General features: G+C 38.2%; 4 protein-coding genes across 5 annotated transcripts; 1 reads left to right on the top strand and 3 right to left on the bottom strand.

Annotated features, from left to right (window-relative positions):
* Positions 1-3,124: 3,124 nt before the first annotated feature.
* acvrl1 (activin A receptor like type 1) lies at positions 3,125-15,052 on the bottom strand. The gene is made up of 10 exons (XM_060893505.1): positions 14,544-15,052; positions 9,975-10,046; positions 8,825-9,037; positions 8,290-8,471; positions 7,834-7,933; positions 7,578-7,724; positions 6,496-6,771; positions 6,165-6,362; positions 4,342-4,472; positions 3,125-4,164 (listed from the first exon to the last, which is right to left on the bottom strand). Exons 2-10 carry the CDS (start codon positions 10,042-10,044, stop codon positions 4,018-4,020), a joined length of 1,464 nt encoding a protein of 487 aa, XP_060749488.1. The 5' UTR covers positions 10,045-10,046; positions 14,544-15,052; the 3' UTR covers positions 3,125-4,017.
* A 4,987-nt stretch (positions 15,053-20,039) lies between these two features.
* Positions 20,040-24,000, bottom strand: ankrd33aa (ankyrin repeat domain 33Aa). Its single transcript, XM_060894365.1, has 4 exons — positions 23,664-24,000; positions 23,403-23,532; positions 23,170-23,310; positions 20,040-21,285 (listed from the first exon to the last, which is right to left on the bottom strand). The coding sequence occupies exons 1-4, from the start codon at positions 23,925-23,927 to the stop codon at positions 20,453-20,455; spliced, it is 1,368 nt and encodes a 455-aa protein (XP_060750348.1). The 5' UTR covers positions 23,928-24,000; the 3' UTR covers positions 20,040-20,452.
* A 5,697-nt stretch (positions 24,001-29,697) lies between these two features.
* On the top strand, positions 29,698-100,546 carry arhgef25a (Rho guanine nucleotide exchange factor (GEF) 25a). 2 transcript variants are annotated; one of them, XM_060893438.1, is made up of 17 exons: positions 29,698-30,356; positions 35,679-35,814; positions 72,463-72,773; positions 73,905-74,015; positions 79,547-79,671; positions 80,258-80,324; positions 81,287-81,390; positions 83,269-83,338; positions 90,053-90,142; positions 90,865-90,957; positions 91,812-91,862; positions 92,312-92,389; positions 92,496-92,687; positions 93,167-93,347; positions 94,073-94,290; positions 95,405-95,566; positions 98,053-100,546. In XM_060893438.1, exons 1-17 carry the CDS (start codon positions 30,261-30,263, stop codon positions 98,167-98,169), a joined length of 2,202 nt encoding a protein of 733 aa, XP_060749421.1. In that variant the 5' UTR covers positions 29,698-30,260; the 3' UTR covers positions 98,170-100,546. The 2 variants fall into 2 exon arrangements, with proteins under 2 accessions (XP_060749421.1, XP_060749422.1); XM_060893439.1 differs by lacking the exons at positions 29,698-30,356; positions 35,679-35,814 and adding an exon at positions 48,952-49,358.
* A 2,987-nt stretch (positions 100,547-103,533) lies between these two features.
* Positions 103,534-105,911, bottom strand: sp5l (Sp5 transcription factor-like). Its single transcript, XM_060894351.1, has 2 exons — positions 105,615-105,911; positions 103,534-104,945 (listed from the first exon to the last, which is right to left on the bottom strand). The coding sequence occupies exons 1-2, from the start codon at positions 105,666-105,668 to the stop codon at positions 103,890-103,892; spliced, it is 1,110 nt and encodes a 369-aa protein (XP_060750334.1). The 5' UTR covers positions 105,669-105,911; the 3' UTR covers positions 103,534-103,889.
* Between the last annotated feature and the right edge of the window lie 23,791 nt (positions 105,912-129,702).

The raw sequence follows: 129,702 nt of genomic DNA, 5'->3' as shown, positions 1-129,702 counted from the left end.
CCATCCATCCATCCATCCGGAGGAAACCTCTAAAGCACAGGGAAACAGGCAAACTGCACAAAGAGCAGTGGCAGGAATCAAACCACCAACTGCAGCAATTGTAAATTATGATAAAGGATCATCTGTGAAACATGGAATAAAGAAAATGTCTTGTTGGTAGAGATTAAAGTTTTGTTTCAGTTGTACCAATTACTGTGTCATATTTATTTTGTTATGCAAATGTTAGCACGAGCTCTTACAGATTCTATTTGAACTGGTGTAATGTGTTTATATAGCTGATTAACTTTAACCAGGACTTCTTCTGATTGTCCACAGTCACAAAATATCTTCTTGTTATTTCTTACATTGGGTGAGTCATACATATGTTGAAAGCCTTGTTTTGGACAAGTACAAGAAAGAAATATTGCTAATGACGTGGTCTGGTCAATGATGCTTTGTCCGTTTACCCGTTCTCTCTTTGTCTACTGCCAGAATTGAGACTGTAATGAGACTGTAATGAGCTTACAGATCCCCTGCTAGTACCCAAAGAGGCACCCAAAGAAACTGTCATTGTGAGGAATGAAGATTTGGAGACCTAAGGTGCTCAGTAGCCAAAGATTAATCAAAGCACATGGAAATCTCCTTATTTACTTATTATGCAGCTGAAACCTTTGCCCTGATGACTGAATGAACTGATGATTCTTAGAGACCTTTAAAATGCTTCTTTGTTACTAGGATGCTTACTATGTTAAGATGGCAAGGCAGAGAAGGACCTTGTGACTCAAATTTCATACAATAAAAGCATTTATTGCCATTCCTCATGCTGTTTAGTAACCGCATGACACTGTTAGACCCTCTACCTTAGAAATGGAAATGTAATTGAGGTTAGTGCACAGAAAATGCTTCGTTACTATGTTATGTTACATTACACTTTCAGCTTGTGAAATTTATTTACATATTTCAGACATGAATTCATATCCGAAAAGGTCAATAGGACCGTTTGAGTCTGGCTCGTATGAAATGCTTAAAAGTGTGAAGTATGCCAATACAAGACAATGGAGGAAGAGAGTATTTAATAATCTGTCCAGTATATGTGTGCAGAATCCTTTCACAACCCCCCACTCCATTTGACCAAACAGACAGACTGGCTATTCGGGGAACTTTATCTCCCCTAAAGTCTGTGTGAGCACCGTCACAGATGGCTATACAGAGAACAGACACATGTGAGAACAGATATAGATAAAAAGGCAGACAGAAATCAATGTCCATCCCCTTACTGACTTATAAAACGATACACTTTCACTGACAATGGGAACTGGACACTCTGACTAATAGTACTCGTTGGAAGACCTGACTAATTGTACCATTTTTTTTTTACTGATGACTATTTAGGAAAAACCTTCTTCAGAATTTGTGTCTAATCATCTAGAAGTGATTTCTGTAATTATAACATCCTTTCTTGAGTTCAGATTAGGCTACAGTGAAACCAGCACTGTGTAAGTGTGTCTGGGTGAAATCGAGAGTGTGATCTCGTGGCCTTGTGTGTGTGTATGTGTGTGTGTATGTAATTGCTCATGACCAAGGTTTAATACTAGAAATACACTCATTTGGAATGAACATTTCCATGAATAAGAGATATAGGATCGTTTTTTTGCTGGGTAAATATAGGCCCGGGTGAAACACTACCTGGAAGGATGCATTCAACATTGTATCTATGAATGCTTTTGGAGCACTGAGGTGCATCTCGGTTACTCCCTGGGGATATCGGGTCCTTGAGTGCCTTTTGTGTTGCTTTGAACAGTAACATGATGCACAAACACCACATGCACAAAAAAACCCCAAATAGATCAGATTAAAAAGTAATGGAATCAGGATGAAAATAATAAGCCTGCTGACACTATATTACATAAAAAAGGATGACAGTGAGTCCAGTTAGATGAAACCAGTCTACTGCTGAACAAAGTAAAAAAAAAAAAAAAAAAAAAAAAAAAAAAATGAAGACCTTCTGATTGAGTTTGGAGCTTCTGATGCCCCCTAGTGTTAAAAAGTATGTGCTACATGCTTGCCTTTTTAAACTCTTTCACATTATATTAAAGGGAAAATCCACCTTGCATATTAATCTTATATTTTATTTCATTTTATACAAGTGTGCAATTGAGGGTTAAGGGCCTTGCTCAGGGGCCCAGCAGTGGCAGCTTGGTGGACCAGAGATTCAAACTCACAACCTACCGATTGGTAGTCCAGCAACTTACCCATAAGCTTACCACATGGTATTCAAGTATTGTTTTATAGTAAAATACTTTTTTTTTTCTAGTTTTTTGTTCTCTATTTTTACATTGGTCAATGATTTCCTACATAAGTAATGTTCAGATCAGGATTCCAAACTTTTGGTGTTTATGTTAATGCCACTGTCAAGATCATTGTGTTTATCATCTCATAGTTCACTACCTAGCTATTTTGAATCTCAGGATATGTATTTCTTTATTGCATTCTGGGAGTTTGAGTCCAACATTTTCAATGATGTCAATGATTTTTTATTAATATGACTTTGAAAATGGTGAGTGAAAAACGGAGCACGTGCTCTTTTGTTTTGAGGAGGTAAGACTCTTTTTCTTCTATTAAGCACCATCGAAACTGTGTTTGCAAAGTCCCCTGTGACAACAATACAGCACACAGGAACATCAGTATGGCACCAACCAACCAAGCAAGCAATGTGAACTTCATTCATTCATCTCAGGCGTCACTGAGCATCAAGGCAGGATACACCCCGGACGGAGTGCCAACCCGATGTGCCAATCACAGGGCACACACCCTCCCATTCACTCACGCAATCACACACTCTGGACAATTTTCCAGAGATGCCAATCAACATACCATGCATGTCTTTGGACCAGGGAGGAAACCGGAGTACCTGGAGGAAACCCCCGAGGCACGGGGAGAACATGCACACTCCACACACACAAGGCGGAGGTGGGAATCGAACCCCCAACCCTGGAGGTGTGAGGCGAACATGCTAACCACTAAGCCACCGTGCCCCCGCCATGTGAACTTCCTTACATTAAAATATACACTTGCATTTTAACTCTTCATTCTTACTACTGATTTTAATATCAGTGAAATATAACATTAACAGGTATGAGACATATTGAATAACCTAATATATTTTTTTATTATTTTGTTAAATACCGTTATTTTTAGTGAAAATTTGTTTTTGTGCAAAAACATTACAAATGAAGTCTTTTACAAATAGAAAACATATCTTAAAACGTGAAACATTAAAAGATATACCATAACCATAAGTATAAAGTTTGTATAGTGGAGAAGGGGCACCACAATGCCCTGTAAGTATGCACGATATGTATATATTGCATGTTGCATAGGGTTGCACACTGGATATTTCCACACTGGATATACCATGTAAAATACCTCTAGTCTGAAACATAATTATTTAGCAATAACATATAGTATAAGTCTTACATTTGAATGATTATCGCTTGTGTGTTATTATATCAGTATGTATTCATGGATGTATTTAAGATATGGTCACTCCAAATGTTTTCATCATGACTATGGAATGGATAAAATATACATGGTGGAACAAAGTACATGGTGTCCTCATTTAAGACATTTAGAACCTAAGAGGAGGAGGGAGACAAGGTCATGAAGGAATTTCAGGAAACTCCTCCACTGGGAAGTCCAGTATGGCTCATATCCTGACAAACACATTCATAAAAAACACTGACAGAAAAACATGTGCAAATCTCTCGACCCTAAGGAGTACTTTCAGCCATGGCTCACTTTCACTTACAACTGAGTCACTGTGCTGAAAAGCACAGTAAATCCTTCAACGGTAATATTGCAGTACAGAGGAGAAGCACAGCTCTGAGTTCAGTCAGTCCATCAGCTTTATGGCCTCCTCGGCTGAAGCTCTAGGAATCAACTCAGGTCAGATGCTGCTCTTAAGGCTAAGACATGTAAGGCTAAGAGGGGTTCTGGCACCTGTTCTGTAACTTGTGTCCATTAAGCAGGAGCAGACCTCTAGACATCCAATTTGAGTTTGTCTGTGCTGTAGTCTTGGTCTTGGTCCAGCTTTGCCAGGGTCTTACGCACACGCAGGGCAGTGAGGCGAGCCGAGGGACTTTGGAACCAGCACTCCTTCATAATTTTAGCTATGGCTGACAGAATCTGGACACAAAGACATTCTGATTCAGTAAGTGGATTGTGGACGTCTGCTCTGTCCGGGTGCATTGTTCATAGCTTAAAGTAATACGGCATTAGCAGAAAGAGCTTTTAAAAAGTTTCAGCTGACTACGACAACAAGACAATGACAATTTTTAAGCTTAACAGAAAAGAAATGTATACCGGATGGGAGTGCAGTCGGTTGTGAAGACATGGCCTGTACTGGTCCACACACACCACCTTCTTCATCTCTTCAAAACTGGGGTCGGAGGGCACTACGTCAAAAAACGGCAGGCGATACTCCTCTACAATTCCTACACAACAAAGATTATTTTTTCACAAATTTTAACAATTTATTGATTGACAATTTTACGATTATTTTTTAACAAAGTCATATTTTTTCAAAGATGTTCAGTTAAAATTTGCAGTCACCGACACTGTCTTTTTCCTCACAAAAAGGTCAGAAATTTGTTGAGACTGAGAGTCAAATCATATCAGCAAAAGAGACATTTGAAATTTTAAGGAGTTTGGAACAGCTAATAGTTCTGTGGGAGGAGGGCTGGAAGACATCCAGAAAGTCTGTGTATGTTTGGTAGCTGACATCTCGGAGAAAAATACTCAAGAGTATGATTTTACATCAGAAAGGGGGAATGACAATAAAACTTTATATCCTTTACTGTTTGACAGGACATAATAAAAGACATGCTTCTGCCATAAAGGTATAAAGTATATGTGTGCATAATGTGTCTAAAAAAACAGAGAGAAAGAGATAAAAAAGCATCTGGACTGTATGAGTTGGAGTGCTGACACTTGATAAGAGTGTTTATAATTGCTGGACTGCTAATCGTGGGTGGATAGTGGAGACAGACACAGATAGAAGAAACGGACAGACTGGGCTGGCAAGACACAGACATGCGGATTCTGTGAAGTGATGTGACAAATATGGGAAATACTTCATTTACGCTATTCATTATGATGTAATACATGTTGCGTGCAACAGAACAAAGGATTATTCATAAAATTAATAATGACTTTGCCGGATATAAACACATTAAATCATGATACTTTATCAGCCTATGTTGAATAACAATACTGAACACTGGGGTATCCTGGCACTCACAAAAACATATATGCCCCCTTTCCACCAAAAAGAACCAGGTGCTGGTTCAGAGCTAGTGCTGGTGCTGGTTCAAAGTTGGTTCCACTGGAGAGCCTTGTAAGAACCGGTTTGCCTTTCCATGGGCTAGAGAGCCGTCACAGGGCCGAGTCTTACGTCTTGTATATCTTGTATACGTGTTATCTTTCCCAGCAACGTTAGCGCAGCAGCGGCAAACACAAACACAACAACAACAATGGTGGATGTTGTTTTACTGTTAATGCTCATGGCTTTGTAAACCTACATTGGCATCCAAACGCGGCGATTCCAACGTGTACGTGCAGCTCCATGTAATTTGTATAAACGGAGGTTGCAATCGAGAAAGTACATAACATTATTTTATCATTAACACAGAAAAAAGTTAGCCTTAGCATGTAGCTACCTACTATAATGTGTGCTGATAATTGATCATATTGCAGTAAAGTAAAAGTGTATTAAACATTAGTATACTTAAGGTACATTATCAAAGCGCTAACAGTAGCCCCACCCACAGCCCCTGACACAAGCGGTTCTTAAGTCTAGACCAGCAACGTTTTGGTGCTACTTAACAACCACTTTTCCTGGTACAGAGCCGGTGCTTTGGGTGTTGAAAAAGAAAGAAATGATTTTAAATTAGGTGCTGGCTCCGAACAAGCACTCAAACTGCCTTGGTGGAAAAGGGGCAATAGAGAAATATGGGTTATGGATGGACTTATTACCAACTTAAAAATGACCAATATCTTGCAGCAGATGGGTTTTTATGATTTTATTTATGCCTATGGATAAACTCTTGAGTTAAATGATTTTATATAGTGCTCCTTATAGAAAGTTATAGGGAATTCTGGACCCTGAATACGTGCACTGTACTAACCGTTTACGTTGGTTCGACGGGTGATCTCCCACAAAACCAGTCCCAAAGCCCAAATATCAGTCTGCTTGTATGATTCAAAGATGTCCACACGGATACTCTCATCTAGGACCTCAGGGGCCATGTAGCGTTTGGTTCCCACCCTTGGGTTGTTCCCTACATCCAGGTAGTCATTGGACTGAGAATGAATGACAGCCAGACCTATCAAAACACCCAAGAGCAACCCGTAAATGATTTCAGATTCTGTAAAATATTTACTAGTTGTATTGTACTATAAATATTTTACACGTTTTAGGTAAACCCTCCTGATACATCCTTTTAGCATTTCCCTTACCCAGGTCAGCAATGCAGCACTGGCCGTTCCTCTTCACTAGGATGTTGCGGCTTTTGAGGTCACGGTGGGCGATGGCTGGCTTCCCCTGAGTGGTGAGGATTTCTGTGTGAAGGTGCACCAGGCCACTGGCTATCGATAAGCACATGCACAAACATGTCTCCGGATCCAAGAGGCTGTACTGCAGGAAGTCATAGAGAGAGCCCAGCTCATGGAAATGAGTAACCAGCCAGAGCTGTGTGCTGGAGTTCTTCGATGTCATGTCTGAGGCAATGAATCCTGAAAGGAGAGATTGAGAGACAATACATAGCTATGTGCTCAGTAGCATGAGATGTTTAGCCTTCTACGGTTTGAGAGCTGTAAAAGGAAATCAATTTATGTGCCAGTACTTGTTAGGTACAGAAATTATCGTTGGCATGTTAGAAACTGCTCAACACACAATTACAGACACACACACATCATAATTACAGGGAGTTATACCAGATAAATACACTAGACTTACAGTGGGAAAACAGCCACTATTACAGAATCCACATGCAGTCACGCAAGCCAGACATTTCATTTTGCTGCCAAGAACTGCCTACTTTCTTGAGATGCTATTTGCAAAAAACGTTTACACATCACTCTCTAATAACTTTAAAGCTGTGATGCCAAACATCTTAAAATCCAGTGACTATATTGCGCCTATATAAGCAGAGATTCTGAAGCTTGTATCCGGCTAAATGTTGAACACACCTGTGACTAATACAGAAGTAATATTAGACATTAATGAACAGGGCACAGTGTTGACCACAAACCACATTAAACTGAATATTTATTATTTTGTATTAGCATCGCCACCTCATATCTCCGGGGTCCTCTGATTGATCTCAAACATCTATAAGGAGATTTGCGTATTCTTCCTATGTCTGTAGGTTTCATCTGCGTTGCCCAACCATACAAGTAGGTGAATAGGGTAAGTTAAATTGTCCTAGTGATGGACTAATGTCAGATCCAGGGTGCATTCCTGCCTCACACCAACTGATACTGAGACAGACCCTGGATCCTCTACAATCCTGACCAGGTTCCAAGTATGTGGGTCTTACCCAAGATGTTTTCATGTCTTAATTGGACAGTATTGTAGATTTCAGTCTCTCTGAACCAGGACTGTTCATCTCGAGATGAGAAGATTTTCACAGCCACGTTCTCCCCCATCCACGTGCCCCTCCACACCTCTCCATAACGCCCCTTACCTGCTCCCAAAACATACAGTCTTAAAGCTTTTACCATATGGAAAAATAAAGACACTTTAATTTACATTATACTAATATAACCAGGTTTTTTCAAATTCAACTCACTCACCAACACACTCCACTAAGGAGATCTGACGAGCCATGGTCCTCTGCACCAGGTAAGGCAGGCCAGTGCCACTGCCTGATGTGCAAAACTCATCAAAAATATCCTAGATAAAACAAAATTAACCTGTCAAACAGATAAGACTCAAACATTTTATTAGAATTCAACTTATCAGGTTGCTATAAGTACAGATTAAAATATGTGCGATTATATGAAAATAATCAAAAAGGAGGTGGCGTGAAGCATTACTTCTTACGTTTTATCAGTTTATACAAGCCATACAGTTCTCTCTGTAATGATGATGTAAGGAAATTAATAAACACCTTCTAACAGAATTAACAACTCACCATGCTGTGAAATAAAAGATCCTCAATGATTCTATTTTATATTTATACAATAATATAAGGTTAATATATGTTATACAGTATATATGTTGTGCATGAACTCATGAGCAGCAATTACCCCATAGGTTGGGTCTGCCCCACTGGGCAGTTTCAGCATGGGGGGGTGATGTTCCTGCAGATCGTGCTGTCGTTTGGAGCGCAGCCACAACACAAAGATGCACACTGTTATGGATAGCAAAAGCAGCACCAGCAGCGGCACGACCACCAGCACGATCACACTGCCAGATTCACTTGGTTCCACTAAAACACACACAGACACAAAACATCAATATTTTCAACATGCAACATTAAAGGCTAATACAATTATGCATAATTTATCCATCTGTTTTTTTTTTATTTCTGAACGTTACACATGAACTGGCTGTAGTATTCATCTATATACCACCACTAGATGGCAGCAGTGTAATCTTTTTTGTCACTCTTATGTGTGTCATAAGAGAATTAAAGTCCCTACACGGAAATTCCTTACATGTAGCTATGATCATGGAGCTTCAGAATAGACAGAGAATGACTGCCACCTCATGTCATCATGATTTGAGCATCAGATCCTCCAAACACAATTTCTTGTTAATAAGTCATTCATAATTCCTGACCTGGTTTCTCAGGTAATGTCAGGTTGGCATTGCAGTAATCAGTGTAGCAACACTTGACGAACACGTTGGGGATCCCATTGGCGATGCACTGCTCCATCTGATCCTTCTCAAAGCTGCCCTTCGTAACCTGCCCATGGTTCCAGGTGAAGAAGCAGACAAACCCTACACAGGAGTCTGTATACGTATTTTCACATGCACAGTTCACCCTGTGGCCTTTGAGAAAAAAAAGAAAGCAGAGAAAGAGAAAGCATGAGATAACAATGATGACATGTCACAGTTGACTTATGCTAACTGAAAATAATAAATAACTGTGTAAATGTCATGTAATGTATTATTCATCTGATACTACAACAGATTGCTGTATCACATTTGATTGCTTAAAGAATCACATCATACTTTTATATTCATTTATAGTTATGTTTAATGTTGTGGAATGTCAGAGAAAAAAGTTAATTCCTGAATCACTTTTTGTCTAACAGATATAAACAGTAACCCCCGTCAAATTCATAAGACCAAAAATGTCCAGCTTCTCATGTTAAGGAGAAACTGCAAAGACTTCTTTCCTGAAGACTTTTCCATGGTGGAAAGCTACTGACTTTTACACGCTGACACTAGAGACTCCTTCCAAAAATGCTAAACCGACATCACCTCACAGAAAACTTAACACATATCATCACAACACTATTAGACACATTTTTAAATCAGTTTATTTGAATCCATTATACTTGTCCCTGTGTAATTCATAACAATGAAATGGTAACTGTCTATAAAATAAACTTTAATATACCCTTGAACTAGTAACTACTGTCACTTCTTACTGTGGTGTTATAAAAAGTCAATAAATCGAGAAGCAATCGAGAGAGTTGAGGTATATTTATAAAATACCACATAGAAACATATCAGGGTATGTAAGTGTAGTATAAGTGTAGTAGTATCCTGACAAACACATGCAGTACATTTGCACAACACGTGTCCTGTCAAGCACAGTAGGCTTAGCCGGAAGATGCACGTTTCCTTTGCAGTATTGTTTCATTGCTAGAGAGAGAGAGAATCGCACCTAACTGATTTACAATCAGTAACACACAAAAATCACAGCCTATCATGTAAGATGCTAAATGACATGCTAGGTGTAGCTCACAGCTCGCATTACCTGAGTGCACCGTGTTTAGACTTGAACACATCAAAGTGAGCAGCAGCAGGAATCCTGCAGCAGCCTCCATCTCTGTGGTTGAGACAAAAATAAAAGACATCAAAGGCCTGTGAAATGCTGTAGCTTACGTTACGCTCACATCCGCTGCAGTCACCCCTGCCCCCCTCATCACTGCAACATCAAATCATCTACTGTCTTGTCTTGTCCAGCTGTGGTTTTAAGCTGATTTGAACCTGGCTGGCATGCCACGTGACCAGGATGCAACGTCCCTAGATGGTAGCCCAGTCCCTGTGGTAGAGGAAGTCATGGGCTGAAAAAGCAACAGGCAGTGGGTCCAGTCAGTCTGCCTGCACCCTAATTGCAGCAGTCAGAGTGGGTGGGAACAGGCTTTAGAAATGGACACGCTGGCTGCTCGGCACACAGAGTAAATATTGATGGCTATGCTTCCTGCCATTGAGAAGCTCGGCCGCAGTCATTCCTTAAAGTCTACGAGGGAGCTTGGCACGCAAACAAGATGGCTGCATGTGGCTGTTTGTCTCATGAGATCATCAGATGATAAACATCTGAAAGGCGTTGACCTGGCTGCTTTTAACATTTTACACTATGGAGACTGAAAAAATGACATTCTAAATCACATAAAGTTCAGCTTATGGCGGATAAGCATTGCGTTAGAGTTAAGTCATGCTCTTTCTGCAGCTTTTCGTTGAAGAAAACCACTATAGGGCTTTTTAAACGGTTCATCAAACATCAGGAAGCATTTGAGCATGGCTCTGGGACTGTAATTCCATAAGTATACAGTTTACTCCTTTCATGTAATGGAAAAAATGAGTCAACCATGCTGTTTTGAAAAAGATGGGTATTAAAAGCCAGGCAGGGGTTGGAACTGATTCTTTTCTTCCAAAGACACAGAAAAATGTCATTGTTCTGCTTTGATGCATTCTGTAAAACATATGCTTTGGGTTATATTTTTTCCACAATATTCAGAAATGTTAACTCTGCTATAGATGCTTCTGTCCTTTAGACCCAAGATTAAGGCTTATGTATATCATCTGACTTTGTATATCATGTGCATCACATAGCAGACCGATACATGAACATTTATTTATCTTGGTACTAGGTATCTTACTGTACCTTACTGTCATACAGCTTTGGTTTGCAGGCTGCTGAGAAAATGTATCATTCGTTTTAGCTGTTTGCAAAAGCAACCCAGAACAGCTTCAAAAACAGGGCCCTTTTTAAGTGTGGTTACATCAACACTAAAAAAGCAGATAGCTAACCATTAGACACATCCTATGTAGATAGTGCTGTAGCTAAAGCTAATTACACAAAGCTTTAAAGTTGTACTTTAGTCAAACAATACATGGGTCAGTCAGGCGCCTTTAGCTAAATTTCTCTCAGACTGTTATCAAAGGCTTTTCAGATTAGGCTATCAGAGTTTATCCTACTTGTTGCTTTTGATGTATTTTTATCTTTTCAAATATTACGATTTCATTTAGATCAGTCATTTACATTCCCGAGTGATGCCTGAATGCAACTTGAGGGAAAGGAGGGAAAGGTACAGTACAAGTAAAATGTCATGTAAGGCTATGAGACACACATGATGTGCAAAGTTATCAATGTACAGTTCAATCTATGATTTCAACTAGCCTTCGGGCATCTCATGTGCATTTATGTACACCGCTGTACAACAGGCAGTCTTTAGTATTTAAGACATGCCGTGTGTATTTATGTACACTGCAGTACAACAAGCAGTCTTTAGTATTGAAGACATGCCGTGTGTATTTATGTACACTGCAGTACAACAAGCAGTCTTTAGTATTTAAGACATGCCGTGTGTGTGTGTGTGTGTGTGTGTGTGTGTGAGTGACTCCACCCCTTACCCAAATAATGCTCTAAACCCCTTGGTCAACCTCCAGGTCTGCACTTTATCATGTCTTGTATGCAATTATTCGACAGTGCATTAATTTAATGTGTTTACTGTTGATTCCGTTTCCATCAATATGGGTTTCAATCCTAAACACTTACTGTATGACGGTTTCTCTAGCTTGCTATGATGGATATACACTATATGGCCATACATTTGTGGCACTTGACTATAAAAGCCACATGTGCTTACTGAGCTTACCTGCTCCAGACTAACTTAGGGGCATTATCATGCTGGAACATGTAGTGTCTTAGTTCTAGTAAAGAGAAATTTGAATGCTACAACCTTTTCTACTAGAAAACCTACTAGGCTGCATTAGCGTTTCCTGTTTGCAGAAGCCCTCTCTCTGTACAGCTTTGTAAAGTTTACCTCGTGTTTCAGTGTCAGTCACAAATAGACAGAAGGAAATTAGAGATGACCATTTTTTCCCAACCAGTTTACTATACCAGAGAAAAAAAAATCTCTATAAACTATAGTCACCTGAATAAACTATAATTATTTTAAAAATCACAATTTTTATGTAATATTTGCCAACTTATCGAAAGTATCGAAGCAGAATAGTAAGAAGTGCAATCTTAATTCCTTGAGAATGTTTAATTTGGGGGTTATGCACCAAACCTGTAATGAACCTTTCCAAAAACTGGGAGAAAACCCACATAGATTTTGTGTAAAATAAACCATAGCTGCTATTTACCTGAGTTAACACACTGGTTAATGAACTGGTCTACTAAACAGAAGGACATGATTCAATTCCCAGCATCCTCAAGCTGCAGCTGTTGTGCCTTTAGCAAGAGCCATCTCTCAACTGCATCCTGTCTCATTGTACATGTGAAAGTAAGTCATTTTACATGTGAAAGTGTCAGCTAAAGGTGTTTAAAGGTAAATCGCTTGATGTTGTCCGTGGCACATATTGGATCCGTCACCTATCCATTGATTGAGGCAGGACTACACCTGGTATACATATCTGAAATAAAACTGGTAAATTCCAAAAACTCTGATAGTAGAATGGACACACTGTTAAATAGGTTTTTTCATATCTACATATCTAGTCTTATCTTTTTCATACCTTCATATCTATTCATATCTACTAGTAATCTAATAAGTTCTTATTATAAAGATAAAATAAAACTAATAAAAATATAATGAGGTGCCTCTATGCAAATAAATGACTATTTTCAAATATTTTGTTAGTACTTTTGTTAGTATTAAATTGTTTGTCTTTGGCAAACTTTCCAGGCAAATGCATTTTTTATTTCTCTCCTAATACAGAAACAGATTTCTGTCACTGACCCTAATTACTTCTGTGTCATCTGAGTGGGATGTCTGATATCAAATCAGACTGGATCAGGCAGTAATCTCATTAATCACAAGTTATTTTAGACTCTTCATGGCAAGCAATTCCTGTTTCACTGTCCCTCTCACTATTTTCACAAGTAGCAGTCACCAGACTCATGGGAAATTGTATACTTTGTCTCCGACCTTCCTCTTTTTTTTTCTCTTTCAGAGATTCTTCTGGTTATATAAAGTCAAACATTCAGTGAATGCTTCCCATAATCTCACTTCATAAAAGCTAATGTAGATGAATACTGTTTTCCTTACATGGTTTTATACTGAGACCCAGTGACCAAAACCAAATGTGCAATAATTAACACCCGTAACTTAACAAAACAGTGCCTGGAAGGTTTTAAGGACGTTATCGGAAGCTCCATCTTGTCGCTCTTTGCAATGATTTGACATCAGTTGGGAAGGAATGGAATGACATGATGGCCTTCGTGTGTACCAGATTTCCCTTGAAACATCAGATCCTTGCATTTATCCACGCGTTTGTTGGGTGTGGATTCCTTTTACACTCTCTCTTGCAGAAACAAAGTGATGATAAGGTTATGTTATGTTCTACAAAATCATCTCCACTTTATGATACAATCTCAACAATTACCATTCAATTACATGGTTTTGCAAGGCAAGGTACATATTCCTTGAAGATGGTCTTGGGTACTGTCTGAAAAGCTTCTATTGAACATTATACTTATATTATTTAAAGCAGATCTACTGTAGTCTTGTACAAAAAATGACAAGACGATGAAACAAGGTGACTGCACTCACCTGTAGTAAACATTACTGGGTGAAAACGAATATAGGCTGAATCCCAAATAGCTTCCTATTAGACACTCGGTGAACTACACTGGCTTTGGAATCCATTGTATTCCGCCCTATATAGTGAGCGTGTATAGGGAGTAGAGCGCTATTTAGGATTCAGCCTAAATTTGGGCTCGTTTTACTTTAAAATTCTGTTTAACCCACTATTTCTACACCTACATTAACATTATTAACAATTCGAACCAACACGTTTCACGTATAAAATGTTTAATATAAATATTTGGCTTAAATTTGACTTCAAAATCCTGTCTTTTTGTTTGTCATTTACCTCAGGATTTAATCATTTACCTCAGAATGTGGTCGGTTACCTCAGGACTTGGTCATTTACCTCAGAATTTGGTCGGTTACCTCAGGGTTTAGTCATTTACCTCAGAATTTGGTCGGTTACCTCAGGATTTGGTCATTTACCTCAGAATTTGGTCGGTTACCTCAGGATTTGGTCATTTTCCTCAGAATTTGGTCGGTTACCTCAGGATTTAGTCATTTACCTCAGGGTTTGCTGCTCGTATCTCCTCTTCCTCTGATAGATCAATAATCCATTTGCTCACGAAGCAACACTTTAAGGCCACATACTACCAAATATTATTGTATTGAGCTTTCTTTTAAGCACGTAGAGCTTCTCCTGGATCCAGTGTTTAGAGTCCGTACCGTTCACCACTACATCAATCCTCCTGATCAGCGTCGGTAACAAAAAAAAAACTTGAACTTAAACTAATTTGCAAAACTTAAACTAATCTCATCTCCTTACTCGTAGCTGTTAGTTTTAGTTCAGCTGGAAACAAGAACGCAGTGTAAGACGCGAAGCTCTGGAGAGAAGGACAAGGCGCGGTATCTTCAACCCAAATCTTTCTACTGATAAAATGGAAGCTGTAAAGTGGAGCTCGTGCAGAGGGACTTTTAGGCTCTCTCAGTCTTCTGTAAACAATCCTCTTCCTTGGATTCACTCTCGATAAGCAAGAACCGAGTTGATGTTCTTACTGATTTGTTGAATATCCAGTGCAGTTCCCGCCCCGTATTGTGTAGCCCGATGGGCTGGAATGCGTTCTCTCAGTGCTGCTTTCCTGTCGCTCACAAACCTTTCATTTTCGTCACGTCTGTCATTTTCTATGAATAGAGTGTGTTGTTGCAACAAGCAGCTCATTACTTTACTACACTTCTACAAAGTTTGTGGACAAATCTCAAGTTAAAACGTCTTACATTGGAGTACAAGACTTAATCTGCCCTGTACAAGGCACACAGTTATGAAAAACATTATGTCAATTCTCAGTCATTGGATCACATTCAATAGAATTTAGTGAAAATAATATAATATATAAGGTCGAAAACCTTCTATAAGACTATTACTCCCTATAAATAAAACAAAATCAAAATATACTACATATTCAATACCAGTTTCTAATTTATATGTGCTTGGTTGTTAGAACATTTGCCTCACACCCCAATGGGGTTTGATGGGGGTTTGGGGGTTTGATTTGATTCTCAGTTATATGTCCAGATATAAGCTAACTGTCATCACTAAATAGACTTTGTGTGTGTGTGTGTGTGTGTGTGTGCGTGTGTGTGTGTGTGTGTGTGTGTGTGCGTGTGTGTCTCTGTCTGTGCAGTTTTACCTATCCAGGATGTCCCCCTGTCTTGTATCCCAAGGCCATTGAGTAGTATATCTGTTACAGAAGATATATGAGGTGACGTATGATGATCAGGCTATCATGATAAAAAGTTGTGCATGTGACAGTGCAGATTTAAACACAAATCATACATAAATATAAGGAAAACGACAATACAATAAAAACGAAAACAATATTAAACCTCCATAGTGTCAACAGTGGAAAGTCAAACATTGGAATCTCTTTCGATAAAATGAAAATTTGTAGATGATTTTATGGACATTATGCACTCAGTAAGCGTCATATTAGGAACACCTTTGCACAGACGCATTTATGCAATAATCTAATCAGCCAATCTTGCTGCAGCAGTACAGTGCATAAAATCGTGCAGATACAGACCAGCTGCTTCATGTAATGTTCCCACTACCGTTAGAATGGGGAGAAAATGTAATCTTGGTTATTTTCATTGTGGCATGATTGCTGGTGCCAGTCAGGCTGGTCTGAGTATTTCTAAAACAACTGATCTCCTGGGATTTTCACACATACAACAGTTTGTAGTATGTAGTTTACTCAGAATGGTGCAATAAAGAAAAAACAAGAAGTAAACAGAGAATAGCTAGACTGGCTGGAGCTGCCGGAAAGGCTACAGTAACTCAGATGGACACTCTGTACAATTGTGGTTAATAGTTCCAATTCTGTCAGCTAAGAACAGAAAGCCGAAGCTGCAGTGGGCACAGTCTCACCAAAACTGGTCAGTTGAAGACTGGAATAAACATAGCCTAGTCTGATGAATCTTGATTTTTTTCTGAGCCACACAGATGGTGGTGTCTGAATTGGGTACCAATACAGCATGACCCCAACCTGTCTTGTGTCTACAGTGCAGGCTGGTGGAGGTGGCGTAATGATTTGGGGAATCTTTACTTGACATACATTAGAACAATACCAACAATACAAATACCAACTATACAAATACCAACTACTTTTAACATGATATTGCACTATGCACAATGCAGAAGTTGTCTCAAACTGGCTTCCTGACCATAACAATGAGTTCAGGGTTCTTCAGTGACCTTCCCAGTCACTTGATCTGAATAGCGCATCTTTGGGACATGGAAGAATGGGAGATTCCTAACGTAAAAATGTAGGCATTCTCCAGGAACTGCATTATGCAATCATTTCAACATGTCAATACCAACAGTAACCTGATCTCAGGATTTAACCTGGTACCCTGGATATGTGTCATAGCAGCAGTATGCACTGCTTCATCATGCCATTAAATCCTTCAACATTAGCTGTTAATTCATTCATTCATTCATCTTCTACCGCTTATCCGAACTACCTCGGGTCACGCGGAGCCTGTGCCTATCTCAGGCGTCATCGGGCATCAAGGCAGGATACACCCTGGACGGAGTGCCAACCCATCGCAGGGCACACACACACTCTCATTCACTCACGCAATCACACACTAGGGACAATTTTCCAGAGATGCCAATCAACCTACCATGCATGTCTTTGGACCGGGGGAGGAAACCGGAGTACCCGGAGGAAACCCCCGAGGCACGGGGAGAACATGCAAACTCCACACACACAAGGCAGAGGTGGGAATCGAACCCCGACCCTGGAGGTGTGAGGCGAACGTGCTAACCACTAAGCCACCATGCCCCCTAGCTGTTAATTCAAAGCTGCTAATTCAACACTAAAGTATATTAAACATGTTGGACTTTAAACCATATATGACATAAGGTCATGCTTTTTTTAAATACAATTTTTACGATAAAAATGATAACATAAGAAGGAGTCCATTAGTAAAGAAGGACAACTTCACTAGCATTTGATGCTTTTGGTATCTTTAACTTGAGCTCTACATATATTCATTCATCATTTTTAGTAACCGCTTTATCCTTTAGCTCAGGATTGTGGTGGATCTGGAGTTTCTCCAAAGGACACTGGCTACAAGGCAGGAAAACTCTCCAGTAAGTTTAACAGCAAAAGTAATTCAACATTGTATGCCGTCATTTCATTCTGTAGGTCTTCAGCACTCTATTAATTAAGGTCAGTCCTGGGGATTTTGATGTCAAAATATCTAATTAATTTTATTTAATTATATACATTCTCAAGTCTTCTAAAAACTCTGCTCATTACAGACAAATAGAATTCTGCATGTTTTCAGAGAAACCTGTTATGGATTTCTTAACACACATTAAAGCAAATTAAAGTAATGTCAAAGTCTAATGTAGAGAAAGACATTGAGACAGAGCTGGAATGGTGTGAGGGAGCCAGACGACATTTCACGTTTCTGGGGAAAAATACACAGACAGGAGAAAAAGGATGTGAATTAGCCCAGGATAATGCCTATCTTGTGCTTATTTGAGGTAAAGACAGTTATTGTTTGTTGAAAAAAAGAGATTCAGGAAAATTGTATTATCTTGGATTCATGTATAATAGCTCATAAATAGCTCTATATCATGCACACAATGTTTGTGCAATTGAGTGTGAGGCATTTTAAAGAAGAATTGATTTTCCGAGTAGGACTCTCCTCCTTTCCCAGAGCTTGTAATCTGTACACTTGGCTGATGTGTGGCAAGACCAGCTGGAACTACTCACATCTGTGGGATGAAGAGAGGAGGAAAGATTATTTGATTCAAATTTTTTATTTTCTTTGCAGTTCCCATGAATGCAGGCAGTCATAAGCACATACAATCTTATTTTCCTTGGGATCAGCACAAACTGACCTCTATTTTTCCCTTGAGGATGAATGTCCCCTAGATGCAAACTCCTAACAATTAATGAGGAAAACGTGATAAAGATATGAGCTTAATAGCACGTCAACTTTTTAAAAAACTTTTTATGGTTATAGCTTCTGTGGTGAATATATACCGACTGCACAATTAATTAAGAGCATTTTTAAAAATATCAGCCATCTGTTTACTCATCTTTGCTCCACAGACACTAAAGTGACTTCTTTCCTGCTCTCTTAACCTTTTAGTCAGCATTAGAGTGCCAGTGATCATAAACGTGATTGCAGTTTTAGAATTCTGAGTTACACATGAGCACAAAATGTTTCAGGACTGTATTACAAAATAGCTCATTGTATATTGGCAAAGTTAAACTTGCAGAGTTCATTCGTTCATCTTCTACCGCTTATCCGAACTACCTCGGGTCACGGGGAGCCTGTGCCTATCTCAGGCGTCATCAGGCATCAAGGCAGGATACACCCTGGACGGAGTGCCAACCCATCGCAGTGCACACACACACACACTCATTCACTCACGCAATCACACACTACGTACAATTCTCCAGAGATGCCAATCAACCTACCATGCATGTCTTTGGACTGGGGGAGGAAACCGGAGTACCCGAAGGAAACCCCCGAGGCACGGGGAGAACATGCAAACTCCACACACACAAGGCGGAGGCGAGAATCGAACCCCCAACCCTGGAGGTGTGAGGCGAACATGCTAACCACTAAGCCACCATGCCCCAACTTGCAGAGTTTTACATGTAAAACAGAGGTTCATGTCATATCATGATTATTATTCAGTTAAGAAGAAGGAAATTTCTTTATTTTTTTAAATGATTAAACACAAGATGTGTCTGCATATTGCAGTGAAGCACACTGTGACTTAGCAAGTCACAAGGAATAAGCAATGGAGTGTAGAGAAAAACTTCATTTTTCTGCTTTCTATGACCACCTTGGTGCTAAAAATGTGTACAAAAAAAAAATACACAGACACCAGACAATCTTCATAATGTAAACTATAGTAACATGGAAACTCTGGGTGTTTCGTACACACTTTTCCAGCATTAACAGTGTTCCTAGAAAATACAGACAGGGACTAAATTAAAGGAAAAAGCACCCCAAAATCTGAGTGTTTGACTAACATTAGCCTCTAGAACAGCATCTGGAACTGAACTAAAATATATTTCCTTAACTGGTGTCTCCTAAAATGTTAGAATTGTGTCGATGTCCCAATATTTATGGACCTGACTGTATGTGTCTTAAATCTTCTTCTGGAAATGGCATTTTAATGATAGACGTCTAGTATCGAAGTTTGTGAAATTGTGTTATCAGGGGTTTTAAGGGCTGTTTTATTATTTTTAAAGATTTTTATAATTTGTTTGATCATACTTTTGAATATTTAGGTTATACTGTTTAGGAAAAAAACAAAATGTAAAACATGCATGACTCAAAAAAATGTAGGAATTTATTTTGGCTTAAAACAAATTTTTGCAAATGCATAGTAGAAACTCTTGTATAGAGATGCTGATTGGGCAACATGCTCTTCAATAGTATTGCAATAAATACATATACTATCATCCCTGAGACACACAATAAGACAGCAACAGAGAAAAGAATGTGTTCTTTATGAGGGTGTCTTACGGAAGGAAGGACAGCGAATTTAAGAAACTCTGCCATCATCTGTTATATACACCCAGGAACATATATTAAAGATTCTTAAAGAGTAACATCATATAACTATAGCAAGCATTTGAAATAATAAATAGGACTCTATTTGCAAATGATTTACTCATAAACTGAAATAACATGCATGATAATCCTGTATCTCTGAGCTGTCATTATTATGTAATAAAGGTCTTCTTCTCATGGCTGTTTGGAGAATAAACTTATGCAAACATCTGGCAGCGTACCGTACTTCACAGCAATAAAAAAACAACCAAAACAACACACAATTACATTTAACAGAGCCACTATCTGTCCCATTAGTTTTTTTAGCTCGGCTTATTATGGGAAGTAAAATTCTAGATATATGTGTGTGTTGATGAGTTTCTTATCAATTTTTTGACTTTTTCTTGGCAGTTTTTTCCATCTGCATCTTATGAGCCTTCTCTCTCTCCAGCCGCTTCTTCTCTTTTTTCTTCTCCATTTTCGCCTCCTTGTACTTCCAAACAGGTGGCTCCAGGTAACCTCTTGACATCTTCCTTTTCTTTTCCTTCTTGGGGGTTGGGTCAGCTGACTTTGTCACTTTGATTTGAGGGATGCAGCTTGCAGGGAAGACGCTGTTATGGCGGGCTATGCTGCGTGGGACCAGTTTAAGCATTCTTCTGGAAGCCAAGGAGAACATGCTGCTCTTACTCTCTGGGTTTGAGTAGCATGAGGACAGAGATATAGATGATTTGGAACTGATGGTGGAGGATTCTGAGGAGATGGAACCATTGCTGTTGTGTGTCATGTGGCTGTTAAGTTTCTGGTTTGGGTTTGACTGCACCAGTCCACTCATGGCTAAATACCTCTTGCCGATCTCTGGGGGGCTCGAGGGACAGAGTGGATGGCAACCTGTGACCACCAGCGGACTGTGGATACTTGTGGTGATGCGCACCATGTGATCCAGGACACCGTTGTCCTGAGGATCTTGTGGAAAACTGAACGTGAATGTGGACTTCAAACGACAGGCGACCTTCTGCCCTGCACTTTTTGTGGTTGTGGATTTTCGTACCAGCTCTTTAAGATCTGGCCACTCTGGGACGTAGGTTTCACAGAACTGCTCTGCACGAGGCCGATTGAACAGTTGCCTCAGTCTTGTAAAAGTTTCAAAGTGTCCTGTTTTTAGCGCCCACTCTCTTACATCCTTCCTCTGTGTCGCATCTACTGAATTTATATCTGCACCTGAAACACAAAGAGAGAAAGGAGACAAAAGTTAGACAGGGTCACAAGTTCTAGGAGAACTTGTGTTTTATTATAAATTAGTCCTCACTTTTTAATTCTGGTGAATCTTTTTTGAATTTCTGTGTAAATCTTACATTCGAATTGAATTGAATTGAATTGAATTCAATTTTATTTGTATAGCACAACAGACATTGTCTCAAAGCAGCTTTTCAGAACATACAATTCCTATGTAGATTTATTTGCATTCATTCCCTGTAGAAAAAACTTCCTTAGATGGTATAAAGAAGAAAAGAAGAAGGGAACCCATCCTCATTTGGGTAACACTAGAGAGTGTGAATATAAATTATTATAAACACCAGACAGTGTGAATATAAATAATGTCCTTTCTACAGTCATATACAGTCAGTTGAAATTGTGTAAAAATGAGCGCCTGAGGAACTCAAATTAATCTAATCAGCTGAGTTTATTATAGATACAACAGCAACACAATGATACTCAATGATGGAGATACAGCATATGTAGAATGTAATTTTGTATGTTGATTAAGAGGTTGTTCTCCTCAAAGTCCTCATCGGCTCGGCAACTTCTCTTTGGATGTCTGAGATCTTCATGAAGTAGAAAAAAAACTTTACAATATATATAGCATTTAACACACTTTGGTAGTCAAAGTCTTGCTACATGTTCATGCTTAACATGAACGTAAGAGTTAACATTAACAGTACTACTGTGCAGTAGAAGTTGGTTTTCTGTTGGTTTTAGGGTTCACTGTATAGTTAGTTTACTGTGTAGCCTATTTAATAGTTTATTGTTGGAGTTTATTGCATTTATTATCTTCTTATGAGATAAAAATTCTAGCATATCTGTATTTAATGAGAGGAACTACACTAAAGTTTAGTGGAATTAACAAATCATGTTAAAGGTTTAAACAATTTTGAGCTTTAGATCTTGGTTTTGTAGTGAGTCATAATATGAGGCACAGTATACCAGCAAGACGACATTATTGCGCCCCCTTTTGGCCTTTTGTGGAAGTACATGAATTGAATTTAAATTAAAACGGACAAGATAATATTTCTACACTAATTGTAGTGAAGACAGCAGAGTGTTTATTTATTGTAAATTGTATTTTCAGAAATCCATAAAGTTATAAGCAAACATTTTGGTACGATGATTTTAATAGTGTTACACCAGTGAAGTAACTCATAAAAGTTATAGAATTTGATAAAAAAGTTATTTTTAGGATGTTCTTGTAAGTATTATCTTCATTGGCATTAATATAATATAATGTAATGTAATCAACTCTGTGACTCAACTCTCCTGCTGTGCTGCTGGCCAGAAATAGATGAGTGTAAATAAACTGCTGCCTTTATTGAACTCTAGCTCTAAATAGGTCTGGCTGGAATGAAGAGGGATTTTAAAGTCCTGAAAGGTCCACACATTCTTAATCCAGTCCTCTTTGAGATGACTCTTGGATTAGCAAAAGGGATCAGAAATTCCATTAGATCTGACTTTTAAACCTTCCTCTGTTTGTGTCATCATCTGATATTTTGCTTTTTCATTAAACGGCTGTAAACTATAATCAAAATCTCAGTTTCAAAAGAGGATCAGTTCCATTTAGTCTGGTTCCTCTTATTGTTTCTTGCTTAAGGTTTCTCAGGGAGCTTTTCCTTGATGCTCCTGAGACTGGGTTGCTCAATAGGGATCTAGATTTAGACCTGGAGTTCAGTAAAACTGTTGTGTTCCTGTCTATTGTTGCAAAATGCTTTACCAATAAAATGTAATTGAATTTTAATTCTTGGCTCGATAGAAATGGTGATAAAGGAGCAATAGCTTGAGGGTGGGACGGGAAATTACTAAATAGGGAGAAAATGGAAAAAACAATTTTACCAGCCATGAGCAGTGAGGCCACACAGTCGTTGTTGCCCTGCAAGGCTGCTTTAATGAGAGCAGTGAAACCTCTGTGGTCTCTGAGCTCAATGTCCACACCGGAATAGTAGTTCAGAATGTAGGTTAGGATAGTCACAAAACCTGCAGTGTACAACAAAATGAGGCTTTTAGATTTCCCCTGATTATTTATACATTTGCTATTTATAAGAGAAACCATTTAAAAGTGTGCTTACCAGCTTGTGCTGCAATCATGAGTGCTGTGTTTCCGTCATTATCCTGATGATTAATATCCAGAAATGGACACTGATTCAGGCCGTACACAACATCTACAAAACCTTTGGAAACTGCCAACATAAGGCCGTTCTGTCAAAAAGCAGGACAAAACCTTGTAAATCACTATCTTTAAAGTCTGTGACTGATGACTGTGATATGTGTTCTCAGAAATTTGCTGTCATTGGATTAATATTAGGTTAAAAATTCAACTGAACTCCTACCCTGCCATTGGTGTCCAGCTCCATGACTTCTTCCTGAGTTACGCCCCGCTCTAGGAATTTGCACAGGGACTTTGCCTGGTTCTTAGCACATGCCTGATACAGAGTGTTGACCGTTCTGTCCATATTGTCCTCCAGCTCATACTCAGGGAGGGCAGAGTCATCTGAAAATATGCTCCCAGAGTCTGAGTCCTCCCAAGGAATATACACAGAGTCATCCTCATCTGGACCAAAGCCCAGATCTAGATCCTCGTGAACTTTAGCCATCTGGGTCTCACCAGTGACAGATCACACACAGAGCAGGAGCTCCATCCCTGTTTGTATCCCAGCTGTAGTCAAGCCAGACACCTGCAATGAAGATATTAGTATTATTAATGGTCATAGATCACATCTTGCCAATGTACAGTAGTTTAAATTATTACAACATACAATAATGGCCCAGAAAGTAGGTATGAATCTGAGTGAAACCTTTTTTAAAAACTCTCAGCATGCCCTATCTCTCAGAGGCTATGAAGGCTCTGAGTGCTATGGACTAAGTGCCCGACTATAGCACATGAGGTGACTGGAGATTGACAAGTGCTAATCTGTTGCTGTAAACTAGATGTGACCCGAGTAAAACTAAACAAACGAGGTGAATTGTTCTTGATAAATTAATAAAATGTTTACCAGGCACGTTTACCTGCGCATCACAGTGACTCTGCAAAAAAAAAAAAAGAATTCACACAATCAGTTATCTTTCAAATATTCTGCATCTTCTTCTTCTTCTTACTAGTAATAGTAGTAGAAATAGTAATAATAGCAGTAGTAGGTGTAGTAGTATGAACGAGGATATGAATATTGTTCAGTCCTGAAAGAAGAGAATTGATGAAATGACCCTTTAATCTAATTGCATAAAGTATAATGACATTTTAAACCCTGTATCTCCTGGGACAACATCTCAGCAAGTATTGTTTGTTCACAACACACATTAAACCCTTTATCTGGACTGATTTAATGTATTTATTTACTTAGTTAAAGTTATATTCCAAGAGCATTGCATGCCAATTCAGCATTTGGTCTTACAGGTTAACAGGTTCCAATGACTGGCTATGTTTAACTCTTTCTGATGATAACATATTTTATCTGTTACAGGGTGACGTCATGTGGTGCTGCGATGGGTACGGACAGCGGGTGAAGATGGCAAAACATTGTGGTTAATTTCCATAAACAGTCTGTTCTTGTAGAACTGACACTCAGTTTATTTCCAATAGCAGATTTGTTCAGCTGGCACCACAAACACAGCACAGCTTTACCAAACATTAGGCAAGACTTTCCTCATGCTCCTAATGCAAAACACTTAAGCTGAATAATGTGTGGAAAAATACAGTATATACCATTTCAGCTATCGTGAATGATTGACAGTTGATTTAATTAATTTCTCTTAAATCATGAGGATATTATTCCTCACAGATATAGATCAAGTAGTTCAAAAGTCTTATTAAATATCACCTAAATAGTTAAATATTAAGTAGTTTATCATTAGGAGGTAAGAAATTACACTGTGTGATAGGATGTTAGGATTTTATGATGCTAAAACAATTTAATGTTTTGTAATATTGTTCCAATTTAAGCAATGTTTTTTTAAAAGCTCAGTTGCTATATGTTTTTTAAAAGCATGTGTTAGACAGGGACAGTTTCACTACAGATGTAGTTAATGTTTAATGTTATTTGAGTTATTTATGTGAAGTAATCATTTGATTTGATATTAGAGCCATACAGTTTTCTATTCCTAAATCTAGAATTACTTTTTAAGAATTAAAATGAAGAATTACTGAAATTTCTGTTTATTTTTAAATGATTGAGATTTGGATGAATTGTTTTCTAATTACTCACTCTCACTCACTCACTTTCTACCGCTTATCCGAACTACCTCGGGTCACTGGGAGCCTGTGCCTCAGGCATCATCGGGCATCAAGGCAGGATACACCCTGGACGGAGTGCCAACCCATCGCAGGGCACACACACACTTTCATTCACTCACGCAATCACACACTACGGACAATTTTCCAGAGATGCCAATCAACCTACCATGCATGTCTTTGGACCGGGGGAGGAAACCGGAGTACCCGGAGGAAACCCCCGAGGCACTGGGAGAACATGCAAACTCCACACACACAAGGCGGAGGTGGGAATCGAACCCCCAACCCTGGAGGTGTGAGGCGAACGTGCTAACCACTAAGCCACCGTGCCCCCTGTTTTCTAATTAATTTTATTTATTTATTTTTTAATTTAAATCCATAGCAACTAAATCACAAAAGTTCCCTATTAAGTGAAAGTAGAGTTAGCTCATATAGTTTCTCTCTCTCTCTCTCTCTCTCTCTCTCTCTCTCTCTCTCTCCCCTCAAAGAAACAAAAAAGCTTGTCTCTTGTTGCCTTACTATAATATGTACTCAGTGAAAGGTGCAGATATCACACTGGACTCGCACTTCTCACCTGTGTTGCCTTGTCTCTTGCCTTGCTTGTCCTGATAAAATGAGGCAGATTCCTGTTTTTTGATGGCGATTCAGACAGCAAAAGGCTTCAGTCCTTACAGTTCTGAGTCAGCTAGGTCACTTAGCTAAAGAACCTTCCCAAACCTCTACATAGATGTCTTAAGTCAGGCAACATGCTCCTGCTCATCCTGATTATAAGAGATTTGGGGATTAGTTGTCAGAAACAGCAACAGGCTTTTTTTTCTCTGTAGTTACAGTGGACTTCAGAGCTCTTTGGTTTTTCCTTCTTCCTTTTCTCCAATTTTCACTGTCTTAACTGCATGATTTGTTTCCACAGTGGCAGAGTGTAAGAAAAATTGAATGTAATGGCTTAAGAATCTGTCTGATTATCTCTCCCTTTCAATGCCAGAAAGAGGAGATGACAAAGTGAGTGTATTGACCATGGGGTCACAATCGAATTATGTTTGATACTAGTTTCTCTCTCTCTCTCTCTCTCTCTCTCTCTCTCTCTCTCTCTCTCTCTCTCTCTCTCCCTCTCTCTCACACACACACACACACACACACACACACACACACACACACACACACCACACACACACACACAGGGACAATCACAGATGCACACAGACATATGGTTTATAATTAACTATAATTAACTATAAAACATGATGAATAGACTGTTATAAGAATGTGTGTAGTTAGTATAGGAATTACATAAACTCATCCTGAAGGAATTAAACAAACTTAATTATTCTCATTTAATTTTTTTCCTTGTGAAATTCTAATTAGCCTGATGTTATTCTTCATTTTTGTGTTTCATTTTTAGTAATTAAAAAAAAAAAAATTATTATAATTCTTTTTTACATTACCTAGCAGGACTGACTAATTGTTTGATCTACTGTTAAGCCACAGCTGACACATCACATCATCACTGCCATTATAACATTACACAATTCATGTTATTATATATATATATATATATATATATATATATATATATATATATATATATATATATATATATATATATATATATATATATCCCCCAGTGTAGTTCTGTACTGTATTTCCACTCTTTATTCAGCTGGAGGAGGTACAGCTTGATCAACAGACGTGATGATGGACGATAGGAAACGTGTATAGGGAGTGTGTTCTTGCTCTGCCAGGGTCACTCAAATTTAGGAGACAACAAGAGGAGGGAGCTGAGTTGAGTTGAGCAGGAAGAGAGCAAGACGCCCCTGCCCTTTTCTCCCATGGCTGACCTGAAACAGGAAATGACAGGAAGTATGGCTGACCTGCTATTTAATAGAGAGGCTGTTTAGGAGTTCAGAGAAAAATTTCCACTTGTTTTTGCAAGTTGTTACATCCCTAAAAAAACAAAAAGAGTGCTGCTGATATATTGATATAAACAGTATGCTTTATTATATTTTATTGGTTTGACTTTTGTGTCCTTGTCTGTCATTACTACACTGTAATAATCTGACTTTAAATCCATGTGCTCCGAATGAGTGTCTTTCCACTGTTGTGTCAGAAGAGGGAGTCAACACAAAGGCAACGAAGGACTGAAAAGTTGTTCCTTTGTTGACCTAATTCCAAAAGAATGTCATTGCGTTGTGTAATAGGTTATGCTCAACATTTTTATTTATAGGATTGGGTCTTGTGTCTTTATCAAAAACAGATCCTCACGCTAGTAAAAAAAATAAAAAATAAAAATAAGATGGTCTAAGAATACCATCAAGCCAAAAATTGGTACAAAAAATATACATCAAGGCTGTTTTAATTAGTGCCCATTTAAGTGCAGGGTAAAACAGATGGGTGTGCAGTCTTCGTTAAAAGACAGACAGTGACTCAAATGTCCGGACAACCAGAGGAAGGTCATTTCGCCATCTGGGTGCCAGTTGAGAGTCTTAATGCTCTTTTTCATGTTGTGGGATTGTGGTTCAAGTCGAACCATGCTGGAGGCCTAATGAAAGCGCCTATGTGCCAACATTTTAGGCTTTACAGGCAGGCATCAGTGCATTAAATCTAATCTGGACAGTTATAGGAACCAGTGCAGGCTAATGGTGTTGTATGGGAGAATTGAGGAGGTTGGAAACACATCCTACAGCTGCATTCTTAATGAGTAGTAAGGCGTGATGTTGTGCAAGGAGAGGCTAGTTTCAGTAGTCCAATGTCAAACAGATTAAACAAGATAAAACATCTTATTTTTCCAGTTTTTGTTGTAAAAACCTATTTTGTTTTGTGATTAAACAAATGTCTGAACCTCTGAAACCCATTACAATATGGAAAAACTTGAATGGAATCTTATATTGTTGTATTTTATTTGATCTATTTGTCTGACAACCAGGTCGATATTTTCATTTGCTTGAAATTTTAATGTCACAAAAGGCCATTATATTCAGAGAATCAGCATCAAGTATCATCGTATTACCACAAAGCCTCCATCAGAGGCTAGCAGACGTTTGTACAACACGACTGAATCTCATTTAAAAGCGATGAAACGTGTCTAAAATCAGTCACAGTTCTGCTAATCTGTTTTCTCCAGTTAGGACATTATAAAGCCACATGGAAAACACAAAATGCCATTACAACCCATTACAAAGCCAGCACACTGTCAGTGAAAGTCAAAGTGTGAAACAGTGCCTTATCATGACGGGTTTGACTCTTTGCTCTCTGCCCTCTCAAAGACTGGTGTTTGCTCCGTGGCTAAGCTGGGGGATGAACAAGAAGAGCTCTAAGTTTAGACACAGTGCCAGTTCTAAACAAAACCATGTGCTAAACTATTATTAGACTCTTGGTGGTGTTTCCATGAACCATTTTAACACATCTCTGTTCCAGCTTTTAGAGGCTGGAGAAAAATATTTGAAACTCTATTTTTTATTTTATTTATTTATTTGTTATTATTATTTTTTAAATATGTTCCTCTCCACCTCACAATCATCCGGTTTAACTCATTATAGTCATTATCCTAGGAGTATTTATGTGTAGGAAAAGTTACATTTGATTCTTCTGTGTGTGGTTTTGGCAGCTGAGAATGAGCAATCACACTAACATTTGTAAATCTTCGGTGTTATTCTGACTCCAGGCCAGATGTGGAAGGAACAAGCTGCAGACAGTGGAATGTGTACGTCTGCTCTGTACGGGAAAAGGTGAAGCTGTTTAAACAAAATTCATAGTCTACTTATTTAAATCCTGATAACAGATAAGGATAATGGATAGTGGAATGCAGTAGCACACACATATACACATACACACATATATCCATACACTTATCACACTTGTTGTTTCAGCTTATAGCTAGATAGTGGCAAAAGTTCAACGATTCCTGTTTTGATGTGAGTTTAATCCATGGAAATGGAGGCTGTTTATAACTCGTGACAGATTTGTCTGTGGTTTCCTGTTCCCTAGTCTAGTGTTGTAGTATCCAGCTACCTTATTTGGTGTTTACACAATCCGTGAGTCGTTAAATGGGTTTAAGGCAGAGATAAGGGAGAAGAGCTGATCTGTGGATGGCAGAAAGAAACCAAGAAGGAGGAGAAACAAAAACTCACTCAGAATCAGTGTCTTGTGTAAGAGAGAGCACTAGGGAGCAAGCGATGTATGGGGGAAGAGAGGGAGGAGTGGACTTCTGAAGGGGTGGTAGATGCATGCAGCCAATAACAGCCTAGAGAAACTGAGACTTCAGAGACTCCAGACTTTAGAAAGTCAGTCCTCACATAGCAAGAAAGGTACTAAACAGCAAAAGAGCATGAGGAGAAAGGAATGGGACACTGTGACGGATAAAGATTTGAAAGAAATGAATTTAAACCCATGCCATGATGCTCTGTGAAGTGACCTCACGGACAGAGATTCGGGACGAGGCCTGAGTAAATTGTGCTGTACTTGCGATCTCTTCAAGACGCAGCAGCCAGAAAGGAGTGCTAGAATAAAGAAGGCACGTGTCATCCCAGACAAAAGCACCCTTAGCTCCTCCACAATCAATTATTTATGTGCAGGAGAATTGCAGAAGGCCAGGCAAATAGGAGTTGGCCTACAGCTCAAAGCTGTGCCGTATTGTTCTGGATTAAAGAAAGAACGGCTCTGGAAGACAGGAGGGAGATAGAAACAGACACGGAGAACTGCTGCAATAATGAAACCTCTTCAGAAGAACCAGGGGCGCACTGATCATATCTTAGGTGCCATGGCAGACATGCTGAGCTCACTGGCCATGCCTAGCCAACACTGGGTGAGTACACCAGACCTTCGTTCAATTCCTTTTAAATTTGATGTACTGTTTGTTTTTTCCTTAATCATAAACAACAAATGACAATCACTGTGAAACGATAAACGTCAGGTGCTCGTAAAGAGAAATATCAGAGCGTTTCTTTCGGACTACTAGATAGAGAACTTTTTTAATATGTATATCCTGATGATGACTTAGATCTGGTTGTAAATAAAACACACAGAATCTTTTTATTTATTAAAACAACACAAAATTACTTATTCATATCAGAGAGAACAAGTGGCTAGTTATTGTTTTTGCAAATAACTTTCACTGACTGATTTTTCATTTTTGATCTGGACAAATCAAATAAATTGTGAACCATCTCTCTCGTTTATTTTTCACTATCAGTCTCTAATAAAAATGATTGCTAATGGCTTTCCAATTGCCTACATGGCATGACCTTGTTGCACAGTAAGCATCTGTAATTTCAAACACATTCCAGAGACCAGATGAGATGTGGCATGTGTGGTTATGTGTGGAGGAGCCTAAGAAGATAAGGAGACCGATTCCGGAAAGAAAACAAAAATGTGCAACATGTCCTCCTGCTCCTCCTGTCCATTAGAAAAATCAGGGGATTAAATGCGTAGCATAGATTATCAAACGTCCATCAGGATAATCATGTCTTATTCATTCCAAAGTCCATTAATTCTAGGACAAACATGTATCGATTTTCACAGTCTTATTTCAAGAGACAGAAATAAGCAGAGAATTTTCTGGGATTTTCAGAGGGATAAAAACGGGAAAGTAAATAAAACACATTTGTCACACAGCTCAGAGACAGAGCAAAGTTGAAGAGGAGAAGTGGACAAGCTGATGAGAGCCTGACCTCTGGATGGGTACCATGATGAATGCTCATGAGGAATTTTGGATGTCCTACAAGCCTAGGAATCTGAGTAACACTGATTAAGACATCGCTTCATGACCATAGAGACGATGCAGGTCCAGTTCCTCACCGCAGCTGTCAGGCTCGCATCCCACTACAATCAGACTGTCTGAGTGCTGCTTGTTTTTGTTCCTGTGTTAAAAGCAGTATTGAGTAATAAAAAATTAATTCAAGCAAGAAACAAAAAAGACAAAACTTTCTCTGTGTAACGAGGATCTACAGTAGATCAATAACAAGTAAATAATAAATGTCGCAGTGACTGCAGGGTGTGATGAGAGGGATACAATCTTATATCAATAACTTGCAATATCTTGATAATGAGATGATTAAGGGATGAGCAATGCATTATATCCTGAGGTCTCACTGATGACATAACAAGAATGACATGAATGTTTTTCGAATATATTTCATACACCGTTAAACATGGTTTACTGATTTACTGTTTACTCCAAATTCCAAATATAGTGCAAAATATTTTTTTTTAAAAACACTAACCTAACACTAACCTAGTGTTAAGTCTGTAATGAACTAAGAAATTATCCTCACCTATTAGCTCTTAGTTGCACAATTCCACTCGACTTTAAACTGTTGTTGAAAGGATATTATTTATATTTACATTATTTCCTGTTCAGTGTCATCCAAATGAGGATGAGGTTCTCTTTGTGTCAGGTTCCTCTCAAGGTTTCTTCCTCATATCATATCAGAGAGTTTTTCATTGCCACGTTGCCTCAGGCTTGACATTAGAGATAAATGTTAGAGATATAGTAGAAACAGTAATTTAATTTTAAAATGTTACATTTTTATTCTGTTTCTCTGCTTCTGTAAAGCTGCTTTGAGACAATGTGAATTGTTTAAAGTGCTATACAAATAAGTTTAATTGAATTGAATTTTTTTTTACTATTATTGTTTTTTCTTCTCCAAAGACATTTTGGGAAAAAAATAATGATAGAGTAAATAATCCGTCTTAATCTAATCTAGGGTTGTGTCAGTCTGTGTAATCGCCTGGCCTGACTGTCACTGATATGACTAATATGATGCTGCACATAACTCAGCAAAACAGAACGAACCACTAATCAACTGCTAAATTATCTGATGAGAAGTGTTAAAAAACAAAACCTTACAATGATATCTTTTTTTTATTCCAGTTTTTTATTTATATCAGCTGTCTCTGGTGCACTAGTGGGCACTTGTGGCTCAAGCAGTTAAGGCTCTGGGTTATTGATCAGCGTTCAAGCCCCAACACTGCCTAGCTGCTGCTGTTGGGCCCTTGAGCAAGGCCCTTAGCCATCTCTGCTACAGGGTATTTGTATCATATCTGACCTGTGCTCTGACCCCAACTTTCAAAGTTGGGATATGTGAAGAATGAATTTCATTGTGCTTTAAAGTATATGTGACAAAAATAAAGGCTTCTATTGGTATCAAAGAATGTCTTGTAGTAATTATGCTGCATTCGTCATAACTCAGAAGTAGGACTTCTAGACTAAGGGGAAGTATGCTATTTTTGAGCTTGATGTGCTCAAGCTCTTGTAAGAAATAAAAAATGTGTTGTGTAAAAATAAGACGATGATGTTGAAGATCTTAATGAAGAACAAGAAGTTTATTCCAGCATAGCAGTGACAAAATACATGACGTACTTTGGGTTCATCGGAGTCAATAAGAACCCAGAGCAAATCCTGCTCAAGCATTATATACAGTTTTCCCTTTTGGTAATTTAAATGAAGTTCCGCTTTGAATGTGTGTTGAGTGTAAGAATTGAATGTCTCCCAAATGGCTGGGCTACACCTTGTTGTCTAGATGATTGTCTTTAAATGTTAATCATGGTCACGTACACAATGTCTTGGTATTGTTACAATTGTTATCAACCAAGTGGTCACTTTAAATGTTAATCGCAGTCACTTAGACCCTTTGTTCGTGGTGATGCCATATTTATAATTGAATCAAGTTTATACGTTTAGAGTCCTAAACGTATTACCTTATGATACTTAAACCTTTTTAGGAATGAGCTCTTTTAGATGTGTACCTTGGAGTGGAATTTGGGTGCAATTTCTGTAATTTCTTACACTCTGATGTGGAAAAAACATGTATGCGTCCATGTTTTGTTAGGAACAAGCTAGCCAGCTAATATTAATCATGAATTGATAATGTATTAACTTTCTTAAAATAGCAAACTCTGTTACAGAGTTAACAAATGAACGTGTCTATGTTGAGTGATCTAAAGATATTGGTACTATAAAAGTAATGTTTTATTTACAGGAATATAGGGGTTGAGGACATCTTCCTGACTAGGAAGTTCAGGGTGCATTTTCTTTGGTTTTGCCTGATGTCTGAATTACAAACCTTAAGTCTTGGTGAGCAAGCTTCTTCATTCATCCAAGGAGCTACTGAATGGTGGGAAAATGCTGCACTTAACTTCACTTTAAACACCGTATTTAGTATTTGTTTCACCTGTAAGGTCATGAGATTGATGTGACATCAGGGTCAGAGTTGTGAAGCCGCAGTGTTCAACATGTCAGGACAGCACTGTTATCGGGTAATAAGTGGTGCAACAGACCATCCTCTCTACCAGAGTGACATAAATGGCCTCTTCAGTCTTTTTTTCAGACTAGCTGACTTCTCTAATCTAAACATGCACTTTATCATCCTCAAAACAATGCACCTTGGGCTTGTCCAGGAATTTGCCTTCCTGTGTTCTGACATGCACTATTGAAGTGATTCAGCAGTGTTCTGATCTGTACATTCCTCATGGCACTGGACTGTTTCTGTCTGAATGTGTTGCTGGGTTTGATGTACTTCAGAGCGTGATGTTTACTGAAAATCCACCTTGGATTTTCTGACCCCCTGCCTCATAGGGGATGGCATTATTGTTCCCTTTGCTCTGCTCTTCCTCTTCCTCTTCACTCCTTGATCTGGTGTTCCCCTTGGATCCTATTGCTGCCAATATTGGGTTTCAGACATTTTCATTACTTTTGGAATCTGAGAAGATGGCTGGCACGTTTAAATTCTCACTCTGGTGGCAGGATGGTGTTCTGGGCAACAGAACGAAACACAGTGATATGTTCCTTACCTCCATGTGGCTCATGGTGTGAAGTGGCTGTTCAGTGAAGATTCTGGTTAAGAAGCTAAATAAGACTGAGTGACATTTGAAAATGTCCTACCAGAAAACCCAATGTATTTTTTTACAATAGGATTTGGTAACTTGTAATTAGCTATCTCGTGTGAGGCATTAAAGCAATCCTTTTTGTCACTATAAGGACCACACACAGGGCAATCAACATTTCATTAGGAAAATCTTTATTAAGTAGCTGGCTAATTATTTTTCAAAAAGGAACATGTTGTGAAATTTGCTAAATAGCGTGTTTAGCTAGTGAGTTGGGTTGGATTTTTTTAAGATCCCAAGTTATGTATTGTTTTTTTTTCATGAAAATTTATATATTTATTTTCAGCAGACAATCTTACCCTGAATGACCTACAGAAGTGCTTTGTACTAGCTATCAAAATCACATCCTCATGCTAGTTCAACATGTCAGGTTCTAAGAATACCATTGAGCTAAAACCCTGAAAGGGGAAGGTTAGCATAGCTAGAACAGGAATCACATGTGGAACTTTACATAAAGTTAGCAAAGAGAATAAATAAATAACAATAAGCTTGCTCTAGCTGATGTTATCCAGAGTGTGAGTCTCAAAACACAAGCAATCAGAGAAACAAAAAACCCTAACTCCTTGTCATGCTAGTTTACTAAGTCATGGACTGAAAGTACCAGCAATCTTAATCAGCCATAAGCTTATTGGGATGTTGGAACAATCTGAAGAGAAAACACAAGACAAAGATGATTAAAAAATAGAATAAATAAACTGCTATAAAAATAAATAAAGTGCTAACAATGCAACATACAACATGAGTAACAGATACGTTTTCTGTTCTGGTTAGCTAATGTTTGCTTGTTTTGGTTGTTTAGCTTTAGAACTAACTTGATGTAACTTTCCCAGTAAGGCAGCTAGCTGGTCTACATTTAAAATAGAAGTAAAAAATTCAGATCTCTGTGGTAATCTTGGGCATGGTTTTTGCTAGCTATAGGCAGTTTTTGTAAAGCTATACCCAGAATCTAATAAACCCTAACTTCTGGACTGTGAACTAAAGTTCCATTCACTTTGCCAAAATAAAGTCTGTCATAGACACAAGAGACATTTTAAAGACATTTATGAGATGTTGAAGCTCAGCAGGGCTTTTATGCTCCACAAATTGTAGTGTAGTAGATTGGCTATTTCCTTTACTAAGCCTCTTCATTGGATGCTGCAAACATGAGGCAAGTGTTGGCTTTAATGTTGTGCATAATTAACTTAAGGAGACTAATTTTACAGATATTTTTTCCATCATTTATGTTCTCATGTGTATTTTGCAGAGCTCAGAGGGCACAGAGGAGCTGCCAGTGGATGGCGAAAGAAAGGCAGCAAGCCAGTCTCAGTGGGATCAGGAAAGGGTTGAGTGGGAGCAGGAATCTCGGGACAGCCCTGAGAGAGGGCAAAGAGACAAAGAAGGTAAGATTTACAGGCCTTATTTGGTTCTGTTCAGCTCAACCCAGACACAATTTTTAATCCATCATATCTGACAGTTGTCACATTTCCAGATTCAGCCGAGAACAGAATAGTGACATGCTGCAGTCAACAGAAATAGCAAAGTTACTCTGTACACGAGTCAAAAATAGACATATCTCCTTTACAGTTAGTAAATGATTTTTGTGTCATCTACTCTCCACTCTATCTGACATGATACACTGTTACACAAAGCTAATAGCATGACCGGGCAATAGCTCTTACTGGAAAAGCCCATCATTACTTTTAATCACCACCAGGAGCAGCATTTCTGCCATTGGGACTGGCTCATGTTGTATGCAAGCTGCCAAATATTTACAAATCTGCCCATGGCTATTACCATGAACCAAAACGTTCTTTTAATAGTTTCCTCTAAGTATATTAGTCCAAATATTCTTGACCTGCAACTCTAGCTTTGCAGACAAATCACACAATTATGCTGTGGGCGTGACTGTGCTTTGTACAGATAAGCATGGTTTTTATCAGATTGGATCTGTTACACTAGTAATCCTGAGGTTAATGAACCACACCCTTTAACTGCACAGCCTGTGCTGATAATCAGACTGGCCGCTAATTTTCTGAAAACTCTGATGAGTAGCTGCTGAGAACAACTTCCAGATGCCCGAAAAAAGCATATCGAATGCAGCCATAGTTATTTTGCCTAGGAAATGTTTGCGTGCATTCACTCTTTCCTTGAATGCAATGGAACAAAAGGAGCTTTGTAAGTGCCTTGAGGGAACCGGGTACTACGGTTAGCACCATATGGACAGATGGTGAGCTGACATATGATGTGCTGCACGTGATGTGAGGTCAAAAATGATGACAAGGTTGATTTCAGACGAGACCGATCTGCCAAAATTTCATCTAATGAATATTACCGTCAGCGATACCACAACCAGCTAGGGTTGTGTTCTACTGACGTGACTTTCTCCGCACTCTAATTACACAGGATTATGTGAGGTCAGATTTCTCAAAGCTGTGCTTAAGTGGTGGACAACTGTGTAATGGTTTACAAACTGTATCTACTTTAGCAAAAGGTCTAAAGACCGGTCTTCTTGAATTCATTCTCTCTCTCTCTCTCTCTCTCTCTCTCTCTCTCTCTCTCTCTCTCTCTCTCGTGGTAATGCAATTTAAGTGGTCCATTAATAAGATTTGAAAGGGTCAGGGTGGAGTTACCATGCTTTGCTGAAGATGAGGAGGCCCCGGCTCTTGTTTCTTCAGAGAAGGATAGAAGCACTGGAGACCACCCATCTGGTAAAGATTAGGAACAATATGCCTTCTGGTGGCTTCACTGGAATTACGGGACTGAGCAAGTATTCTCTAAATCACAAGCAGAAGCTGGGTTTTGAAGTGAGACTGTCCCGCTTTTTCTTTTATTCCATCTTTACCATTTCTAACTGCAGTGCAGTGTCCCAGTGTCCCACAGTGTTGGTATAATTATATTTATCTCTCAGATTGACTCTTTCACTCAGCACACTTTATAGCTCACCCATGAACAGACTTAGCCAGCTCCTCAAATTTGGATTGAGTCATTTAGCAGCTCTTTCATAACAAGCCAGGTTGTGCCAAGTGCATCAGAGATAGCTGATCTTTGTCAGAGTGGAAAGCTTAGATACACAGCAACAGGAAACAGACAATTGCCAAGTTACCTATTTTACTTTTACATAATTTGGCAGATGCATCTTATCCAGAGCGACTTACATTATCTAATTTTTTTTTTTTTGTTTTTAATAATACCACACGCTCCTATTTCCTCACAAACCCCGAAGCTAGTGAGAGAAGATAGGTTATAAGGTGCAGAACACTTCAAGGATTAAAGTTAAGAAGAGCAGTGAAAATGTGTTTGGAATTATACTTCATCTTCAATAGTTTCCAATAAGGCTTTTGGGAATTGCAGACTACTCACCACTGCTGGATGCGTAATCTTTCCTTGTCCCAAATTTCCATGGGATTTTCATACTCACATATAATGTTACTGCCTTTTAATCTTTCTTTTGCATGTCATACTCTTGCCAGTGCGGTTAGTATTATGTTGCATAATCAATCACTTTCTTTTCCATTTCATTGTGGATGCATTGTGGCAGTTTGTAAAAAAAAAAAAAAAAACAACCAAAAAAAAAAAAAAAAACCCAAACAAACAAACAAAAACAAAAAAGTGAAAGAAATAATTAACAAAAACTATGAATTTGTACAGCTTGGCTACTGTATATTATTTTCAACAGCCATGTTTAGCTGAGTTTTTAAATTTTGAGCCAGAAGATGCCCCTTTAAAGGTTGCAATTTGTAATTTGAGTCTGAAATCATATTTAAATTGAAAGATTTAAAAATATTGTTCCTTTTAGGGTAAAACAGAGGAATATACTCAGTAGCTACTGACAAAATGGGCTAACGATGCATCATGCCTCATTTTCAAGCTAAAAATTTAATACTATAAACATCTGTTTCACAGCAATTGGGAATAAAATCATATTATCACAACTTTATTGATTTGAATATGTCATTTTGCAACCAATATATAATTCTGCTTAATATTAAAGGATACTGTGTTTAGATTCATGGCATATAATGCCAATTAAGTAAAAAATTTCTTCCCCTCTTTTAGAAATGAATGCAGTCTGTTCGTCATTTTTAAGTGATATACTGTACCTATGTATCAATGTTCAATCCATCTGTGCATTCAAAATGTTCATGAATGAAACTGTATCTCACTTTATATCAAACTAAGTGTAACGTGGTCTGTTATCTAAAAGGAGTTTGACATCCCTGCTCTAAAGGATACTTTCATGACTTGGCTTTAATTGCACATTTAGTCATTCATAGGTTTATGATCCATTAAATCCTTGTATTGCCCTAAAAAAAGGCAGCTACAGGAATCTACATCTGAGCCTCTCAGGGGACCTGGTGGCTAAGCCAGGCCTGACCTTAAAAGGGCTACCGCAGGCTTCCAGCTGGCCTGCTCAAAAATCACGTTTGCGTGAGTCAGGCTTTAATATTGCATATATTTGTATGAGCAAGTAAGTGAACATTTCTATTTCAGCACTTATCCCATCATGATTAGACCATAGACTAATTTCTAACTAAGCTATTATCCACCTCGAGCGTTGCTGTCCTATGTGTCAGAAAATAAGAAGCAGATGTCAGTGTTAAGACAATGACAGTGCGTGTAAATAAAGTAAAAGTGCAAACTTTTAGTCTTGAAAATAAAGCAGTGTTGTTGTGGGGAGCAGACAGGATCCCAGGTCATTGCTCCTGAGTGGATGACATTTTGATAGACTGCTGTTCTCAGCAGCTCTGCTCTGGGCTGCAGGCCAAACCAGACGGCCTGAAACGTCAGCCGTAAAGCATCCAGACGCCTCGACGTGCAGGATGAGCCTGTGTCAAATGCATAAAGCCAACTCCTCCTTTTATCTTTCACCACATGTACCTAAATATCAATATATTAAGTATAAGTATATAATATAAATAAGTAAGCCTTGAATAATTTAATGTGTGCAGAAATTATATAAAAAAAGATTTTTTGCTTTTAATAATTAAAAAAACACATTTATTGCAAGCTTTAACTAATGAATTCTTAGTAAAAACCTCAAGGTTGTTTACATTGGGACATTTAACAAGACAACTCAAAATCTATTGGGCAACAAATAAACAATGAAGGGTATAAAATTATACGTGGTCTGCATATTGACTGAGATATGCTTTCAGTAGCGGAATAAGTAGTGGAAAAGTCCTTCAGAAAACCACAGAAATTATAGGGCCAAAATTTTCATTTTCAGCCAAGTATACACAATAGCGCTGTTGAATTCTTAAATCTGATTGGCCAGAACATTGATTAATTAATTTTATATTAATGTGGTCATTCTAAAATATTGTTATCACTATAGCAACAGCTAATTCAGATTAACATGTTTGGGTGACGTTGCAAATAATCACAGATAATAATAATAAGATGATTAAAAACAGATGGGTGAAAAAATTAATTACTGATATGTTGACATTATCAGATATCTGTAATGAGCCATTTATTTTGAATTTGGCATTCTGGTTTCTCTGTAACATGACAAGCTGCATTTTAATGTCTTATTAACTTCAATAGACAAAAAAAAGAGAGTCTGGAGGAAGTCTGACAGTTTAAAGCTGCTAAAATCTAAGTGGAACTAACTAGTAACATTAAACATAACTATAAACAGATCATAAAAGACATCGTGTTCTTCGAAAAATGAAAAGTATGTTTAATTTCTCGCAATTTGCTGTGGTAGAAAGGAATAAAAAAATTGAGACATGCTTTCAGATGAAAATATCAACCATCCTGTTGAAAATGTTTTACTATAAAACTATATTCATTGTGTTTTATTCCCTACTTGCATTCTGGATCCTCTCTGAAATATTTAGGCCTCTTCTTTTTTTTGGATCTTGAGCTAAGCTACAGGTCTAGATCTACATCACGCTAATCAGGCATGTCAGGCACACAAGATAGGTTTGTCTTACAAATAATGCTAGTTTCAACTGGTTTACCTTCTATCCGTGGACTAAAACACTAATTTAAAATCCTTTTACGATTTTATAGCTTAATAAGCCCTTAAAAATAAAGAATACCATCGGTTGTATCTTACTAATAGTTCAATAAATAAATAAAACACAAAAACCTCTGAATGGTCAAAAACTTTCAACTGGCCATGCAATATTTTCCTTTTAAATGGTTCTGATTCATTTTTTTATATACTCTAGTTGTGAATTTAGAAAATAATATGCAGTGAAACAGCCACACAGCCTGCGCTGTGTCTTAAGGTTCACACAAAGTACACAGCCAACAGTCCTTTTGATGAACTATCCATTTGGAGGTATAGCTTTGATCCAATTCATTGGGATTGAGGGTTGTCTTCTGTCTGACTCTTCTGACACTGACCAGGTGTCATTTTTACAAGCCACAGGATTCACCACCCATCCCTCAGGCCCACAGAGAGAATGTGGTATCTTTAGACTGGTTTTTGAAAGAATCCTAAAATGTTTTCCTCCTTTCTGCCCACATTAGTCTTTTTCAGCATATTACCAAATGACCAAACTGCAGTGAAATGCTGCAGAGAGGAGACGGAAGAATCGATGTGTTGTTCAGTGCAGGACTTTAATGAGATTCTTGTATGAGTGATGCTTTATAAGGCAATGACATTAGGTCAAGGTTGGAGTCAGGATGTCTTACGTAATCTGAGAGGGCTTCATTTGTTTTCCAGAATTTAGACAAGAAAGTTGTGTGGATTGTGTTTATATGAGATAACATCTGTTGGAAATTTTTGAACTGTATAAAAAAAAGAGATGGTACTTGTTTGAGCCTCGATGTCTGGGCTGATTGAAGATGGGGAATGATGGGTACTGAGCCTAAGAGGGGCTGTGAAATACACCACTTGGTACTTACACATTTATGTACGCAGACCTGTGTGTGTGAAGGTAGGTGGGTGTGGTTGTGTGAAAAAAACATACATCTTATGGACTTGTGGATAGTATTTGCAGACAAGCTAGTAAACAGTTTACACTACATACAATGAGCTGTATCCCATGGTGCTGGTTTTAGTGGTTAAACCATAGCCTCCCTTCTACTGCTCTTTATGCAAGCAATACTGAACTGACAGAAAAAGAGAAACAGGCAGAGAGAAAGAGAGAGAGAGCGAGAGAGAGAGAGAGTGAGAGAGAGAGAGCGAGAGAGTGAGAGAGAGAGATAGAGTGAGAGAGAGAAAGAGAGAGAGAGAAAGAGAGAGAGAGAGAGAGTGAGAGAGAGAGAGAGAGAGAGAGAGAGAGAGAGTAGCGAGACAGTAGGATAATATAAAAGCTTTCTAGCTCTCAATTTGGATCATAGTTTGTTATGTCTGGAGTTCACAGTAGGCGTACAACCTCAGTATAGCGCTGGAGAATATATCCTTCTGCTGAGGGGCGAATGGGGAGGAAACACACAGTCTTTCTGTATCTGAGGCTGTCCTCTAACCATCTGTGTTACTGTCTGTGTTTCATTCTGCATACAGTATGTTTAGGTCCTCTTGGTTTCTTTCCACCATATGGACTCCATGCTAAATAGAAAACTACCACACTACCAGATCTAATTGGTCAGAAGGTGCTAACTTAACTTAAATTTTTGTTTTAACTGAAAAGCAGTCAAGATAACGGATTACTTAAAGTTCCATCTTTCAAAACTTATAAACTTGAGTTCCAATATCCAAAACCTTTTATGACAATTAGAGTTAAAGAGAAGAAATAAGTTCCCATAACGTAATATATTTTACAGCACAGTATGCAGCCCTCCTATCTGTACATTAGTTAACTGCAATATGTACAGTATAATGGTCATCAATCCCATCCTCTTAGGTCATGCAAGGTGGACTGATTATATAGTATTAAAGGAGCGGTTTGTAATTTTAACAGCCCATGTTGACTATGAGGTGAACTGCAATTGCAACTGAATAGAACTAGTAGTTTGTCTTGTAATGTAATCTTATGTCTATTCTAGGTTTTTTTCTGACAGTTTGCACCTTTAAATACAGAACTGTGGATAAACATAAACATGTTTAAATATGTAAAAAGAAAGCCTACTTCAAAATACTTTCTTTCTTCCTGCTTTGATCTATAGGTTTTGAAGTTAAAGTTTCAAGTTAATTACAGTAATGCCCATTCTGACTCTCTGGTCAGGCAGATTATCTCACTCAGCAATCATGTCTCTAGATGAACTAGGACTTGACCTGTTACATCCTTGATTATCAACCAGAAAGTAGTGTCAAGCTCCGGTGTTTTGAAAGATATCAGCTTCACTGTGTCATTTATGGCTTTTCCAGAAGCCTGTTTCTGTGCAGATGACTTGACCTTCTGCGAGTGTTTGATATCCGTTGAGCATCATGCAGTCTAGCTGTTAGGGTGTGGGATGAATTGAATGGGTTTTAAATGTATGCAGCAGATGCAAGGATGAAGAAAAGAAAAGCTGTTCCTGTAGGCCTGATCCCATCCTGCGCCATGCTGCTTGGCTACTGGGCACACAAGCAGGGCTGATAATCTAGTCTTCTGAGAACTGGGAGCTTGTACAGATACTTACAGATATGTGTGTGTGTGTGTGTGTGTGAGAGAGAGAAAGAGAGAGAGAAAGACAGAGAGAGAGAGAGAGAGTGGGTTTTTTGACTTTTAAACACCTCTTTTATTCCAATATAAGCAATAAAGCATCTTAAAATATTTCTACAACACTCAGGGTGCTACATCTTAATGTGTTAGTACAAAAAATATGTAAATCCATCTATCTATCTATCTATCTATCTATCTATCTATCTATCTATCTATCTATCTATCTATCTATCTATCTATCTACATATATATAATCAATTCGGGACCATCGGGTTCGCATAAGAAGTGATCAACACCCCATATATGGTAATAATCATTCACATTGTTTACAAGGATGTAATAAGCATGTTCTATTGTTAATCTCTCCTTTATTAAAGCTTTCACCATTAAGACAGGATCAACGTCCTTCTCCTTTGTTCTTCCTTGTGACCCATATTGCAATACTGTATATAAAGTTAAGTAAAACCTGTTTTGTTTTGTTCTGTTAAAGAGAGAGAGAGAGAGAGAGAGAACGGGAGGAAGAGAAAGACAGACAGGGTGATTAAATGAGTGCACCAGAATTCAGACAAGCTTTATTACTGAATACTAGCATATGAACATTTTCATTATATACTTCAAACCGTCACATATGCAGTCCATTAAGATTCTACTCAACATTATGACTAATACCCTCTATAATTCATTTCAGATTTGCGAGCACTATATATAACATCAAGCCTGTATGCTCACTAAATACACTATTTAAAAGTGTAAAGCTCATTAATTTTTTTTTTCCCAAGCACACAATGTTCACGTTAAATTTGTTGTGCCCGTACCGGCTGTAGCCTCAGACCCTGTTCCTGATTAAGAGACGTGGAAGCTGATGTGGTCTTCTGCTGTTGTAGCGTCATGGTTTAACATTTTGCATTTAACATGTGGCACCGACAGCCATGGCAGAGACAAAGCCACAGAGATCAAAGTTTAACGTCAATATTAACTGAAGCGCTTGACCTGTACTGTACATGATGACATGAACGGATAATTACTTGAAAGAGAAGTTGTACGGATGGCCTGTGGATCTATAATAAAGAGCCTATTAGTATTTGTTCCCCTGACAACAAAAGGATGTAGAGACCATCACTCAGGTGAAGGAGGAGAAATATGAAAAACAGATTGAGGGTCTGAGACTCACTGAGTTGAAATTCGAGGAAGGTATCATTGTGTTGAAGATTTCAGCATTGAGCTTCAACAACGGGGGCACGGTGGCTTAGTAGTTAGCACGTTCGCATCACACCTCCAGGGTCGGGGGTTTGATTCCCGCCTCCGCCTTGTGTGTGTGGAGTTTGCATGTTCTCCCCGTGCCTCGGGGGTTTCCTCCGGGTACTCCGGTTTCCTCCCTCCGGTCCAAAGACATGCATGGTAGGTTGATAGGCATCTCTGGAAAAATTGTCCGTAGTGTGTGATTGCGTGAGTGAATGAGAGTGTGTGTGTGTGCGCCCTGCGATGGGTTGGCACTCCGTCCAGGGTGTATCCTGCCTTGATGCCCGATGATGGTGAGAGAGTGAGTGAGCTTCAACAGCAGCAGATGCATCGTCCTTGGTATACTATAGTTTGTCATTGGTAGGGTGTGTGTGTGTTTTAGGACACACACCCCAATTTTTAATGCACTCAATTAAATTAAATATAATAATATGCCATGTAAGGATAGAAATAACTAACTCTGTATTCATTCATAATAATTAAATGATATTCACCAATGAGTTACTCTGCCATCAGATCTCTTTGATTTAATCGGTCTGGTCTTTCTGTGTGTATGTGTGTGTGTGTGTGTGTGTGTGTGTGTGTGTGTGTGTGTATTCTTTAATATGATCAATCTTCATAGAAGTAATATGATCTTGATTGAAAAAATAAACTAGTACTCATTCCCATTTACCACCTACATATGTCCCAATTACTGCTGTTTTATGAACTTCTTATTAAATTCTTATGTGCTCTTCAAGTGTGTGTTTGAATCTTTGAGAAAAAAGGATTATGAGAGAGAGAGAGAGAGAGAGAGTGGGTGGATTTGTTATACACGCCATCAGTATATATCAGTGACAGGGGAATGTTTTATTGCCCATGCTCTTCTATGATGAGGATTTTTCATTACCCACAATCCTCTGAGCTTTCACTCAGAGTTATTCCAGTTTCTTACTTTCTTTTCTCTTTAACATGTGAGGATGGACAAGATTTTCTTGATGTGTCTGTGTGTGATTACCTTTTGCTTACAGCTTGACTCAGTGTGGTCTGGTGAAAATCCGTGGACTGTTTGAACTGTACTGAATCATCGACTCTCTGATGCCACGGACTATGTGATGTTTTCAAGGCTCTCTTATTAACAGCAGAAGTCGAGCATTGAAAAATATGAGGTTCTGCAGTGTCACTGTTTGGAAGCAGCACATTTACGGACAATCCTAGTGCTCTTCTGCTACAACTCGCTTAAACTACACAGTGATGCTAATAATAATAATAATAATAATAATAATAATAATAATAAGGAATATTTGAGTAACTAACCATGTCAATTTCTTGAAGAAATGAACAAAGCATATTCTTGTTCACATTGTTCTTTTTTGAAAAAAAAAAAAAAAAATTTCTACCTCAGCAACCTTATCAGTTTGTATATAATGACAAAATATTTATGAATCTACGTAGGAATCTATAATATTACGAGACTTTGGAATTAATAGGTTTCTGATCTTTCATCAAAAATGTTGTGCATTTACTGAATTTATCTCACAGCCCTGATGTCATGCTTAGTTCATACCTGAGTGTACAGTATGATACTGTTTATCTTGAGTTTTTAATCTTCATCCCAGAACCGCATACAGTACATTGCCTCTAGGTTCTCTGGTTTCCTCCAACATTCAGTAGGTGGAATGACTTGGCTAAATTGCCATAAATTATCAATGATTGTGAGAAAACATGTTTGTGTAAGTGCAAGAGTCTAAAGTGTTTTTTAAAGTGATTATGTGGATAGTGATTCTTGGATAGTTTCCAGATCAGATCATCAAAACAAATCGACTACTGAAGTCGAATAAATATATCAGAGACATTTCACATAAGATATTGCTTTAAAATGTAAATAATTAAGGATCAACAATTTATGGGTAAATAGTTCTTCTCATTTTTGGGTAGTAACTGTGCAGAAGAGAAACTCTGGTCTCTGTAAACTGGAGAAAAAACATACAATATTGACCACCTAAATCAATCAATCAATCAGCTCAAGGAGGCATCTCTGCTGAACCATCAATCATGTTGTGTGTGAAGCTTCGCTTCCATTAGCGTTCGGGTTTTGTTTTTTTCCTGCTTCGTGGGTGTGGCTTTACAAGTAATGCTAAAGGACGAGTTTGTATTACTGACAGTTCCTTGAATAATCCGTGCTGATCTGATTCATTTACGGGATACTTTAATACTGAATATTACAAACACATTTGAATAAGGAGGACTAGAGGGGTTGTGAAAGAGTTTGCAGAGAGCGACAGAGAAAGAAAGAGAGGGGAAAAAAGAAGAAAAGGACAAAAATGAGAGCGTGAGAGACGATGTAGATGGATGAGAGGAGGGTAGAGAGGGATTAACTCACTCAGCACAATCCTCAGCTGACAATGTTCTCAGAGTAGAACGTACAGACATGATCCGTCTCATGAACTTCTCTCGCGTAGCTTGCAATAGCCCACATTCCAACACACACACACACACACACACACACACACACACACACACTTTCCCCCCAAGCACACATGCTGGCTCAATTAGGCAGGAATTCTCTGCTAAACTGCTCCCCCCTCAACCTGTCACACTGTTTGTGTTGACATGTCACTGAATTGTTAACCATGTGTCCTTATGGGTTGGCTATGTAACAAATAGTCCATAATCCATGGAGACATAGTTTTAGACTGATGGTATTTGTAGTGAACCAAAGCACTCTGGATAAGGGCATCTGCCAAATGCCATAAATGTAAATGTAAATACTCATACATTTTTATGACACATACACAACATATATATACGGTTATATAGTTATAGTTATAAAGGAGTGCCAACATTTTCTTTGTAAAGAAAGAAAAAAAGACACGTTGGATTTGCTGTAAAAGAAAATTCATCAATGGTTTGGTGTTTGAAATTGATTATTTTCTAGTAACAACACCTCCTGAAATGTTTTATTCTTCATACAAACAGTTTTTTAATAAAAGCACGATTAATTAGGTTTCATGTTGTTGCTGTAAACAACTATAATGTCAAAGCCCGCTGTAAACTTTGTGTCTTCAGGTTTAAGCTCTGTCTGTTACAAAGCACTGACATTAAAGACTCCTTCCCTCCGAACAAGTGCTACATAAACATCTTCTCCCAGAAAACCTTGCCATATGACCAATTACACACTTTTTAAAATTCAGGTATGCAAGCCAGGCAAGTCCCAGTGTAAGCTTTTACGATAGAAAAGTTTGCCTTGCAGACAAGAACTACTATAAGAGCTGCTTTTTAAGCATTAAAATGAATCAATATATTCTAGCCAGTAAGAATTGAGAATTCAACGGTGCTGTAGTATAATTGTCTTTAACTATTTATCTACTATTAATAAAGCAGAAATACACAACACCAAGCTTCACATGCATTTACTAAACACAGTCTAGATTACAAAATAGTTTTGCTTTTTCATCACTGAAGGCTATTAAAATTAGCACATATCACCCACTCACATATCAGCAGGCTACTGTTGTACGATTGTTGCTCTGGTTATCTTGCATTATCTTGCTTCATTTTTGTCACTTTCAACACAGGGTCAGGGGTTAAATAGAGATTTAGGAGGTGGCAGTTCTGGAGTACTATTTGGCATTAGCATTTAGTTTATGTTATTAAATGTTTCATGTGGATAGTATGGAAATAGCATTTTTTTTCTGCTGTAGAACTACAAATTAATTTAATACGAAAATATATATGAATATAAAATATGGTTTCTATGTGTCTCATTATTAGAAAATTCTCATGGGATTTTCATTGGAATCTGTGGGTCATGAACGGTGTCCCCATGAGATGCTGTGGTTTGTTTGTGGGAAATCATGGGGTATATATGGAATCCCTGGAAAAATGTGTGGTATTTCCATGTATTGCCATGGAGGCACCTAAAGTTCAGAAAGTTTAAACAGGCATGAAGTGGCACTTACAGAAATGCCCTAAAACTAGATTTACATTGGACTTATATGTTGCTACTGGATGCTTGAATCAATACAGTATCTATCTATCTATCTATCTATCTATCTATCTATCTATCTATCTATCTATCTATCTATCTATCTATCTATCTATCTATCTATCTATCTATCTATCTATCTATCTATCGATTAAATCAATGTTATGTCCATGTGATCTCCTAATCTTTGCCTGCAAGCATCTCAAATTTTACTGATAACACACTACATTGTTTAAATCCTATAGCTGTAAACTTTTTTTTAAGAATTTCTAAAAAGGGGGACATAGCATCCTTATTTGTCTGAATAATTACACACACACACATACACACACATACACACACACACACACACACACACACACACACACATGATTCAGCCTGGCTATGAAATCGACAGCTCTTGTCTTGCACTGCAGATATAATTATATCATTAAACACATGTGCAGCTATTTTTGACACGTGTTTATCTTTGGTTCTGACTTTCCAGCTGATTGACGATCTGGAAGCAGCGAATAAGGAATCTGCCAAGTGATATTACATACCCAAAGGCTAAATGATACAATGAGACTTGAAACAGAACCAAATAAAAAATAAAAAATGGATCAGGAAGTGAGACCCTAAAAGAAAACACAAGCTGTAAAGAGGGGGGAGAAAAGAAAAGAGGGAAGTGGGAGCTGTATTGTGGACTAGCCAGTGAGTGGAGTTGCGGAGTTGAGCTCCACCTCCTCCCCCCCTCCCGTCTTGTGTCTCTCTCTGTTTCTACCTCGTGCTCTCAGCCAGTGGTGCTGTCTGATCATTTGACTAGGCGCTGAGCAGAAGAGAACAGGGCAGAGGGAAGATTGCTGCACATGGCAGGGAGAGAGAAACAGAAGGGCGAGCTGAGCTTTTCGCCTAATCTTGATTCTTTCACTTATAAGCCGTGACAACCTAAACCTAAACCTGAACTTGGTTTCTTTACTGGTTTTTTTCATCATCAAACCCCCACTGTTATCTTCCAAGGTTTTTCGGTTACCTCTTTGGGATTAACTTGGGGAGAGAGTGTGGGTTGACATGGGTCATGCTGGTTCCTCGTAGACTGGCTGCCTGTGATTGGGATACGACATGAAGGGCGCCCACCACCACCGGGGCTGTGCCTGCCAACACTTGTTCCGAAAAGTTATGGCAAAGTGCGGCTGCTGTTATGCCAGGGTCAGAGGTCAGTGACTTTGGTGTTCTGGTTCATGTTGTCATCTAATTTACTATCTTAAACAAAGTGCTCTGGTTAGTATTACAAATAGCTGAATGTTATTTTACCACAAAATTTGATCTGGTTGAAACTTGACCAAAGTGCTTTGACTGCTTTTGAGATCATAACAACATACAGCCTACATATATTTGTCTTGTTCTTCATTTCCCAAACATTTCTCATCAGATTCCTTTGCCTTAAATCCGCTTTGACAGATGCTCTCCTACCTTCTCCTTATCTGTCCTCTTGAGATTGACTGTGGGCATGCGCTTATGATTAAGCATAGCTCTGTGTGTGTGTGTGTATGTGTTTGTGGGCATACAGTATGTGTGTCACACATCCTCAGAGCAACAGACTCCTGGCACTTCACCTAATTAAAGATCCTTTTCTTTACTTCTTTTTGCCTTTTTGCTTTTCTTTTCACCAGTTTAACAGAAAAACCCATACATGTATGACTATTTAGTGCTTTTAAACACGTGCTATGAAGTGCTATTAAACAAGTGCTGCTTGTGTGTATATAGATGTGTCGCGAGCCTCCTTAGGTGATTCAACATGCTTTATTTATGCACTGTATAACACGTGGGTTTAGGAAACAGTAGGGGACCGGGCCATAGAGAAAAATTCCTTTCTCTGCAACAACAGGATTAAAAAACTGCTTTTGGTCTTCCTGCCTTTTTTGCTACCACCTTTTAATTTTTCAGCCAATTACTGAAAGCCTTGTAATTCTGTCTTTGAGGAACTCACATTTTGTGTGTTTCAGTAAAACAGTGGGATGTATGATGTAGCTGCAGTTGGTAGTAACAACAAAGGAATTTGGTTGAAATATCCAACTAACAACCCAAGAACACACACACACACACACACACACACACACACACTTGGTAGAGTTTGTGGCCAAACATCACTGCTGTGCTTCTTCTGTAGTTAACTAAAAGGGCACTAAAATCGGCAGCACCAAAGGCCCTCTTTTTTCTTTTTCATTGAACTCCTCACATCTGAATTAAGGGTGATTTTAGCGATTTTAGTAACGTTAGCTGAATATGCCAAGATGACCTCTGGTTCAATCCTGAGCTCAGGTTACAGCATTGCTTTCCTTGGGGTTCACCAGTTTCCTCCTACCTTCTAAAAAAAGCCAGTAGGTAAATTGCTGACAAGAAATGAATCTGTATCTAATGTATATGGTGCATTGTCCTATCTGATGAACTGGCATCCCAGCTGTAGTGTATTCCCAGATCCACATCATGATCAGGAAGGAGTAGCTGATGAAGTATGGAAGATGAAGATGAAAAATTTAAGCCTCAAAAACACAGCACAGACTGCCTTGGGCAAAATGCCTAAAATATACGTCATTCAGAGGGAATAGAATTGATAGCCAGATAGATATGCCAGTTTCTTCCAGATATTATATATAAAAACTACATGACTAAAACATCATGACCCGGCTGTGATTTCTACATGACTAAAACATCAAATCACTGGCTGTGATAGTGATTTGACTATGAAAATAATTCACTGTTTGCTTTACACTAATGATGTGATCAAAAAAGTTCTAAAAAAAGTGTTCTAAAAGTAGTAACATGCACTCATTAAACTTCAACAATGCACCGTTTAACTCTTTCGCTCTCTCTCCATCAGCTTAGCTCTTTCCTATGCAGAATGTGCAGAATAGGGTGCCACTCCATTCCATCAGCACTATGCCTGCAATTGTGTGCCACTTATTAATAGTTATTGTTTTAATTCTAGGAATTAACATCAGACCCAGCTGCTTTAATATAAATCACATTATCAGAGAGCTGAAGGTAAATGGAGACTGCTTAAGCTGATATATGACATGATATATGACCCTTCTTAGCCTTTTCTCCTTCTTTTTCTTTATTTTCCTCCATTTTTTCTATTCTTCATGGCCTTGTCAGCTCTTAGGCACCTTAGCTGCATTCTCCGTGATGGAGGAGGGTATAACATAGTGGTTTACATAAGAGTGTTTAATCATGCTCGAATAAGGGCTAAATGTTTACTCAGACTCTGGAATAAAGGCAACAAGCTAAATGTATTCAGCACCAGATCCTCTTCATGCTGCATTCTTGAGTTACACTCCCATTATATGTCAAGGCATCCAAACTGAGTCAAGACTTTGTTCGACTCATCAAATTGAATCAACTTACCGTAAACACACACATACAGTGCACATACAATGAGCGCAGTCTTTGTTTTGATGTTTATGATAGTCACAGGCACTCTGGAGTGGATTAGACTCACATGCCAGCCATTCACGTCCTCCTTCACTGCTGCGTAACAATAAACGCGGCAGCTCATGTTTCCTGAACTGAACTGTCTCACAGTTATTTAGCTCCACTAAGTCATAGCAGTAGAATTTCTAGAGTCATTAGAGTCACTAGTCATTAGAGTCACTTTCTGTGTATCTGTGATTTGCTACTCATTTCAGATCTTCTAATGTTTCACACTGGTGCATATTTTTTTTCAGAACCGCTTGTGCATGTTGCACTTTAGCCAGACCATGATAGTCATAATTACGCCGCTTTAACGTGCAGTTTCTTTCCGCACTGCAGCTGTTATTTACAAGCACAGCAGGGCTGAGCAGTATGACGTCTTCCTCTCTGTCTCAGTGACCACACCGGCCAATGACAATTAAGGCAACAGTGCTTATAAGGCCTAGAGATTCCAGAAGGCACTTTTGGGCATCTGTGTCTGAGTAGATCAATATCATTGAGCTTTTAGATTGAACTTAGATCTAAACGTATGTGCGTGTGTGTGTATATGTGTGTGACTGCATAGCCGAGTTTATGCTTTGATGAGGTACTCAATGTCTGATGGACTGTGGATCAGGATCCACAAGCTTCATGACTCCATACACTGACATTAGACGAAGCATTAAATTGCACTTTCTGAGATAATCAGTTACATTGTGTTAGTTATGCATTCAATAGCGCAAACACTGGGTGTAGAAATGGAAGAAGCAGAAGAGTTGCAGGAGATCAGAGTGTTATTCTGTCTGTATCATCTCACCTTCTGACTTCAGCCTTCCAAAAACAGGAAGCTGAGCTGAACCTCAAGAGGAAAACACATCTCAGGCCAACGCTGAGCAAGACAAAGAGGTCTCATTTACACTTATTTAATCAGCCTCATCATGTGGTGATTCACAGCAGTTTTTGTTCTTCATCGCTCATCCTGCTCCTCTGATTAATCAGTAAACCACAAGATATTTATACCTCATGAAACAGTATCTTTGGACTACGTTTATTTTTGTTACAAAAAGGAGTGCAGTACAAGGCTTTATAATATTTATGTCACTTTCTCATACATGAAGCTGATTTACTTTCTGTAACCTGATGCTTAACTGTGGCTAAAACAATCTGCAGGTGAACTTTTTCCTGACATAATGTAATAGTAAGTAAGTAAATAAAGTTTATTTATATAGCACATTTATCACAGCAGAGCTGACCAAAGTGCTGAACAAAGTCAAAAACTAAACATTACGGGGGGCCGCAATAGAAAAAGCCCTATCACCCTTCGCTTTTAAGCGTGAGCGAGGGACAACCAAGAGAGCTCTATCAGCAGATCTTAGAGATCTGGTGGATGAAAAAGGAATAAGATGATCTGTGAGATAAGATGGGGCTTGACCATTAAGAGCTTTAAAAACAAACAATGTGCTCCTAGAACCGATCTTTTATAGAACAGCCAGATGTTGAGTAATTTTCTTTCTACAACAGCATCTTTATCACCTATAGAAGAAATCACAGGTTTTTATTAACGTGTGTGTTCTAAATCATTAATGCTTCTATGGAAACAGGTACATTTATGGCAGATGCTCAAAAATAATCTAGTCCTAATCTTTTAAAAAAAACAACACGTTATTTGACAAAGAAAAACCTATAATCTGTATTCATATTGTAAAGTCATAAACCTATATTCATACTGTAAGGTTATCCATAATAACATGTTTATGGAAGGATTCTCTAAAGTTGTGAGTCCAGAGCTGTGGTGTAAGAGGAATAAAACACTTCAGGGCATGTTGGTATTGGAAAATAGTTCACTTTGTGGTGTTTATACTAGCCCTGCTTCACTTCAGCTTGTTGATCTATAACAACACACTCCCAAGTGTTTTTTTGTTTGTTTGTTTACATAGTGAAACTACATTATCTTTTTATTTTTTTTTAATAAATCAAACTGTTATTGTAAAGTCATGCTTTAAAGGAACAGTTTGTGAATTGTAGAGCCCACTGCTGCATGTAAAGTAAACTGCAATTGCAAAAATACACTTTGTTTAAACAGCCTAATCAGCTGCCTTTTAAGGAAAATGGGCGGGGCTAATTTCAGACTAGTTATATGTAAATAAATCCGTGATTTTAAGAAACTATCCATATTTATTGCATGGCAATACTGCAATCGATAGTTCTTCTGTGCTGTGTTTGAAGTGAATATGTGATTATAATTCGGAGAGAAACACTTTCTAATTGCAAACTACACCTGTAATTCTTCCCGATGACAAGGATTAGCTGTATTACATATAGAGCGCACTCAAGGTCGAATTGTTTTATAGCTGCTGGCTGAGAAATGGTACCTCTTCCTCTCTCACTGAGGAAATAAAGTGGTCACTCAGAAGAGTAATACCTACACATGATGTAAACTATAGGGCCCCTCATATGTGGACCTGTCTGGCAAAGATAGTGTAGTAGATGTTGACACTTTATCAACCTATATCCGTCTACCACATTAATCATACTTAAGGTCGGTGATTAAGCAAGATACGGTTTCAGACTGCGCTGGAGTCTGTACATAAGCTGCAATGTTGCATTTTTACCACTAGAAAGCCTCCTACGCATCGAAAGGTATTTGAAGAACGTGCAGGTAATCTCTCTTAAATCCATGTGGTAGAGGACAGACATTCTAAAGGGGCTCACTTGTGTGTGTGTGCGTAGGTTGGGTGTGTTTTCTACCTCTCTAAGGCTTACTGCCCATGCTCATCTCCCCAGTAACAATCATTTTCCCTTTTTTTGGCTGCTGTGTTTATGAAAGTTTCCACCACTTCCCCTGCATTTTTACCAGCATCTTCTCTCTCTCTCTCTCTCTCTCTCTCTCTCTCTCTCTCTCTCTCTCTCTCTCTCTGTTTTCTGATCACCTGCGTGGAAAAATGCAATTACAGCCACATCTCTGTCTCACAGTCACACTAGTTATACAAGTCTTTTTTATGAGATTCGTTTCAGATCTGTCCATTTTTTCTCCTACTACTGAAACGTGTTCAGATCTACCTCCCAATAAGTGTGTCTGACATGTAAACAGCTGGCAAAAGACAGATCAGATGCTGAGATATACTTTCCAAGTTGGAAACTATGTTCCTAGATTTGGCAACATTTTATTTGCCTTTAACGAGAGCCTACCAAAAAACTTTTTAATTGACCAATCACTGACCAATAATTTTCCAAATGACCAATTCCTGCTCAGCATTGTTACCAACAACCAGTCACTAATATAATTTTTCTTAAAGATCAATCACTGATCAATAATTTTCCCAATGACCAATCCCATATCAGAATTGTTCTTAAAGACTAATCACTGACCAAAAATTCCCACAATGACCAATCCCTGATCAGCATTATTCTTAAAGACCAATCACTGATCAATAATTTTCCCAATGACCAATCCCAGATCAGAATTGTTCTTAAAGACTAATCACTGATCAAAAATTCCCCCAATCACCAATACCTGATCAGCATTTTTCTTAAAGACCAATCACTGATCACTAATTTTCGCAATGACCAGTCCCTGACCAGCATTGTTCCCAACAACCAGTCACTAATGATAATTTTTCTTAAAGACCAACCACTGCTCACCATTGTTCTTAACGACCAATCACTGATCACTGTTGTTCTTTATTACCAATCACTACATATTCTCTGACAGAATGCTACTGTTACTGGTTCCAGGGCCGGTGCCTGTGCTCTGGTTTGGATGATTAATGTTTTTAGCCCCATAAAGGGGTTCTACTAGAAGCATTTTGAACACTGGATGTAGGTTCTCCCAAGAAAAGTTTCCACAGAAAAACAAACCAAAGAACACTTTATAGTGTTAAATGGAAACTTTTGTATAATCTCTAACCATGAAAAAGCTGGTGCTCAGACTGCAGATTTACTTTATCAAGGCTTTGGGGTTCAGTGTGTGGTCATTTTGTTGCTATGGGAACAACTTTTGAGTTTTTTCACCCTCATTACTGTCATTCAAATTTCAAAGTTTAAGGAAGTTTGAAGATTATTATACTGAAAAGAAATAAAAGAAATAATACGTGGCAGATAGAATGCAAATCGTAATCCTGAGACTAACAAAGTTTCCTTTGATCAGCTACGCACACAGCATTAAGAACGAGAAAGCAGCAAAGCATGTTTTTCTCATTTTGCATGTGAGCATTGTCTATGACCGTGTCTTCGCTGTGTATAAATGCAGACAGACATGACTTTACATGGTAAAATATCTTCTCAAAGCCAGAACTTGTAAAGTCCTCCACGTGTGTAATCATTTTATGCTGTTCATTAGTAACCTCCTTTATTTGATTATGTAACGGTTTGAAATGTGGGCCAGTTTTCAAAAGGTTTCCCTTGTTTCCTAAACAAGCACAGATACCAAAGTCAATGGAAACACAGTATTTGGTATTTCACCATAACTACAGAGATGATAAACACTTTATATATTTTAGTAACTGCTTTCCAGTGAGTGTCTACATGGGGTGTTGTGTGATTCAGGCTGCTGCCGAGAAATCTGAGGTGACCATGACGAATGCTATGTTCCAATATGGATCATATACTATGTGTGGATCTTTACTGTCTCTTTGTCATTCAATTGTAAGATGTTGGTCCTGGATGGACTGTAAAGCAGCACATGTAGCTTAAAAGCAAAGGATGCAGTGGAACAAGAGATATTTTTGACATAAGGCCCCCTCTTTCACACTCCCTGTTTGCCTTTCATTCCTACTTTCCTGACACATCTCTCTTTGTAAACTGCGCTTCCTGTGCAAGCCTTGCACACACACACACACACACACACACAGTACATTAAACATTCATTCATTCATCTTCTACCGCTTATCCGAACTACCTCGGGTCACGGGGAGCCTTTGCCTATCTCAGGCGTCATCGGGCATCAACTCCACACACACAAGGTGGAGGCGGGAATCGAACCCCGACCCTGGAGGTGTGAGGCGAACGTGCTAACCACTAAGCCACCGTGCCCCCCTACATTAAACATGATAAAGTAATATCATTTAAAATTCAAAAAAGTTCATTGATATTAAACAGAGATTAAAATCATTTTTAGGGCAAAACTGTTTCACTGTTTGTCTTTCTCTGTCTCTTTTTGCAGCTGGTCAAATTACTTTTGCTTCCCTTTTACTTTCCTTTTAATTTCCCTTCTGTTCACACTGCACTCGCTCTTTCTTTCTTCCCTTGCCACCATCCTTCCCATTAACATACCTTTTACTCTATTGTATCCTCTCTAGACACTATGATGTCTGGGATCCTACATAGCACAAGAATAACCTATTAAATGCAGCCGTGCATTCCATACCTTTTTTGGAGGAAAAAAAAAATGTTCCAACTATATTTATCAGATGTATACTTTCTCGCATGTGACTTAAAAAGATGCAGGCCAACACTTGAGGAAGAGGACTTTCTCTGACCTTTTTGGTGTGTTACTTTGCTGCGTTACAGAATTGTGTTTTTTAATACAAAGGTCCTGTATCGTTCGGCAGCCACCCGGAGCTTTGTCCCTAGAGGAGTCCTCAAAATAGAGGACTGCCAAACATTTTCATGAAATGAAGAAACAAATTTCAAAGTGCAAACAGTTCTGCAACCTCTCATGGCTTAACGGTTTGGCCCCTGGTCGATGGAAGAAAAAAAATAGTAGAGGGGGTTAAAGCTGTGGTGTCTGAGTGGAATATTATTGGCTGTTTTCTAAGAAGGGAAGGTCTTGGTCTGTTATGCAACAGGGCTAATGCTGTACTAAGAAATGATGAGATGTATACTGTTCCTCTTGACCTTATGGGGAAATCCGCAGCAGACACTATGCACTTGCAGTACGGTTATCTTGTGGTCCAGCTTTTTAAATACTCCTGGGTGTATTGGGTGTATTGAGTGGTTACATTTTTGAAGCATAAATACAATAAAAGAGTACTCTGCTCATTAAAACTGCTCATTGTGTGTTCAAAAGTTGTGTCCTGCCGGAAACCAGTGCTCAGAAGTGAGCAGAGCTAACGCCAGATTGCAACCTTAATAACCTGGTGCTTGTGGCCAGAAAAGTGTACAGCAGATACTGTACACTTTTACAGTGGCCTGAAGGGGCGGAGCTTCTGGGACTGAAAATAATGTTTGCATAATGTTGGCAAAACTCTTTAGATTATATAGTTTGTAAGTAGCATGTGATTTTATTTTTACATGAATGAAACAAGACGAAGAAGGCGTTTATTATCATGGTTCAGTGCAGTTTGTTCTCTTGCAATACGCATGTGACGGACCAGCTGTCAACTTATATTTCAGGACGTCTATTTATTGTATTTACTTTATGTAGAATTGCTGGGTGTTCATTTGATTTAGGAAATATTATGAGGTCACAAATTAAATGTCAGCTGAATAAATGATTTAATATAATAATAATAATGAGGCAGTATGTATATCTTTCACAACATAACTTTTTAACATTTAATAATCTCTTATGTCAGCAGAATGAGCAGGTAATTGATACGTTACAAATTCTTGAACACGCTTTTAGAAAAAACGCTCAGTAATGTACGGCGAAAAAGCTAGAAATTGTATAGTTACAATCTTGTAATCTAATAGTCACCCATAATAACAAGTGAGGCTTAGGAGGTATAGATCTCATCTGGTAACACACTACAAGTGACATACTACATATAAAATATCCATTATTTTACCTCACGAATGTTGACAAGTCTTCATTTATGTTATTCATTTATATCTTGTAAACAAGGTGTTACCAAGCTGGCATATAAAAATGTGTGTGTGTTGTGCATCTTTGTGATTACTTATCTTTCATGTAGATGTCCCTAACTCCCATCCACTTGGATTTAGTTGCTATGGCAATGTGACGTAGACAAAATCGAGAGCCATGGCAAAGAATAAAAATGGGAGTTTGAGAAACGAGCCAAACAGATGCTGTACAGAGTCAGTGTGCATTCAGTCGCTTCGCATTCAAACGGTTAAATAAACATATACAGGCTGCTGCTGCTGATGGCTCTCAAAGAGTTGTGATGAATTTCTTTACTAAACAGAACAAAAAAAGAAGCAGCAATGATTTGTGTCTTTGACACTTTCCTACAGAAAAGGGGTAAGACGTATTTAAACTCTACGTCAGTAGTCAAAGTATGTTGGGAGCTAGAAACATAATGTCAGTATCATAATCCATATTAAATTCTATGATTACGTTCGCACAGGCTCGAGCACACACTCTTCAGAGATCTGTAACATTATCTCTACCATATTACGTGCACCATTTTATTATAAGCGCACGTGTCCTAAGCTCTCAGGCAGTTACAGTTTTAAGAGAGGACAAATGAAAAGCAGAGCTACTGTAGTTTCTGTCCCACTAAATACCTCTGATGTGCAGGCTGCGACCAAACGTGTCCTTTAAAATGCACTGACCATGCAAGAGTGGTGCTCCGAGTGGTGCCACAGGAGGCTGCTCAATCTGCACCTTAGAGCTCTAGATGTAGAAGGAAAGAGAGATAAGGGCTCAGGTGTTGTGGCCTAAATCAGTCTGCAGTTTGGTGTCAATTTGATTGTTTTATGTTTCATAGCTTAATGTGGTGAATTAAGCTGTAGGCAGAAGCCAGGAGGTGAGGAGGCAGGCTGGCTCTACTGCTTTTCATCTTTTAATTGTTGAAGTTACACACACACACACACACACACACACACACACACACACACACACACACACACACACACACACACACACACACACACAGGCTTCAGTGGTCTCGTCACTGCAGATGGCTCCTCAGTACCATCTGGGTCCCCAATGCAACTTCACAAATCCAAAGCTACAGTGAGTGTAAACACACACACACACACACTCACACACACTCACACACACACACACACACTCACACACACACACATTTGTGGGCTGAAACTTTGGCAGACATTTCCATAAACACGATGCTGGTGATAGTTCTGGAGCTGGACCTTGTACCATCTGGAACCTGATCACCTTTTTTTTTTTTTCAAAAAACCAAAATTCTGCTGGTCTGGAACCAAGATAAGCTGACACCAGGGCCTCGGATAATATTTTACTGGCATAACAACAACTTGAATAACAATTTTTATATCTGGTAAATTAAAATAAGATGAGAAACAGTGGACCGTAGAAGAACCAGTTGTTTAACTGGAACTTGAAACTGGCTTTAAAATGCTGATGCTAATGCAAGGATTTTAATGCTATGCTTATTTTGGGAGGAAAAAATCTGACATCTAATGAGTCACATTAATTATTTTCATTAGCAAGCTAAAAAAAAATCTCAGCTTATAACTGCGGGGTTTATTGAACATAAGAAATTGAAACCAGTTTAATAGGAGTTACATTGTTAATGCTAATTGACACAAATTTCTCTACTGCTTGTGTTTTGAGTTCTTTTGAGTTCTTGTGTGCTTTTTGTTTATGTTGCTGTGTCTGTGTTTTGGTTTGGTCTCTGCCCCGTCCCATCTCTAGTCTCTTACCTAATGTGAGCAACTGTTCTGAATTCAGCCCTGGATTAGTTTTTTTTTATACTCTTCTGTTTTGTCTACTCCTTGCAACGTCTTGCTCATTGCAAGTGTGTCTCTAAGCCTTGATTCGTTTCCAGGTTTCTGCATTAGGTTCCCACGTCTCTCTCTCTCTCTCTCTCTCTCTCTCTCTCTCTTTCACTCTTTGTCTCTCTCTCTGTCTTTCAACTTGGTTGTTGTTCATGGATTGTTGCAGTTTATTTTTGTCTGCCAGTGTTCTGACCCCCAGTGAACTTCACAATAATTACTGGATTCAACCATATAACCAAATTGCTGAGTTTATGCATTCTGCTCATCTCTACCACACATTGCACTAACTCTACCATTACGTCCTTTGAGATGCTTCATACTCAGAACCATCAGACAAAAGCAACAAAATCTTGTGGTAATCGGTGCTAGGATGTCTTTGAGTTCAATATACAGTAGATGATAAAAAGTGTGTTGCAATATTTTTTGCTACATTTATGCCATAAAATTAGGGATTTCCAAAGCCACCATGTTAGTTAGATTTTTGGGTTATATGAGATTCTGTTGAAATAAAATAGTAACAGTAAACAATTCCTATATGTAGAGTCTTCCAGACAGACATGACTCCAGCCCTGATCTTGGTTTGTTATGGTCTATTCTTCTAAGATTGTTGGATTCATGCGATTAAACTTGATGCACTTAGGGTGAGGTGAATCAGGCAGAAATAAATACAAAAATGAAGCAATACCAGAAGCAAATACCTGTTTTTACTCATCCTGAATCGCAGTGAAGGGGTCAATGAGTTTACTCTCTGCTTGTAGCTGTTAGGAAGAAAGCCTTATCTGTAGCTGCTTATTAAAAGGTCTGATCTGTTGATGCAAAATTCAGGCTAAATGGTACAATTTCCTTCTTCACTTCCTGGGTTTAATGTCAGTGTCTGTCTCGAAAACCACAGCGAGATCGTAGTTGCAATGTCGGACCCCTGTGTTGGTGCCAGTGGAACGGAGGCCAATGGCTCCCTGGCAGAAATTAGTGTCCGTAGAACACAACTACAAGGCTCCAGTTTAGGCCTGCGCTTAGTACTGAGCTCACATAAATGACATCCATGAAAAATAATATTGTACTAGGGGAGGAAACCGGAGTACCCGAAGGAAACCCCTGAAGCAAGGGGAGAACATGCAAAACTCCACACACACACACACACACACAAAAGGCAGTGACAGGAATCAAAGCCCCAACCCTGCAGTCAAACATGCTAACTACTAAGCTACTGTGTCATTCAAGCCAGTTGTTTGGAATTGCCCTTTTAAATGTCATACCAAATTTGCAAAGAACCACAAAGAAATTTAAGTATAATTGATAAATATTATATAATACCGCACCTCTGTGGCAAACATAGATGCACAGTCTCCTGTTGTTACTGTGATTGTAGGAATGTATGTACTTATCTAGTTAATGTAAATCTGTCCCCAATGACAGGCCCTGAGAAATCTTCAACATGTATGATAGGGATGATAACCATTGATAACATGTAGCACACTATATGAACATTTTGAAATATAATCGACATCTCATAATGACATTAAGAATGAGTGGAATGGGGAAATAGCATCAATTCTGTCTTTCTTTTTATGTACAGCTCACATCCTATTTTCTCATTTACTCGGTGCTCATTTAGTACTCCGTAGTGCCGGGTTCAACCCTTGGATCTAAGACTCAAAGCCCAATGCTCCAGCATTTTGCAAATCTTATATCTTATACTGGACTCAGAGAAAATTTGACAGACACGTGTCTCTATAGAAGAATAGAGTCATAAGAAGGTAGCATATCTTGCTCTTGGTATCTTGAATGCCACTCTCATACCTTTTTTTTTCACTCCCGGGCCTGACATTAGTTTTGCATGTTTATTTTTTGCCACAGTGGCACAGTTGGTGCATGTGTGCATATGTTCTGGACATCTACTGATTATCTGGTTTTATAATATTTACTTCATGTTCTGCATTATACTAAAGTTAGTTCATATGCACACCATGTGACAATTTCAATCTTCTGTTGTATTCACGTGTGAACATTGTGTATCAAGGACGGCTTCCTCTCTTATGACATCCTTTTCTATCGCTGCACCAGTGTCCTGAGGGACATCTGAAGGAAGCGCAGCTAGATGGCTCTATGTTATGGGCTCTTCCTTTATTGCTTGTGGCTTTCCTCCACCATACAGTAATCACTCACACAGCTGGCCTCTGCTCCGAACTGGACTCATGTAACAACCACAGAGCTGGAGTTAGCACTTCTGAGATGCCTGGAACTGTTAGTAGATTTAAATGAAACGAAGAGTCAGCAGGACCACTTTATATGGGTTTATCCTGGCTCTGTACACATTAATATTGAGGCAGACAGCCTAATCAGCACATTTATGGGATATGATGTACCAGCAGGGCATTCCTGATTATACACTGGTGCTCTGAGTAATTCACGGGTCGGAGCTTTGTCCATAAGTCACTGGCAATTTACTGTCACTTTCTCGTTCCTCATTCCCTGCTCTCTGGTTCTTGTTAGACATCGGTGTGCATTTAAGTGGAAAACAGACACTGAGAGCTTGCTATCTGTGGAACCTTTGTTAATTATGCTGCAATAGGTTTCTTTTTCAGGTTTCCTGTAATAGCAGAGGCACCAATGATGATTCAAATCTGCAGCTCATCCTGGTTGCCATGTGCTTTAGTGCTCAAATCAGCATCTTTGGTCATGATTTGGCCAGTGCTCATAAAGGAAAGACAAGGCACTTTGTGAGTTATGAGAAGCCAAAAGAAAGAACAGCCAACATTCAGTACTCATTAAATTAAAGAGTGCAAAAAACATGTTGGATTTAATCCCCAAATATGGAGGAGAGCATAAATATGAGGGCACAGTGAAACAGCAGTGGTGCACTCGGGCGAAATAATAAACCTGAGAAATGAATATAATCATAACCAGCACTGCTAAATTTACTTAAGTGTGTTCCTGATGCAGGGGAGGAGAGAGCCCAGGCTTGCAGGGTTATTATTTGAGAATTTGCTTCAGTACTTCTCAATGGCCCTGTGTTTCAGGTGCACCGTTCTTTCCATGCAGTTGAACTCACACGGCTCCATTTCCTCTGAGTAGGTGATATGCAATCTGAGGGCCGGGTCTGAGTGCAGATGAAGTGCTCAAAAAGAGAGGGAGATGGAATGAGTGTGGGTGTGACAATCATGACTCTGCTCTTGTTAATAGAGGTGCTTCTTGACCAGGTCAATAAATCTGGATAAATCTATATGCACACTTGTATCCTACCTGCTGTGAGTTTTAAATTAGTTTCGCAATGACGGTAGAGCAGGATTTTTGTCAATGTGTGTGTTTGTCTGTGTGTATTTGCACAGGCCACTCAAGGTTAGCTATTGGTGCAAAGGCAAAAGCGTGAGTGTGTATGCTCCACTGAGCCAGACAGCAGTGCATGAGCTTTGGGCAGTAGCCAAATGCGGGCTCTATGGCACAGGCAACCGAGAGCTGACTAAAGGCTTTTAGGTCCCACAAGACTACAGCACTCTTAGATTCATTACTCCCAACACACACACACACACACACACACACACACACACACACTCACACACTCTCCGGCTGAATGGCTGCCTCAGCATTCAATCAATATACGAAACCTGAGACAGAATTCTTCAAAGAATCAGCACCTGAGGGCCGATTAGCAAATATCTAGCAACAATATGCAGGTATAAACAAACAGGGATTAGATATAGAATTTATGTTTATGGTAATGTGGTAATGTATTTACTATGTACTCATGTACACCCTGTGCACACCCAATGTACAAAAAGCAAAAACACCAAAATTGATTAAACACACACACATACACACACACACACACACACACACACACAAACACACACACACACACACACACATATTTGCCCACTCCACTTCACATGCCTATTACCATTTCTGCTCCCTCTCTCCCAGTTAAGTCAATCTTTGACCATTTCTCTTACCATATCTATCACACACTGCAGGTCTGATCATTAAAAAACATAATTCACAGTTGATTTTGCCTGATGTTTTGGATTCATGTCTTGTCACAGCTTATACCCATGTTTCTCTGAATATTTTGGAATTCTTTGTAAATAACTAAAATAAGGTAACATTAAAAAATCCAAAGGTGTGCAAACCTTCGCAATGAACTGTAAAGATAATGTTTTATGATGGTGCAGTACACGTATTTATTAAGTAGGTGCAGTACACGCATTTCAGACATACTAAGAGGAGATGCCAACTCCATGTGGTCTTTGGGGACAGACTGTCTGATTATATATTTTCACACCCAAATGAGGATGGGTTCCCCTTTGAGTCTGGCTCCTTTCAAGGTTTCTTTCTTTCCAACCATGAGAGTTTTTCCTCACCACAGTCACCTACAGTACAGTAAGTCACCTCAGACTCGCTCATTGGGGATAAATACATTTAAATATATCTAATATTAATCTTGAATTTTGATGATATTAATCTTTATATTAACCTTTTGTTTTATGTTTATGTTCTGTAAAGCTCCTTTGAGACAATGTCAATTGTTAAAAGCGCTATAAAAATAAATAAAAATTTTAATTTTGAATTAAATATCTTCAGTCTGTAGGTTTCCGACACATTCTTTGAACCTGCTGAGGTTATGTTGAGGTTATCACCACAAGTCTGATTTAATATTAGTCAGGACACTATTGGCTTTCAGTGTGAGATGCTTTTACTTCTGCTGGGATAAACCTACACAGAATTTAGTGGTTAAAGCTAATGACTTCAGATTTTAGGGTTCAGAGCAGAAATGGAGCCTTTTGGAGTTTTGGGTTTTTTTAGCTACTGGTAAAAAGAGTTAAGAAATAAAAGATTGAAATATTTCATCAGGCAGCATCACACCACTTTGTTGTTTATTTTAATACACATATATGACATTTTTTGGATATGTGAAAAATAGATTGACTGAAACAAACAGCATAATACTGATTTAAAGCAGACATTCAAGTGCTTTAAATTCATTACATCTTGCTTGAACTCTCATTGTTTTATTTTAAATCCAATATGCCAGGACAGAGAGTGAAAACAACTGCCTACTTATCGACTGCACTGTAACTGCAGCTGCCTCTTGGTGCCAATGATTTTTTTTTCCTTGGTAAGCTTAGAGCTCAGAACAGGAACCATGAAGAGCCATTAGTGAGTAAATGAAAGAGAGAAAAAGAGAGAGAGAGAGAGAGAGAGAGAGAGAGAGAGAGAGAGAGACAGAGAGAGACAGAGAGAGTGAGAGAGAGAGAGAGAGACAGAGAGAGTGAGAGAGAGAGAGAGAGAGAGACAGAGAGAGTGTGTGAGAGAGAGAGACAGAGAGAGAGAGAGAGAGAGAGAGAGAGAGAGAGAGAGAGAGAGAGAGACAGAGAGAGTGTGTGTGTGTGTGTGAGAGAGAGAGAGAGAGAGAGAGAGAGAGAGAGAGAGAGAGAGAGACAGAGAGAGTGTGTGAGAGAGAGAGACAGAGAGAGAGAGAGAGAGAGAGAGAGAGAGACAGAGAGAGTGTGTGTGTGAGAGAGAGAGAGAGAGAGAGAGAGACAGAGAGAGAGTGTGTGAGAGAGAGAGACAGAGAGAGAGAGAGAGAGAGAGAGAGAGAGAGAGAGAGAGAGAGAGGTGTATAAGGAAGGAGAGCCTGACATCAACTTATCATAGGAAGGGATGCAGGCTAAATATGCCTGACTTTTACTTTTGGCTGTTAATTATCCAATCCACTAACCTGTACTGCACTTGCATTAGGAAAATGCATCTCTATAATCCGTCCTTGCTCTCAAGCACGCCATTAGAGAAATGAGTTGCTGATGGCCCAGATAGTCCTGAGCAATCTAGCAGTGGAGCTCTTTTTAATCTCTATAATACATGTGCGCTCTGCCACAGTAAAGACAAGAGAGACAAACATTCTCAGTTATGAACATTAACACACAGACATCGCACATGAGGAAAATAAATATTGTTGTAGATATATAGGTGATTGTTGAATAACTCACCTTTGCAGGGTCATTTCTGTTATACAAGGGTTTATTATTTGCCCCGTACAAAGTATAGACAGAGTATACATCTATCTTAGAATATGATGTGCAATCAGTCAGGTTTCAAGCCTCAGCACCGCTGCTAAAATGCCACTGTTGGGCCCTTGAGCAAGGCCCTTAACTCTCTCTGCTCCAGGGGCACTGTATCATGGCTGACCCTATGTTCTGACCCCAACCTCCAAAGCTGGGATATGTGAAGGAAGAATTTTCTCTATGCTGTAATGTATATGTGACTTTGTCTTTTTAGTAACAGTTTAAAGTATGCAGACATCCTGCAATGCATGAGAACTGATGTACTAAACATGTAGGTGAGTTACATAGAGTACCAGTAAAAGTGCAGCATTCTTTACATGATATATGCTTGCAGACCACTAGAACATTTAACAAATCATTTCTCATTTCCTTGAAGGATGTGTTTGTGAGTATGTGTACATTGCTCTGTAGTGATTTACCTCAGTATGTTTAGGCACCCTGAATCATGTGAGAGTGGCAGCTGGATGGTAAAGCCAGCCTAAGGCAGGCTGCGCTCAGAAAAGCTCTTCAATCTCTCCACATCACAAAGCAAACCCTGAGTCACACTGTCTCACAGTCATATCCTAAGACACACATACTGTAACACTTACCTAAACGCAGAAATTAGAATGGAAAGAAATAAAAATATACACACAGGCTACAGACAACTAGTAGATTACAAATAGCTGGAATTGTAAAGCGTACTTATAAAGATACGCTTTAATTAAAACATATTTGTACAATTTCCTCCTTGATAGTGTTTGATCAGCAAAGCTGTTTGCGGTCTGATGTTTTCTTAGTTATTGCTGTATCAAAGGAGACTTACGTTGCTAAAAGTAATGGACGTTTATCTCATACAGAAGTTTCTCATATCTACTTAAACTACATCTACTTTTAGGGGCGCGCGTGTATGTGTGATCACGAGCCGAGCAAACTACAAGAGAGCTGGAAAGCTGCCAAGTCAAAAAAAAAGAAGTTATTGACTGACTTCTTTGCCACATGAGTCTAAATAAAAATCTCACATATGATCTTATTGTGGGGTTGCTGAGTTTCTGAGTAGCGTACTGATGACTGTGACTCATGAGCTAATACAAAACAAAACAAAGCTCACATTGGGTTTATGACTAGCTTTGTTCTGTGCTAATGGCGTATTCAAGTAATGGCGGAAAGATCGTATATCTGTGTTGAACGCACATGAGAGTTACGACAAAGTCGTAATTACGAGTGGGAAACTCGGATTGCGTTCAATTGCTCTAGGGAAGCGTCTGTTTACTTTGGTCGAAGCAAGATGGAGCTTTCCTTTCTCTTAACTACTAAAATTGCAGCAAGATTTGAAATCAAATGGAGAACAAATAATGTGCAGCAGATGTTTTTTTTTGTAAGTTTTTAATCAATGTATAAATCCATTGGGGTCAGAATAAGATTAGATTAATTACATATCATTAAACAATGAGCTTAAATCTTAAGCAGATAGCTTGTATTTTAATGAGATGCATTGTATCCCAAACACATGGTAATTATATAATAATAATAATAATAATAATAATAATAATAATAATAATAATAATAATAATAATACCCACAACTCTGAAACTCAGTGGTCAAAGCAAATCTCAAGTTTATCATTCGTAATTATGATATTGATGTTGAAGTCTATGTGTTAAACTTATAAATACAACATTTCAGACATGACTTGCACCATATCTTTGGGCACCAAGCATTTCTGCCTTGGTGGCATGTCCATAAGAAAACAAGGTGACATGAATGGGTTCAGTGTCTGTAGTTGACGGTAAATTTGTTACGTAAATCGAACGTTTTCTCATTTAAGAAACTGATTTCATGTATTATGTGTTTGTTTTATGCAAGTCATTGTATTGTATGCACTGCATTTCAAATATGATATCATTGAACAATTACAATATAACGTAAAGATTCATAAATGGATTCAATTAGCTTCATAAATTGATTAAAAACTTTAAAAAGCAAAACTGATGAGCATTCTTTGTTATTCATTTTCTAAAAGTTGAGCTTAAACATTTTTTAGAAAGGATTTTAGAAGAGATGATACTTCCATTTTTCTCCAAAAGTGTAAGTTACCTGACAGTGATTTGAACGCACCTAACATCCTAAATGAGAACTTTCCAAGATAATTTGAATGCACAGCAAGAGACATTAATAATCAAACGATCAAACTTACTTTACTTACTTTATCAAGTATCAGCTTTATGAACTAACTTTGCCTTTTATGTGTCAAATAATGACTTTCATTGCATCCAGGCAAAATAAAATAACCTGGTGAAAATCCAGACTGATCATTGCAGCAAAGGTGCAATGGGACACCAGACACCAAACCTTTCTTGCTGGGTTGATTATTATTTGGAGTAGATGAAAAATTCTGTGAATTCAATTGTTTAAACAGTTTCTTTAACATTGGTTTGAAGTTTGCATGTGACTTGTGGTTCTACAGCACTGGTGTTCTGCATGAAAAAGCCCCAGCACCAGCTGCGTTCCTTTTTATTCTTAGAACTGTTGTCCCGATTTGTTTGATCTTCCAATCAGCTGCATGCTTGAATGACCTTCCCACAACACATGGCACTAAAGGATTTTCTCATTTTCCCATTCCCTCAAAACTCCATAACTCACTGTTGCTGTAATCTAGTTTATGGATCACTTAAAAGAGCACAATTACACAGTTATTGCAGTCTGGAGCTCTCATTTCTCACTCCACTTCTGTGCTTATGACTTCCCCTACCCTTAATTTGTTGCTTTTTAAACGCTGTACATTTGTCCCTTGATATTGGATCGCTTTACAAAGATTTTGCTTTTGTGACAGCTTTGTAGTCATGGAGGAGCGACTGAAACTGCTCCTGCTGCTCTGAACTGAAGCACATGCTCTCAAGCATGCACCATGGGGGGGGGTTTCCAGGAATGTCCTCTGTCAAACTGTGTGTGTGCGAGAGAGACAAAATAAAGAATACCTACTCGTGCACCCTTGTGGGTGATTTTGTAGCGGTGTTCGGCAACAAAGACCGAAATGTTTGTTTATTTTTTCCTTTAAATGTACAAATCCTCTGCAGAGAGGACAGCACCATGAAGAAACTGTTGCTTGATAAATCACAAACTGCATTTCACGTTTGTTTAAAAGGATTAGACTGTAATTTATAATGTATCTTTTAATTCTAAATATTTTTATTTTATTATCCATTTTGCTTCTTTTGCAAGAAAAATCAAGTGTCAGTTTCTAATCTCTCCCTCTCTCTTTCACACACACATTAAATACAGTACATTATACACAAATTACATATTGTGCTAAGTAGATTCATCTCATGTCATGTCAAGTCAAGAAGCTTTTATTGTTATTTTAACCATATATAGCTGACAAAATACACAGTGAAATGAACCAACATTTCTCCAGGACCATGGTGCTACATAAAACGACACAGAGCTAAGGACTTAAAGTAGGTTGTCCTAGCTACATAAAGTAAATTGTGCGCAACCCAGTGCAAACGGTGTGAGACAAAAGACAGTGGTCAAACCTTGTTAGAAGGCAAAGAACACTTGTGGAAAATTTACATATATGTTAATTATTGCCTGTGCATAAATGAATATTATTTCTGTTCTTATGTGTAATCATTGTACTGTTTTGAGTGTGACTTGGCTAACAGATAAAGCATTGTTTTATAATATATGTCCACAGCTGATTTTTGAAGGATATCGTAAACAATAGGGGATTGTTTGAAACTCCATAATGTCATTGCGCAGGCCTTGATTTCTGATAACATTCACTGCCACAACACTGCGCTGTATTTGATTCAGTATGTTTCTATAAGAGCTACTGTAGATAGACTTAAGGATAGACTGATGTTGCTCTTGTCCCTGGTGGTGGAAAGTAATTGTACTTTATTACTCTAACCTACTTTATAATCACCAAAGCACTGGCACTTAATCTTACTGACTCCTTACATTAACGGTGCTTTAATGAAAACATGTTTGTATGAATTAATGCAGGCAAGCAGCTGTTGCGGTTGGTCTTTGCCAATTTTATATCAATGAAGTTGTAAAAATTGTCAGCGCAAGTAGTTATGGATTTGCAAGTGGATGTTTTGTACTCTAATTTAATTTCCAGTGTGTGTACAGAGACACAGAGTCGATCTACCTCATTCCCACATTATTTAGACAAAACACTGTAATATGGTGTGAGAAAGTGGATTTGTTCGTCTGCTAAGTGGGCAGCAGGAGCTGTAATCCTTCCTCTTGAGATACGTCTAAATTCCATCCACTCTTAATTATGGTATTAACTTATAACTGGAAAATTGTGTGAAAATGGAATAACTGATTTTCACAGCAGGAACACTTTCCATAAAACAGTATTGAATTCAGGAGCTTCTGCGATATCACAGGTTTGCTCTGGACTGCACAAGCCTTTTAGCCACTGGATTCGACCCGGTTTGACCTCAGGCCAACGGCCTCTGCGGTTGGAAGTAGACAGAGAGCATATATCCTGACAATATCATGAGTCAGATGTCACCTGGGGCTACTGCAAATTTGTGTATGGCTAAATTACTATGTCCCACGGATGTAACTGTTACACCGGGATACGAAGGAGCAAAGCAGGAGGAGGAGGATGGAAGCTGAGGGAAGCGAAGAGTGAGATAGATGTGGTGAGAAAAAACGTTTGCATCCTTTCCTGTGGGTGAGGATTAAAGAGTGCTTCCTGTGCACATCCCCCCTTGCTCCCTTCCCAGGGTCCTTGTGACACCGGCAGTGTGCTCACAGTCTCAGCTGGACAGGGAATATATTTAGCTCCCCTGGGTCATACTGAAGCCTGGCTAACTGGCGCTGCTCTCTCTCGAGGCCGGCCGGTCTGATCGCTTCGAGTGTGAGCGATGAGAGCTTGAACGGGCAAAGGGCACATTCTCTCTCTCTCTCTCTCTCTCACACACACACACACACACACACACACACACACACACACACAAACCACACCACAGACAAAGATGATCAAAGATGAATAGATTTTCAGAAAACTACAATATAAAAAGAAAGCAGAAATAGAAAAAAAATGCTACACCAGAATTCTAAATATTGTGCACTTTAGACATTTATTGTGGAATCATAGTGGAATGATTTAAATGCGCAGATGCTCAGAAACACATTTCTTGTTTATTTGTTTTTGAATTAGGGAACATTTTTGCTTCTACAGTACTTGCCATTATTTGTATTAGGGAAATGCCTATCTGAATCCTTAAATGCTTTGCTAATTATGTGTACATACAGTATAGAAAAGGTGGTAAAGGGATTCTTCAAACCTTTCTTTTAAAGGAGAAGGGTGAGGTTCCCATAAAGTGCAAACACAGAGGATAAATAAAACCTCTTTAGGAAGTTTAGGAGACTTGAACAATCCTCAATTTTATATAATATAATATAATATAATATAATATAATATAATATAATATAATATAATATAATATAATATAATATAATATAATATAATATATAATCAGTTTTGTTACTAATAACAAATCAATAATTTGTCATTTTGTAATTTTTTTACCCCGTATGCTAAAAACCTAAACTAGGTCTTTGGGAACGAGAGATTATTATTCTATTTCTCCCTCTAATTTCAAATCTTTACATTACAAGAAAGTTTTAATATAAAACACAAATTCCAACCAACTCAGAATTTTAATTGTGATGGTTCCAGCCCTTAGGCTATAGGTTTATGTACTCCTTAACATGACTTTTTCCCTTGTACTGTACTGTATATAGCGCCGTATTTTAATTTTTTTAAAAAAAGGTTTTAATACATCATGCCTAATGCCGGTGAAAACCACATTACTGCAGTCCCTATATGGAAATATAAGCACATCAGCGGTCATATGACTGTAGACTTTACTGTGGTAACAAGTAAGATGAAGACAGTCTGCTGTTTTATCAGTGAAACACGTTTTTACTATGTTAACTCTGGCATTTACAACAGCTGCCACTGTATTTCTAAAGGCACAGAGCCAGTAAACGTGCTCTCACTATTATTGCCACATAAACACACTGAACAGTAGCTCCTTTATGCCCATGTTTAGTGTCACACAGCTGTGTGTGGTGGTTTGTGGTTGTGTGAATGACTGAGCCATGTTTATGCAAGGCAGCCCTGTTTGTTTTCCTTCCTCTGCTCATCCTCTCAGATACATCTTCTCTCTCTCCCTCTGTGCGTGTATGTGTATACAGATTCGTACACTGCAGCAGGCAGTGAGGGCAGTATCTCCACATCGGTGACCTCTTTACCCCCCCAGGCATCAGGCAGTTCTGCCCCAAACTCGCCTGGCTCACGTCACTCTGTCAGTACGCTGAAGAAGTGGCTGACCAACCCGGTGCGAAAGCTGAGTGTCGGGTCAGTTGGAGGGATCAAGGGGGAGAGAGCGACGCGCAGATTGGAGGGCAAAGCACCTCCTCTACCCAGCAGGAGCAACCCTGAGCTGGGCAATAACAGGGCAACAGAGGACCGTGCCACCATCTTCACCAACACAGAAAAAGAGCTGGTATAGAGAGGCAGTATATATTCCCATAACCTAATATACTTAATTTTCACTATGTCTTCCATTAGTGTAGTATACACTAAATACTTTGACTATCTATCTATCTATCTATCTATCTATCTATCTATCTATCTATCTATCTATCTATCTACTGTAGGCAGTGTGTCACAGATTCTAAGAGGAAATATGTTATGATATGATACATTACTATAAAAAACTTTATTAATATATTTAAAAAATACATAAAAAAATATAAAATATAAAATATATATATATATATATATATATATATATATATATATATATATATATATATATATATATATAAACACTTACATTTCAGTGTTCTGAATGCATGAACATTAATAATTGAATCCAGTGCATGAACATTCTCATTGGACATCACAACCCTTCATTCTTACAAACAGTTTATGGATTAAAAAAAGGTTTAGTCACTAGTTTTTAACTTTAAACCTAAACCAGATAAGAGACTAAATTAATAAATGTCATGCTATGCAAGCAAACATTAAAGCTAATGGAGAGTGTGATTGAATGATCCAAAACCAATAAGACCCAATATTTTGACGTGGCATTTACGTTTTAGCTAAACTTGCCTAAGTTGAAGTTGTATATTAGATTGTAAACAATCTTCATTAGACCATTATATTACTTTACACTGAATTCTAACAAACAGTGAAACAAACATTTTCCTACCTCTGACTCACCCTGAACTTCACACAGTTTTACACTCAGTCCACAGTCCACCCACACACACACGCACACACACACACACGCACACACACACACCCCTCTATAGATGTTACAGTGATACAGTGAGAGTCGACACACACTGAGCCAGCAGCTGACTTGCTGGACTTCCCTTCGTTTGGCATCTGTCTTATTACACACCATGTGGTCATGTGTTGAAAACTCGGCTCCTGTATTGTACTGAGTAATATCTAATAGCAAATGCGGAAACGTCTGTAAATATTTAGTAAGATTTATTATAAAACAACTACTGATTTTATAGATGTGTTGTAGAAACAGAGTACTCTGTTGATTCTTCTGTGAAAGAAGAATCTCATGGCACTGATTTGTGTGTGTGTGTGTGTGTGTGTGTGTGTTTGTGTGTAGGAATGGAGGGATGGTCATTCTGCCTCTGAAGATGCCTCAGGAATCCCAAAATCCTACAGGAACCAGTGTGATGATTCACTTCAGGGCTCCACCTCACTGGGCCCAACTCAGGTGAGTTTGGAGAGAGAGAGAGAGAGAGAGAGAGAGAGAGAGAGAGAGAGAGAGAGAGAGAGAGAGAGAGAGAGAGAGAGAGAGAGAGAGAGAGAGATAATCATGAGTGTGCTGTTCTTCCTCTTGATTCTGGCTTTCCTGAGGGTCTTGGTCTTGGAGAAAAGAGCAGAGAGAATGAGTCAGTTACAAGGAAGGGGTTGTGAGTGTCTGCAGTAGAAGTGATGGATGTTTGATTTCAGTGTGTGAGAAAAGCCAGAAGGAATAAGACAGCCTCAGCTGGGTCATTAGTAAGCAGACTGCCTGATGACAAGAGGTGAAAACGTTGACTGGTCAAACACACACATACACATACACATACAAAGGCACACATACATCTTTGTATACTGGAGCCAAGGGAAACAAACACAGCTCCAGGCATCACACACAACATCACTGTTAACACGCTTCCACTTGATCTAGCTGCTATACCGAGTGTTTCAGAGGAATGACAGTTTTCCCTGATCTACTGTATCTCCTCTCACACCTACAGCTCCAGGATTGATATAAGACAAAAAAGAAGTGGCAGTTATTCTGATTTACAGCCCTGTCTTTACCACACACGTCAAATGATGTGCTTTGCTTAATTGGAGGAAACTATTAGTGGCAGTGGCATTAATCAAATATGGTGTAGATCTGGCTTAAAGACACTTAAATCACAGTGCCAGACAATTGTGCAGTCTCAGCTTTCAGAATATCCTGTAATGTATTCAGCAAGCTCTTAGAAGATTTAGCTGTAGTGTGTAATAGGAATAAATATGACATGGTTTGCAAAACAATCAATGATATGATCGTGTGGCCACAAAGTTTGATATTTTCCAATCACATGACATCCCAGAGTGATATATGTTTGAAATTTATTACAGAATCAAATGTTGTACCTTCTGTGTTTAATGCTGTGGGACATTAGAAAAAGACAAATAAGTTTCTGTTGTCCCTGTAAACAGTTGTTGCCTCACTAGCTTTCTTTTTTCTCTGTTACTAAGACAGAAGAATTCAGCTCGACATGTTACTGAGTAACAATACATAAAGCCCTGAAGATGAAGTGCTGGCACTGGAGACTCCTTCCAAAAATGCAAAATAAACAACTCACTTTTGATTGCGACCAGGGTCAGAAATCAACAGGGGCACAGGATTAAAATGCAACCAGAAATGACCCTCCAGACATTTTTAATGTAAAAAGGCCCGATAGTTAATTCCTGTTTTTTTTTATATTAATAACGTTTGATAAACTATGTATACTATAGTATATACTCTGCTATTAAATTTGTAATGAAAAAGAAGACAAATAAAATACAAAGAGTTTAAAGTAAATAGGTACAACTGTGTGTTTTATATGTTTAGAACAAAATCCCCTCATAAAAGTAATAAATGACCCTTAAAATAAACTCCAGAGGACAAATATTGCTGTTTAATAAAAAAAGTTCATTTCTGACCTTGGAGCACCTTCATATAAACATTGCTGGAACCATTCCCTGAGCTTAATGTTTCAGAAAAGTAATTAACAGAATACAAAAACAAAGACAGGGTGTAGGGTACAACATTAATTATAATCTTAAGCTTTGTAACCTAACTTGCTCGGTTAGTCCACACTCACTCAGTATTAGCCTCAATCATGCCTATGTTTTAGCAACATAGAGACAATAAACATACCCTGATCTACACCAGGTTCTGGGATGGAACTGACTAGAAAGAACCCTTTCATAGTGCAGTTAACTTTGGTGTTATGAGGTAGTGTCCTTCTGTCCTTGTATAGAGCATAAGAATGAGTACAAATCGCCACAAGGATTAAAATCTATAAGGGCATAATTACAGGTCAGAGTCCCACAGTGTTCTGTACTCAGTCATGGTCATTAGACCATTTATTTTTCCAAGGATCTTTTCTGGGCGTTACTGTGCGGATGTCACGTGATGTGATGTGATGTGATGAAGTAACTAGGCGAATGTGTGTGTCTATGTGCTATAGGACCGACCTGGCTGTGCACTGATGATGATAGGTTTCTAGCAAATGGTTTGCAGAGGTGAAGATACCTGGTAGTCTGTGCTTCAAGAGCCTTTTTAATTTTTACTAAAAGAAAGTGTGATGAAGTCACATTAAGAATGAATTTTGAAGCACCATATTGAGAGACAGAATGAGAGAGAGAAAGAGAGAGAGAGAGAGAGGTCAGGTCAGTCCAGTTTAGGTAATGCCCTCATGCATATTAACCTGTTATTACTGTAAACTGCTGAAATCAGGGTTAGTTTCAGTCATTACACAGCCTCCCAGTACAGTGGGTCTAATCAGTATGTTGTGTCATACTGTCCTTGCTAAAGGCTTATATTTTTCTCTTCACCTGCCTCTGTGCTTCAGACCCTGGGGTTCCTGCAAAAGTTTATTGTTTGTTGGCTAATGGAAAATTCCTGAATGAACATATAATCGTTCCAGCAATCCAGCCCTCCTCTGTCAAACGGACGGTACCTCAATGTGTACCTCAATGTGTTTTAACAGCATGCTTTGTAACCGTCTTTGCAGTTTGCATTTCATACAGCTGCGTCCTGATCCTTTTCTAGCATAGTAAAGATTGTTCTCTTGACTATTCTCTTACAAGGTAGAACAAGAAATAATAGAAAAATGATGAAACAGCTTACTGGAGCTGAATCTAACTTTCACATAATTTCCTGCAGGAAGCACAACAATCCCGAAAAAAGTTTTTTTTTTAATTTTTTATTTTTTATTAAACGCCCGAGAAAAGAGATCTAGACTTCTGGATAGAAAAACAAGTCTTGAATTAAAGGAGGGAACATGATCGAGGGGGGATCTCTCCTGTGGTTGTGGCTGGAGCACATCTGAAAATAATCAGAGACGAAGTGTACTGCCAGGAAACCTGTCAGCCAAGCAGGGGAGCACAACCTCGAGCCTGAAGCACGGCACCGTTCAACTTAACGCCACTCGCAGTGCACACAAAACTGCAAAACGGATCATGATAACATGATTGCAGCTGTTCCACTTATACAGTATGACGAGAAGTGGACCATTGCTGAAATATAGTAGTGAAAATATAAATACAAAGATAAACATTCACTTCTCAGGTAAAATAATCAATCCCCTTCAGTAATACTTGAGAACAGTAATAAAGTGGAATTACTCTGTACTTTCTATCACTGTGTCTGTCACAGCAATAAACTCAGAGATGATGTGTTTAAATTACAGTTTAATATATTTAACTTTTGCAAAGTTAAAGTAAAGTAAATATTGCAAAAAAAAAACCACACCCATACACAAATAATATTTGCAAATCCCCACGTGTCCAACTGTGTATACTTCCTGAGCACACACAGTGCAGTAGGTTTAACAAACATGCACTCATTTAACATATTTTTTTCTCACTGCACATTTAAAAACAAGAACTAGCCCCAGTAGAAACCAATCAATTCAGGGTTTCTGGTTGTATTTAATTTAATTTAATTTTTTTCCAACCTGAGAGACAGCTAGAGCCATCAGAGTGATGACTTGAAAAATTGGCGTCATGCAACAATGCCGTCGTTCAACCCATCATGGTTGAAGTGTGAGTGCATGGATTAACTTAAGTTATTTATCTGTGGCGACCCCTGAAGGGAAAAGACGAAAGAAGAAGAAGAAGAAGATTTATCTGAATTATATAAATATAAATTTATAAAAGATGAGCTGGCAGGGATTCTGCCTAACAGCTCCAGGGGCTCTTGAACTCTTTTATGAATATCATTACACACAATTATGGTACACATTTTTACGTATAAGCCATGCTGCATATGTCTTATGTTAACCACCAGCACGTAAATATTTAGAACTGTTTATTATGCAATTTTATTTCTTTGTGTTGCATTTGTACTGTACAACATAACTATTAGACCGCCCCAGGTGGTCCAGCGACAGGATCCCACATTCTCATTGGCTGGGTTCGATTCCTGAGAAGAGCGCTAACCCAGCCACTAAAGAGTTAACTCTAAGTGCTGGTCCTGCACCCGGATAAAAATGGGAGGGCATCTAATCTAACCTGATCTAATATGCGGACCATGTGATCCTCTGTGGCGACTCCTGAACAGGGAGCAGTCAAAAGATGGAGAAACATAACCATTAGTGCAGGTTGGGATCACAGCATTTTGATGCTCTAAGCATAGCACCAACAAACCCAACTGTCTTTGATAGCCCCTCCCCCAGCAGATAGCTCCTCCCCCAGGTACCATTAGGTCCTTTCAAACCCATTCTTATGCAGGTTTCAAAAACTATACAAAATTTAATTTGGTGAGTGAGTTGTAACTAATACCAAAGGCACAGATCCAGTTTCTTAGTAGCAAATGTTCCTTTACTTTGTGCCCTGATGAAATGCTTTAAGACCGGTAGTCACTTTTGATTTATTTCACATGCCTTCTCTTTTCTTTGAACAGTAAACACAAGACTTACAAATCTGACCTGATCTATTCAATCTGGTCCTCTTTCACATCCCTGCATCACTGTAGTGAGTCAAGTAAAGAGTAGAAGTGACTACAACTTGACTGTTTCACCGTGCTGTCTTTATGGCATTAAAGAGGAGGCTGTGAAAGGCAGAGGCCTCACTCAGTAAAGCTCTGAGAAATGAACACGAAGAGAGAATGCAGCTAACTGGAGCCCTGGAGACGTTCAATAACTGTGCTTTCTATCACAGCATCGGCACAGAAATCTCAGTGTGTTTCATATTAGGTTATGTGACTCCAATGCTGCAATCAGCTCTCGCTGAAGCTAAGACTGGCTCTGAATTTCTGCAGTAACAGACATGTGGTGTTTATTGAAGGATTTGTGTAGTGCTGGTGCTGTTCTAGAAAAAAAAAACATTCGATTAATGTATTGGCCTTCTTGATCATTAGTCGTGAACATTTATCATTCTAATTTATATTCTAGAGAACGATAGAAACTGAGAAAGGGCTGCAGAGTGACTAAACGTTTGGCAACTGATTAAGGATCTTTCTGTACCCAGTACAGAGGCAACTGTCTGTATTTTTTTTTTTAATTTCAACACAAGATTTATTTCTGAAATAACAATTCTGTCATATTCATCACATTCCCATTATATGTATATCTCATGTACCAATTTCTCATTGATTTTATTAGGGAAACTATGATTTATGAAGCTGTCCTCGGTTTACCTTTCAAAATATGCATTAATAACAAAGACAGGAACTTCATACTGTCGTACTTCCCCTCCTACACCACATTACACAATTTGGCAGGACCAAATTCCACATTATTCATCATTAACATGAACAATAGCCAGCCACGTCACGCTGAATACAACCAACATCCTAGCTGTAAAAAATTGTAGTAGCAGTGACTAAGCTTGTTAATCCTTCTTATCAGTCACGTTCACTATCACACTCTGAATGTCTTTTTCCTGTCACCAAGGCAACCTGCGCCGTTACAGCAATACTACAAGAGCTCAGCTCTTTCTCTGCCAAGCATTAAATATATTTAAGAACCCTTTCGTGGTTTCTTTTCTCCACAGAATCCCCAACCCAGTGACTTGCAGCTAGATGGCAATGGCTCTGTCTTGATGGATGACACTTCTAGCCAATCATCAGTCACTGCGGACAGTGAAGAGGAGCGGAGGAGTGCCATGGAGAAAAGCATGTACGTCTGGAGTCTAAAAAACTTAACCTTTAACAATTTTAGACCAACAGTAGGGAATTTGGAGTTTCAACATCTTTCCTACATATTCACATCCCTTGAAACTTTCATTCACTTGTCATGAATCTATAAAAAAAAAATACAAAAATAAAAACAAGAAGGTGATTACTCATTACCTTGAGAACACCATCCTCATATTAAGCCTGGTGGTGCTAGAAAGTGAGCAAAAGTTATGGACGTCAAGCAAGATCCACCCATTCTGCAAGATGAGTGAGAATGGGTGGAGCTTTACCTTCTAACAAGGCAACAAGCTACACTGAAGTGATTCAAAACCAGGAACCTGAATGTACTAGATCTGCTGTTTTAGTAAATGAATAAACACCACCTGACCAGTCGGATTTGAGAATAGTTTCCATTTTCCATTTTGTTTTGACCATTATTTTGAAGAGACATTAAAAAATGGTCTTATAATATATTTTACATTTTGACTTATGTTCAGATCTGCAGATGTTCTATATTTGAACATCACAATTAAACACTGTGTTTAACCCATGCTCAAACATTAGTCTTTTTCCTCTTTTTTCTGCAGGTATGTACTCGAAGAGTTAATTGAGACAGAGAAACTGTATGTAGCTGACCTGGGACTCATAGTGGATGTGAGTGACAATATGCCAGTGACATTATACAGTAAAAAAGTGTAAATAAAATAATTATAGTCCTTTATAGCCCCCTATGTTTCCCCCATGGTTCCCATAATTATGTATGTATGTTAAGTTCTCTATTAAGAGGTTAGAGCTGAGTGGCTCTGTTATGGCAGGGGCCAGGGATAATTGCAAAATGAAGCTGCGAATGAAGGCATCTATTGTATTACAATATTTTACATCAGTTTTCTGATGTGTTTATAAAATTAAATAATTATTACAGGTTTTAAAACATGGTTAAATATATAACAAACCAAATTCTTAATACTGCACATCCTTATAATTAATTATCCTGTATCCTGTAAGCATACTGAACATCTAGGTTAATATTTACTTAGTTATTTCAGTAGAACTTACCAGGTAATATGCAGACATTTAATGGTTAAACACATTCTAACAAGATATTTGCTGTATTAATATTGACAGTATGTGGAGTGATACAGTAACACAGCCTTGTAGAGGTCATTAGTGTTTCTCAATAGCATTCAACATATTAAAAAAAAAGGGAAAAAAACAACTAGTAGTGTATCAGGAAGGGTTTTGGTTCAGTATTCAATTATCCTAGAAGTTGCTTTTTTAATGTCCCACTGTTCAACATCTTATCATTGAAAGCAGTGTACATTCAAAAGCATGTTTTGGCGTCTCTTCGTTACTTGTTCAGGGTTGATGGCTTACAAGTTATGACACTATTTATGCAGGGAAAGTTACGTGTATTCAGAAGTGGTTTTGTGAACCTGGTGAACATATGAATAATGCTTGTCTGAATATGGTTCCATGTTTAGTTTTAGAATTATAGTATAGTGCGAATATTGTGCTTTTCTTAGAAATTACAGAGATGTGCTAGATATTGACCATTCACTGAGTGAGTATGGACACGTGTAACCAAGTGTAGGCCGTGTCTGTGTAATCTTTTCCAGGGCTACATGGCCACTCTAAACGCTAAAGGTGTACCAGAAGACATGAAGGGAAAAGATAAAATAGTGTTTGGCAACATTCACCAGATCTATGACTGGCATAAAGAGTAAGTAGAATTCCCTGGTTGTGTGTTTTGTCAGTGATTCTTTTTATCTTCTGCCTACAGGTACTTTACCATGAAATATTTGCAGTATATTATCTTCTTAGTGTAATGGTTTCTTAGTGTAAGAGTCCACTCAGTTTTGGTTCACTAACAGATCCAGGATGTAACTTGGATGTCATTACATTATATGTATTGTTGTATCTTACTGGAATATTTGCCATGACAGCAAATGTGGTATATCAATATTTCCTTGTTGGTTGAGATGAACATCCAGTATAAGGTCCATTATCAATCTTCATTAAGATTATTACCAGAAGATCATCACCGAAGAACACTTTTAGCTCCATCCAAACCATCTAGAGTCATTTACAGTTCTTCTATTGAACTCTTAAAAGGCCCTTTATCCTGTATTCCAACCCATGGGAAAAAGCCACAAATTACTGTATCGTTGTTAATCATCACAAACCATTACAAGACCATGAGGAACCAACAGAAACCTCCAATATTCACTTCACTTAAATACCATTTGATTTGCATAGCACTTTTGTCAGAGTGATTCAGCCTGCCGTGAATCAGAGTTGTTCAGATTCAAGTTGAATCACAGTTTCCAGACCAAAGATGAATTTTTCCACCCAAACAGACTATATTTCTCTTATTCCGAAGCAATTTATTTATTTAACATTGTGGAATCTTCACAAAACAAGTTATTTCCTGTTGTCACTTGTTTTAACATTTAACAGCTAGCTCTCTCTTCAAAGGAAAGGACAAGACAGTAGTGAGAGTAGCTATGCTGTATGGGTTAGAGATTGTAGCAGTGAGGAAAAGACATGAGGCAGAGATGGAGGTAGCAGAGATGAGGATGTTGAGGTTCTCTTTAGGAGTGATGAGGTTGGACAGGATTAGGAACGAGCACATCAGAGGGACAGCTCAGGTTGTCTGTTTTGGGGACAAGGTCAGAGAGGATAGATTGAGATGGTTTGGACTTGTACAGAGGAGGGAGATGGTTATATTGGTAGAAGGATGTTAAAGATGGAGCTGCCAGGTAAGAGGTCAAGAGGAAGGCCAAAGAGGAGATATATGGATGTGTTAAATGAGGACATGAAGGTAATTGGTGCTAGAGTAGAAGATGTCGACGATAGAGTTAGGTGGAAACAGATGATTCGCTGCGGCGACCCCTAACGGGAAAATCCCAATGAAAAGCAAGAACAGCTAGCTCTCTCTTGAAATTAATAAGACAAAAAAGCCACCTATGTTACCCAGAAACCACAGCGCCCTCCATCTTGAAGATTTTTCATTTATACCTGGATGTTAAAAGCCTTAATAAATATCTGCTTTCAGAAAATTTCACCGTATTAATCATTTCTCATTTTTAAATTCCAAAAAATGATTTTATGAAACATTTTCTTAAATTATCATTATTTTCTCATGCAGAATGCCTGTAACTGTTGCTATAGAAACGATAACATATTAGAACAAGACAATTTACATAAACCGTGGAGCTGGCACTACTGTCAGAGAATTGTGCTCTTATAGAAAATAAATTAACACAGAAATCAGCTTTACACAAATCTGGTTGTAAATTGAGATCTTTAAAACGACAAGTAAACAAGTGCCAAGAAGAAGCTCAGAGAGATGACATGATGAAGAAACTTTCAACCAGAAACCAGACTCTTAAGCAGAGCACTAAACACTTTTTATGATCACAACAGTAGTAACCAATTACAATTTCCACATTTTTTCCAGAATGCATGCTTGATGGAGTTGATAAGTTATTATCTCTACTTGTAATTTATTTTAGCATGTGCAAAAAGAGGTTTTTGCTCTGTTTGTTTAGATGTGAGTATTATCACCCATCTGACTGACTCTCTCTCTTTGGTGCAGTTATTTCCTGGGCGAGCTGGAGAAATGTGTGGAAGAGCCTGAGAGACTGGCACAGCTCTTCATCAAACACGTAAGTCTACCAGGCTGTCAGTCAGGCTTGTTCATCCTGCATCTGTCTCTCACCACCTGAATGTTTCTGTCATTGTATGACTGTGTATCATCTTACCCTCCTTCCATATCTGTCAGTCTTTTTCTGTGTGTTTCTCTTTTTCCTCTTGTTCCATCTGTTCCATTATTTTTCTCTTTTTCTTCATTTACCACTCTTTTGGACTCCCTTTTGCACTAGTCAGTCATCTCAGTCACCCAGAGACTGAGGATCCAAGGCAATAAAAAAAATATATTTTCTATATATTTTAAATATATATATTTTTTTTCCTGTCAAATATTCACGCTTTTTAAATTTTGGTCTAAAATCAGATAAATGCACATTTTAAGGTTTACATTCATTCTTATTGCATTCATTTTCTTCGCCACCCAGCACTCCCCTGGGGGTTAGCACGTTCACCTCACACCTCCAGGGTCGGGGTTCGATTCCCACCTCCACCTTGTGTGTGTGGAGTTTGCATGTTCTCCCCGTGCCTCGGGGGTTTCCTCCGGGTACTCCGGTTTCCTCCCCCGGTCCAAAGACATGCATGGTAGGTTGATTAGCATCTCTGGAAAATTGTCCCTAGTGTGTGATTGCGTGAGTGAATGAGTGTGTGTGTGTGTGCCCTGTGATGGGTTGGCACTCCGTCCAGGGTGTTTCCTGCCTTGATGCCCGATGACGCCTGAGATAGGCACAGGCTCCCCATGACCCGAGGTAGTTCGGATAAGCGGTAGAAGATGAATGAACTATCATTTGCACAAACCTGCACCAGTCAGGGGTGAGGAAATGAAATGGGGCCCAGTGTTGTTGGTCTCCTGAGATGCTGTAGAATTACAATTTGAATTACAAATTTTTTTTTTTTTAACAAGATTTGTCAGATGTTAACATTACAGCGATAGGCCTTCAGAAGTGCATCCATCCATCAATGCTCAGGGCAATGTGCTCTCTGGCCTGATCTCTAGCTTCACTGCTCCACCTGTCCATGCAATATGAGTCAAAGACGGAGGGGCTAATACTAATTTCATGTACTCTTGAAGTTAATAATAAAAAAAGCTTTACAAAAAAGCATAAAAAAGTTTTTCCTTTATCTTTGGATGTTAAAAAGTGTTCTATTAAAAAAAATCTTATTAAATATCTGCTTACGGAAATTGTTTATTACATGAATTATTACTGACTTTTATTTATTTATTTATTTATTTATTTTTAATTAAGTTTTCTCAAATAAATGACATTTCCTTTATTTTTTTTTATTATTATTTACATTACATTTCATTATTAAATTAATACAATTTTTTAAATGTTTAACATCTGTAAAGTATTAAGGTGTAAAGTCACTGAGTAAACTGTTACTATAGAAATATGAAATACTAGAACAAGAACATTACGATTAGAATTGAGCCTTCAGCAGTGCTGTTTGTATAAGAAGGTATTAAATCACAGTCTGAAATTTAAGACGTGGATTGTTTCTGTCTCTCTGCATCTCTCCGTCAGTGAACGTCTCTGTGAGTGCATGTCTTCTGTGAGTGGTGGTGCCATGCTTCCTTTCTGTGTTTGGGTAAATGAGTAAACAGAGATGAGAAAACACACACCGGCTGTGTTTATCCTCCTCAGTGCACTCTATTTCTGTCCCTCACATACCCTCCGTTGCTGATACTCTGTGTGGGTGTGTGTGTGTGTGTGTGTGTGTGTGTGTGTGTGTGTGTGTGTGTGTGTGTGTGTGTGTGTGTGTGTGTGTGTGTGTGTGTGTGAGTGTAAGTGTGTGTGAGTGTGAGTGTGAGTGTGTATGTGTGTGTGAGTGTGAGTGCACGATCCTACTGGCTCTCCTCCACGAGCGCTCATGGGGTCAGGAAGCCGGAGGGAAAAAACAGGCGAACAAAAGCAGCCAGGAACAAGAGGTGGAATAACAAACATGTTCTTTGATAGCATAGCTTCATGCTCCTTGCTCGCCTATTTCTGGCAGAATGTGCTCAACGTACAATCAGCTCCCAGAGTACAGAAAGTGCAGTGTTCTCTGAACTGGCCCCTGCTTCTGAGGTTGTTTATTGGGGTTTCTCCAGATGTTTTCAGGCAGGAACCTGATAAAGTCTACTATACTCATGTTAATTTGCTTGTGTGGTGCTCTTTCTTGATTACTGGTGTGTGCCACGATAGAAGTTTAGGGTGGTTTAATTAAAGTCTTTTACTCAAACATGAATGGACCTAGTTACAATATGGCTTAGTTTAGTTCTTTGCTGCCCTCTGTGTTTTTTAATGAGACAGAGTCCTTTGGGGAATTAACTTAAAAGAGGCAGACGGAAATAAAGAGACTCGTAACAAAAAAAAATCTAAAAGTGGCATCAAAAAGGGTCAACTAGCAGACGGCCTCATCCAACTGTAATGAAAAACAGAGGCTTGACGTTCTCTTGTGGCCCCTTTTTTCTTGCTTTATCAGCTTTTCTCTTTATCTCAAGTCTTCTCTGTTTTATTCCTCAGTGATGAACGTCCAGTTGTGTGACTTCTCGCTTATGAAAAGTGACAGTATGGTTCTAAACTGCTTTATCTGAAATAATAATAACTCTTTCACTGGAACATTTCTGATCTACACTTCACTGCTAGACACTGCTGTCTCCAGGCAACTCTGTGTATGCGTGTGTGTATATGTGTGTGTGGATGTCCAGGTGTTGGCTCCAGTACCTGGCTGCAGTTATATGCTTGACTCTTGTTACATTCTGGATAATGGGGCTGAATTATACATGACCTCATTCTTATACAACTCCATTATCTTTCTGTCTCAATCATTCTCTCTTCCCATAAATTCCTCTGTCATATCTTACTTTTCTCTCCCTATTGTTTTTTTTTTTTTCATTTTTATTATTATCATTCTTATTCCTTGTGCCTGTACGTCTTATGCCTTTTTTTGCTAAGAAGTTGAGCTCTGTGCAGAGGAGTTTAAAGGAAAGCCGGCAGATGGGTTATCCCAAGGCAGCCATTTATATAGTGATTTCCAGCTGAAGGAATCAAGACGTTTAGTTCAAAGCGTACTTTTAAAAGGCTAGTACTGAAGACAACAATTGATGGACACTGTTCTTCTGACTGCTTTAGCTCTGAATAATCGGAGATGTGATGAGAGGAATGACAATGCAGCCTACATGAACATGAACTTAAAATATGGATGCAAGATGAACAAGTTTACCTATAAATGTAGATCAAGTTCAAATATGACACATATTACATTTTGTTCTGGTGAATTTGTTATAAAAATGTGGGCTAATAAAACTCTCAAAGGCTGTGTTGAGGAAAGTCTGGTGTAGTCTCAGAAACTGGACAGTTGAAGACTGGAAACACAGCTGTCAGGTTTGGATGAGCCCATGCTCATTGTGGCCTCAGGTTCCTGTTCTCGGCCGAAAGGAGTAGAACCTGGTGTGATCTTGTGCTGTTGTAGCACATTTATCTCAAGGGTTGACATGTTGTACATTCTTAACTGCTTCTTCTGCTTACTGTGGGTGTAAAGAGGGATTATTTGAGTTACTGCTGCCTTCCTGTCAGCTTTGGACCATTCTGGACATTCTCCTCTGACCTCTCTCATCAACAAACCATTTCCGCCCGCAGAATTGCTCGTCACTGGATGTTTTTCATTTTTGCACAGTCTGTGTTAACGATAGTCTGTTGTCCGTAAACATACCAGGAAACTATCAGATTGTGAGCAACCAGCAACCGTCATCACAAGAATGACTTAATGATCACTTTAAAGCAGTAACCCATTGCCAAATAAGGAACTATGTGCACATTATTTATACTTCCAGCGCTCAGACACTTGTTCTCCTTCTTTTCTTTCATTTCCTTTTATATTGTCATTCCATTTGGCTATTTGTCAGTTCCCATCCACAAGCTACCTCTCCCAATCATGCACCAGCAAAGCTGAATGTGAATGGCGGCATATTCTACAACACAGTGCAGCTGAACACACTTGGAGAAAAGTGATAAGTGCCCTCTTCCACATACATGAACATACAGACACCAACTATTGGTTTAATTTCACTCTGATCGAGAAGATAGAGAGAGTATATCATTCCCACCCAAAGATTCCTTGCCATGGCACTGAATATGTAACTGTGGCATTGTCAGAATTTGTCTTGCAATTGCTTAGACTCCTTTACTTTTTTCTATTTGTTAGTATTCTCTTAACACTTTTATTACACACACTCTGTTCAGATTTAATTCTAAAGTTGTTGTTTTTTTTAAAAAAAAAGGAATCAATTTTAATTGTGTCATCAGCAACACTGATGGAATGTTAATAAATTTGATGATTTGGTTACTCAATAATGTTGTGCATAATTTATAAAATAATAAATTTAATAAATTAATTTAAAAATGTAATTTAATTTTAATAAATTTAATTTAAAATAAATTTATAATTTTTTTTTAAATGTTATTTATTTTTATTATACTATGGGGAACGATTGGAGAAAGAGCGCGCGAGGAAGAGAAAATAAAAGCGAGATGCTAGCGAGCTAACAGAGAGTCATTGGGTGAAACTTTGAAGTTGTGTACTATATGTAAAAAAGCTTGTACGCATTCAATTTTTAGATGGCCAGCAAGATAATCTGATGGAGTACAGACTTTTAACTCGAAATCACGAAACTTTTAACTCGGAGCAGCCCCACACGTTAGCACAGTCAGAGGAATGTAGCAACGTGAGCGTGCAGAGGCAGCTAGCTAATCCAACTCAACATGCTTCTGTTAGACTGTTATTGTGCGGGAGACAAGAGACTACATCGCGGATATTGTCAACCATAGTGGACAGCGACAGACAAATAATTCTTTGGATTACCTCCAAACCTGTAATAAGGTACCACCCTGTTTTTATTTTTGCTCTTGTGTGAGTAGCAACCACAGAGGTTTTGGTCTCAACGGCCCCAAGCATTGAATCAGGCTTGCAACATTTGTGTTTTAAATAATTTGTTAACTGAGAAAAGAAAGACCACTCAATCACTCATTCATTTTCTACCGCTTATCCGAACTACTCGGGTCATGGGGAGCCTGTGCCTATCTCAGGCCTCATCGGGCATCAAGGCAGGATACACCCTGGACGGAGTGCCAACCCATCGCAGGGCACACACACACTCTCATTCACTCACGCAATCACACACTACGGACAATTTTCATTGCCAATCAACCTACCATGCATGTCTTTGGACCGGGGGAGGAAACCGGAGTACCCGGAGGAAACCCCCGAGACACGGGGAGAACATGCAAACTCCACACACACAAGGCGGAGGCGGGAATCGAACCCCCAACCCTGGAGGTGTGAGGTGAATGTGCTAACCACTAAGCCATGCCCCCAAAAGAAAGACCAATTAAATCATTTATGTTTAGTTTGGCTGAAATTAAAACGTCCCAAGAGGAGTAAATGTGAATGTATTTGTGTGCGAATTTGAAACAGTGTGATGTCATTTAGCACTCTGGTTTGGGGAAACAGACCTTATAGCACCTGCGATTTATATTTTGTCTTAGTTTAATTTACTTTTTATTAAAAGGGAACTTCAAAGGGAAATTAAATGAAATTATATAATTCTAAAGCTAATTTATCCATTAGATCCAAATCATACACTGTAATGGCTTTAAAAAGTGTTGAAGTGGGAGTTCATTCGTTAGTTATACTCTATTAGACCCAAGACCTACAGTATTGAAATGATCAGAGTTAGTAACTAAAAAACTCACAGCCTTCTTACTACAAATCTTTGTGAGTGGACGGGCTGCTGTGATATTGAATAAACTTCTGTTGTTGTTATATTTGGTGTGAAATGATTCTGTACATTCGTCTTATACAAATCATTACATTATACACTCATTCCCTGAACCTTCATTTCAGCAGCCTGCTTGTTTCTATTGTGTGTCAGTGTGTTTGTAAGTGTGTATAAAAACAGACAAGCTAGATGGCAGGAAGAAAATTGCGTTTCTATGCTGCATATCCTATCAGTATCAATGTTTCTTATATTAGCATTGATTTTGAAAAGGAAATGCCTGGATTGAAGGTATTGATACTTCATTATCGATCTGTCCTTCTAACTGCCACATTCAGCACAATTGCACGTTGTAAGTGAAGAGGCAGTACTTTTTGTTATTCCTTTTTTTTTCTTTCTCTCTCTTTAGCGCACTGATTTTCTTTCAGCAACTTGCATACACAGTAACAGGACATGCACTTTGTGTTTCTTTTCTCTCATTGACTCTCGTCTCATCACATCTGTGTATATCCATTAGACAGAGACCCATTCAAACAGATTCAGCTCAATTGACCAACTGCTCTCTCTCTCTCTCTCCCTCTCTACCCCTCTCTCTTTTTCTTTCTCTCTCTGTGTCTCTCTGTCTGTCTGTCTGTCTGTCTGTCTGTCTGTCTGTCTGTCTTCCACCCCTCCCTTCCTAATGCATTTTTCCCTCACTCCATCACATGTTTACATCACTCGGCTACAACAGGTGCATTTTTACTGAGATAGACACTTTAATCCTTATTGCACTGCTTGTCTTTTAGGGCTTTAATGGCCCGCTGAGCCTGTGCTGGACTTAACTCTGATCCATTTTGCCATTTTGCTGATTCATCATGCAATTATTTCCTGAACTCAGAGTATACAGCACTTACCAGAGAATGAGAGAGCCTTGTGCTACCTGGGAGGTGTACCAGCTCTTTATTTCACTTGTAATTTCTTATTTTGTTATTTACAGGAAAGGAGACTTCACATGTATGTAGTGTACTGCCAGAACAAACCAAAGTCGGAGCACATAGTGTCAGAATACATCGACACCTATTTTGAAGTAAGTATGACTTCTTATTCCCCCACCCCCCAGTTGACTCTTTCGCCTTGTCTTGAGTGACATGATATTGATGGGCCTCATTTATTGATGGCCTTCTCGGTATTGTTCTAACATTGGGGAAGTCCAATATAGACTCTACAAACATCCAGAGAACATTTCTGGACTGTCAGCAATCTGTCAGGCAACTAATCAACCAGTGTAGCAACTAATTTTGTACAATATAGCAACACTGGATGCCTGATGCTGTTTAGTAGACGGGGCAGTAGCTCAGTGATTAAGCTGTTGGGTTGTTGGGCTATATGAGAAAGGCATATGTTTAAATCCCAGTGCTGCCACTGCCTAGCCTTTGGACTTTGCTCCACAATCCTGACCAGACAGTTACTAAGAATGATGTAAACATGGCACTATAAAAGCATTGCTGAAAACATCGCAGGTCTTGTGTTCACTTCTCACCTGCATGAAAACAAAAACCTACCTTTGGTGTGACTTCAGAGTGGACGATGCACAATTCGAGTCTCGTCAAGATGAAACTTTCTGGCAAGCTTCCTGAAAAAAACCCAGACAAAAACAAATGACTGTACTTCTTATTTCTATCTGTATCTGTTTAGAACATATTATCGGTTCATTCTGAACAATGTATTCATGTTTTATTGACAGTTGTCACATCGGATTCTTTGACAAATATTAAAACAAAACCATTGATGCTATCTTTATTTGTTTAGGAGCTTAAACAGCAGCTTGGTCACAGGTTACAGCTGAACGATCTCCTTATCAAACCCGTGCAAAGAATCATGAAATACCAGCTGCTACTGAAGGTAAGAGAGAATACTGCCAAAACAAGCACCTTATTAACAGCTACACACACACACCACATCGATGCAGACACACTACAAGACAACCCTGACCTTTTCGAAACAAATGTCTTTAATCAGCTTAGTTAAACGCTGAACAGATCATTAGCTGATAAATAGTGCACAGAAGTTGTTCACTTGTAAACAACTTTCATAAACGTGGAGTGCAAGTGCATGATTAATTGAGGCTGTCAGTGGACGCTTTGCTCCTAATGCTTTCCTGGTGTGCTTTCCGGTAGTGGCTTGTGAGACAAACTGAAAATGAACAATTAAACACCAAATACCACAAAAAATGGAAAGGGATCACAGGATCACATGAGGTCATTGATTAATGGCCACCATTTTAAATACATATCTACTGGCACCATCCACTCTGCCATGTCTGGTGTGGAAAGTCCACCAAATTAATAATAATCTACTCAGATGTGGTTCTGCAGTGGGCTCTTATTATTTATAGGTGAGGAAAAGATGGTCTAACAGATGATCTATATTGAGGGGAACATAGCTTGCAGAAGTATTTTCAATTAAAGCAAACCAAAAGAAAAACAAAAACAAATGTGATTGCCTATTATTAAGTATAAAACATAGGGTGGAAGCTTCAATTTTGTAGAAAGTGACAAAAATGGATTCAGAAAAAAATACAAGATAATCTCCTCAAAGAAAACCTGTTCCAGTGAGTAGGATTTGATTAAATAAGGCTTGTATGAGGATGGACTATATTTCAACCTATATACACGTGTTCGTAACACATGGCTTAAATGATGATGTACATAGCTAGAATTTCTGATACACAGTATACCTTGTGTCTTTCTGAGCAGGATTTCCTTAAGTACTACACCAAGGCTGGAATGGATACAGAGGATTTGGAGGTATGAAACTGTATCTGAAGTGTTCCAGTAGTTATATTTAAATGAGCATAAATGGTGTGGTGTAATATTCATTCCGGTGCCAAGCTGAGCTGCAGCACAGAACACTGTGAACTCTGTCTAGTGTAGTGTCAACAATTATAAATGCTTAAATCTCACAGAAATAGAATCATTCTTGCTCAATATGCTTACTAACATCTGTTTTTGAATGAATGAGTTTATTTGTACTTAATCAGGGGCAATGCACAGAGAACATTAGTCTAAGAAAGAAGAGATGTCATGTGCCAGGTTATAGCAAAAAAATGCTAATTTCCACCTGCAGTCATTAGAGAGATGTTACATTTGCTTTATACTGTTGCATTATACTGTTTTAAACAGTATAAAAGTCTCTCTCTCTCTCTCTCTCACTCTCTCCTTCTCTGTCTGTCTCTCTGTCTCTGTCTATGCAACAGAAAGCAGTGGAGGTGATGTGCTTTGTTCCTAAGCGCTGCAATGACATGATGAACGTGGGACGACTGCAGGGCTTTGAGGTAAGGCGCCAGACGCGAGCTGCAGTTCAGAACTGTCTCAACAAAAAATAAATTGTGGAGAGGTCTGAGCTGTCCTGGCTCCTAAATACATCTTCTTTTCTTCCAGGGGAAAATCACAGCACAAGGAAAGCTGCTTCAACAAGACACTTTTACTGTCACAGAACAGGACAGCAGCTTCCTGTCCAGGCCAAAGGAGAGGCGCGTTTTCCTGTTCGAGCAGATCGTCATTTTTAGTGAGCCTATTGACCGGAAGAAAGGATTTTCAATTCCTGGATACATATTTAAAAACAGCATCAAGGTGGGCCTTTAATTTCAGTTAAGCTTGACCATGCCTTCAGATCTAATGACTTTGATTTGCTGAGATCATTAGACTGCTCCTGTAACATTATCCACCATGTCAGGACCTGCAATCTAATCTGCAGTATTATTAGTACCTTTTGACCTTTGCGGAAAATGGTCTGTTTAACTCAGTGACCCTTCCAGAAGTGCTTTTATAGAGCAAATTACTGCTTCTATAAGCATTAAATGACGTTAGCTAAACACATTTTTCTTACTACAATAATATGAACAAAATTTCGCATTCATAATTATTTGGGCTGATTGCAGTTTTTATAATCACACACTTGTAGCGGTCTTGTCATGGACAAGAGTATAACAGCTATCATAAAGAAAACTGTAACAGTATCACAGCATAATATGTCATAGAAGAGTCGTTGTTCATAAGTGTTTACCAGTTCATACTGATGTGAATGTACTTTGGTCTGGTGCACGTTTCAGATGAGTTGTCTGGGCATAGAGGCGTGTGTAGATGGCGACCCGACCCGCTTTGCTCTGACGTCCCGTGGTGCCGATGGCAACACCATCCGCTTCGTCCTGCAGTCTTTCTCTGTGGACATCAGCGGGTCTTGGGTGAGCGATGTGAACCAGATCCTGGAGACACAACGCAATTTCCTCAACGGTGAGCAAATCATGACCTCCACACCATCTTCAGCATCTTTACCAGCATCAGATCTCAAAACCTAAAATTGGATTAAAGAATAGGATTAGACTTATAGAGCAATTTATAAAGAATTATTTAAGAACACACCACACACACGGGATCAGGATGTTGTATATGGAAGTGCTGTTTTGACTTGCATAATTCACACATTATTTTACACTCAGTCCTAAATCTAACCATCTTCACAAAGCACAAAGTAATGGTTTTACACTTTCACCTTTGAAAAAACAACAACCTTTATATAAAGCACATATTAAACAATATATTGTTAGGATTAACTTACTGATCCTGGTAAGGCAGTTATTAGTTCACAAAAACAAACAGACACACACCTAAAACAAACACACACACACACACCTGCACACACTAGAAATTTTGAATTTAGAAAATTGAGACTGGGATAACATGAGATGCAACAAAAAAAAAAAGTTTTTACTTTTATGCAGGTGCAAACGAATGAATAGATACAAACCTCAAATAAATAAGTTCATTAACATTAACATACAGCACCGCATCATGCATTTAAAGATTTCATTCATTCATCCTTAGTAACTGCCTGATCAGAGACATGGTGTTTTGAATGAGTGTGCTAGTTTGTTTGCATTTTTGGAAATTAAAGCAATGGACTTCTGGTGTAGGTTTGCAACTTTTAGTTAGCTTTTATAACTTGTTTTGTTGTGTAGCTTTGCAGTCACCCATCGAGTACCAGCGAAGGGAAAGTAAGAGTAACAGTTTGGGTCGCACCATGAGACCTCCAGTGTGTGCAGCATCTGGTCTGAGGCCTCACTCTTCAGCCTCCATGGACAGACAGAGAGCACCCTGCCTGCGTGCCTATAACACGTCCCTGCCCTCCCTCTACCTGTCCAGCCAGGGCCCTGGTGACATGTCTGCACAGCTAGAGGTACAGACCTCATTGGCATACATGCTTAAGATGAGCTCTGTATTCTGACACGTACACACTCAGGTATCTGTGACTTTTCATTTCACAGGTACAAATACATTACTGTGAACATTTTGTATCATTTGTATTATTATTGTGTTAATATATTCAGAATATATCAAAGAATACTTCAAAGATTTTTCTACCTCATCTCTATCCACCACATCTGTAGCATGCACTGTACATGATGACTATTCAGACACCTAGAAATGACGAGGGCAGTTTGAATATTGTTAGTAAATCATGATTTTGTTATGAAAATTTAAAATAACACTCGCAATTGTTTTATTGGATGACACAATATAGGAACTTGCTTTTTGGTTTTGTGCCATCCATGATTGATCAGAATTACACAACTACATTCATTCATTCATTCATTTAATCATCTTCAGTAACCAATGTAGCCTGTTCAGGTTTGAGGTAAATCCTGAGCCTTTATGAGTAACACTAGGCATGTACCGTTAGACCCACATTAACATACTCATCACACCTAGAAGCAATATTAGTATAGCCATTTCACCTCCCAGTGTGTTTTTTGGAGGTGGAAGGAAACTGGAGAACCTGAAGGAATCCCACACGGCCATGGGGTAAGAACATACGAAACCACACGTAAACGGTAACCTGAGCTCAGGATCAAACCAGCTACAAGGGAGCTGTAAGCCACACATTCTTCTCTCTGAATTCAGCAACTGTTCCAGTGAATCTGATGAAAAAAATAGTGCTTTCTTTTCTCAGTACCAGATGGAGTGCATTAAACTGGAAGAATAAAAAGGCTAAAATATTTCATTCTAATTTAAACAGGTCAAAGTACAAGACACATTCATACATGCATACACGTACACACACTTGGACAATATTTGAGAACTGAAACAAACATGACCAGCCTGTAGAACTGGAATTATTGAGCTTGTATTGGCTGAGACTTAAGAATCCACTGGAACAAAATCACCTGCTTTAATCTCATCAGAACCAGAGAACTTCCTCAGACTCTTTTAGGGATGTTTCAGTCTGGAACATATAAGCTGATTTGAGTGTGTGTGTGTGTGTGTGTGTGTGTGTCTGATTGTGTTTACAGTCAACACAGCGATGCAAGCTGGAGTCTCAGCTGGAGGCCCAAACAGTTTCTCCAACCCATGTTCATCTGGCGTTCAGTGAAGAGCCCCGTTTCTCGCCTGCTGTCCACTCCTGCCAGACAGTGTCCAACGGCGTCTATCCCATCGGCGCACAAGGCTCACAGGTGCATGCACTGTCATTCACACATGTTCTAAATGTGGCTGGAAGACAAAAAAGGGGCTGACGTGGCTGCAAGTTTCCATTTTAACCAAGCAATCAGAACCTTTTTATCTCCCAGATACATTTCTTGGTTTTTAGTTGATACATTCAACTCACACATCTTAAACTCAACGTAACTCAATTACCATCATAATATACAAATACTGCTCTTACTTTACAGCATGTCCTTTGAATATTAAAGCAGACAAAAATCACTCAAACAGACTAACACTATGGCTGCCATCTTTAGGAATAAACAGGAGCTACTACCTGATTATTTCTCCTGTTTAATCAGTTCATGTTAAGTTGATTAGCACCTGTAGATTCTATATGTTTGGAATAAAAGCACGTCCTTGCTTTAAGATGTATCTGAAAAGAAGCTTCAGCACTCCCTCTTCTGGAGGACAGCAGAAGCACAACTGATGGGTTTTAGTATTTAGTATTTAAATGGAGTTAGATTTTAAATGTTTAAGAAAAAACTTTAATAATACAATAATATCTATATAGCATATTGTGATGTTTATTTATTTACATATTTATTTTGTATCCAATTTAAGGTGCTGCATTTGATTGCAATTCTGATTTGCTATGCCAGCAGCTCTGATCACAAGGTTTTTATTAATAGAGGAGATAATTTATTAAACATTTTTGGAAAGAGTCTCCATGATGAAGAATAATGAAGAAGACGGCAACGGGACATTTGGTCAGATGTCATACAGGCTACGTTCGAATGTTTATAAAAAAACATTTCATTTTCCGGGGGGCACGGTGGCTTAGTGGTTAGCACGTTCGCCTCACACCTCCAGGGTTGGGGGTTCGATTCTCACCTCCACCTTGTGTGTGTGGAGTTTGCATGTTCTCCCCGTGCCTCGGGGGTTTCCTCTGGGTACTCCGGTTTCCTCCCCCGGTCCAAAGACATGCATGGTTGATTGGTATCTCTGGAAAATTGTCCGTAGTGTGTGATTGCGTGAGTGAATGAGAGTGTGTGTGCCCTGCAATGGGTTGGCACTCTGTCCAGGGTGTATCCTGCCTTGATGCCCGATGACGCCTAAGATAGGCACAGGCTCCCCGTGACCCGAGGTAGTTCAGATAAGTGGTAGAAAATTTTATTTCTTTAACTGTATATCTGCTGATTTCTGACTTTTTGTTGCATATTTGTTAAGCACAGGGCACATTCTATACATATTTCCATTTAAAATCCATGGTGTGTGCAAACTTTTGAAACAATGAGTAATCCAGTCATTTAAGCGACCGCAATCAAGAAAAGGAACCAAGTGCTGACAGAGGACCCAAACAGGATATAAAGGCCAAAACAAAATTTGCCTCTGGGACACAAGTGAGGTGGAGTAACACAAATAATTAAAAAAAAGTGGCAGTACTAAATTATTCTACTGCATAACAAGTGTCCTACACCTGCGACTTTCTTCATCGACTTCTCTGGTATCTGTATTGTTACTCGACTGGACCCTTGACCCAATAGTACCGTCTTCTCCTGACTGACAGATCAACAATAGCTTTGTTGGCTTAGATTGTTTATCTTGTTTACTCAGATATGCAGGCCTGTGCTACAAAACAAACAGGAAAGAGAAAGGGAAGTGTGAGATCCTTATCGACAGCCTGATTGTTCTCGTCCCTCGCCGCTGCTGGAGTTAAGTGGTGTTTTGATGGAAGTTGGTGAATAACGAAAACATGCCTGATGATGAATGAACTTTTTGGGAACGCTCAGTTCTGGAAAGAATAAGTGGCCATTTAGTTTCTCACCGCTAACCTCTTATACAAACAGCCAGTACTTTCCGTTATTTTCTGTGGTAACATTTGTGGAAAATAGTCACTATAGAAGTTACCAGAGAAAATAGAGGAGACACCAACTTTATGCATTTTTTTGGTGTGGCTGTGTGATTAAAGGCGTTTTGAGGAATTCTTCCTTTAATAACTGAAGTAGCAACATCAGTGCTGAGGAAATCTGATTCATTGTCATCGGGGTATCTAATCGAAGCAGCCAATGCTAGTTTTTAAATAGACAAAAAAGTTGAAGTTCTCTAAAGTGAGACTGCAGAGGCAGCAGGTAGAACGTTGATGGGTCTAAACGTCTTGGCAGGTGAGCTGAGAAGCAGAACAAGGATCTATATTGCAGATATCTCTGTATTCTCACATTTCTTTACTTTTGTTCTTGAAACTCTGCATAGCTGCTGTGATTCACTGACTCATTCACAGAGTTTCTGACTCAGTTATAGTCTTAATAAAGCAACAACTCTTACAGCCAAAGCTCCAAATATAACAGGCCTGCAAATTGCTCTGCTGTCTTTGGCACAAGTTCAGACTTTTTATAATCCCAGATGTTATTAATAAAGACCTTGTGGAAATGCTGTAGGAATGTTTATGAAGCAGAAATAAAGGAGCTGTTTGGTGTAATAGATATTTCCTTTTCTTTTGCTCCATCTAATCCCACAGGCAGGAGAGGGTGGTTCCAGGGCACCGCTGTGGGAGATTCAAACATCAGCTCCTGGTGCCTCCTCCAGTCTACAGCACTCCAATCACCTGGCCCAGCTGGATGAAGATGAACTTTGAGCTGCCGTTGAACTCTGACCCTGGCTGCCTTAGGAGCCTGTTACAGCCTGTTACACGTCCACTAGAACGACCAGAACCGATTAAGTTTTGTCCTGCCCTTTACTCTCACTCTGACATGAATGACCAAGTGACTTTTTTTTTACTTCAGCTTTCTTTCTTCCCTTTTTTGCTTGTGTTCAAAAGTTCAATAACCATTCCTGCATTGGGAGGTCACTGGAGCCAAATGAACTTTTCTTGTGTGTGAATGAGCATATTAGAGTGTGTAGGTGTGCATGTGTGTGTATGCGCAATAGAAATTGCTTCAGTGTTGTAAACATGTTTGAGTATTTTCCCTCAAAAATGTGCTTTGCTGTTTAGGGGACTAATAGCTAGCATTACAGGGCCTACATGGGGCTCAAGGCCTGTTTACAAAGGCAATATTTTTATCTCTGGTTCACAGCTAAGGGCCGGCTGGGATACATCCACTCTCCAGAAGGAGCCAGTTAGAAACAGACTGATGATGCAGTATATATTTGTATATACCGTACATTAAAGAGTGTCTCTGTGCATGAAGATGAGGTTGCTTTAGTGTCTCTTCACTGAATATAGACATGTCCAGTACTGTGTTTCTGTATTCTGTTTGACCGTACAGTGCTGTTTGATCTGGGTGGAAGGAGAGCAGATACAGTGCTCCCCCAGAGACCCTCAGCTGCCATGATGTAAGGCTGAAGGTCACACACTCCTCCCTGCAGCTGCAGCTACTGCTCAGCACATCAGACCATGGACAGTTGAAGAACGATGCGACTTTTCCAGCATCCGTTACATTCTGGCAGAGAAGCCTGCATGCACTCAGTGTGCTCTGGGACTTAACAGACTTTGGAAAATTTTGAGTATTATTACAATAGATAACAGAGCTAGAAGCCTTACAATATGACAATCTTTATGTGTAATTTACTGAATCCTGTTTAAGCCCTTCCTATCATGATGCATGCCTCCTAGCTGACTGGAGCTGACTTTACTCCTGAAAAGAAATGATAGAGAATCAACGGCAGCATATAAGAAACATGAGGAGAATTTGAAGCTTTAAAGAAAAGCTCCTTTGATGGTGCATCACTAAATGCCACAAGGAGTTAATGCCAAAACGTACAATCACTGCAAACAAAATCATCCCATTATCAAAGATATCTGATTATACTTTGTACCTGTAAGTGACTTAATTTACATATTAAAAAATTACGAAGACATTTATCTAAACAAGTATGCTTACACTGCCCAAATATCTTCATGAGTGGAAACCTCTTGACTATAAATGAACCGATCTGATGTTTCCTATTATGAGATTATTTTCAAATTAGTGTGATATTTTTAATCCTCCAATTTCCCTTTAACTAATATAAAAATGGAAATTCTCTTACTCCTTTGGCAGAAATAAAATAAGAAACAGTTGAAATATTAGATAAATAAATTTATATTCTCATATATTCTCATGTTTTGTTAGTTCAGGGGGCTCTTTTATTTGTATTTTTCAGAATGCTTTCGAATCATTTTATTTTCGAACACGATATTTGCATCCAGCAAACACACAGTTGTACCAGCAGAGGCCATCAGAAAGCTTCTGAACACTCTAAGAACGGCATGTACAAACCACCTGCTTTAGTGAAGTGATCTATGCACTTTTTATTTGAGGAGCATCCAAAAAAAAAATGTTGGCTCAAGTCTACACTGCAGTAGGAGAAATAATGTACAAAACAAAAACAATCAAACATGTGACAGTGTGAATTCATTCATTTTACACTTTACTTTTATTTTAACCTTTAGCTAGTCCATGCACATAGAAAGATGGTCCACTTACATCTAATAGCCAAACCTGAATCCAGTTTAATTACTAATAATTGAACCACACTGCCTAGACTGGCTGCACTTTACACATTAGGCATGGCAAAGGTGTAAAACAGAATGAAACAAAATATATATGTTTATGAAGTGATTTGCTCCATTTCTTTAATCTCTGAAAGAAACGATTCAGTGATCCACTCAGGGCTGAGGTACCCATAAAATCATCTTAACTTTTACAGAATGTCATCTTGATAATATGTATGCTTTATGAACATTTGGCCATAATGCAGTGTTGCACTATATGCCAGATATTTTAATTCTGCCACATTTGAAAGTCTTCTAAAATATTGAGACAAGTGAATGTTCCACAGTCCACATCCTCTGGTCACTGATATAACCCTGTATTGAGAACGGCCTCTCCTCTGTTGCCTTTGCACAAATCTAGACTTTTGCATGCCTTGTTGCAGATGTTTTACTAAACATGAAAGACAGACTAGATAGACTAAATGTCTATGCGACAGATCTCGTTGTATCATATGAAATAAACTGTCATTTTGGAGTACATGGATTGTAAAAGGCTTGAATTTTTTCTTGACATCTCTATTATATATATATATATATATATATATATATATATATATATATATATATATATATATATATATATATATATATAAACTAACACTATCAAAACTATACATTAATGTAAGCATCAATACTAGATAACGCAGACCAGTACTATAGACCTTAAAGTTAATTAAAAGTAAAGTTCCTACTGCTACCAGTCTAATATTAATAAGTAATTACTCACTAAGTAATAATAAAGTAAAAGTTTCGTAATTTACTATAAACTAATATTAATGAGGGCGATCAGGGTGGCTTAGTTAGCACGTTCGCCTCACACCTCCAGGGTTTGGGGTTCGATTCCTGCCTCCGCCTTGTGTGTGTGGAGTTTGCATGTTCTCCCCGTGCCTCGGGGGTTTCCTCCAGGTACTCCGGTTTCCTCCCCCGGTCCAAAGACATGCATGATAGGTTGATTGGCATCTCTGGAAAATTGTCCATAGTGTGTGATTGTGTGAGTGAATGAGTGTGTGTGTGTGCCCTGCGATGGGTTGGCACTCCGTCCAGGGTGTATCCTGTCTTGATGCCCGACGACGCCTGAGATAGGCACAGGCTCCCCATGACCAGAGGTAGTTCGGATAAGCGGTAGAAAATGAATGAATAATATTAATGAGTCTTATATACAAACTCTATTCGCAAACTCTATTCGCCATGCCTATTTAATTTAAATTCAGTTCAATTTGGTTTGTATAGCACTTCTAACAATTGGACAATGGACACATTATAAATTTTAATTTTATTTAATTTTGATTTTATCTCTAATGAACAAGCAAGAGGCAACAGTGGTGAGTAAAAAGATCATATGCGGAAGAAACCAGACTCAAAAGGGTGACACTGGATAGTGTGATTATTTAGGTTATACTAAGCCGTACATTAAATTGTCAAGTGGACTTTTGTAACCATGAGCTTTTGAGCAACCTATGCATATGAGCATTGGTGTAATTTCTGAATCCATCATATTTCATTTCAACATGAAGTCTTTTCTATTGACGTTATCAAATGATCAACTTGAGTGCAAAACCGATCTTGGCAACAGGTGCATAAAATCAAACATAATGCCATGCCATCTCCAGAGACAAACTTTTACAGTGTAATGATCCTACTGAAGAGCATGTTGACATTAAACACGGCACAGTTACAGAATTCTACCTATGCCAGTTCAAATTTCTGCCCTGGTCAACTGTAATACCATAACCAACAGCGGTGGGTGAAGTGAAAGTGACGTGACATACGGCTAAGTATGATGACCCATACTCAGAATTTGTTCTCTGCGTTTAACCCATCCATAGTGCACACACACAGCAGTGAACACACACCCGGAGCAGTCAGAATGCGTGAACTCCTCCATTTGGTGGATGATGGTTGATTTTAGACAATTCTATTCTTACAATTTTGTGGTAACAGTTTGCACAAAGTGAGTTCCATAAAGACATTGTTTGGTGCAGAAGAACACCTGTAGCCTTGACCTTAACTCCACTAATCACTTTTTGGGATAACTTGGAATGTTGATTGCAAGCCAGACCTCGCTGTCCAACATCAATACTGTACCAGACCTCTCATGCTCTTACAGACTCTTACAGAATCTTTCCACAATCTTTCAGAAAGCCTTCCCCGAAGAATCTCTTAATCATAAAAAATGTAATACAGTTTGGCTTTCTGTAATGCAATTGCATTAGATTTGATTTAATATAAGCGATTTTTGCATTGTGATGCATCTTGTCACGATATACTGCTACCATATCAAGTACGGGATTAGAATAATCAGAACACACGGCTGGCCAATAATTTGAGCTAAATCTGAGATCCAAAGATTATTTTAACTTCTACAAGGAATGTTGACAGTGTTGTAAGAGCTACAAGGCATTTCTGCTTTAAGCTACACCCATAACACACTTGATTCTGAATACAGGCACACATATTACTAAATATATGTAAATATAGATCCAGAAATTGATAGATACACGATATTGCTATCGTGTCACTCTTTAGCATTGCTTTAAGAGCAAAGCCAGTGCTATTTATGCAGGAATCCGGTTCATTTGTTCTCTAGCAGGGTCACATTCTGGCCATTCTATAGCAGTAAAAAGCTAATGGGAGCATGCCTGTGATATACATGACTACTGAGAGAAGGTGTTAAGTCATTCAATTGCAGAAGGGTGACAAATCAAAGCAACCGGTGTCACTAGCGGCAGGACCCGAGCAGCTGGGGGTCTATTCACAGTGATCTCCAGCCGAGCGCCATCCTAACTAACAGTGCACTCTATCATCACCACTGAGATTGGAAAAGCTAATAAAAGACTGCATAACTGTGAACTTGATGGCATAAGGTCAGGGCAGGGTCTCTATCAATGGTCTTAACTATTTACGGTAAGGTGTAAAGTGTCTGAGAGCTTTTTAGTCGTTTTGACCTTTTAAAGTGTTTCCTTACCACCCAGGAACAATGGTCACCGAAATTAGCATCCCAAATACCGTCAAATTAACATCTGAATCGTTGTATAGGCTGTGGCTCAGCACTGATGTGATATTAGATTTATGATTAGCCAGCCATTTGTTCTTTTTTACAAATCGATTAAGATGTGAGGCGTGTGCTATGGAATAAATAAGTCAAAGACAAGTATTGAGTTTTTTGGTCCTTTTTTTTATTCATTTTTCACATGCTTAGCATTTATAGAACTGTATGCCTTGTAAACATTATATACAACACTCTGGGGCAAGAATTTACTCAAGCTTTATGCAAACATCCAGGAATTTTACATTAAAGTAAAGAAATGTTTGAGTGCAAATTGCTGCTTTAACTTCATTTTGGAACGCTAGTGAATAATATCAGACAGATTAAAACAATTATCTTAATTAATTCTACAAAAGAACAAAATGTAGACAAAAATTATTAAGGCAATATTTTCTGTAAAAAATAAAGGACCAAATTAATTTAATAAATATTTTTATATTGTGCTTGGACAATTTATTAGTAATGAAATAATAGATTGACAAATGAACTTTGTGCAAAGAGAGAACAATATTGGTGAAATGGAAAGCATGCCGGAAACATGTAAAAAATGAAAAATGTCACATTTACTGTTTGGAGTGTTTTTGTCCATCACCTCTTTACTAGCAGCATGGCCTTTATTACAGACCTTAAAGTCTCTCAGTAGCTTTACACTATATTCAGAAATTCTTGAACATTTAAATATGGCTTTGTCTCTCATGAGGATTATTTAAGTGATACTCTTGACCATCTCCCTGAGAGTCTTGAGATGATCTGTGCACCACATTTTCAGCTCCTTTCACTCCCTCTTAATGTTGCTCAGCTGTGGGTCACCATGAGAGGGTTGGCTGGATCGACCCTTCCTGCTCTGGTGGGTTTTGACATGCTTGGAGAGGTGATCACTACGCATGAACCTCTTGCCGCATTGTGTGCAGCCGAATCGCTTCTCACCGGTGTGTGTGCGCAGGTGCCTCTGCAGCTCGTCTGAACGTGTGAAACTCTTCCCGCAAAAGAGCCAGTTGCAAATGAAGGGCCTCTCACCTGCATGCCAGCGCAAGTGCGCCTTCAGGTGGGATGTCTTCTTGTACACCTTGCCGCACTCTGGGATGTGACATATGTGCAGTCTTTTTTTGCCAAACTCCAGGCTACCTACGGTGTTTCCTGTTGATTGGCAGTTTGGGCACTTACAGCGACGGCAGCGTCGTGTGGAGCTCAGCAGGCTCTTGGAGGTGCCTTGCAGCAGAGCAGCAATCTGAGGCTGGTGGCCTAAAACCAGCTGCCTGCCCAGGGAGAAAGGGTGACTGGAGGTGTTGGTGTTGCTCTGAGGAAGACTCCACCACTGTTGGCTGTCTTCGATGTGCCCTCCAGGCAGGTGGGATCTGGCTGAATTGTTCTGCAGGAAGTTGGGAAAGTTCTGGCCAACAGCATTATGCTGTGCATAGTACTGAGTGTTTCCTTGTGACTGTGATGACAGCATTTTTACAGGTGAGACCTCAAATGAGTATGAAGCAGGAGGTTCAGCTGGTGGGGTAAGAGGCAGTTCATGGTGATGGTGGTGGTGATGATGATGATGGTGGTGGTGCGAGTGTGGGCCCAGACTACTCTGCACATGGCCAGGGAACTGCATCTTGGGCATGGTGAAGGCCATATGATGGGCACTCAGGCTGGAGCTGGGGGCCACGTCATTGCTCCAGAACTGAAACATGCTGGACGTGGTCCCCACTGTGCCCTCATAGGGAAACTGAGTCCCCTCAGTGCCCACACTGCCGCTCACCTGCCAAGCCTGGCTGCACGTGGTGGCCAGAAAAGACAGTGGATTGGGGCCACCCTCTGGAGAGGAGCTCGGGGTACGATCCTGAGGGGCACAAGAAGAGGATGTAAAAGATCATACACAACAAAATTCTTTATAATCTTGACAACCTTATTTAATAATAAAATCCAATTAACTAATTTAATTTAAATTAAATAACATCATTAATAATATTTGTTCCAGAAGTAAATAGAGAAACATCTATTCAGTTTCAAACTGAAAGTAGACAGAAAAACCTTATTGGATCTTCAGCTGTGGTTAGCAACCTGGGGTCTGGGGACAAGACCTCCAGAGCTCTGTGATGTCTAGCTACCCGCTCCCTAAGTGTATTGCTTTTTAAATCATATAATAACGGTGGAGAATACTACCAAATAATGTAAAGATTGTTATTGTTATGTTTTAGTTATCACAGTTTTACACTTTAGCTTCAATTTTAAGAAATTGATCATTTGTTAAGTTGTTTAAATTCTACACCTGAATGAGTGCGAACGCTTCAGTGGCTGAAATGGTTGGGATTTATGATTTATAGAAGATCCTTGGAAATTCTTTTACTCTAATTGGGCTTCCTGGATGTAAGCATTTTGCAAAAAAAAAAAAATATATCCACATTTATGTTCATTTTCTAATTTAACTGTTTACAAGACATTGCTAAAATAGTTTGAATATGAAAATGAATACAAGGTGTGTTCTTTGTTAATTTTATACATATCATACCTGTAAGAAGTTGTGGAGTAAATTGTCGGTTCTGGAGAGCGCCAGTGCAGCCATGTGCGCTTACTGTCAGGGGATCAGCACCTGCAGATCAGCGCGAGAGCAACGTGCGAACAGAGCGCGCGCGAACACCGTGACTGTATAGACGCAACGCGCGAGCGCAGAGTTCAGTCAGTCATCCGCTCGTGAAAACCACATGGAAATCAACGCAAACACTGTTACAGAGAAAAAGCGGTAAATCCTCGAGGTAAGGCAACTCATCCAGGACTCCGCACTATCTGAACTCCCGACTCTGAATGACTCCGGGTTTCCTTCTTCTTCCTCTTCTCACAGCGCTCGCGCCTCAAACACTTTTTGAAGTCAGACCCAAAGCCTATGGCGAGTCATCTCGCGCATCTTCTCTTTATTGAGGAGCAGATCCTCTCGCCAGGGGTCTCTTAAAGAGGCACTGAATAGAAGGGGAACCCCGGGGAGGGGTCTATGTGTGTGTGTGTGTGTGTGTGTGTGTGTGTGTGTGTGTGTGTGAGTGTGCGTTTGTGTGTGTTTGAGAGAGAGAGAGAGAGTGTGTGTGTATTTGTGTGTGTGTGTGTACTGTATGTGTGTGAGTGTGTGTGTGTGTGTGTGTGTGTGTGCATCATTACTGTCTTAATTTTATGTCAGTGACTTTTACTGTATCAATAGCTGACCAGCCACCACCCTCCATTTGACCATCTGCTTAAGGTGTTGTGAATAAAAACATAATAAATACTCAATTCAAACTTATTTAAACTCTATTTAACAATACAAAAGTAATACAAAATAGATTTAGATTCATAATAAGCAAGTAATGATACTGCAGCAGCTCTTCAGTACAAATCAGACCAAATCAACAATATCTAAGACAAAATATGACATGTTGTTTATATATGAATATTTTTGTTACTTGTTATTTGTAAGAAAACTTACAAATAACTTTCTAATTAATAGATTTAATTATGTTGAGTGATTGACCTGAAAACACATAATCAGATCATGCACAAAAATAAGCCATGACTGAATAATGTACATGCAATGAACTTTTATTCAGTGAAGATGAGCTTATCCACTGAAGTGAATTAGAGACCCCAGAAGACTGTTTCCTGGTTATTTAAAGGAAATATTTAGGGTATCCATGTTGGACCATCCACAGCAAAAATATGACCAATTCTGTTGACTATAAAATTATGTTTACTTGCTACTGAGCAGATGTCCATCTGTGAATGTTTATTTTTGTTAAACTGAATGTCATCTCTAAAGTTATAACTTGCCACTATATAATACGGATACAGGCTATATATGTCACTTTTTATGTCATTTATTTCATATATCTGTATAAATCCATGAATTGTGAATATAGTAACTGTTATAATATATTAACCATTCATGATTAAATTATGCATTAGGTTTGTGGACTACTAAAAGGCTCAATGAAACAAGGGTGCAGTGGTTAACTGAGCTTTGATTGAGTTTATGGTTTATTTTGGAATTAAAAGTCTCTCCTGTCTGTCTGTCTAGATAGATAGGTATATAGATAGACAGAGATCCATCACGTCCATGGGTTGAATATCATACACAATACATCACAAAACCCGACAAACACAAATGCTATAAAGGCTACACAAGCAGGTCATAGTCGAGGCTTTGATACTTTCATATGCAGTAAAAGCTACTGCTATTTTGCATGATGATCACTTCTTATAAGTTTAGTCACACGTGCAGGAGATTTCCCTTTAGGAAATTTGACTAAGAAACCAATAGGTTAAATGGAATAAAACCCGATCAAAGCCTGGTGTTAAGTGCGCGGCCGCATAAGCGGCTCTGCGGGACACTTTCACACTCCGGGTTCAAGTTAAGGGCGCCATCACATCACGCGGATTAAACCCAGATCGGAGAGACCCGAGGAGCTCAAGTCATCTCTGGGAAAGCTTACGGGTCAGCTTCAGAGCCGTTTAACATCTTAATACACAGAAAGAGCGCTTCTTTGTGTCGGGTTCGTGTGTAAACATGCGCTGGATTCTCATTCAGGAGAAGAGATCTCACCTCACAGCGCATAACAATTAGCCTTTGTCTCTGCACATGCATGACTCTGATTTGCTTTATCGGCTTTCTTGGGCGCTAAAATGCAGACATTTGACTGCACTTCATTTAATACAAATTTACCCCAGTTTATCATTTTAATTATGAATCTTCATTAACTACAATGTAAATGGAATGGAGTGAAAATCACTGAAGAAAAGTGTGGTGCCAATTTCTAAATGTTAAATGCAACCATCTTATATAAATCTCATACACTCACAAAATATAACTAAAAAAACAAATGGACTGAAAGTAAACTAAAAGTGACTAAATTTTACACAACTGTGGGTTAAACAAACTACACAAATCTTAACCATGTAAAACGTATTGATCTACTTTACTATTTATCATTCACGAACATCTCTAATGGATCCTATACCAGATGCATAGAACACAACATGATTACTGAACTAACTTCTGTGCACACACAAACACACCTGACTGAGAAACACAAAGATAGAGAACCTAGAAAACTTTACTGAAACACATAAGCTTTCAACATAAGAATAATGTAAACATGTTGGGGTCATGAAGAATAATGCAAACTGCAAAGTTGTGGAAAACCTATATACACATTCATATAAATTCAATTAAGTTTTTTTCCAGCAAAGATGAGATTATGCACTGATTATCAACTGAAGTGAGTGAAAGACTTTTCAAATGTTCACCGAAGGCAGTCAGTTCAAGAAGACATTAACTTTTTTTTCTAGTTTTGAAAGCACTTATATGTATATATATATATATATATATACATATATATATATATATATTTATATATATATATATATATATATATATATGTGTGTGTGTGTGTGTGTGTGTGTGTGTGTGTGTGTGTGTGTGTGTGTGTGTGTGTGATCTTCTTGATTTTCTATATAAATAATTAATAACATAATTTCTAACTCAGTAATTTATTTACACATTTATATAACTCAAAATACATAGACACATATTTACACAAATTAATTCATTACAGAAATGAAAACAATTCTATAATTATGTTATTTTGTTTTTTTTTTCTTTTTGTGCAAAAATCACAGATTTGCTTTTGTTATAATCAGTAAATCACTGAATCATTTCTTTCTCAGTCATACAGTGAATTGTAAACTGGAATGTAAAAAGTCTGGATCCACTGTCAGACCCAGAGAGTTTGATGGTTTAACTTAATCATTAATCATTAAAAATGAAGAATCTTGTACAAGTGCTTCTATCCCAACTATTAGGAATGACAGCAACAGCAGATTTTTAGTAAATGATATTTGAAAATTATCTGAAATCAAGATAGGCCTGCAGTTTTTCTTTTGTATTCTGAAGTTTATTTGTAATTTCAATGTTTAAAAATGTAGATTATAGGATTCCTCAAAAGAAGTCAGTTAATCAACATACACTGAGGTCCAAAAGACATCTGGTAAAATGTTCTGTTTGCCATTATTGACAGTTTAGCAATAAAACAAATGATATCATCGGCAACAATGTAGAGCGCAATATTTCAGCATTTCTTACTATTTGGTATGTCACTTTTTAGCTTTAAGGACAGTGTGCACTAAACACCTGCTTCAATGCGAGAAGTAAGACTTATGGTAAAGAATGACCTAGAAATTGTGCAATGTCTTAAATAGTATTTTCTCTGCAACAGAAAAAAATACCCACTTTCTGTTTATTTTCAGTATTTAAATGAAAAAACCCAGATTTTTAAAGTGGTCTCAGACTTTTGGTCTCTGCTGTATGTTGATTGACTGCGTTCTCTTCGACACCTATAAATTTTAAGAGAATACTGATTTACAAACAATATTTAAATGTAACACTGGGTCATGGGAACAAAGATACTGGTGTTTATATCAACATACAAAACTCTATACTGGTGCACAGATTAACTTGTTCGAACATATACTCACAATGAATGGTGGAAATATGCTGCTAAGACGGACATGTTCACAAATTATGTCCAGTCTACATAAGAGCAAATATTTGAAGCTCAACTGAGTGTATATTAATTATAGAAGGCTATAAATCTAATAGCAAAATTCAGTATAGATTATATAAAACATAAGAGTTTTAAAGGTTATATAAATGTATATACATTTAATGTTATTCAATGGCATGCTATCATTAAACATAGTGGAATATTGAAATAGCTTTAAATGGTGCAAAGGTAAAAGCAGGAAATGGGAAGTATAAGAGTATAAAACAAGTGCTACTATTGTGCTGTTAAACACAAAGCAAGAAATCTGATGGATATTACTTTTCTCTATTTTTTCTCTATTACTCAGAGAAAAGTGTAAATTAAATAATGATTACATTTATCCTGATATGTGTGTCACTCTTTCTGTGTCACATGTTGACTTTAGCATTATACGTCTACGGTTGCTTGAAATGAAGCTCTTTTTTTAGGCCGTTATACATTACACATTGCCAGATGTGTTTGAAGTCTGGGGTAAGGGGGTAATTTGCCTGTAGACAAGCTTAAGGCTTAGGATCAATTATAAAACCCTCTTAGCACAGTGAAGATATAATTATCATCTAAGATGAGATAATTCCACTGCATTTGCAATGTAACAAATACTAATAATATATTTTAAACAATTGCACAGAATATAATGAGCCCTTATTGTTGTTGTTGTTGTTGCACAAAGCCCCTTTCATGCTTTTTATACAGAATTCACAAATGAACTTAAAAAGCTTAATAAAAGTGAGTAAAATAGCATTTTAGATTAAAGGAAACTAATTAAATACAATATCGAACAAGTTATTACTTTTTTATACTAAAAACGTCTCCATCCACAGAATTCAATTATTTATTCTCGAGACGTGAACAAACCTGAGATGCAGATCTGTCGTGAACCCGACACTCTTGCCAGTGACGTGCTGATTGATGTTTGTTACTAAATGCTGCATAATTCATTAGCCTTTGTTTTCCAGTTAACCCAAAGAACATGTAGGAACAAATCATTAACATGTTGGAAATGAATCTGGTGCAAAATTACAACTCGCTTTAAAAAAAAAAAAAAAAAAAAAAAAAAGGAAGGTTAGAGAATGTTGGAACAAAATTGTAACATCGTGAACAGTACAGAGTTTTTGGGGCAATTAAGGTGTGTACTACTAACAAATGACAAAATAACAGTCAAATACGAGAAAAGAGATAAAGGACGAGAGTAAAACATGTCAAATATTTGGTGGCGTTAAGCTGAAAGGCCGCCTCTGCTTCTTTCTCTGGGCTTCATTACCGAGCAGAAGTTGTTAATTACCCTGATTCTTATTTCCTGTCCCCTAAATCCCCCCTCCATCCTTCACTCCCTCCAGCCCCCACCATTACTGCCTCCCAGATGAGTGGCTTTGAAGTGCAAAGCATGCTCGCCTTACTTTGAACTGTGAAAACAATGCTCCTGTGGTCGTGCTTACCTTCCCCATGTTGCCTCATTTAAATAGACCTGGATACGGCTTCCACCATTTTCAAGGGAAAACTCATTTCCAGAGCAAGCAGAGATCCCTGCCTTCATTAGGCAGCTGTAGAGATAGCAGGCATTCACACAGTCTGCCTCGAATACCCGCAACACACTCGCATACTTCTCTGTGTCCACTTACATCATTATGATAAAGGATTTGAATCAATCTAAAACTTAATCTTAATAACAGGCTATAACTAATAATAAATATACAGTATACTTCGGTGAAGACTTAATTAAATGTAGGAGGATTTCTTGTCCTCTGAAGCCTGTTCATGTGCAAGAATAGGAATGATCTTTAGTGCTTCTTCAAATATAACTGAGAAAATAAAACATTTCAATCATTAGTGCTCATGATAAATCTTAAAGTATATTGTCCAGTGATTAAATGGAATTATACGTAGATACTGTGAGTGTAAATGTTTAACTTAACTACTACTAGGTGAACTTAATATTTGGTCACTGAGGTGGAGAATCATGTATAAATTATGTGTGTCTGACGTCTCTGCTCATAAACTCCAAAGCTTCTAAGTGGTCATGGTAATACTTTGACATCTACCCATTGGAGCTTTAAATAATAAATGAATTAAAACAAGAAACTGCAAAATCACTGAGCTGGACAACTTGATCATCCATCAAGGATGACAAATCCATCGGTTTAAAACTGACTGTCCTTATAAAACTGGCTGAACAATGCAGGAATGAGCAGCCATGTTGTCAAGCTGTTTTTTTAACCATGTCTGGGGGCAGTTTAAAAGCCTCAGATCACTAAATTGTCCCAGCTGTCTTGACCATCTGCACTCCAAACAGCCAGCCACAAGCCTTTGTACTGGTGGCCATTTCCAAAAGCCAGTTTTACAGCCTCGTGTTGACTAAATGACCCTCAATGTAACGTATAACCTGCTGTTCCCTGGATCTGAGCAGCTTTAAGCACTAATCAGTCCAGACTGTGACAGCGCTGCTCATAATCACCGTGACTGACGTCGCAGGATGCGGAAACGGGACAAAAACTGAGTGTTTAAGTCAGTACAGATTTGATGAAAGATTTTAGCACATTTGTTTGTTTTTTTTTGTAAAGCCATGTGGTAAAGCAATTGGCATTGCTTGGAAAGTTAAAGGTCATTTAAAATAAATTTTACTTCTGCAAAAATCATTAGCTGATTAATTAAGTAAATTCAAGTAACACAGCTCAAGATTATTAAATTATATACAAATTATGTTTTATATTTATATTTATTTATGTTTATTTATGTTTTATATTTATATTTATATTTTATATTTATTATACAAATTATGCTTTTGTTTAAACTTAAGGAAGGGAGTCTTCTCATATTTATACTCATTTAATTGTAAAACAAATCCCAAGCATCTCAATACACATTGTTTTTCCCCCCCAGAAAATTGTGAAAAGTGTGAAAAATTATAATTTGTAATTATTTTTTTTATTTACAACCACAAAGATTTTAGAGTCACATCGAACACATTCGGGTCCAAAGGCTGAATGGGTGTTAATCCAAACCCATTCAACCAGTGAACTCCAGTTAAATGTGTAATATTTGATCATGCTGGCTGTGTTTCCACTGCTTCATGCTCCAACTGAATTAAAAAATAAAAACTTTAAGTTTTGTCTCTCATGTGGTTCTTTGGAAAATACAGAGAATGAAATTACAAGGTTAAAAGTTAAAAAAATTGTCACGAGTCTGTATTGCAGCTACAGCTTGTCAAGCTATAGCTACAATATTTATCTGTATTTTTTAGCTATATTTATTTATGTAATAATTAGTGATATCACTTAGAAGGAAAATCTGAAAATATCTACATATGCAATTTTGAAAAATTCTGAGAAACCTATATAATCGTCTGTTCTGAGGACCAAGACTGTGGTCAACATTCTTTTTCTGAAGAAAAGTTTTTGAAGAAAAAAAAAAGAAAAGAAAGAAAATCAGCTCTAGTCTGCTTGCATTTATTAACAATTGAGATTCACAGCTTAGGAATAGATACAGAAAAGCACATATTTATACTTGTCAGAGAAAACTTTCATCACTACCAGGGGCACTTGAAGTTTGTTTGCATTTTGTTTTCCAGTACTCTTAACAACTTCAGAAGTCAGATCACAGGAGCTTGTGATCAAAGCGCTTTTTGGTGAGTTCAGGAAACACAGGAGCTATACGCCATGCTTTGATACTCCACATCAATATTTCAATTCAGCGATCACTTGACATGTACCCGCACTCCCTGAGACGGAAGGAAAGAGTGAAGAAGAAGAAGAAGAAGAAGAAGAGGAAGAAGGGGGGGGGGGGGGACTAGGGCTCGATAGTAAAGGACCAGGGAATCGAGTTTATGCTGTATAACTCTTTATTATACAGCAATAAAAACTGCTCGAGTGTTTATTTATCTACACACTGGCTGTTCAGAGCTTAACAGGATGATGCACTACTCTGTACAATAAAAGACAGTAATAGAAGCCTTTGTTTAATGGCAGCTTGAAAGATTCCAGCTTTGAAGAGTGCCTCTTTACTTTGAACACACTGAGAAACTCTGTTTGAAGAGAAAGTTAAACACATGAAAGTTACACTAGAGTTAAGAATTTGATTCACTCTGTACAAAGAGTTCTGTTGTGCATGATACCAGTTATCATATAGTGATCTTGAAATTGAACGTTTGTTTTTATTCTGTAAGAAATAAGCGTCAAGATTCAAGATTTCAAAAAAAAAAAAAAAACATGAATTAATAGAAGTAAGTAGAAATAGAAGAGATAATAGAATGTCATGAGCAATAATAAATTGTGTGTTAGATGTAGTAGCATGATGTGCAATTATGTCACGGTATAAACATTACAGAACAGATAAAAACATGATATATTGTTCTGTTTGAGGAAAAGAATCAAATATTTGTGGTGTGATGCCTAAAGATACCAACCTGAGGTCATTTTCCTGTGACAGTATCCCGTCATGTTTTATTGCTCTTCCACTATAACAATTAATTCAGCAGTAATTACAAGTTTTAGCTATTAAAGAAAGGCACACTGAGTTTTATCCATTTCTAGTCATAATTAATCTGGTCTTAAGTTAAGGTCCTTTTTCTCACTTACATTATAACATATTGTAATATTACAGAGCAATTCCTGAACTTTTTCCAACCTGTTAGAAAGCACTGACACTGGAGATGTTCAATAGTCATTTCCTTACAGAAAATCTCAATCCACAATTAGATGTTTTTCTTTATGAATTAAAATGTTTAAAGACTAACGCTACAGTCAGGACTGCTATCAGATAAAAATAATTTTGAATCAATTTTCAAGTTAAGTGCTGTGGTATAAGCAATTTGATTAAATTATTTCATTCTGTTATGCTGCTTGTTAGAGTAACAGATTTAGGAAAGAGTCACTCTCACTCACTCATCTTCTACCGCTTATCCGAACTACCTCGGGTCACGGGGAGCCTGTGCCTATCTCAGGCGTCATCGGGCATCAAGGCAGGATACACCCTGGACGGAGTGCCAACCCATTGCAGGGCACACACACACTCTCATTCACTCACGCAATCACATACTATGGACAATTTTTCCAGAGATGCCAATCAACCTATCATGCATGTCTTTGGACTGGGGGAGGAAACGGGAGTACCCGGAGGAAACCCCCGAGGCACGGGGAGAACATGCAAACTCCACACACACAAAGCGGTGGAGGTGTGAGGCGAACGTGCTAACCACTAAGCCACCGTGCCCCCCAATTTTATTTGTATAGCACTTTTAACAATGGACATTGTCTCAAAGCAGCTTTACCTAACATAAGAAACATAATACAAAAGTTTTAATGTTATACAAAGATTAATATACAAAAATTCAAGATTATTATTAGACTTATATTTAAATGTATTTGTATTTTTTCCCAATGAACAAGTCTGCGGTGACTGAAGTGACTGTGGTGAGGAAAAACTCACTTAGATGGAAGAGGAAGAAACCTTGAGCAGAACCAGACTCAAAAGAGAACCTTATTTGCGTGACACTGGAGGGTGTGATTATAAATATACAATCTGACAATTGTGTATTGATTAGGAGGTTGTTGTCCTCAAAGTCCAAATGTAGTTGGCATCTCCTCTTAGAAGCTGGTACAATCTCTGGATGCCTCGGGATGGGTAGAAAAAAGAAGCAGTGGAGAGGAATTAGCGTAGATTGTGTTCACAATATTAGCAAGATGATAATGTGCATTTGATCAATATCTGCACTGTTACACTTTTTGTGCCTCCTGGTGGTCCAGAGACAAGATCCCACGCTTGTGTTTAATTCCCAGGCACTGAGCTAACCCAGACACTGAAGAACTAACTCTCAGTGCCGGTCCCCACAGTAATGCTGGGATTTGAACTCACAACCTTCCTAGGGTTTCTAGACATGTTACACAAATATCCTAAAGAAATGCTGTAGAAAAAAAAATCATGTTCTATTGTATATTGTATAGATGTAACATTGCATTACGTCCTCATTGGTTGTATTATAATTGACTGTATAGTATACCTATACTTACATATAAATACTTACATGTAATCGATAGCCTAATGTGTAAAACGTTAATGTTGTTGCATGCATCTTTATCTGGTACCTAATGCTCTTTTATGTCATTTAAAATGAATGGGTACTAATTTACTGAAGGGAGCAAAATTGTTTATTTATGGAGCATGTTAGTGAAGTCCTTTATAGTCTAATTCTAATTCCCTATATATCCCTGTCAGGATAAAGCAACACAATATGAATAATAAAAAAATCCAGAGGAGAAATCAAAAGAAAAGTATAATGTGATTCTCAATCACAAGGATATATTTATGAACAAACAAGAAATAATTAGTCCAACCAATCAACCCTGTCATTTTACAAGCATAATGGAAACGTGGGTATTGTTGTGCATGTGGACCCAAGGTAATATCTTCAGAAATCCTTGATTTGACTTGTAAGCATGTGCCATTTTGTAATAGCTCATGTTCTGATTACATAAAAACTAAACTGGATGAAGCTCACAAGGTATTTTCAGAAGAACCCACAGCAGGATCATCGTATAGCTTTATACATAAATTATTTTCTTTAAAATAAATAAGAGAGTGTGTGTGTGCCCTGCGATGGGTTGGCACTCTGTCCAGGGTGTATCCTGCCTTGATGCCCAATGACGCCTGAGATAGGCACAGGCTCCCCGTGACCCGAGGTAGTTCGGATAAGCGGTAGAAAATGAATGAATGAAAATAAATAAAACTTTGATTTGTTTCCTGTTCCAAAATTAATTGGTTTGCTAGAAAATCTGCTATTTAAATTCCAGTGATGTGAATAAACAGGATGTGAGAGGGTTTAATTCCGATACACTAAAATATACATTAATTTATACACAGTGTTTATAATAACACACTCATTCTAATGTTATTTTTTCTATACTAACAATTTACTTACAATTTAGAGGTAATGCTACAGGTTGTCTGACATGACAGAGTAAGTTTTTGTCTTATTATCATCAAGAGAGAAAGATAAGACTGGTGAAAGGACGTTTATTTAGAGCTGCTGTAACGTAAGTGAAAACAGGAAGTAACTTATTTTGTAGATGTTCTACAACATTAAATCTAACCACAAACTAGTAAATGAAAAAAATCTCAAAAACACGACATGAGGTCTGATCTTTTTAATGTTAGAACATAGAATATAGTTTTCTAAAGAAATGGAAAAATGTCCTAAATCATTGATCACGTTTTAGGTTTTAAACTAATAAACCACTTATAAAAAATAAAATAAAATTGTGCTTTGTTGTGTAACTTTGTTTGCTGTTCTTAATAAAATGTAAAAATGTAAAAAAAAAAAAAAAAAAAAGATCTGTGCTCTGTGTGAAATTATTATTTGTGTAATGCAAAAAGTGTTTGTGTGTGTGTGGTATTTTTTTTTTTTAGATGACACACATTTTATCCATGGGTTTTTCTGTATAAATGGGTAACATTTAGTAAACGTTAATTTATTAAAACTGTGCAGTAAAACTGTAGGAACTTATCATTATGTTTATCAAACTTTACCCAAAACATAGAGTACAACTGAATAGAAGCCTTCATTTTGTCACATCTACATTACAGCACAGTGAAATTCTTCCTTCAGATATCCTAACTTTGGCGGTTGGGGTTAGAACACAGGATCAGCCATGATACAGCAACCCGGAGCAATGAGGGTTAAGGGCCTTGTTCAAGGGCCCAACAGTGGCAGCTTGGCATTGCTGGGGCTTGAAACCTGATCCTCCGATCAACAACCCGTTTGCTTAAGACTCAGATCTCTTGACATATTTCCTTTATAGGAATAATCAGAAGTCATTTTTTCCAATGTATGTATTTGTTAACATCGTACTGCATTATGTACTGAAGCATTCCTCTTATCTGTTCAAACTTTTCTCACAAACACACTTTTCTTGCAGTTCACCCTGGAGGCCAGAAGAGGCCTGCTTCTACTACTGCAATAATAATAAGGCAATGAGGAGCTGCTCACAGCTTTATCTGTGTTTGTGCTCCATTAGCATCTGTTCTGGCTCCTCCGTCTGCACCTGGATCGTACGAAGGAATGTCGTCCTATAGACAGCCGTGCTGTGGAGCGCCGGAGCCAGTGGCACCATGTGACAGAGAGGTGCTTTCATCTATTCCTCTTGGTGTAAGCTGCACCTTCATGCCGTTAATTGACGACTACTCATAAAATAACTACCTTTGGAAAATGTGAATCTTAACTATGAGGTTTTTTACATTGCTCATTGCTGGATGGGCAAAAAGAATTCTTAATGGTGTAGATGGAGGGGGATGTGCATTAAGATGGAGAGGAATGATGAACTGAGTTTATTTGGTTTCATCTTTGCCTTAATTGAGAGAAGGCTATGTCAAGACCGGTCCTTTCCTTACATTCAAACACAGATTAGTATTAATGGAATTAACACCACAACATACTTCTGTATTTGTCCAAGAATAATTTACAGTAAACCTGGGATAAAATGTATTATGAAGAAATAATAGCTTGGATAACAATAAACTGGAATAAGCTTTGATATTCATTAACTAACAACAGAGTATCTGCAGAATAACTCGTTATTGTGTTTTTCTTTTCATTTCATATTTAGTTTATGAGGACACTTTGGTGTAAAATCCTCTCATTGAAGAAAAAATGACACAATGGGAAATAATCACTAGACCAAGTATTCAGGTTACTACACAGAAACGGATTTGTATTCTATAACAGTGTGTTTTATTAAAAGGTTTTATTCCTCTTATACCCCAGAAAAATTGTGAATGATTTCAATGTCGATGTATTAATGAAACGATACGTCATAGTTTCAAAAGCTGTTTTTATACATTAAATTTAACATTGTGGAACATCCACAAAAACAATTTACTTCCTGTTATCACTTTTTTATAGCAGCTATAAACTGTTGTTACCTTTACCTTTACCAGCCTCCTTTTTTACTCCCATCCCTTTGTCTTTCGACAAAAAAAACCCCGCAGCTTGTCATGTTATTGAGAAAAGTCCTGTATCTTTGATGGAAAACTTACTGACTGTTAGTATGCTTTATTTGACTCTTTGTACCATGATAGTTGAATCAAAATAAAACAATAGAAGTACAACAAAATTCGTAGGAATATTGCAGATTAGTTGCAACTGTGTGACATCTCAGAATGAGTGCATTAATATATCCGACCAATCAGATTTGAGAATTCAGAAATGCTGTTGTATAAGTTAATGTCACTGAACACGGTTTAGATCAACACCTGGAACTCTGACACTCTGTGTTTAGATCGTCTAGCTGAACAGAAGGTTCAGCTTTAGCAAAACAAACGAACAAACCCAAAGCAGATACCTCATGATGAAAGAGCAAACACACACTGCATGCCCTCCAGCACTAATGCTCTCTAAGTAGGTTACACTACTACTAACCCAATTTACATCTGTTTCTCATATAGAGTTCTAGCCTAGCATATAACTTTTCAGATATATATATAAAAGAAAGAAAATCTAAATTTGTCATTATGCAGAATTTGGTGAATCTATTGATGTTGTCTGTCTAATTGTAAAGTGGTGACTCAAAAGCAGATGTTGCATTTCAAAGCACTTGTAAAAAAAAGGAGCCAGGTTATGATTTATGCTAAGATGCGTGGCTTCAAAGCCCTGAATGAGGCTTCTAAACAAATTGAACAAGTCAAGCATTATTCACCCAGGACCTGGAGTGTGCCTGGCGCATGCAGATCAGAGGCACGCGCTTGCCGCTTGTAATATCCCTCACTGGAACTACAGGTCTGCTGGGAAGTGCCAGCAGCTAGCAGTTAACACTGTGGTGTGTGCAGGCATGGGAGCACGGTGCCAACAGTTCTGCAACACCTGTGCACGGATTCCAACCGTGCTCCTGTCAGCAGGCACCTGGAGACATGACATGCTTTCTTTACAGCACCTTCTTCATCTTTGCCAGCAAATAGGGGGGATTGTCAGTGTCAACATCTGATGCAATAGCAGTAAACACTGATGATTATTTATGAAGCCATGGCTTAGTGTACAGTCATTTGGGGGTTTGTGGAAAATGCCCACTGCTGCCGTATTGTCAGTCCATCATCATGTGGGTTATAAGATGTGTGGGCTCAGAGAAAACCAACAGGGTTTAAATAATAGCTAAATAAATAAATAAATAAATAAATAAATAAATAAATAAATAATAATACGTTCAAACACAGTGCTGTCACCTATAATGTAATTTACAGCATTTATTTTAATGGGTTGATAAAAATCAGACAGAAAATATACAATGTAAAAAAAAACCTTCAGATCAATTCCGCATATTTCACTTCACTTCAAAATTCCCAGTCTCTTATATTCTTCAACAATTCCCAAATCTAAGGTGACAGGTTACGTGTGCACCCTATCTCAAACTCATTTCTGTCGGTTTTCTCCCATTTGATGCAACCCAAATTGGTGCTGAAGAAACGAATTGCTAAATTTTTAATTAACTTCATAACATCTGCACTTCAGCTTTGAGAGAGCAGGGAGATTTGCTTTTAACCTATTCCAGCACATTTGCACACCAAGGTAAGTCTTGATGCTGGCACTCTTACAGAAAGCAAGGAGGAAAAAAAATTAAAAATGGAAATGAACCCATACTTCTGTGCGTAGATCAAAAGACACAGAATTATTCAAATTTTTTTTTGCGTTGCTTGATCTTCAAAAATAAAAGAGAAAAAACTAGAGGACAGAGATGGATGGATTAGAGTTGGATGTCTTCGTGTTTGTTTCACTGACTTAAACTTCATGCTATTTTTTAATATAAGTTTTAATAAAGTGTTCTGGAGGTTTTTGAATAGTCTGCGAATGATTTAACCAGAAAAGTGCATCACTGTAATATAAAAAAAATTTTGTACAAAATGACCATTACAATTTTTTTAAACACATCATTCTTATGCATAATTACATTAATTGCTGTAGAAATTCAAGACAAGTTACTTCCTCTAATCACTTATGATATAGCCGCTATAAACTTGAGTCATTCACTCACTAGCCTTTTGAAGTTAATAATAATAATAATAATAATAATAATAATAATAATAATAATATGTTACAAAGGCAATTTAAGGCACTGAGCTGTTATTCCCGAAGACTGTTCTTTGGCAGAAAACACTACATATCACACTAAAATGAAATATTCATCCATTTTCTGTATCTTACACAGAGTCATGAAGGAACCTAGAGTCTATCCCTGAGGTACACAAGGTGGGGGACACCATGGAGGCGATGCCAATACATTACAGGGCACAATCACATACACACAGTCTAGACAACCTACAGGAAACCTTTCTCGAACCATTGGTGAAATATTTAAACCCCCAACCACTGCACGAGCAAAAAAAGAGTTTTTATTTGCTTATTTTACATGTTTATTCACGTGCTTTGTATCTGCTTCACCACCAGGTGGCAGTAGTGAGTCAGAAACGGTAACGCTGGTAAACAAGCTTACTCTCAGGCTCTATTTCTATTACACAAATACACAAACGTTGAAAAATTCTCCTGTATAATGTCAATGAAACTATTTATACTTATTCTTAACAACGTCTTACAATTAAATCTCTGAGGTTAATACCATTTTGAAACCTGAGCTGTTTATCCCACCCCCAACCTCCACCCTCACATCCTACACCTGCACTGATGGGGATGATATTCAACAAGTCTCTCTTTGATGCCATGTACACAATACAGTCTCTGTGTGTCAGCTGTCACCTGTCTACCTGTGGGAAAAGCTCTGGAAAACCATATTGATATTGTGTTATAATTACCTCTCCACTAGGAGGCACTGTTAGCAGCAGGATCATTCTGTAATCTGCAGTGAGGGCAAAAGCCATCCATGTGTATAAATATTTATCATTTTAACAATATGACCTGGAATGAGACACCTTGTTCGTGTATAGTTTCAAAACATTAACAAGCTGGTCCAACTGGTAGAACATTTTTCCAGACCATATTGTAAGATACTTTCCTTATAATTCATTAAACTGATCAATAACAAACAAAATTTCAATTTGCCTTGCAGTCATATGTTAGATCCGTGCACAGATCTGAGCTCAGATTACTGACTATGCAGATTTTCACACATTTTCTCCCATGTCTCAGGGGGTTCATGCTGTATTTGACTAGGGATCATAACTTGTATTTCCATTATGTTCAACTGGGAAAAAATACAGAAAACTTCCATTTACTCAGGACCTTGGATGGTCTCAGTAACTCAGAGTTCCACAGACTTGGTGATGTCAAATCAACACAGAGGCTCACACCATCAACAGTAAAAAAGTCACACTTCTTACAGTTAAATGAATTATTGCTGTTTGTATATGTGTATCTACAGTATATTTGTTGTATTAGCTCATTGCTTGACGAGTGCTTGAACGTTCAGCTTCCAACCCCAAGCTGCCACTGCTGTGCCCTTGAACAAGGCACTTAACCCTTAACTGCTCAGCTGTATAAATGAGAGAAATGTATCATCTTTTCACTTCTGTAAGTCACTCTGTTTATGATCATCTGCCAAATGCTTTAATTGTATTTAGATCACTCAATATATAGTTATATTAGCTTGTTAAAACTGTTATACTGACAATACAGTTTGTTTTTTTCATGTTATATTATCACTGCTAAGCTTGCCAGCTTGTTCCTTTTACAAGACAAACATGCAGCCTTCCTTGTTTTTTCCCCTCACTTTGTAACTCAAATCCATAGAGATCAAAAATGACATAATTCCAATCTCAGACTTCCCACTTCCAACAATACAGCATTACTCCAGATTGTCTGGTTTCCTCCACCTGAAACCATGCCAGAAAGTTGATTGACTAAGCTAACTTGCCCCTAGGTATGGATGTGGATGTATGTGCATAAGGCTCTGAGATGGACTGGAACCTTGTCCAAGGTGTATCCTAGTTTTCATCCAGTGTTCCTGGTATCCACAGTGTCCCTGAAATGGATAAAGTGCTTACTGACAATGATGACAAATGAATAACTGATGTACTGTTCTGTATTTTCTTAACTCTAACTTGTACGTGAGGTAACATTAGAGCAGTAATTCAGAAACTGTTTCTTTCTACCAGCACTTACCAGTTGGCAAGGACTTTTTCTGTCTATCAGCTCAAACTGTTTTGGCTTGTAGCAACCCTTAAAAATGCTCACATTTGAGCATTCAAAGTCCATGCTTTTTTTTTTTTTTTTTTTTTTGAAAGGTTCTTTAAAAGGCACAGTGTCGGTGGAAAAAGACTATCAGTCAGCCATAGCTCTTAAAACCTATTCAGCCAGCTCAGTTCAGCTCAGCTCATGATGTCTGTGCCAGTACTCCATGACTCCATTAACTCATATGCTCTTGTGTGTTCATTAAATTGAAGCAGTGTATCTACGTCAGGCACATCGGCTGCACCTTTTGTTACTGATGTGTTGTTCATGAACCAGCCAGAAATTTGGTATATCATAATGATTTGAATGATTTGATCATAATGATGTTAAAACAAGTATACAGAATTATAGCGGATCTGCACTTCTGCTGATTCACTGGTCAATATTTATCTAAATAAATTGACAGGAATCTTTAAATTGTACTTTAATTAAAGTACAAACGCATCAGGCACAAAGATGCTTATTGTGCAATGGATTAGGTTATTTTGTTCATTGTGTTGAACTGCACCTGATTCACCTCATGCTGTGTGACTGGTCTCACATGGATAGCTTAAAGATTTACACTTATTTTTACAATTGCTAAAGTGAATACACAAGTCTTGCCTTTTCTTCATGAAGAATCTCACTTGGATTCTGTAGATTTGTACCCAAGTAACAACTGCTGTAATCATAAAGACTTTTCAGTATTCATCCCACAACTCCCAATATACCCAGACCAAACATCCTTTTAGCACTTTTAGAGCTAACTGACTTTCTAGTACACAGCTGTAGGAGAATAAAGACCAAGGAGAGAATGTGTTTCCTTTTGAATGATTGTTGTCTCATAATTAAATGTTCTAACTAGATTTTCCTTGCCACCGTCACATCTGGCTTGCTCATTTTGGATCTAAATGTATGTCTAGAATTCTCTACAGCTGCTTGTGATGTTATATATATTGTTAAAAATGCTACACAAATACAATTTAATTGAACTTTGGGCAGTTATTAAAGGCAAGGATCAGTTTAGGAGTTGAAAGAAAGTTGTTTCTTATTAAAGCCATTCCTATCAAACTGCTAATAGTCACTGATGAGAGCCAGGACAAGTTATTTTTTGTTATTTTTTAAATTATTTTTCATTAGTAAAATAAGAGTCTATTACTACTTTAATATTTTTATAAATAAAAGTTTTATATATATAATTATATAATATTTTATATTATATATTATAACTTATATAATATATAAGTGCATAACTACAAACAATTTAGTTTAAGCTATTGATTTCTATAAATGTTTCATTTATAGAACCTCTGTGTACGTATCCATCTTAATCCTCTTGACTTGCTTAAATCAACTGTAGACATGCTTGCAAAAAAGAGAAAAGCCTCATTGCAGTCAGCAAGGCGGGAGGAGGAGTCCCAAGGCGCTTGGCTTTGTCTACCTTTTGGCCTAGGCCATCAGATAACAGAGTGGGACAATGGTGCTCCATTCTCTGCTCTGCTTCTTAAATGACCAGGAAGCGCTCATGAGCGGCCCTGTTGGCTGGCTCTCTGGGGCCCACTCAGCCCTGATGGGGTCTGTCTAACCTGAATGGCTGCAGTGGGGAGGATATGAGAGACTAGTGGCCACCCAGCCGGAGCCACAAGTGCCCTTTGATGCTGGAATCAGAGGGGTGAAGGTCGAGGGCAGGCGCAGGGGGAGACGATGGAGGACAGGAGAAGGGAGACTTCTGTGTGTCCAGCCTGATTATTAGTGCTGTTGTCCATCCTTTCATATCACCGCTTTCTCTCTCTCTCTCTCTCTCTCTCTCTCTCTCTCTCTCTCTCTCTCTCTCTCTCTCTTTTGCTCTCTCTTGCTCTCTCTTGCTCTCTCTTGCTCCCTCACTCTCACGGGATGTACGAGATGTATTTGTAGTTTTGGGAGATTTTTACAACATCGATTACCATTTTCTATTATTATACATATGCCAGGAAGCATAAAGGGTTAAAGGCTTTGTTCACTAATCAATAATGCAGAAGCTTAACAGAAGCAGTTCTTAGCTAGACATGCTCTTACCATCCATCAAATAATAGCTAAGTTATCTTAATCAAAGTTCCTGTTTTATTATACAGCTGAAGAGAGAGGTTTATTCCACTGTTCTGTGGATCCCTTGAAGTCAGTTAAGCCACTCAAGCACAGCATGATGGATTGGTTTGAGAATGTGCAATTCTTTGAAAAATAATGACTCTACTGTATACATTATGATTTACTTCAAAGAATGCCCATAATGCAGACAGTAACAAGACTCTTGAGAATTATTTTAAAGCTGTTATTATTGTTAATTGAAAAAAATATTGAGTCTGGGGATAATTCTGTATAATATGATTTTCCTGGACTTCTCAGGAGTTCTCAAATGTGCACATCAACCAAACCTCAGAAAGAAGAATTCATACATAAATCAGCTTTACACAGTGTCTATTAAGCTGAAAGCCGGGTAATACAAATAGGATGGTTCAGCTAACCAAATACCCAGAAAACACAGATGAGATTAGAAGAAATATAACATTTGGATATAAATGGGTGTATCTAGCTAAAGTTAGCATTCTACAGATTTCAAAAGATTCGACATTTTATTTACAGGTTTAATGGCTATTACATTTAAATTAAACATTAAATTTTAATAAATGACCGTGTTTTTAATTGAGAAACATGACCTGGCCTGACTCTAGCTACTGTATGTTCAATTCAAGTGTGCACTTTATTACACACACACACACACACACACACACACACACACACACACACACACACACACACACACACACACACACACAGTATCATCGTGGGTGATTTATAGACACCAGCACTCTAAATACTCAGTTGTCTGTTTTTGTGTATCAGCAAATGTTAATTGTATGAGCCCAGCAAATTTAGAAATCACTATTGTCAGCACTATTGTCGAGCCAAGAGTCCTCAAAGCACTTTGGCCTCTTAACTTAAAAGGTGTGTGCGTGTGTGTGTGTGTGTGTGTGTGTGTGTGTTTGGGGCACCATATTGCAGATGGACATCATCATTTCTCACTGAGGGTCCCTGGGGTGGAGTTGAAAGGCAGTGTGGAGTGTCAAGGCCACATGGGTGGAGGGCACAGTAAATGATGGAGACATAGACAATGAAGCAGGGCTTTTTTCCCAGCTGTTGTTCAAGCCTGCATTGCTCTACTGTATCACAATGCTGAGACAAATGCCAAAAAGTGATCCTACTGCAACCCAAAATACTTCTGCCATAGTAGTCCCTCATATATAGTTCATAATTGAAACGATTTAGAATAAGCATAATCTTTATGTCCATTAGGAGATCTTGTGATATTTAGACATTTGTACATGACTTATCTTCAGTTAGGCTAAACCTTAGGTTAAATATATATTTTTGGGGCTTGATAGTACTAAAAATATGAAATACTAGTAATGTAGATGCAGTACTATTAGGATAGATATAAAACCAATAGTATAGGTATAGTACTATTAGGTAGGATATAATAACAGAGGAATTGTACCAAGTAAGGGAACGCCACTGAGGGGTTAACTCTCCGTGCAGGTGAGTAAAATGGAAGGGTTGTGGAAGGGCATTCGGCGAAAAAAAACCTGTGCCAAAATCAAGTATGCAGATCGGATGATCCGCTGTGGTGACCTGAACAGGGAACAGCCAAAGGGTATAGTGCTTCCAGTATTATTAGTGATCTAGTTCTAATAATATAGGTATTGTGGCATACAACTTGCAGTGAACCTGGCCTACTCCTCCTAGACTGACTGTGTATAGAGACTGTGTGCATATATTTATATATATTCAGTGGAGTCAATGAGGAGTAAACGAGTCTTTAAAGAATCTTAAACGATCTGTGTGATGGACATTGAGTCTGTATTGGGGAGTCTGATGGCCTGAGGGAAAAGCTCCTCCTGAGTCTCTCAGTTTTATCTATCAGACTGTTGAAGCGTTTGCCTGATTTTAACAAGCTGAACAGACAGTCACTATTTGAGTACATACAATATAATACAGCTAATGTTGGTATAATTTGAATAGTGTAGTGTGGCTGTAATACAATAAGCCGTACAACTCTAATACTTTATCAACAATAATACAACATTAGCATATGTGCAGTTATAGTGCAGTTCTATTAGTGTAGTAGTAGTGTAATAGTTCTATTATTAATACTTGTAATTTATGTATAATTACTATTAGTGTAGCTATAGCTCTAAAAGTGCTATTACTGCAGATGCTGTGGAATTATAATGGCTAGTATACTGTTATTGGTAATATAGTACTAGTGTTATAGAGCTTGTTGCTACAATTGATAACATTTTGTGTTAATAAGTGTCTTTTTCACTATTTGCACATTTGCCAGTGCTTGTGACCATAAACTGATGTTTGATGAAAAATTGTGGTACTAGTTTAGTCTACCCATCGGTCTGCTTTTGAAAAAAGGATTGAAACCCAAGGATTGTCTTTTCTCTCAGGATACTATCCAATAAACGGGATAAGCATTAGCATTACACTGGGCCAGACATTTTATTACCGTCCTAGTTTGCAATCACACGCTTGTTAAAGAATGCACATAAACATCTATTGTTGTGTCGATAGTTACAGTCTTTTTGTCAAAACAGCATGACAGTAATAAGAATGACACTGGCGTCTAAGCAGCAGCATGGACAGGAAGAGGAGGGAGGACGTGTGGCGTGACCTTTTGTTCTGTAAGAAGGATAAATGCTGATGGACCACACCTTGACCTCTACCAAGCATCTTTTTTTTTTTTTTTTTTTTAAAGCTTGGATAAATTATAACCTCAAGACTGCATCTTATCCATCTGTTTTTTTCTTAGCCTTAATTTCTTAACTGAGGGATGCTGAGTCATATGCTGAATAATTGTCCCATCAAAAACAGATTTTGTGTCACAATGTGAGTGAGAATTTGGTAACTTTGAGTTTCACTTGATTTATACTTGATTTACTTTTTCCCTAATGTAATGTTTCCCTAAAAGGTATAAAAAAACAGGACTTTTCAAACAACAAAAAAGGAACATGTTCGTCTACATTCAGCTTAACATTCAGGAAAATATATGAATTAAAGCGGTTCAAATCTGGACCAAATATAAATCTACCAAAAGAGCAGGGAAAACAACACATAATGAATATAATGTTATTCTAACATGACAACATTGCTAACAATAAAATACTAACAGACTTTTTTTTAAAGGAATTTTAAGATTTTTAAAAAAATAATTTAATCCACCTGTTTTAAAATTAAAATTATATTGCAAGCAGTTTACCAAAGCAAGGAATTTAATGTTTTTTTTTAATATAGCTGCTTATGTATACCTTCCAAATAAATGACAAAATGAAAAAAAAGGTTAATAGGTATGAATTAGATTTATGTATATTACTCTACTCTCATTTAAGGATATAATGAACCACAACTGGGCAAAAAAAGGACAGTAACACAGTCAAGGAAATGTTTATGCCCGTAACATGCCATAACATGAAAAGATAAAGTGAAGACTAATGAACTGAGAAAGTAATTCATATTGAGAGACCATAAAAAGAGATCGAGAGACACACATGGAACAGGAAGGGAGAGGTGGTTGAGATGGAGACAGAGGGAGAAGTCAAGCACGAATCTCCTAGACGAGGTCAGAACTAAAGGACATACAACAGTCGGTCAGCACCAGCAGCCCATAAAAAAAGATTAAGAACAATGAGAGGAACTACAGTATTAAAAGCTCCCCATGACCCCTCCCTCATTGAGAAGAATGGAGTGATGAAGCAAACAGAGACTCGTGACCCAGGGGACCAGAACACACACTCAGCATGAGGCAGATGTAGGAGCCAACTAGATATTTTTGTAAAAAAAATAAATGTTTATGTAAGAAGGAGAATGATAAGGCACAAAGGCATGGAGACAGTAATATTTCACTTTGACTCCTTTGCACACATCTTCATCGCTCTAAGTGTATAAACACACATGAAGCTGTCTCCCATTTGTGATTGCATACTGTGGGTGAAACAAATGCAAAAACATTCGCCATGTACTGTAACGTGCTCTGGTCACATTTAAAAAAATATATTCTTGAAAACATGTGAAGTGCAAACAGACAGAGATGTAAATTAGATGGTAGATAAACACCAGCCAGAGCAAACCAGGCTGTCACTCTGTTTATATTGTTTTTGTTCAAGTTTTAGTAACCCATACTGGAATGCTTGGACTTTGTCTTGCTAGCCTGGCTTAACGCTCCATATCCTCTTCTATTCAACACATTGTTCATTTTACCGCTGATTAATATCTTGTTTAAACAGCCACCAGACGCAACACGCCACCAGCATGTCCATAAATTCTCCAGAGCTGATCAAAACAATAGCTGCATTCTCAGCATCTCCATAACACTTGAGATCTCGAGATTCTTAAAACTAAAATCACCTCATTGAGTCAGCATGGCAGAAAAGAAATACCTGCAAAAATAGATATAATTAACTTTTCATTGACGATATTACACTTCTGTCACTATTCTTAACAAATATAAGTTTAGGATCTGAAAAAAAACATTGTGGTGTTTAATGCAGTGAAAAAGAGAACATCACAGGTAATAGATTACAAAGCAGTCACTTCAGTCAGAAAATTCTGTATAAAATTCATAACCAGGGTGATTAATAAGTGATATAGTGATTTTATGTACTACTTCCCCTAGACAGAAGATGCCTGGAGTCTATTCAAGGGTGAGAAAAATCATTTAATAATAATAATAATAATAATAATAATAATAACAATAATAATAATAATAATAATAATAATAATAATAATCAAGCCTTTGTGGACTAGCACTTGAGAACCAATGTTTATGGAATACAATTATTATAGGTAAATACATGTTA

This window comes from Tachysurus vachellii, chromosome 19, assembly GCF_030014155.1.
Source record: "Tachysurus vachellii isolate PV-2020 chromosome 19, HZAU_Pvac_v1, whole genome shotgun sequence".
NCBI lineage: Eukaryota > Metazoa > Chordata > Actinopteri > Siluriformes > Bagridae > Tachysurus > Tachysurus vachellii.
The sequence above is the reverse complement of the archived record's forward strand: the minus strand, read 5'-3'. Positions and strand labels throughout refer to the sequence as shown.

Bases quoted from the DNA above. Each gene is read 5' to 3' on its own strand.
- acvrl1 (XM_060893505.1), bottom strand. From the start codon at position 10,044: ATGGAGGCTGCTGCAGGATTCCTGCTGCTGCTCACTTTGATGTGTTCA. The intron at 8,472-8,824 runs GTCAGGAATTAT...TGTGTGTTTTAG, and splicing joins GACATTACCTGAGAAACCAG to TGGAACCAAGTGAATCTGGC. The intron at 6,772-7,577 runs GTAAGACCCACA...CTCTCCTTTCAG, and splicing joins AAGACATGAAAACATCTTGG to GATTCATTGCCTCAGACATG.
- ankrd33aa (XM_060894365.1), bottom strand. From the start codon at position 23,927: ATGGCTAAAGTTCACGAGGATCTAGATCTGGGCTTTGGTCCAGATGAG. The intron at 23,311-23,402 runs GTAAGCACACTT...TGTACACTGCAG, and splicing joins CATGATTGCAGCACAAGCTG to GTTTTGTGACTATCCTAACC. The intron at 21,286-23,169 runs GTAAAATTGTTT...TTTGTGTTTCAG, and splicing joins GGCCTCACTGCTCATGGCTG to GTGCAGATATAAATTCAGTA.
- arhgef25a (XM_060893438.1), top strand. From the start codon at position 30,261: ATGAAACCTCTTCAGAAGAACCAGGGGCGCACTGATCATATCTTAGGT. The intron at 30,357-35,678 runs GTGAGTACACCA...TGTATTTTGCAG, and splicing joins CCATGCCTAGCCAACACTGG to AGCTCAGAGGGCACAGAGGA. The intron at 92,390-92,495 runs GTAAGGCGCCAG...CTTTTCTTCCAG, and splicing joins GACGACTGCAGGGCTTTGAG to GGGAAAATCACAGCACAAGG.
- sp5l (XM_060894351.1), bottom strand. From the start codon at position 105,668: ATGGCTGCACTGGCGCTCTCCAGAACCGACAATTTACTCCACAACTTC. The intron at 104,946-105,614 runs GTATGATATGTA...TGTGCCCCTCAG, and splicing joins TACTCCACAACTTCTTACAG to GATCGTACCCCGAGCTCCTC.